General features: G+C 42.2%; 3 protein-coding genes across 6 annotated transcripts; 1 reads left to right on the top strand and 2 right to left on the bottom strand.

Moving 5' to 3' along the window:
* Nucleotides 1-10704: 10704 nt before the first annotated feature.
* On the bottom strand, nucleotides 10705-38774 carry LOC129825939 (MAP kinase-activated protein kinase 5-like). 3 transcript variants are annotated; one of them, XM_055886078.1, is made up of 14 exons: nucleotides 38411-38774; nucleotides 31014-31087; nucleotides 22784-22859; nucleotides 22231-22328; nucleotides 21856-21964; nucleotides 21485-21574; nucleotides 21222-21317; nucleotides 21034-21114; nucleotides 20600-20787; nucleotides 20259-20379; nucleotides 19921-20051; nucleotides 19604-19719; nucleotides 19337-19441; nucleotides 10705-15853 (listed from the first exon to the last, which is right to left on the bottom strand). In XM_055886078.1, the coding sequence occupies exons 1-14, from the start codon at nucleotides 38423-38425 to the stop codon at nucleotides 15759-15761; spliced, it is 1395 nt and encodes a 464-aa protein (XP_055742053.1). In that variant the 5' UTR covers nucleotides 38426-38774; the 3' UTR covers nucleotides 10705-15758. The 3 variants fall into 3 exon arrangements, with proteins under 3 accessions (XP_055742053.1, XP_055742051.1, XP_055742052.1); XM_055886076.1 differs by lacking the exon at nucleotides 38411-38774 and adding an exon at nucleotides 36759-36885; XM_055886077.1 differs by lacking the exon at nucleotides 38411-38774 and adding an exon at nucleotides 36759-36885 and having other exon boundaries at nucleotides 19604-19716.
* An 8598-nt stretch (nucleotides 38775-47372) lies between these two features.
* On the top strand, nucleotides 47373-55814 carry LOC129825937 (mothers against decapentaplegic homolog 4-like). The gene is made up of 11 exons (XM_055886075.1): nucleotides 47373-47588; nucleotides 50506-51000; nucleotides 51334-51508; nucleotides 51590-51619; nucleotides 51734-51949; nucleotides 52350-52457; nucleotides 52605-52655; nucleotides 52762-52945; nucleotides 53087-53256; nucleotides 54526-54663; nucleotides 55010-55814. The coding sequence occupies exons 2-11, from the start codon at nucleotides 50761-50763 to the stop codon at nucleotides 55219-55221; spliced, it is 1524 nt and encodes a 507-aa protein (XP_055742050.1). The 5' UTR covers nucleotides 47373-47588; nucleotides 50506-50760; the 3' UTR covers nucleotides 55222-55814.
* A 7725-nt stretch (nucleotides 55815-63539) lies between these two features.
* On the bottom strand, nucleotides 63540-122381 carry LOC129825936 (HERV-H LTR-associating protein 1). 2 transcript variants are annotated; one of them, XM_055886074.1, is made up of 14 exons: nucleotides 119513-122381; nucleotides 118230-118337; nucleotides 117593-117655; nucleotides 116936-117016; nucleotides 115127-115210; nucleotides 111351-111434; nucleotides 101022-101105; nucleotides 98688-98744; nucleotides 98344-98424; nucleotides 94592-94651; nucleotides 91608-92654; nucleotides 71425-71602; nucleotides 70271-70353; nucleotides 63540-63742 (listed from the first exon to the last, which is right to left on the bottom strand). In XM_055886074.1, the coding sequence occupies exons 2-14, from the start codon at nucleotides 118321-118323 to the stop codon at nucleotides 63660-63662; spliced, it is 2079 nt and encodes a 692-aa protein (XP_055742049.1). In that variant the 5' UTR covers nucleotides 118324-118337; nucleotides 119513-122381; the 3' UTR covers nucleotides 63540-63659. The 2 variants fall into 2 exon arrangements, with proteins under 2 accessions (XP_055742049.1, XP_055742048.1); XM_055886073.1 differs by having other exon boundaries at nucleotides 91608-92666; nucleotides 119513-122379.
* Nucleotides 122382-144179: the final 21798 nt, after the last annotated feature.

The raw sequence follows: 144179 nt of genomic DNA, 5'->3' as shown, positions 1-144179 counted from the left end.
TCCGGAAGAATTCCAGAAATGTACCGGAATGTTTCCGACCCTTTGCAACCTTATTCCCGTACCCCTTCAAACATTCAACCTCCAGCTGCGTACCCCCTCTAGCACCAGGGTCAGCACACTCTCAAATGTTTTTTTGCCATCATTGTAAGCCTGCCATACACACACTATACGATACATTTATTAAACATAAGAATGAGTGCGAGTTGTTGTCTCAACCGGCTAGTGGGAAGTGACAAAGAGCTCTTATAGGACCAGGGCACAAATAATAATTATAATTTTGCTCTTTATTTAACCATCTAACATATAAAACCTTATTTGTTCATCGAAAATGGTGAATAACTCACCACAGGATAATGAAGGGTGTGCTTGAAAGGATGCTCATAACTCTGCAATGTTGAGTTGTATTGGAGAGTCTCAGTCTTAAATCATTTTCCACAGTCTGTGCCTGTATTTAGTTTTCATGCTAGAGAAAGCACACTGAGCACAGCCCAATCCAGAAATCTGGCAGTGGCTTCTGATTAAATTCAATTTTCACAGAACCACTTGTTGCAATTTCGATGATTCTCTCTTGTTCAGATATCGGTAAGTGGACTGGAGGCAGGGCATGAAAGGGATAACAAATCCAGTTGTTTGTCATCCGTTTCAGGAAAGTACCTGCATAATTGCGCACCCAACTCACTCAGGTGCTTCGCGATATGACATTTGACATTGTCCGTAAGCTTGAGTTCATTTGCACACCAAACAAATCATACAATGATGGAAAGACCTGTGTGTTGCCCTTGTTAATGCAGACAGAGAGGAGCTCCAACTTCTTAATCATAGCCTAAATTTTGTCCTGAACATTGAATATAATTGCAGAGAGCCCCTGTACTCCTAGATTCAGATCATTCAGGTGAGAAAACAAGTGAGATGCATTAATATAATAAGCACTGTTGAATACATTTGTTGAACTGTATCAGTTTATTCTTATTTTTAACAGGTAATCATAATTAATATGGCAAATTAATGCTAACAAATGAAATTCTCAATTGTGTCTCATATCTCATTTATCAAGCTCATGTATAGCTTCTGTATTAATTATAAGAGAAATACTTGAGACAAGGAGGAGATTTTGCACATACAATGTAGAGCACTCCTTCATACTTAGTCTGAGGTGATCATTTCAGAAATATCTAAGATCATTAGTCTAATAAAAGTCTCAAACTTGTGTCAGGAATATATAATTATTTCTCCTTTAAAATAAGAGGCAAGAATGAGCTCAATGTTACACAATGATGAGACCTCCTCTGCTGATCGTACTTCTCGAATAGTGCTAAAACGATCATCTCAAATCAACTTCATGTGTCCTATATACACTACCGTTCAAAAGTTTGGGGTCACTTAGAAATGTCATTTGTTTTTGAAAGCACATTTTTTTGTCCATTAAAATAACATCAAATTGATCAGAAATGCAGTGTAGACATTGTTAATGTTGTAAATGATTATTATAGCTGGAAACGGCTGATTTTTAATGGAATATCTACCAATGGCATGTTGTGTTAGCTAATCCAAGTTTATCATTTTAAAAGGCTAATTGATCATTAGAAAACCCTTTTGCAATTATGTTGGCACAGCTGAAAATGGTTGTTCTGATTAAAGAAGCAATAAAACTGGCCTTCTTTAGACTAGTTGAGTATCTGGAGCATCAGCATTTGTGGGTTCGATTACAGGCTCAAAATGGCCAGAAACAAAGACCTTTCTTCTGAAACTCGTCAGTCTATTCTTGTTCTTAAAAATTAGGGCTATTCCATGTGAGAACTTGCCAAGAAACTGAAGATCTCATACAACGCCGTGTACTACTCCCTTCACAGAACAGCACAAACTGGCTCTAACCAGAATAGAAAGAGGAGTGGGAGGCCCCAGTGCACAACTGAGCAAGAGGACAAAGTACATTAGTTTCTAGTTTGAGAAACAGACGCCTCACAAGTCCTCAACTGGCAGCTTCATTAAATAGCTCCCGCAAAACACCAGTCTCAACGTCAACAGTGAAGAGGCGACTCCGCGATGCTGGCTTTTTAGGCAGAGTTGCAAAGAAAAAGCCATATTGCAGACTGGCCAATAAAAATAAGAGATTAAGATGGGCAAAAGAACACTGACACTGGACAGAGGAACTCTGCCTAGAAGGCCAGCATCACGGAGTCGCCTCTTCACTGTTGACGTTGAGACTGGTGTTTTGTGGGTACTATTTAATGAAGCTGCCAGTTGAGGACTTGAAAGTGGCTAATATTGCATTGATTCGATCACAATTCCCACAGTAAAGTGTTTACTAACGGGGAAATTAAGTTTAATCTCGTGCTTCTCTGCACGTGCTGATATTTCTTCGCACCCACGCACTCCCGCAGCTTAGGAGGTGGCCGGTAGCCTAGTGGTTAGAGTGTTGGACCAGTAACCGAAAGGTTGCTAGATTGAATCACCGAGCTGACAAGGTAAAAATCTGTCGTTCTGCCCCTGAACAAGGCAGTTGACCCACTGTTCCTAGGCCGTCGTTGTAAATAAGAATTTGTTCTTAACTGACTTGCCTAATTAAATAAAGGTTAAATAAAAAATTTGAGGGAACATTGGTTACAAGGTGATTGGTGGATGTCATTGTTAACTGCAGGAAGTCCCCAGAGTGCTGTGCATAGAGGAGAGCCAAGGTAACCTACTTGATACAGAATGGATTCCTGAATCTTCTGTTTCTGTCTGCTGAGTAGAAAACAACTTCCCCACCACATATTAGTGACAGTGGACCTGCATGGAAAGAAGGATGGAGAGAGAGAGAGAAATAGTTGAGGACATTCACATTTATTGTAACTTCAAAAACTGACAGAGTAAAAGTTATCACATCTTTATTACAATCAGATTGTATCTCAAAGAATAGTTAGCGGTTTACAATATTGGCTATTATTTGGTTCAGAGCCTGACCTCTCTTGGCTCCCCCTCTTCAATCACTAACCTCTTCCCCAGTGAGAGTCTTCCCTGTCTGTTCTCACCCTGCATTTCCCCCCTCTTCTGTCACACAGTTATGCTGGTCTTTCAAGTCATCCTCCTCTACTAAACCTCTCCTCGACTTAAGTACAAAGCTCTTAATTAAACCAAAGACTGTATAGAAAACAAAACCACCTTGGCTTTGGTTAAACCACATGGTTAAGCATTTGCTAGTTAGCAAATGTTGTTAGTTAGCTAGCTGACGTTAACCTAGCATGTCTCAATAGCCTGCTATAATAACAGAAGAAACAAATAACTACTTACTTCAATATTGACATATTTGATTATCTTGCTAGTTGGTTCGATAGTTTTTCAGTAGAGAAACTATCGAACTTATTCACTTTTGTCAGACATCGTTCACCTTTCACCATCCCCTTTCATCTCGCTGTTAAAAAGAAAATCAGGATAGAGAGCAGTCAAGCCGTGATTGGTCCAAAAACCTAACCAATTGCATTTCAGTAGACTGCTACAGGCTATGTTCATTGGCTAGAATGTCCCCTTTATACAATTACAGTAAGTGGTTGCGAGAACAAAATGGATTTTGGAGAGCAAACTGGAAAATTGGTGTGAGAGGGAGAAAAGACATCTGTGTGTGGAGTCGGGATGCGTGCAGTCCTTTCTGAGTCTTGACAGACGGTCCTCTGCTCGCTCGACCCTATTTCTTCTCTCTCGACTCAAGTGTTTGCTCACTTTAGCCCGTTCAACTTTTGAATCGGAATTGACACCATAGTATTCCCCATCGCTTATCAGTGCAATTTTGATAGCCAACTAGCTGAAAAGGTTTGAGAGGATTTATTTAATGTTCCCTCGTTAGATTTTAGCTCATCTTGCTCTGGCTAGCATTAGTTGTTGATCTTGTTGTTGATGTGCATAACTGAGGGAGAGGCAGCTTACCTTTTCATGTTTGTTTGATCAATAGGTCTGTAAAGTTCCCAAATGTAATAGAACTCAGATGGTATTGACATATTTCCAGAAATCTATTCAGGTACATTTTGTGGCTTTTGGAGAATGCGTTCTAATGATCTAAAATCGTAATATTGCTACTGCCTGTAAACACAGTCCAATTCAAAGTGAATGATGGCAGGCCCCTGTGGCAAATGGCTTATTTGCATAAAGGCCTAATGTAGCTCTGATTGGCGATGGCACACCCATATGCCCTTACTTGATGAGAGATGGGTTTTTTTAGGTTTTATTTACTGTAGTGTCTTAATTGTCAAAACGCACGGCCGCTTTCCCACTCTACATTGCTATAGAATTTTCATAAATGCCTTGGGTTACTCTACATCATTCCCAAACATTCTACGAATTTATGAAAATGTGAAAATTACCATATACTGTATAAGTGCTGGCAGTGAGTCTTTCTTGGTAAGGCGCTAAGAGCTTTCCACACCTGGATTGTGCAACTTTTCCCAATTATTCTTTTTTTTTTATCTAATGAGCTGTTGATCATTGCTAGACAATCATTTTCAGGCCTTGCCATAGATTGTCAAGTAGATTTAAGTCAAAACTGTAACTTAGCCACTCAGGAACATTCACTGTCTTCTTGGTAAGCAACTCCTGGGTATATATGGGTTTGTGTTTTGGGTTATTGTCCTGCTGAAAGGTGAATTAATCTCCCAGTTTTTGGTGGAAAGCAGACTGAACCACATTTTTCCTCTAGGATTTTGGCTGTGCTTAGCTCCATTCCATTTTTTAAAATCCTGTCCTTAACGAGTAAAAAACATACCCATAACATGATGCAGCCACCACTATGCTTGAAAATATGGAGTGTTACTCAGTAATGTGCTGTATTGGATTTGCCCTAAACATAACTTTTTCTCCTGAATACAAAGTGTTAATTTGACACATTCTTTGCAATATTACTTTAGTGCCTTGTTGCAAACATGATGCATGTTTTGTAATATTTGTAAACGCTATTATTGCATACGGAGTGAGTCCATGCTTAATGAAAAACATAATTCCACGTTGACATTATGGAGTATTGTGTAGAGGCCAGTGAGAACAAATCTGAATGTAATCCATTTTAAATTCAGGCTGTAACACAACTAAATGTGGAAAAAGTCAAGGGGTGTGAATACTTTCTGAAGGCACTGTATATATGCACTATTGCAACACTGAGACCTGAATATCACACACGTGTCTTATCGTTACAGGCAAGGTATTGTTTTGGTAGAGCCATAGCCCTTCTCTGCTGAATTCATTAGGGGAGAGATACTGTATTTACAGTGTTTCTCACATGGTACCCTATTCCCTATAAAATGCACTATTTTTTAACAGGGCCATCGGCCTCTGGGGTCTCATTTATAACCGTTGCGTGAAATTTTACACTAGATATCTGCGTGCGCTATTTCTGAAAATACTGCGCATGTACAAAAACATTGAGATTCATAAACTTGGCGCACGTCACACACACACACACACGTTTCCCTTTATAAATCAGACTTGTCTTAAAACCGCGCGTTTACAAGAATTATAACTCCGCCGAATAACGCCCATTATTCACATTTTACGGTGACAATAATGCTATTATTTTTTGTTTACTTTGGAAGTATTGGAATTAGGCCAAGACAGTATATCTAAAAGGAAATATCAAAGGCAAACTTGATCAAATGTCTTTGGTGTTGGCATTTTTATATATTTTTGTGACATTTGCTGTATTTGACCGTTTCTGAAACACAAAAACAATTGCAAATTGTTGTGGACCTGTTAACAGATCGTTTGAATTCAATGTTTTGCATGTACTTTTTCACCAAACCTAAAGATGCTGCACTGCCCGAGAATTCGAAACACAGTCTACTCTGATTTTTTTCCCAACTACAGTAGGTCTACTTACAGTGGTAGCCTACACACTTGAATACAAAATATCAACTGTCTGTTCACCCGTTCAATTCTACTGTATGTTATAAACCGCACTCCCTTTCGGATGCATAGAGCAAAAAACATTGACATTATAATAGCCTATCTAATAGTCCCAATTAAATGAGAGATGTGCATGTTAATTTGTTGTATCGCTACTTCAGGAATATGAACTCATGGCCAGAAAAGGTGCAATGGTTATGATATATGTATTACGTTTTTAAATTAAAATATTGTCTAGGCTACTAAAGAAGTTTTACATTACAGTATTCAGACGTAGCCTTCAAACGTCAATGTAAAAGCTGAACCGTCTGTTCTACGGTTAAACCGTTTTTGGATCGGATCGCACAGGGCAAAATACTGGTAGTTTATCGATTTACTGCTGTGAAGTGGGTCAAATTAAATGAGATGGGACGAATGGTATCTTATGCTAACTTGTTGTTGGCCAATAGGCTATTTTGTAAGTATGAAACCAGAAAAGGTGAAAAATCACATTCAGAAAAATCACATTCAGAAAAGGTGAATAATTTATTCTACAATGATCAAGGAAATGAAATGAATAAGAAATATATAATTATTTTAAAATACATCTTCTCACTAACTTGTTATTATATTATAGCTACAAGTTTTTCGTTATGAGTAGGTCATATTTCCCATTTGCACAGGGCTATTAGGGTATTTTTGCCTTATTGCAATACAATACTTCAACCACTAGAAACTGTACGAATGCATGGTCTAAAGTTTGCAGGAGAATAAAACACATTCTCAAATCAAGTGCAGTTTTTAGAAATGCCAACTTTTCTGTGGAAACTGGTACATGCTAATTTTGGGGCATATTTTGTGAGTATGCAACTTTATAAAATGAGGCCCCTGGTCAAAAGTAGTGCACTACATACACCTTAGCCAAATACATTTAAACTCAGTTTTCAATAAATTCTGATATTTAGTCCTCGTAAAAATTCCGTATTAGGTCAGTTAGGATCACCACTTTATTTTAAGAATGTGAAATGTCAGAATAATAGTAGAGAGAATGATTTTTTCCCAGCTTTTATTTATTTCATCACATTCCCAGTGGGTCAGAAGTTTACATACACTCAATTAGCATTTGGTTGCATTGCCTTTAAATTGTTTAACTTGGGTCAAACGTTTCGGGTAGCCTTCCACAAGCTTCCCACAATAAATTGGGTGAATTTTGGCCCATTCCTCCTGACAGAGCTGGTGTAACTGAGTCAGGTTTGTAGGTCTCTTTGCTCGCACACGCTTTTTCAGTTCTGCCCACAAATGTTCTATAGGATTGAGGTCAGGACTTTGTGATGGCCACTCCAATACCTTGACTTTGTTGTCCTTAAGCCATTTTGCCACAACTTTGGAAGTATGCTTGGGGTCAATGTCCATTTGGAAGAGCCATTTGCGACCAAGCTTTAACTTCCTGATTGATGTCTTGAGATGTTGCTTCAATATATCCACATAATTTTCCTACCTCATGATGCCATCTATTTTGTGAAGTGCACCAGGCCCTCCTGCAGCAAAGCACCCCCACAACAAGATGCTGCCACCCCCGTGCTTCATGGTTGCGATGGTGTTCTCTGGCTTGCAAGCGTTACCCTTTTTCCTCCAAACATAACAATGGTCATTATGGCCAAACAGTTCTATTTTTGTTTCATCAGACCAGAGGACATTTCTCCAAAAAGTACAATCTTTGTCCCCATGTGCAGTTGCAAACCGTAGTGTAGCTTTTTATGGCGGTTTTGGATCAGTGGCTTCTTCCTTGCTGAGCGGCCTTTCAGGTTGTTGATATAGGACTCGAGTTACTGTGGATACAGATATTTTTGTACCTGTTTCCTCCAGCATCTTCACAAAGTCCTTTGCTGTTGTTCTGGAATTGATTTGCACATTTCGCACCAAAGTACGTTCATCTCCAGGAGTCAGAACGCGTCTACTTCCTGAGCGGTGTGACGGCTGCGTGGTCCCATGGTGTTTGTGGTGTTTATACTTTACTATTAATCTACAGCAGATATGTACAGTTGCAGACCAATATATTGGCACCCTTGCACTTTTAAATAATTCCCCATTTCTTCTCAAATAAGTTGAAATTGAAAAAAACTGTCTCCACACTATTGGATTTTCAACATTGCAGAACCAAATATATTTTTGTGAACTTTATTTCCTCAGTTAAAATTGTAAACTTAAGACAAATGGCATGGACAAAATTGGCACCCCGGAGCTCGTACTTGGTTGCACAGCCTTCGGCCAAGATAACTGCCAACAAATACTTCTTGTAGCCATCAATGATCTTGCTGCATTTTTCTAATGGCAATTTGGCCTACTCTGCAGCAGCAAACTGCTATAATTCTTCAATGTTTGAAGGGTGCCCTCCGCCAACTGCTGTTTTCAGCTTTCACCATAGGTTATGGGTGGGATTTAGATCTGGACTCGTCACTGGCCACTCAAGAAAAGTCCAGCGTTTCTTCTTGAACCATTCCAGGGTGCTTTTTTGTGTGTGTTTGGGGTTGTCGTCCTGTTGGAAGACCCACAATCTTCAACAGTTTTTTGGCACTGGGTTGGACATTGCACTCCAAAACACATTGATAATCTGAAGATTTGCACACATTCAAGGCCCCCAGTACCAGGGGCAGCAAAGAAACCCCACAGTATTATCGAACCTCACCCGTAATGAATTGTGGGGAGTGTATTTTTTTCTTTGAATGCTTCATTTGGTCATTGGTAGACATAGGAAGACCCCACTGCTGAAGGAGACAAGAAAGCGTGATTTAACTTTTTAAAAACCCACCTAAACAAGCCAAAAATCCAGGGGAAAATGTTCTGAAGACAATACAGATCAGTGTTAACTGACACCCTCCCTACAATCAAACATGGGGAGGTCTGGTAATTCTGTTGGGTTGCTTTGTTGCATCTGGTACTGCGGGCCTTGAAAGTGCACAAGGCATCATGAAATCAGCAGATTGTTAGGTGTTTTTTAGTCCAATGTTCAACCCAGTGTCCAAGAACTGGGTCTCCATTGAAGGTTGTGCGTCTTCCAGCAGCACAACTCCAGAGATTTTTTAAAAAAGCACCCAGGAATTGTGAACTGGACTGTTCTTGAATGGCGAGTGAAGTGGCCAGATCTGAATCATATCCAAAACCTATGGCAAGATCTGACAGCAGCATTTCACACTGTGAGAATTTTTACAACATGTCACAATCAGAACACAAATCAGAATGATTGAGAAGTATTCACCTAATTTTCAAATGCTTTTAAAACAAAGAAGCAAAAACGTGGAAACTATGGATATAACTTCTTCCGCGCTCACGCAATATCATAATTCATATGCGCGCCACTAGAAATCCTTGCTTTAGCATGTTTCTGTTCGCAGATACATCCGGAAAAAATACACCCTAATGGCCTGCTAATGTTCCTGGAGTATGTAGGCTAAACTGCAGAGAAAACGCCCATAACTGATCCAAATGGTTGCCCAGTTATGGGGCTGGATGCAGTTATTTGGAAATGAATATGCATTCAAAACACCAGGCTTTTGAGCGGTTATTCAAATGACAAATTGTTTTAACCATTATTTAACTAGGCAAATCAGTTAAGAACAAATTCTTATTTACAATGACGGCCTAAACCGGCCAAACCCGGACGACGCTGGGCCAATTGTGTGCCGCCCTATGGGACTCCCAACCACGGCCGGTTGTTATACAGCCTGGATTCGAACCAGGGTGTCTGGAGTGACGCCTCTAGCACTGAGATAGTGCCTTAGACCGGTGCGCCACTCAGGAGCCCTACACTAGAGATTTGTACCCACTTAACAATAATAACATTCTTCATTACGTTGTGTTGTTGCAGCCTAGGTAGGATACATTTCTTGTCCCTAAAAAAACTGAAATAGGGTAGCTTTTCGAGCTGGTACCTGGGGACTGGGAGGGAGCGTACATAGTGTAAGGCTACCTATGACTTCGTTATCTAATAAAATTTTCTGCTGTGTAAATTGACTGGATATATCCACTGCAGTATTAAGCCTCACAATGAGCTTATGAATTATGGGCTAATATGCTTCTAACTTGAATAGGCTCATATTTAGCTCGTATTTTCCTCCAGTCGGCTAATCTTAACACTGGGCTACATATATCCTGACAAAAGACATACATGAGTGGCCTGCTAATGTACCTTTCTGGACCTTCTAAACTTTTGAGAATAGACCCAAACGGTTGCATAGTCGGTCCTAGGCTGTAAGCCTAAGCAGTTATTTCAGCCTGAAACAAAACTGGACATTTGAGCGGTTTATCAAATTAGCCTACATCACTACAGTTTACAGCCTATGGACAATAATTGTGTACTCACTCGATTTTCACTGTTGTAGCCCAGGTATAATAATTGTCTTGTCTAAAAACGTAGGCCTAATCAATAGCGGAGCTTTGCATGCCCTGCGACCAGAGCACAGCCTGGATCTGCCATTTCATAATCTGTTAACTTTTTTTCTTGCACTTTGAATGGTAAATATTTAGCCTATAGCCCTAATATTTAGCTAATGAATGGCCTAATATCTAGCTTCTTACTTCGGCTACACATCACTAGCCTCTCTTCCAGCTGTTCCCATGCACAACAGGTTATTGCAGGGGTAGGTAGCAGTTTGGGGGACAACATCAGCATTGATTCATATGCCTCCAAACACACACACAATTGCAGTCATTGCTTTGATCAAATATGAATTGAGGAAAACAGTCTAACAATAAGACAATATGCATTGACATTGCAACCAACCCTTGCTCAATACACTTGAATGTAAGATTCATTCAGTATTTTCATGGCCAAACAGGGAGTCAACACATTCAGCACATCGATTAAGAAGAAAATCTAAATGATTTATTTCCTAATGTTATTCACCTCAGTGGAAGTGCCTGCAAGGGGCACAATGCGCAAATAATGCTAAGACTTAAGTCCATAGGAAGGTTCAAATGTACAGTTGAAGTCTGAAGTTTACATACACTCAGGTTGGAGTCATTAAAACTTGTTTTTCAACCACTCCACAAATGTCTTGTTAATAACAAACTATAGTTTTGGCAAGTCGGTTAGGACATCTACTTTGTGCATGACAAGTAATGTTTCCAACAATGGTTTACAGATAGATCATTTCACTGTATCACAATTCCAGGGGGTCAGAAGTTTACATACACTAAGTTGACTGTGCCTTTAAACAGCTGGGAAAACTCCAGAAAATGATGTCATGGATTTAGAAGCTTCTGATAGGCTAATTGACATCATTTGAGTCAATTGGCGGTGTACCTGTGGATGTATTTTAAGGCCTACCTTCAAACTCAGTGCCTCGTTGCTTGACATGGGAGAATCAAAAGAAATCAGCCAAGACAGAAAAAAATTGTAGACCTCCAGAAGTCTGGTTCATCCTTGGGGGCAATTTCCAAACGCCTGAAGGTACCACGTTCATCTGTACAAACAATAGTACGCAAGCATAAACACCATGGGACCACGCAGTCGTCATACCGCTCAGGAAGGAGACGCGTTCTGTCTCCTAGAGATGAATGTACTATGGTGCAAAAAGTGCAAATCAATCCCAGAACAACAGCAAAGGACCTTGTGAAGATGCTGTAGGAAACGGGTACAAAAGTATCTATATCCACAGTAAAACGAGTCCTATATCGACATAACCTGAAAGGCTGCTCAGCAAGGAAGAAGCCACTGCTCCAAAACCGCCATAAAAAAGCCAGACTACGGTTTGCAACTGCACATGGGGACAAAGATTGTACTTTTTGGAGAAATGTCCTCTGGTCTGATGAAACAAAAATAGAACTGTTTGGCCATAATGACCATCGTTATGTTTGGAGGAAAAAGGGGGAGGCTTGCAAGCCGAAGTACACCATCCCAACGGTGAAGCACGGGAATTGGCAGCATTATGTTGTGGGGGTGCTTTGCTGCAGGATGGACAGGTGCATTTCACAAAATAGATGGCATCATGAAGAAGTAAAATGATGTGGATATATTGAAGCAGCATCTCAAAACATCAGTCATGAAGTTAAAGCTTCATCGCAAATGGGTCTTCCAAATGGACAATGACCCCAAGCATACTTCCAAAGTTGTGGCAAAATGGCTTAAGCACAACAAAGTCAAGGTATTGGAGTGGCCATCACAAAGCCCTGACCTCAATCCTATAGAACATTTGTGGGCAGAACTGAAAAAGCGTGTGCGAGCAAGGAGGCCTACAAACCTGACTCAGTTACACCAGCTCTGTCAGGAGAAATGGGGCAAAATTCACCCAATTTATTCTGGGAAGCTTGTGGAAGGCTACCCGAAACGTTTGGCCCATGTTAAACACTTTAAAGGCAATGCTACCAAATACTAATCGAGTGTATGTAAACTTCTGACCCACTGGGAATGTGATGAAAGAAATAAAAGCTGAAATAAATCTCTACTATTATTCTGACATTTCACATTCTTAAAATAAAGTGGTGATCCTAACTGACCGAAGAGGGAATTTTTGCTAGGATTAAATGTCAGGAATTGTGAAAAACTGAGTTTAAATGTATTTGGCTAAGGTGTATGTAAACTTTTGACTTCAACTGTATGCAGTACCAGTCAAATGTTTGGACACATACTCATTCAAGGGTTTTTCTTCATTTTTACCATTTTCTACAATGTAGAATCACAATGAAGAAATAAAAACTATGAAATAACACATATAGTCATGTAGTAACCCCAACAAAAAAAAGTGTTAAACAAATCAAAATATATTTTATATTTGAGATTCTTCAAAGTAGCCACCATTTTCCTTGAGGACAGCTTTGCACAATCTTGGCATTCTCTCAACCAGCTTCATAGTAATCTGGAATGCATTTTAATTAACACGTGTGCCTTGTTCAAAGTTAATTTGTGTTATTTCTTTCCATCTTAATGCGTTTGAGCCTATGAGTTGTGTTGTGACAAGGTTGGGGTGGTATACAGAAGCTAGCCCTATTTGGTAAAAGACCAAGTCCATATTATGGGAAGAACAGCTTAAATAAGTAAAGAGAAATGACAGTCCATCAGTACTTTAAGACATGAAGAACAGTCATTCAGGAACATTTCAAGCACTTTGAAAGTTTATTCAAGTGCAGTCGCAAAAACCATCAAGCGCTATGATGAAACTGGCTCTCATGAGGACCACCACAGGAAAGGAAGACCCAGAGTTATCCTCTGCAGCAGAGGATAAGTTCATTGGAGTTACCAGCCTTAGAAATTGCAGCCCAAATAAATGCTTCAGAGTTCAAGTAACAGACACATCTCAACATCAACTGTTCAGACTGCGTGAAGCAGGCCTTCATGGTCAAATTGCTGCAAAGAAACCACTACTAAAGGGCACCAATAAGAAGACTTGCTTGGGCAAGAAACACTAGCAATGGACATTAGACTGGTGGAAATCTGTCCTTTGTTCTGATAAGTCAAAATGTGATATGTTTGGTTCCAACCACCGTATCTTTGTGAGACGTAGAGTAGATGAACGGATGATCTCCGCATAGGTAGTTCCCACCGTGTAGCATGGAGGTGTTGTGATGGTGCTTTGCTGGTGACACTGTCAGTGATTTATTTAGAATTCATGGCACACTTAACCAGCATGACTACCACAGCATTCTGCAGCGATACGCCATCCCATCTGTTGTGCGCTTAGTGGGATTATCATTTGATTTTCAACAGGACAATGACCCAACACACCTCCAGGCTGTGTAAGGGCAATTTGACAAAGAAGGAGTGATGGATGGAGCGCTGCATCAGATGATGAAGCACTCCAGTGAAGGAAAAGCAGCCAACAAGTGCTCAGAATGTGGCTACTCCTTCAAGACTGTTGGAAAAACATCCCATGTGAAGCTGGTTGAGAGAATGCCAAGAGTGTGCAAAGTCATCAAGGCAAAGGGTGGCTACTTTGAATAATCTAAAATAACAAATATTTTGATTTGTTTTAACACTTTTTTGGTTACTGCATGATTCCATATGTGTTATTTCATAGTTTTGATGTCTTCACTATTATTCTACAATCTTGAAAATAGTACAAATAAAGAAAAACCCTTGAATGAGCAGGTGTGTCCAAACTTTTGACTGGTACTGAACATTTGAAAATGTTTAAACATTTTAAGATATTATACCATACATACAAGTAACAAATAATCAAGTACTGTAGTAGAAAACCTACATTGCATTTTTTATCAGTCTTGTTTAGTGTTCTCTAAGCTCTTGACCCTGTGGTCTGAGAGTCCATGTTAGCCATAAATAAGACTTTACATACATAAATATACACTACTAGACCAAAAGTATGTGAACACCTGCTTGTCAAACATCTCATTCCAAAATCATCAGCATTAAAATTGAGTTGCTCCCCCCTTTGCTGCTATAACAGCCTCCACTCTTCTGGGAAGGCTTTCCACTAGATGTTGGAACATTGCTGTAGAGATTTGCTTCCATTAAACTACAAGAGCATTAGTGAGGTCCGGCACTGATGTTTGGCGATTAGGCCTGGCTCGCAGACGGTGTTGCAATTCATCCCAGAGGTGTTCGATGGGGTTGAGGTCAGGGCTCTGTGCAAGCCATTCAAGTTCTTCCACACCGATCTCGACAAACCATTTCGAAGCACAGAATCCTCTAGAATGTCATTGTATGCTGTAGCGTTAAGACTTCCCTTCAATGGAACTAAGGGGCCTAGCCCGAACCGTGAAAAACAGCCACAGACCATTATTCCGCCTCCACCAAACTTTACAGTTGGCACTATGCATTTTGGAAGGTAGCGCTCTCCTGGCATCCGCCAAACCCAGATTCACCCATCGGACTGCCAGATGGTGAAACATGATTCATGCCAGATGGTGAAGCATGATTCATCACTCCAGAGAACACATTTCCACTGCTCCAGTGTCGGCGAGCTTTAGACCACTCCAGCCAATCGCTTGGCATCGCACATGGTGATCTTAGGCTTGTGTATGGCTGCTCGGCCATGGAAACCCATTTCATGAAGCTCCCGACGGACGAACAGTTCTTGCGCTGACTTTGCTTCCAGAGGTAGTTTGGAACTTAGTAGTGAGTGTTGCAACTGAAGACAGGCTATTTGGACCAGCTCCATATTAATGCCCATGATTTTGTAATGGGATGTTCAACGAGCAGGTGTGCACATACTTTTGGGCATTGTGTATTTTAGAACATTTATGTATATAGAACCTATGTACAAATTATGCACATGCTTTAAATTACTATTGCACATTACGTAATAAAGTTGACTGTTGCTGATATCTAGTTTGAAGCAGAGCAGCTTCAAGGTACAACAGCAGTAATCTCAGCGAACTACTGGAGCTAAACAGGAGACCCTCACACTTCCACTGAGGTCCCTCTCCCTCCCCCCTGGACCACTTACCACCCAGTGGGGGAACAACCCAAGTCTAAGCCTAGTTCTTCTGTCTGCTTTAGAGAACCATATTGTTCAATTGACAGAATGATCAAACATCAGGCTTCATGATCAAAAATAAGGGTTTCTTTGTGAAATAAATACAATTTGTAGCATTGTTAAAAAGGTAAAGGAATAAGAATCAAATGAAATAAAAACGAGTGAGATTAAAACATCATCATGGACATCCAGGACAAGCAGCTTGTAAAAATTGGAAATTATAACAGAAAATAATATTTTTGTGATTTTCCTCTTCTTTTTTACAAAAATATAAGGATTTTTTTATTCTTTGCAGTTGTTCATAAAAAAATATAGTGCCAACAAGGCCTCTTTTCAATATATCTACAGTACAATAGTCTTGCAAGTGAGTTCTTTAAAAAAAATCCTAGTTTTAGCGTGTTAATTTACATAAAAATGCCTCTACAGTCATTGGCTTAAAAAAAATGTTAGAATAAACAATACAAAAGGAGACATAAATAAAAGCTACTGAGAGTCTTGTAAATGTGTCTTTTCCTCTATGGCCAGTTTCACTACTTCAGCCAACTTCAAGCGATCCACTTTGTCAGAGAAGGCCCGTCCTACAATGGAAACCAAAGAAAGAAATGTTGACTAGAACCAGATTTTAGGGAAATTCCACTCTTTTTCAACATCATTTTCATCTCCAGCACCATCCAACAACAACACATTTCAAAACATTGTTTTTCTATGTTTTGGAATCAAACAGATTGAAGATAAGTGTTTACCGATGACATCATCCGGACACACTGATGCCATCATCCGCTGTGCATCGTGTGATTTTAACCAAGAGCAGGTAAAGGTTACTAACTGAGGAATAAGAATTTTATGCTGAAAAAAGGTAGAACTTCCCTTTAATTATGGGATTTCCTCCACAGAAATTAGTGTTGATGTACAGTGCCTTCAGAAAGTATTCAGACCCCTAGATTTGCTCCACTTTGTTACATTACAGCCCAATTCAATAACTGATAAAAAAAAAAAGCAATCTACACACAATAACCCATAATGACAAAGTGAAAAGGTTTTAAATGTTTGCCCAGAAATACTTAAGTATCATACCCTTTGCTATGAGACTTGAAATTGAGCTCAGCTGCATCCTGTTTCCATTGCTCATCCTTGAGATGTTTCAACAACTTCATTGGAGTTCACCTGTGGTAAATTCAATTGATTGGACATGATTTGGAAAGGCACATATCGGTCTATATAAAGGTCCCAGGGTTGACAGTCCGCAGAGCTCCGAGACAGGATTGTGTCGAGGCACAGATCTGGGGAAGGGTACCAAAAAATAGCTGCACCATTGAAGGTCCCCAAGAAAACAGTGGCCTCCATCATTCTTGAAAACAGAAGAAGTTTGGAACCACCAAGACTCTTCCTAGAACTGGCCCCCCGGCCAAACTGAGCAATCGAGGGTGAAGGGCCTTGGTCAGGGAGATGATCAAGAACCCGATGGTCACTCTGATACAGCTCCAGAATTCCTCTGGAGATTGGAGAACCTTCCAGAAGGACAACCATCTCTGCAGCACTCCACTAATCAGGCCTTTATGGTAGAGCGGCCAGGCGGAAGCTACTCCTCAGTAAAAAGGCACACGAGAGCCTGCTTGGAGTTTTCCTAAAGGAACTAAAGACCCTCAGACCATGAGAAACAAATATTCTCTGATCTGATGAAACCAAGATTGAAATCTTTGGCATGAACGCCAAGCGTCATGTCTGGAAGAAACCTGGCTCCATCCCTATGGTGAAGCATGGTGGTGGCAGAATCATCCTGTGGGGATGTTTTTCAGCGACAGTGACTGGGAGACTAGTCCGGATCGAGAGAAAGAAGAAACGGAGGAAAGTAAAGATAGCTCCTTGATGAAAACCTGCTACAGATCGCACAGGACCTCAGACTGGGGCGAAGGTTCACCTTCCAACAGGACAATGACCCTGAGCACACAGCCAAGACAACGCAGGAGTGGCTTCGGGACAAGTTTCTGAATATCCTTGAGTGGCCCAGCCAGAGCTCGGACTTGAACCCGATTGAACATCTCTGGAGAGACCTGAAAATAGCTGTGCAGCAACGCTCCCCATCCAACCTGACAGCGCTTGAGAGGATCGGCAGAGAAAAATGGGAGAAACTCCCCAAATACCGGTGTGCCAAGATTGTATCATCATACCCAAGAAGACTCAAGGCTGTAAACGGTGCCAAAGGTTCTTCAACAAAGTAAAGGGTCTGAATACTTAGGTAAACGTGATTTAAGTTTATGTTTTATACATTTGCAAACATGTCAAAAAAACTGTTTTTATGGTGTATTGTGTGTAGATTGATGAGGGGGGGAAAAAACTATTTAATCAATTTTAGAATAAGGCTGTAACATAAATTGTGGAAAGTCAAGGGGTCTGAATACTGTATACAGTTGAAGTCAGAAGTTTACATACACCTTAGCCAAATACATTTAAACTCAGTTTTTCACAATTCCTGACATTTAATTCTAGTAAACATTCCCCGTCTTAGGTCAATCACCACTTTATTTTAATAATGTGAAATGTCAGATTAATAGTAGAGAAAATTATTTAAATCAGCTTTTATTTATTTCATCACATTCCCAGTGGGTCAGAAGTTCACATACCAAATACTAATTGAGTGTTGCATTGTCTTTAAATTGTTTAACTTGGGTCAAACGTTTCGGGTAGCCTTCCACAAGCTTCCCACAATAAATTGGGAGAATTTTGGCCCATTCCTCCTGACAGAGATGGTATAACTGAGTCAGGTTTGTAGACCTCCTTGCTAGCACATGCTTTTTCAATTCTGCCCACAAATGTTCTATGGGATTGAGGTCAGGGCTTTGTGATGGCCACTCCAATACATTTACTTTGTTGTCCTTAAGCCATTTTGCCACAACTTTGGAAGTATGCTTGGGGTCATTGTCCATTTGGAAGACCCATTTGCGACCAAGCTTTAACTTCCTGACTGATTTCTTCAATATATTCACATAATTTTCCTACCTCACAATGCCATCTATTTTGTGAAGAGCACCAGTCCCTCCTGCAGCAAAGCACCCCCACATGATGCTGCCACCCCCGTTCATCACGGTTGGGATGGTGTTCTTCGGCTTGCAAGCATCCCCCTTTTTTCCTCCAAACATAATGATGGTCATTATGGCCAAACAGTTCTATTTTTGTTTCATCAGACCAGTGGACATTCATCCAAAAAGTGTGATCTTCGTCCCCATGTGCAGTTTGCAAACCGTAATCTGGCTTTTTTATGGCGGTTTTGGAGCAGTGGCTTCTTTGCTGAGCGGCCTTTCGGGTTATGTCGATATATGACTCGTTTTACTGTGGATATAGATACTTTTGTACCCGTTTCCTCCAGCATCTTCACAAGGTCCTTTGCTGTTGTTCTGGGATTGATTTGCACTTTTCGCACCAAAGTACGTTCATCTCTAGGAGACAGAACACGTCTCCTTCCTGAGCTGTATGACGACTGCGTGGTCCCATGGTGTTAATACTTGCATACTATTGCTGGTACAGATGAATGTGGTACCTTCAGGCGTTTGGAAATTGCTCCCAAGGATGAACCAGACTTCTGGAGGTGTACAATTTTTTTTCTGAGGTCTTGCCTGATTTATTTTGATTTTGCAAAGAGGCACTGAGTTTGAAGGTAGGCCTTGAAATACATCCACAGGTACACCTCCATTTGACTCAAATAATGTCAATTAGCCTATCAGAAGCTTCTAAAGCCATGACATAATTTTCTGGAATTTTCCAAGCTGTGTAAGGCACAGTCAACTTAAGTGTATGTAAACTTCTGACCCACTGGAATTGTGATACAGTGAATTATAAGTGAAATAATCTGTCTGTAAACAAATGTTTGAAAAATGACTTGTGTCATGCACAAAGTAGATGTCCTCACCGACTTGCCAAAACTATAGTCTGTTAACAAGAAATTTGTGGAGTGGTTGAAAAAAAACGTTAATGACACCAACCTAAGTGTATGTAAACTTCCGACTTCAACTGTATAAGCTGACATTGCACACTGTATGCCGTATATAGTGCCGTGTTGTGCCTACCATCCCAGCTGAGGCCCTGCAGCCCGTCTCGCAGTAGTTTGCAGTCTCGGTTGAAACGCCACGCATCATGCATCACCTCATTCAGTTTCTCGTCCTCATTCTCCCCTGCCACAAACACAGTTAAGTGTCAAGTGTCTGTGCTGTATACCAAGTAAATGCTTAAGTGCATACATGTCTGTTTTTCTCTCATTGTCAATAGGAGATGTACACCTGTATTGGTTGACGTGAAGTGTGTGGTGCGTGCGTGTGTGTGTGTGCGAGACTGACCAGCCTGTGGGAGGATACACTGAGCGATGACGTCTCTGAGTTTCTCCAGGGCCACATTGGCGTCCTCGCCGCCGTTCTCTGGATCGTGGATGAAGAAGCCATCTCTCTGCTTGCTGCTGTACCACAAAACACACACAGTTAGGATGTACATATACCAGACACCAACCGCACACACACATATTTGGTTTAGCAGTGCTGTTGAAAGTCACTCCTCACTATGGGCTCTACAGTCAGACAATGTGAAGCAGATCCTAACCAACTACAAAAGAGGCATGTAAGCCAGGCAGGAAGACAGACAGACAGAGAGACCAACGGACCCTAGGAGTTTCCTCTTCCTCAGGATGGGGTTATTGACTGAGTTGAGTGGCTTGAGGCTGATGTTGAGGTCCTGTATTCTCATGTTAGCCAGCTGTTCAGCATGGGCCTGCTGGATCCCTGCTACCATTGCCTGGCAGAGGGAGAGAGTTGGCGGGAAACAGGAAGGGTCACAAGGCAAAGTGTTACACCATGAACATTGACGTTTTTAAGGCAAGCAGCAAAAGTTCGGTCCCCGGAATCTCACAGCCCTGTATTAAGTATGACTGGGTCTATGTAATGCTTTGAGACAGAGAGCTATATAAATGCTCTCCATCTCTGTCCATCCATCCAGGCCCACCTTGTCCATCATCATCTGTGCGGAGGGCAGCACGTTGTCCAGGGCCTCTGTGCAGTTGAGCCAGGGGTGTTCCAGTACACCCTCAATGGTCAGCCTCTCCTCAGGCTTCACCTTCAGCAACCTACAGAGGGAGAGTAATATTAGTGAACTAGAGTCTTCCTTCTCGATCCAAACAATACAGCACTGTTTGCGGTCCGAATTGGTTTTGCCTAAAACATCACTCATGAACCATGCCATCTGTTTAAAATGTGGAGACACCCACAATCCATGTTGGGGAGGTATTTGAGGACAATATCCTTGGCGCACACACACACACAGTAAGACCTGCTGTAGGGACGTACTTGCGGACAATGTCCTTGGCCATTTCAGAGATCTGGCTCCACTCGTCCTCGGGGAAGTCAAAGCTGGCCGTCATGATCTTTTTGCGCATATCCTTGGGGATGGTGCGGCTCTGGTGCTTGGAGTAGAAGGGAGGGTAGCCACAGAGCATCACATAGATGATCACCCCAATGGACCACAGGTCACAGCTCTGTACGCACAGCAAGGGAAAGTGAATGAGCCAGGCCATAGGGATAGAGAGAGAAAGAGAGAGAGAGAGAATGGAGAAGAGTTAGCTCGACACAACCCTGTAAACAACACTGATGTCATATAGTGGAAATATGTTGCAGCATGTGAAGATGCTTGTGAGATGTTATTGTAAATCCTTAAAAAAAACGGAGATGCTGCCATTTGTGGGATAATGGTTTGTCGTGGCTGAGGTAGGGTAATTGCTCACCTTGTTATAGGTGTAAGGGGTGGGTGAGGTAGGTATTATTCCAGACTTTTCCTTCTGGTGTCGCCTTTGAGCCTCAAGTACCTAGGGTGAGAGGAGAAGACGACACTCATTGAAGCAGGACTTTTTTTTTTTTTTTTTTAAATGCTCCCCAAACTGGTGTCAGATCTGAGCAGAGCACCCATCCTTACTTGAGGTGCAACGTAGTAAGGAGTGAACTGTGGGGTCATCAAGTCCCCCTGGTCAATCTTTGCAAATCCAAAATCGCACAACTTCACCGGTGCATCCTTGAACATGAAAGGGAGAATGTCAGAACATATTTCCTAAAAAGGTGAAAGGACTCTTGCAACGTGCTTGGTTGTAGCCTATTACAACAACATGTTACTAGACAGCTGTAGTAAGAGCTGTGTGTGTGCGCGTGCACGTTTCCCCGTAAGTCCATCTATCCCCTCACCAGGGAGTTATCCTTGAAGAGCAGGTTCTCTGGTTTCAGGTCTCGATGAGCAATATTCAATGAGTGACAGTGTTCCAGGGCCTGGCCGATCTGATGGGGGACAGAGGAAACTCAGACAGGCTCAACTACACAACGTTCACAGGAAGTTATGTTATTAATGCACGGGTGCATTAGCAGCCTGGAAGGAGGAATTTGTCACGTTTGAATGTGCATAAATTTAATACACGCCATTTAGCAGACGCTTTTATCCAAAGTGACTTACAGTCATGCGTGCATACATTTTCCATATTGGTGGCCCCAATAGGAATCGACCCTTGGTGTTGCAAGCACTTTGGTCTACCAACTGAGCCACAGAGGCATTTTAGGGTTACCTGTTTGGTGACCTGGCTAGCCATCTTCTCTGTAAAGTGTCTGTGCTGACTGATCCTGTGGAACAGCTCGCCTCCCTCCATCATCTCCATGACGATCAGTAACCTCGCTCTGCAGCCACATAGGAGTGGAAAATTGAGGCAATCAAGGCATTTTCCTCTACTCAAATCTGGGGTAAAGTTTTTGTTTCGTTGTTACATCTGTGAATGACATGGTTACCTATTGTTACATTTAAACAGATGCACGAACACTAGGTGCAGGAGCATAACACGTGTAAATACACTATGTAGCAATTCGATAACACTCACATGTGTTTCAAATGAGCCCGTCAATAACATGTTATATGTGCTGGTACATTGGACTTGCTCCTTCCTCACCTTGGACTGGATTCGTGAGGAAACTGCACACTGTTGGCGTACACCTCCATAATCTGCACGATGTTGGGGTGTGTAGCACACATCATGTGGAGCCGCACCTGAATCATGGACAGAACAGGGAGTTAAAAGGTAGACTCAGTAAGATGCCTGACGGACAAAGTAAACAGTAGTAGTGGGTCAATTTGGGAGGGGGGGGCGGCATGTGACTGCATTGCTCGTTTCGACTTCACCTCACACAGCTGATCAACTGCAGTTATTGGAGGTGCTTTTGTATTATTAGTTGAAGAGTGAAGACAAGAAGACACACAATGATGAAAGACGAGACAAAGTGCATTCCCCCGAATGGAACACTATTCCCTATATAGTGCACTATTTTTAGCCCTAGAGCCCTGGTTAAAAGTAATGCACTACATAGGGAATAGGATGTCTTTGTCTACGTTCCAAAGGACAACACAGGAGATTCAACGCTGACCAAACAGACACCTAGAGCGCAGACGACAAACAGACAAGGACGTACAAAAGACAATCAGAAAGGCAAAACAATGGTTCAAACCTCATTTCGGGCCTTGGGACGATCAATAAGGATTTTCAGGGCCAATCGTTCCTGAGTCGACTTCTTCACACAAACTCTTTGGAGGGGAAAATAAACATTTCAAGGAAAACATTTGACAATATAAAAATACTGAGGCAGTTTTTCATGGTGCACGGTAGTCCACTCTATTATTAAGTTAAATGTGCAATATGCAGAAATCGCTCCGCCATTTCCTGTTGGTAAAATTGGAAGAGTTGCCTACTTTCAGTTTGTTACAAAACAAGCAGTCATTGTGTAGAGAATCATTTTACCATCTAAACTGCAGTAAGATATATTTTTCGCAATAAAAAAATATTGTATTTTCAGCTGGTGTACAAAACTGAAAGTTAAAGACGCAAAAACTTAATGGAAAGCATAGATATGGCGCACACTGAACAGATCTACTGCTTCTTAGACTTGCTTTCAATGAGAATTACAGATCTATAACTCACATTTGGTCGGGTCGCCCAAAAAGTTACATTTTGCAGATTTAAATAAAAGTAGGCCTAATACCAGTACTAGGCTAGTAGGCTACAATTTGTTCCTAGAAACAAATAAAGACAGTCCCCAACAAGGACCAAAACATTCAATCAAAACCTCTGCTCCTAAACTGAGATTACACTACGAATAAAACCTAGCCTATCCTGGAGGTACATTTTGCTTCAACCAAAGATCAGTAGGAGTGAAATACCAGAGACAGACATGTTACAGGGAGTAGTCCACCTGATAGAGGGACTAGGTCCCCACCTATTGGCCTTCAGGTGTACTGCACCTTATGTACTATGGTTGCATTCTGGGCCGTCCCGGCATTCCATGGTTTCCATGTTAACATGACTGAAGTATTCTCAAAGCTCTGAGTCCAAGCCATTATTATCACACAAACATGGTGTCAGAAGTAACTGAACCCAAAATAAGTGTACATCACGTTGCTGGTGTCTGTAGTGCACTGCTGCTGTAAGTACTTTAGGATATCAAGGTTTTGGCATCAGCATTAGGAGCAAGCTAGTTAACTAGCCATGTGTTCCTCGTTAACTAGCTTGCATACAGTGTCAGCATGGCTACCAACATCCCGCCGCCAAATGAAATGAAAACGACTGCCGATTTAGGCAATAACTGGGTTCATTATAAGGCCGAGTTTGAAGACGATCTGCTAGCCTCTGGATTATACGACAAATCAGCTGAAGTGCAGACAGCAACACTGAGAAGAGTGATGGGCAGCGAGTCTCATCCCATCTACAAACACTTGTATATAACAGCAGATCAGGAAAAGGACATTGCAGCTATTCTAAATTGCCCTCGAGAGATCCTTTAAACTGTATATTTTATTTATCTTTGAACGCTTCATTTTCAGCACCTGCAGACAAGAGGGTGAGTCAATTGATGCTTTTGTGACCTGATTAAGAGAAAGCAGCCTCTGTGACTATGGACAATTAAAAGATGAGCTGATAAGGGACAGAGTGGTGTTTGGGATTGCTGATGAGGGTGCACGTCGTTGTTGCCGCCGCCTCCTCCTCTGAGAACGTGGTCTCACTCCAGCCTCTGCCATTGAGATCTGCCTGGCTGCAGTGTTGACAGATAGGAGAATGAAAGCAATGACGCAGGACAGATCAGGGGACAACAGCATCAACGGATGGCGGTCTACACTTAAGCAAGAAAAATAAAAAACATCAATTGAGTGCAGGAGGGGAAAGCCCTGGGACATGCAGATACTGCAGCAACAATCACAGGCGAGGACGGGAGCTATGCCCAGCCTATGGTAAGGCTTGACGTCTGTGTGAAATTGTAAATCAATTTGCTAAAATGTGCATGAAGAAACAAGCCTTGTGCCAACTAAACACAGTGGATACCGCAGCCCTGGAAGAGGAACTGGACATATCTATTCAACCAGGAGCAATGCATGCACAGGGGGAAAAAAACGTATAGTCAACCTACAACTGCACAATGGAGTAAAGCAGTGTCAATTAGACTCGGGAGCAACCTGTGACATGATGAGCATAAAGGACAAGATTAACCTTATCTCCAGCAAAACCAAACTGAAGCTATATTCAGGTGAGACAATGAACTAAGTATGACTGTGGAGAACAGAGTGTGTGGTCAGGGGAGCACACAGAATTGACTGAGATTGTAGAGGCCTGAAGGCAGTGGACAAACATGAGAGGGATGGCCACCTAGCCACTGTCACAGAGCCCACCGACTGGGTTAGCAACATGGTGATGGTAAAAAAAAACAGACTTAATCTAAAATGGATTAAATTTTTTTAAAGCCTTAATCTACACAAAATACCCCATAAAGACAAAGCAAAAACAGGTTTTTAGACTTTGTTTCTACAAATGTATTACGAATAAAAACAGAAATACCTTATTTACATAGGTATTCAGACCCTTTGCTATGAGACTTGAAATTGAGCTCAGGTACATCCTGTTTCCATTGATCATTCTTGATATGTTTATACAAATTGATTGGAGTCCACCTGTGGTAAATTCAATTGATTGGACATGATTTGGAAAGGCACACACCTGTCTATATAAAATGGTCCCACAGTTAACAGTGCATGTCAGAACAAAAACCAAGCTATGAGGACTGTCCGTAGAGCTCTGAGACAGGATTGTGTCGAGGCACAGATCTGCGGAAGGGTACCAAAAAATGTATGCATCATTGAAGGTCGCCAAAAAAACTGTGGCCTCCTCCATTCTTAAATGGAAAAAGTTTGGAACCACCAAGACTCTTCCTAGAGCTGGTCGCCCAGTTCCTCTGGAGGGGAGAACCTTCCAGAAGGACAACCATCTCTGCAGCACTCCACCAATCAGGACTTTATGATACACTCCTCCGTTCATCTTTCCCTCGATCCTGACTAGTCTACCAGTCCCTGCCACTGGAAAAACATCCCCACAGCTGCCACCACGCTTCACTGTAGGGATGGTGTCAGGTTTCATCAGGTCCTAGGACTCTCAGACCATGAGAAACAATACTCTGGTCTGATGAACCCAAGATTTAACTCCTTGGCCTGAATGCTAAGCATCACGTCTGGAGGAAAGATGATGGCAGGGACTGGTATGTTTTTCAGCGGCAGGGACTGGGTGACTAGTCAGGATCGAGGGAAAGATGAACAGAGCAAAGTACAGAGAGCTCCTTAATGAAAACCTGCTCCAGAGCGCTCAGGATTTCAGACTCGGGCGAAGGCTCACCTTCCAACAGAACAACGACCCTAAGCATACAGCCAAGACAAAGCAGGGGTGGCTTCGGGACAAGATTCTGAATGTCCTTGAGTGGCACAGCCAGAGCCCGGACTTGAAACCGATTGAACATCTCTGGAGAGACCTGAAAATAGCTGTGCAGCGACACTCCCCATCCAACCTGACAGAGCTTGAGAGGATCTGCAGAGAAGAATGGGAGAAACTCCCCAAATACCGGTGCCAAGCTTGTAGCATCATACCAAAGAAGACTCAAGGCCGTAATCGCTGCCAAGGTGCTTCAGCAAAGTACTGAGGAAAGAGTCGAAATACTTATGTAAATGTCATAGTTTATTTATTTGTAGACATTTGCAAAAATTTCTAAAAACCTGTTTTTGCTTTGTTATTATGTGGTATTTGTGTGTAGATTGATTGAAAACAACAGTTTTCATCTGTGCCAACATAATTGCAAAACGGTTTTCTAATGATTAATTTGCCTTTTCAAATGATAAACTTGGATTTGCTAACACAACGTGCCATTGGAACACAGGAGTGATGGTTCCTGATAATGGGCCTGCCTATGTACGCCTCTGTAGATATTTCATAAATTTTTTTATTTAAATTTTTATAAAATCAGCCGTTTCCAGCTACAATAGTCATTTACAACATTAACAATGTCTACACTGTATTTCTGATCAATTTGATGTTATTTTAATGCTCTATTTATTTTTATATATATATTATTATTTTTAAAATCAGCTTTTCTTCAAAGAACAAGGACATTTCCAAGTGACCCCAAACTTTTGAACGGTAGTGTATATACATACCCTTATTTCAGCTCATGAAACATGGGACCAACCCTTTACCTGTTGCATTTATAATTTTGTTCAGTATACATATAAAGTGGATAAAACTATGTAAACATTGTAAAAATGACCAGTGTTCAATGTCTCTTCATACATACATACGTTCTAGACGACCAATTCTCATAGCTTTTAGCCGTACCCTTATCCTACTCCACCTCTGTTCCTCTGGTGATGTAGAGGTGAATCCAGGCCCTGCAGTACCTAGCTCCACTCCTATTCCCCAGGCGCTCTTTTTTGATGACTTCTGTAACCGTAATAGCCTTGGTTTCATGCATGTTAACATTAGAAGCCTCCTCCCTAAGTTTGTTTTGTTCACTGCTTTAGCACACTCTGCCAACCCAGATGTTTTAGCCGTGTCTGAATCCTGGCTTAGGAAGACCACCAAAAATTCTGACATTTTCATCCCTAACTACAAGATTTTCAGACAAGATAGAACGGCCAAAGGGGGCGGTGTTGCAATCTACTGCAAAGATGCAGGTTTTACTATCCAGGTCTGTTCCCAAACAATTTGAACTTCTACTTTTAAAAATCCACCTCTCTAAAAACAAGTCTCTCACCGTTGCCGCCTGCTATAGACCACCCTCTGCCCCCAGCTGTGCTCTGGACACCATATGTGAACTGATTGCCCCCCATCTATCTTCAGAGCTCGTGCTGCTAGGCGACCTAAATTGGAACATGCTTAACACCCCAGCCATCCTACAATCTAAGCTTGATGCCCTCAATCTCACACAAATTATCAATGAACCTACCAGGTACCACCCCAATTCCGTAAACATGGGTACCCTCATAGATATCATCCTAACCAACTTGCCCTCCAAATACACCTCTGCTGTTTTCAACCAAGATCTCAGCGATCACTGCCTCATTGCCTGCATCCGTAATGGGTCAGCGGTCAAACGACCTCCACTCATCACTGTCAAACGCTCCCTGAAACACTTCAGCGAGCAGGCCTTTCTAATCGACCTGGCTGAGGTATCCTGGAAGGATATTGATCTCATCCCGTCAGTAGAGGATGCCTGGATATTTTTTTAAAATGCCTTCCTCACCATCTTGAATAAGCATGCCCCATTCAAGAAATTTAGAACCAGGAACAGATATAGCCCTTGGTTCTCTCCTGACCTGACTGCCCTTAACCAACAGAAAAACATCCTATGGCGTTCTGCATTAGCATCGAACAGCCCCCATGATATGCAACTTTTCAGGGAAGCTAGAAACCAATATACACAGGCAGTTAGAAAAGCCAAGGCTAGCTTTTTCAAGCAGAAATTTGCTTCCTGCAACACAAACTCAAAAAAGTTCTGGGACACTGTAAAGTCCATGGAGAATAAGAACACCTCCACCCAGCTTCCAACTGCACTGAAGATAGGAAACACTGTCACCACCGACAAATCCACTATAATTGAGAATTTCAATAAGCATTTTTCTACGGCTGGCCATGCTTTCCACCTGGCTACCCCTACCCCGGTCAACAGCACTGCCCTCCCCTCTGCTACTCGCCCACGCCTTCCCCATTTCTCTTTCTCCCAAATACAGTCAGCTGATGTTCTGAAAGAGCTGCAAAATCTGGACCCTTACAAATCAGCCGAGCTAGATAATCTGGACCCTTTCTTTCTAAAACTATCTGCTGAAATTGTTGCCACCCCTATTACCAGCCTTTTCAACCTCTCTTTCGTGTCGTCTGAGATTCCCAAAGATTGGAAAGCAGCTGCGGTTATCCCCCTCTTCAAAGGGGGGGACACTCTTGACCCAAACAGCTACAGACCTATATCTATCCTACCCTGCCTTTCTAAGGTCTTCGAAAGCCAAGTCAACAAACAGATTACCGACCATTTCGAATCCCACCATACCTTCTCCGCTATGCAATCTGGTTTCAGAGCTGGTCATGGGTGCACCTCAGCCACGCTCAAGGTCACAAACGATATCTTAACCACCATCGATAGGAAACAATACTGTGCAGCCATATTCATTGACCTGGCCAAGGCTTTTGACTCTGTCAATCACCACATCCTCATCGGCAGACTCGACAGCCTTGGTTTCTCTAATGATTGCCTCGCCTGGTTCACCAACTACTTCTCTGATCGAGTTCAGTGTGTCAAATCGGAGGGTCTGTTGTCCGGACCTCTGGCAGTCTCTATGGGGGTGCCACAGGGTTCAATTCTTGGACCGACTCTCTTCTCTGTATACATCAATGATGTCGCTCTTGCTGCTGGTGAGTCTCTGATCCACCTCTACTCAGACGACACTATTCTGTATACTTCTGGCCCTTCTTTTGACACTGTGTTAACAACCCTCCAGGCGAGCTTCAATGCCATACAACTCTCCTTCCGTGGCCTCCAATTGCTCTTAAATACAAGTAAAACTAAATGCATGCTCTTCAACCGATAGCTGCCTGCACCTGCCCGCCTGTCCAACATCACTACTCTGGACGGCTCTGACTTAGAATATGTGGACAACTACAAATACCTAGGTGTCTGGTTAGACTGTAAACTCTCCTTCCAGACTCACATCAAACATCTCCAATCCAAAGTTAAATCTAGAATTGGCTTCCTATTCCGCAACAAAGCATCCTTCACTCATGCTGCCAAACATACCCTTGTAAAACTGACCATCCTACCAATCCTCGACTTCGGTGATGTCATTTACAAAATAGCCTCCAAAACCCTACTCAATAAATTGGATGCAGTCTATCACAGTGCCATCCGTTTTGTCACCAAAGCCCCATATACTACCCACCACTGCGACCTGTACACTCTCGTTGGCTGGCCCTCGCTTCATACTCGTCGCCAAACCCACTGGCTCCAGGTCATCTACAAAACCCTGCTAGGTAAAGTCCCCCCTTATCTCAGCTCGCTGGTCACCATAGCAGCACCTACCTGTAGCACGCGCTCCAGCAGGTATATCTCTCTGGTCACCCCCAAAACCAATTCTGCCTTTGGCCGCCTCTCCTTCCAGTTCTCTGCTGCCAATGACTGGAACGAACTACAAAAATCTCTGAAACTGGAAACACTTATCTCCCTCACTAGCTTTAAGCACCAGCTGTCAGAGCAGTTCATAGATTACTGCACCTGTACATAGCCCATCTATAATTTAGCCCAAACAACTACCTCTTTACCTACTGTATTTATTTATTTTGCTCCCCTTTATTTCTATCTCTACTTTGCACCTTCTTCCACTGCAAACCAACCATTCCAGTGTTTTTTACTTGCTATATTGTATTTACTTCGCCACCATGGCCTTTTTTTATATTTTTATTTATATATATATTTTATTTGCCTTCACCTCCCTTATCTCACCTCACTTGCTCACATTGTATATAGACTTATTTTTCACTGTATTATTGACTGTATGTTTGTTTTACTCCATGTGTAACTATGTGTTGTTGTATGTGTCGAACTGCTTTGCTTTATCTTGGCCAGGTCGCAACTGTAAATGAGAACGTGTTCTCAATTTGCCTACCTGGTTAAATAAAGGTGAAATAAAAATAAAATAAATAAATACATGGCGCAGCAGTCTAAGTTGCCAGGCAGACTACCCAAGCGGTGGTTGGCTAGTTCAACAGACTGATGGCCTGGAGATCAAAGCTGTTTTCTAGTTTCTCGGTCCCGGCGTTGATAGACCTGCACTGTCTCTGTCTGCTGAATGGTAGAATGGTGAACAGGCCGTGGCTCAGGTCCTTGATGATCTTCTTGGCCTTCCTATGACACCAGGTGCTGTAGATGTCCTGGAGGGCAGGCAGATTACCCCCGGTGATCCGTTGGGCAGACCGGAACACCCTCTGTAGAGTCATGTGGTTGTGGGCGGTATAGTTTGCGTACCGGGTGGCGATGCAGCCCTACAGAATGCTATTGATGGTGCATCTGTAGAAGTTTGCAGTATCGAATCGGAGTATATAGAATTGTGAGAATCACAATACATATCGTATTGGCACAATATTGTATCGTGAGGTCCCTGGCAATTCCCAGCCCTAACACTGTAAACACACTGAGTGACACCACCTTTAACACTAGTCCCATCCAGTCTAAGAGCACTGGACTCCTCTGGAGGACCACTCTTCAACCTCATCTGCATTTAGGCCTAATATGCAATAATTTATGCATATCCTACATTGCACAAATTAGTTAGTATCCCTGGGCAAACTACGCAAAATAGGGCAAACTCTGATAGAACAATGCTCACCTAACAGGTCCACTGATCCCTGCCCCGAGCTTCTGTGTCCAGTTAATGTTGTACTCTTCCAAGATGGAGGTCTCCTAAGAGAGGGAGAGGAGGACAAACACAAGAGATAGATATTGGAAAATGTCACACACTAAACAAGTGTAGGCAGCAGCATCCCTATTCACAGTTAATATTGGCTAATCCCTCTTTTGCTAGGTCAAGCTCCTGTTGTGTTGACATTTGGGCGGAATTGTAACGCATAACAATTACTCAAGGTTTTTCTTGGACCAGAGATGACCTATCCCTTACCTCTGGGCTCTGCTTCCACTATCCTATGGCTAGCTAGGGCATATTTGACAAACAGCAAGAGAAGTTGTTTTTAAAAGCCTAAATGCTTAGGGAAAACTCAATTGTCACTTGAAGCATTTCCTTTTCAGTCTAGTGGACCGTTCTGGCCCTTGAAGCTTTTGGTGTGCAGTCAGGCTCAAGCTGTGTTCCAATTCTCAGTGCTAGGCTATTCCAAAAACCCACCCTCCCTCCCTTCTCCCATCCTTAGCAGATTCTAACCCAGCTGTGTGAGCAGGCGCCACTTGGATCGGATATTATGGCTGATATGGATGCCCAATGACACACTAAGAGTAGTGGAGAAGAGCGGGGGAGACTAGGCCAGGCAGCTGAGGGGTTGTCTGGGGATTATTAGAGGTCCACACTGGGAGGCTGGCTGGGTAACATTTAACAGACCTGGAGAGAGGAAAGCGGTACATAGCCTTAATACATTAAAGTGTCTCCAGCTAAAAGCATCTGGCAGGCTAATTAGTCTATAATACCCTAGCCCAAACTTAGGCACCTTTTTTAATTATTTCGAAAATGGATTCCAAGTAGAGGAAACATGTCCGCGCAAAGCCAGACCAAAACATTTATTTCATATTTTCTTGTTCACTGCTCGGCAATGCAAACGGCGCCTCTCGAATCAGAACCTTCTATAAATTATGGATATAGTTTTGGACATTGTACCTGCTAGCAGCATGTCCCGTCATTGGACCATGACTTATCGGACAAGCTGTCGCAATGGAGTGCCCTTAGAATAAATGAAATAATTCATAAAGCTGTCTAAATTTGGGATAACAATTGTAACAAAAAGTAAAAGAAATCAGACCCCTCCCCTAGAAATCAGGCCAGATCCAGAGCTACCCCCGTGGGCCCTAGGACCAGTTATAGACTGGGGAATGACTGCCACAACGGAAATCAACCAGCAGAGGGAGCCAAATGAACAAGACCTAAAATAACTGGACATAAAACAAGAACCCCTCGACATGAAGACTGAGGAAGAGTGGTATGAGGAGACAAATGAACAGGTTCAAAAAGAGCTAGACATAAAACAAGAACCAATCAGCATGAAGGCTGAGGGAGAGTGGTATGAACCGCTCGACCAAACTGACGCCCCAGCGGAAGAAGATATATGGGCATCAGTGCTGAAAGACTTAACTTTGGACTGAGTCCCACCGAAAAAATTTGAGCATGCTACAAGAGAAGTAGTAGTGGCAAAACGTGACAAATTGATTGCACTCCTAAGTGTCTTCCCCCAAACTGAGCGTCTAAAGAGAGGTATAAAAGAAGGAGAGGTCAGTGCCTAGGGTATGATCCTCAACACACATGATTTGGACATCATAGAGAATCATCAGACAAGGTAAATTACTTTTCACTATACACTGCTTGTATTGACTACTTTCACATTAAGGCAGGAGCAATATATTGACTGGTATATCTTGAGAATTGTGTTGTATCCTGGGAAATCACTCCATTTAAAAGTAAAAGGACGCAGTTGTGTAGGAGAGAAATCTCCTGGAGAGCAACAAGTTCTATCTTTTGGAGTACCAGAGACAATTTCAATTTGAAGGATTGAAAAAGCCCAGATATAAGTAAGCCTCGTAGAGAGCCAAGGGTCATTAGAAAGGGGTCAATATCTAGGCAGTAGGCAGTGAAAAGTGTAACCATAAGAAATTTGGAGACAATAAGAGATTGATAGACACCAGTTTCGGGAAGGACCAAGGGAATAGAGCTTTAAGGTAAATATATTGTTATTTGCTTTGTTTAAGAGTAAGAAGAAGTGTTTAAGCTGATTTATATTTGCAATAGTATCTGGCATAGCATAACGCATTAAGGATTGATTGAGCATTATTGATGTATTAGGACTGTATAACCATTTAACTGTAATAACATGTATAAGACAAAAAACAGAGTGACTTAATAAAAGCTTTGACAACTAGCTTTTTAAAAGCTTTGACAACTAATAAAAACTTTGACAACTAGGCCAGAGAAACTATCTGGAGAGAAAACGCCTTTGACACTCTCACTGAACGAAAAGTGACCCTGGTTATAGGTTAAAGTGATAGCACTAAAGAATATTTCATTGTGGGGACAATAATATATCTTTGGAAAAGTCAAACATATAACAATACTAGTTTCCAAGTGACTACTAGCTGACGAGCATAATAACTAACAGAAGATTAGTTATTAGGTATTGGTATACAAGAGAGGAAGAGACGGGTTAAGGGAGTATAGGAAGAATCTATAAACATAAAGTACTAAAGTACTCATCTATCCAAGGCCCCATACTAGACCGGGGAAATAAGGGAGTGACAACATGAACGAAGGAACAAACCCAACTCACGCCAAGGGCAGGTACGAATGAACAGAAGGGTTGGTAGGGCCGCACGGCTAGGCCCTTGTTACACCGAGGTAACTAAAATCCTAAAGTACTCTGCCTAGCCAGAGGACGGGATAGAGGCTTTTGCTGCAGGCAACGGGCAAAAGTCAGCACTGTGACACAATACCCGTACTACCTTGAGCTTGAGGGTGCTTGATGCAGTAGTTAGCTACTCATTATTCTGACCATGACATCACATTCCAGAGGTTTAATGTCACACTTAAATGTAATCTATTCCAGAAAAAGGACTGTAGTGTAAAAAGCACAAAAAACATTGTCCTGATATGTAGCAAATGAAAAACTGAACTAAACACATTGATAGATAGGTCATGGGTTGGGTAGGGCTCGGCGATATACTGTATTTTACTATACACACCGGTATTGATGCACATACTGGTTTGGGTTTTTACTTTACCTTCTATAACGGTATTTCAATGTTTGGTTTGTTAAATGTGATACGCAATGTCTGTTTTTGTAGTTTACTCCATTTGCTTCTTCAGTCATCGCTCTCCCTCTCCTGCATGCCCCTAACTACATCAAACCCTGCCCCAAACTATTTTTTTAAATGTAACTAGGCAAGTCAGTTAAGAACAAATTCTTATTTACAATGACGGCCTACCGGGGAACAGTGCCTTGTTCAGGGGCAGAACGACAGATTTTTACCTTGTCAGCTCGGGGATTCGATCCAGCAACTTTTCGGTTACTGGCCCAACGATCTAAACACTAGGCTACCTGCTGTCCCGAGCTACACCAAGCCCTGCCCCCAACTACACCAAACCCTGCCCCCAACACTCAAGGAGAGAGCCATCTAATTAGGGTCACCAAACTTTGGGTCCTATTCTGTCATTATCATCCAAGATGGCGTAGCAGTCAGACGTCTTTGTCCTCGTCTTGGCCCATCTTTTTACTTCGCATATATTTTTTATATTTTTCTTAACCTCAACATACTCTCCTGCAATCCGCCTCATCCAATGTGGTATGGATCTGCTATTTTCTTTACTTTTGAACCGGAACCCCCAACATAAGTTAGCCAGCTACTAGCTAGTAGTCAGCTAGCCACTGCTAGCAGTCATCAGCTAACCTTTAGCCTGGGCAACTCTTGCCAGTCTGCACAGCACGACTCAAACCAGAGCAAATCTGACTTTCTTTTCTCCATATCTCCGGATTCCTACCGCAAGCTCTGAACCTTTTCACCTAGATCATCGCAGCTAGCTAGATGCTATCCGAGTGGCCACTCCTGGCTAACGTCGCTGTCCAGAAGCAAGAACCAATTAGCCTGGCGCTAGCCTTTGCTAGGCCCATCTCCCGGCTAGCCGAAGAGGTCCATCAGCCACTCCTTGGGCTACAATACCTATTTTGACAATTGGCCTGGACCCCTTTCACTGCCGACACGGAACCCCGCCGATGCATCACATCTGGACTACCGACGTAATCTGCCCGAGGGGTTTTTTCAACTGGCACCTCCGTCGCGATGTCCCCTGAATGCCCATCTGCTAGCCGCGGCCCGCTAACTGTCTAGAGCATATCGGAATGTTAGCTGAAGAGGCCCATCGGACAAATTCATTGGCCACTATACCTATTTTGCCAATTAACCTGGACCCTTTTACCACACGGAGCCCTGCTAATCCATCACGACTACTCTGCCGACGTAACAGCTACAACAGACCTCTTCCGTCGCTACGTCCCTCTAAGGTCCTTCTGCTAGCTTGCTAGCCCCGGCCCGCTAGCTGTCTGATTCGCCGTGTCTCCAGCCCGCCGAGCTACTCACTGGACCCCTATGATCACTCGGCTACGCATGCCTCTCCCTAATGTCAATATGCCTTGTCCATTACTGTTTTGGTTAGTGATTATCGCCTTATTTCACTTTAGAGCCTCTAGCCCTGCTCAATACGCCTTAGCTAACCCTTTAGTTCCACACATTTTCCCCCTGCCATCCAAGACTGATATACCAAGTGGTGTCAGAGTTAGGCCCAAAAAAATGGTCAGACTGTTTTGTCTGCTACCGCACGGCAAGCGGCACCGGAGCGCCAAGTCTAGGTCCAAAAGGCTCCTTATCAGCTTCTACCCCCAAGCCATAAGACTGCTGAACAATTAATAAAATGGCCACCCGGACTATTTACATTGACTGACCCCCCTTGTTTTTAAACTGCTGCTACTCGCTGTTTATTATCTATGCATAGTCACTTTACCCCTACCTACATGTGCAAATGACCTTGACTAACCTGTACCCCCGTACATTGACTAGGTACAGGTACCCCATGTATATAGCCTTGTTATTGTTCTCTGTATTTTTAAATTACATATCTTGAAAACTTGATTGCTGATTTGACCCAAATATTTTGGGACCATGTCAACTATGGACTAACTAAATAAATACCAAAATATACTTTTGAGTGGAGTGTTCCTTTAAGTGGAAAACCAAACCAGGCAAGTTTCATGTGAGATGAAAGAAAAAGTAAACATGTCAGATTTGTGTCATTTGAAATGAGCATGAATGTATGTTATGCATTAAACATTTCTTCTAAGCAACAATAACATAAGAGGAACGAAATGTGTCTGCAATAGAAATAAACAACTGACATTAGTCTTTGAAGTACAATCTGACTCTTCTCAGTCAAGTGACACTTATTCCAATGCATTATGTAGTGACGGGAGGATTTGATAGTTACATATCCGGATATTATTTCTGACGATAAATCGTATCATATCATTTTGACAATATCCTACTATTTTTGCGCTAGCTACCTGCACCAAAAGGTCTGTCTTTTTCCTTAATAGCTGGTTCCAAATGTTCTTTTTAAATATGGAGCCACTTTGTTTTCAACACTTATTTCCATCGTTCTCTCATGGCTCCCGTGTCCTTCTGCAGAAATATGTTTGGAACATCGAATCGCAATACATATAGCTAGAATCGCAATAGATATCTTATAACCACCTAAGTATCGTGATAACATCGTGAGGTCCCTGGCAATTCCCCGCCCTAGCCTTATGACAACATTAGCAGCACATCCAACATGAAAACAATTGTTCTGTATTCAAATTAATCAACATTACAGTACCTTGATGAATTTGTCTGCGTTGTTATCCTCCGACATGATGTTCCACTGTGGTAGAATAACTTTTAAGGATTTCTTTCACAGTTTACAATCAAAACAAAGGGGGTGACCTTAAACAGTATTGTTAATGTTAAATAGCTAACGTTTTCCCTGCCGGGAACAAGCTACTGGTGACAGGCCAACGCCATGGATGACGCTTGATGTTCGGTCAAAAAACCAGGTGAATGCGTTTACTTTGGTAACCCGACTTGAAGACACCCAGCCGGAGAGATGCCTCATGCCAGTTCGTCTCACAAACTACAGTGCCTCCAACCTCTTCCGATCGTCCTGACTTGGCTGTATCGACCATGTAGAGCGACAAAGTCCCAACTGGTTGTATGTAAAGTCGTAAGGTGGACGGGCTCTAATAGGCGAGCTCACCACTTTTGGTGGGGTGCTGAACGGGGGACAAAGAGTTGGTTATTTTTAGCCAGCATAGAGTGCTATGCTTGAGCTACTCTACTTGCCTAGCTACAGCAGTAGCAAGATAGCCACAGGACACGGACCGGTCTAATGAGCTGCTAACGTTAATTAGCGTGACCCTTCGTCTCGGGGTTCGTTACTGTTAAATGCAAGCAAACTGGCTAAGTGAAATGCGTTGTTGAGAGACCTCATGTGAACATGAAGCGGGGGGAGGTTCGCCGAGTACCAAAACTCGTCGACGCTAACTTAATTAGCTCGCTAAAAGAGCCTGGCTTGCTAGCAAACCGTCCCAACCATTATTTGCCAGCGAGTGTAAAAGTGAATAGCCATCCAGATTAGATATCACTTAGCTAAACGATAATAAAGATGAATCGTATAGTGACTTAAACCCTAGCTAGCTAGCTACGGTTCTTGTCAAAGGAAAAATTGTGTCTAACTAAACAATAACTGTCTATAACGAAAGCCTGATGAGAATTATACATATTTGAAGACATTACAATTCAAAATATTTGAGGATTGTCATCACGAAACATTTCAATATCAAAGTAAAATATATTAGTAGCATTGAGCCCGGTTCACTTATCACATTTTCGCCGTTTTTATGAAAACAGGCAGGAAAAAGACAGACATTTATTGGGCCTTGGGGTCCATCGCGTTCAATTCGAGAACAAAGAGGCCGTGCTCTATCTCTGGCGGTGTTTGAAAGGATCAAACCCGTAATGTATCAAGGGTAAATTGTGACTGTACCTGACCTACAAATAATAACGAGTAGTTATTTATGATGCAGTGTTCTTTGTAGATCAGTCCGTTGGCAGTCGCCTGCACTGTCGGCAGTAATGACGTCAAACAAGACCAGATGTTGAGTATTGGGCACATTCGTTCCCCAGGCGTTTCTGACGCATACCAGATCGTACAACGCATGAATAGGTATTTTACGCATGAAGAAGTTGAAGGAAAACATCAACTCAAATTGTTCCTTTTGTGATGACCACCCAGAAACAGTGTTGCATCTTTTTTGGCATTGTATTTATGTAAGAAAACTATGGCAAGACATCAGTAGATTTATAATTGAACACATTTATGAAGATCTTACACTATTGTGGAGAGATGTACTTCTTGGATTCTTTACCTACGATAGAAATAAACTGAAATCACAAATGTAAATTTACAAACAAAACAACACATTTTCTTACCTTACAAAAAGACATTTAACTGTATTTCAAGACCCCCTACCCCAATTGTCCTTTGTATATTATTAATATATACACTTCTGTTCCCACATGTACTTCCAGTATTGATTTGTTGTTAATAAAAAAAAAAAGATAAGATATTTTACGCATCAGCTAACTACATCATATTGTAATGAAACAGGCAGAGCAGGTCTCGAACCCTCGCCCTTCTATCCCGAAGTCCAGTGCGCTATTGACTGTGCCCCAAAAGCATGCTCAAGCGGCAGAGTCGATATCCGCGTTAATAAACCCAGGTTCGTTACAATATGTTATAGCATTCTGTCAGTAAATTACCCAGTCGATAATGTGCTATGCAACCTATGGGCGCATTCCTCTAGCCAGGCGTTGCTAATGCATGCAAGATCGTACAACGCCTGGATAGGTATTTTACTTATCAGCTAACCACATATGTTACAGCAATCTGTCAGTCGATGACGTAGCACTCAACCATTGGTTGATGAATGCAACGTCTTTATTTTATTTAACCTTTATTTAACTAGGCAAGTCAGTTAAGAACAAATATATTATTTACGATGACGGCCTACCTAAAAGGCAAAAGGCCTCCTGCGGGAACAGGGCCTGGGATAAAAAAACAAAAAAACAATATAAATATAGGACAAAACACACATCACAACAAGAGAGACACAACACTACATAAAGAGAGACCTAAGACAACAACATAACAAGGCAGCAACACATGACAACACAGCATGGTAGCAGCACCAAAACATGGCACAAACAAAAAAGTAAACAGCACAAAAGTCAAGAATGTAGAGACAACAATACATCACACAAAGCAGCCACAACTGTCAGTAAGAGTGTCCATGATTGAGTCTTTGACCTAGGGCTGGGCGATATGGCCAAAATATATCACGTTTTTGACGGTTTGACAGTATTTTATGTTTTTGAATAATACAAGTTCTAAATTACCCTAGGGTGGCAACAAATACATTATAAGTGATTTCAATTGGGCTTTATACATTCTGATTGAACAGAATAAAACAATATCAATCATCAATCAAATCAAGTTTATTTTATATAGCCCTTCGTACATCAGCTAATATCTCGAAGTGCTGTACAGAAACCCAGCCTAAAACCCCACACAGCAAGCAATGCAGGTGTAGAAGCTCGGTGGCTAGGAAAAACTCCCTAGAAAGGCCAAAACCTAGGAAGAAACCTAGAGAGGAACCAGGCTATGAGGGGTGGCCAGTCCTCTTCTGGCTGTGCCGGGTGGAGATTATAACAGAACATGGCCAAGATGTTCAAATGTTCATAAATGACCAGCATGGTCAAATAATAATAATCACAGTAGTTATCGAGGGTGTAGCAAGTCAGCACCTCAGGAGTAAATGTCAGTTGGCTTTTCATAGCCGATCATTAAGAGTATCTCTACCGCTCCTGCGGTCTCTAGAGAGTTGAAAACAGCAGGTCTGGGACAGGTAGCTTTACTACACTTTTGTTATCATCTCCAAATTGTGCCACGTAGAGCTGAATGGTAAATATGGGCAAACAATCTAGGCCTACTTTATTGGTGAACTGTTTGAATCATGGAAATAGAAAGATTATTATAATTCAATAGCTGGAATATAGTGGGCAGCACTTTGAATATATTGTTGTTTGAAATGACAACAAATTAATAAGCCAGGGAGGAATTATGGGGTCAGTGGTTCAGCCTAATAGTTTGGTTCTAGGCAGTCTTGTATCTATTCCAATTCAAGCCAACCCCGCGGTATTTTCTAATAGCTACCTGCTGAGCATGGCATGTTCTTATAAGAGACTGTCTGATCTGAAATCCCACAGCTGCAGCTTTGGGGGAAATTCTTTTTTATTTTATCTGGCTTCTGTACCAACATGGACATTCTGGTTATAACTGAATCTTGGTTAAAGGAGTCTATGCCGGACTCTGGTGTGTCTGACTGATTATAATGTTTTTAGTCTGACAAAGTTGGCAGAGGAGGGGCTGTCACCATATACATAAAGAACCATTTAAATATTTCTGTATCCATTACCACCTCTGAGCTAAATCGAACTCAGCTGATAACTAAACCAACTCGCTCCAACTTTAAACACCCTAACAAATCTACTCTTTTAGATAGTATTCTAACAAATGCCCCTCATAATTGTACAGCCAATGGGATATTTGCTAGTGAGTTCAGTGACCATTGTCCCGTTTCCTGCATAAGAGGTGTTTGGATACCTACCAGCTAACTAAAGTGGTCAAATCTTTTAAACAAAACTGCACCCCCTTGTTGCTGCTTTTAATAACCATTTGGCTTCAGCTGACCAAAAATGTGTGGTGCTTTTAATAACCAAATCCAATTTTCAAACAATTGTTCTATATTCAAATGAATCACCCTTACCTTGATTAATTTGTCTGTGTTGTTATCCTCCAACATGATGTTCTACTATGGTCGAAATTTGTGGTGCTTTTAATTACCATTTTGCTTCAGCTGGCCACAAATTTGTGATGCTTTACGATCAAAATCGCAGTATATCATGGGTAAATTGTGACTGACTGATCTACAAATAATAATGAGTCGTTATTTATGATGCAAGGTGATTTGTAGATCAGTCAGTCGGCAGTAACCTGCAGTCGTTTTGATGCTATCGAACACGGCCACTCTTCTAACCTGCAATGTTAATTCTCCTAACCTGCTGCGTAAGTTCTCCTAACCTCCCACAGAAAAGTAATTTCCGTATCGAAGTAATTTACGCATGGAAAGGGTTTCCCGTCTACAATAGTGCCCTTCAAATAGCCGCGGGAAGTAGAGGTGATGAGGATGCTGTAGGAAATGCAATAAATAAATAAATATGAAAATAAAAAAAGTAGTGCAGAGAAAACCTTGTTGAATACCTGCTCCAGAGTGCTCAGGACCTAAGACTGGGGCGAAGGTTCACCTTCCAACAGGACAATGACCCTAGCACACAGCCAAGACAACGCAAGAGTGGCTTCCGGACAAGTCTCTGAAATTCCTTGAGGGGCCCAGCCAGAGCCCAGACTTGAACCCGATCTAACATCTCCGAAGAGACCTGAAGAGCTGTGCAGCGACACTTCCCATCCAACCTGATAGCTTGAGAGGATCTGCAGAGAAGAATGGGAGAAACTCCCCAAATGTGACCTGTTTCAGGAAACTAGGCTTATGTTGCAAGTCACGACTTCACAGGAGAGCCATTTGAACGTAAACCATTTTTTAAAATCAAAACGCGTTTTTTGGCAAAAATGCCTTCTTGAACATGTGCATTTTCATATACCTTAATAACAAACTTTTATGCCATCTGTAAATGCGAATAAAGTTGTTAAATTACGAGCCTAGTTGGTATAGCAAAAGTAAAGGCAGGAACCTTCCCACTAGCCATGATTGGCTGAGATAATGAGTGGGGTGGACCTGCCGAGAGATGAGTTTCAGATTGGTCTGCGGTGTAGCATCTTGTGTCTATAAAATGAGCTGCTCGTTATGCATAGATAATCCTTTATACTATTTTTTTTCATAAGATATAACATTAGCCATGGAGAACTGAAAATATGTTGCTATTGCTCTCAATAACATTGCTGTCCTGATTTTATCAGGCGCTATCGACAAAGGTCAGTGGGAAAAAGTTGTGATGGACTATGTAAGAAATACCATTGTAAATAACACAAGCATATTGCTATTACATTGTTATAACTAACTTCTTTCTAAGCAGGGTTTCTCACACACCCAGAGACAGATGGCTGACACAGAACATTCATAAACACTGACAAGAAAAGGGTGCTTGGTACTGCATTTCACGAGGTACTGAGACACACACATACCCAAGGACAGAGGGCTGACGTAAATCTTTCATAAACACAGATAAGACAGGAACATCTACGCACACACAAAAACTCCTCTTCAGTCTGAACATTTTTGAAGACAAAGAACTCTACTCAGAGCCAATGGGACAGTGATACTAGCCTGAAGGAGACCTCGCCCAACTCATCAGAACCAACCAGAGGACCAGAACTTCCAGACTCAACCTACTTTCTGTGCTGTATAAAATGACTATGTATTTCTGTTATCTGGGCTCTGTCTGCAGGTTCATTACGAGCTGAATGAACGAGTCCAAGCATGCTTGTATCAGATATCTTTACCTCTGAATAAAACTGCTTTTTATTATACGAATATCCACCCTGTCCAGAGTCTCTACTTCGTCTCAGTTCTCCAGTAAACTTGTGTCATCAACAACTACTTTCTGGAGGACGATAGTGCCAAGCTGACTCTCTCTGACTCTGAAAATGAATCAGACGATAATGAAATCCCTGATTTAGGTAAAAAGATATTTGGTTAACTTTAGCTAATGTTAATGTGACGTGTTAGCAGTTGATGTTATTATTCAATAACACAGACCCCAAAGCAAATCAGGGGGAGGAAAATAGGTTTATTCAACATGAACAAATCATGCGGGGCGGTAGATGGTAGATGTTCATAGTCCCCTGTCCTTGGTGATTCTCTCCTCAGTGATGCTCTCCACAGAACAAAGGGACAGGATGTAGTTTTATAACCCAGCCCTAGCCTGGGGTTGACAATTAAAATTCCTTGTCTCTAACCCATTGATATTACAGAAAAACAACTATTTCTATTGATCGTTAGTACTCTATTGACTTTTTGTCCTCTTGACCTCTCGTACTCTGCTTTGTGTATTTATCTTCGAAATATTCTTACACTCCCCCTAGACCATTTAAAAAATGTATATACTTAAAATGTATTTTTAGAAAACAATAAAAAACATGTAAAAATAGACAGTATATAAAACATTAGCAGTAAGCATAGAATCATTCACATGTTCCAGTGTTTTGCCGGCCCGGGTTGCGCAATCGATTTGCTGATAGAATTTAGGGAGCCTTGTTTTCAGATTAGCCTTGTTAAAATCCCCAGCTACAATAAATGCAGCCTCAGGATATGTGGTTTCCAGTTTAAATAGAGTTGAATGAAGTTCTTTCAGGGCCGTCGATGTGTCGGCTTGGGGCGGAATATACGAGACTGGGATTATGATCGAAGAGAATTCTCTTGGTAGATAATGCAGTCGGCATTTGATTGTGAGGAATTCTAAGCCAGGTGAACAAACGGACTTGAGTTCCTGTATGTTGTTATGATCACACCACGTCTTGTTAATCACAAGGCATACACCGCCGCCCTTCTTCTTACCAGAGAGATGCTTGTTTCTTTCAGCACGATGCGTGAAGAAACCAGGTGGCTGTACCGACTCCGAAAGCATGTCTCGAGTGAGCCATGTTTCCGTGAAACAAAGAACGTTACAGTCTCTGATGTCTCTCTGGTATGCAACCCTTGCTCGGATCTCGTCCACCTTGTTGTCAACAGACAGGACATTGGCGAGTAGTATGCTCGGGAGCGGTGCGCGATGTGCCTGTCTACGGAGCCTGACCAGAAGACCGCTCCGTCTGCCCCTTCTATGGCGCCGTTGTTTTGGGTCGCCGGCTGGGATTCGATCCATTGTCCTGGGTGGTGGACCAAACAGAGAATCCTCTTCGGAAAAGTCGTATTCCTGGTCATAATGTTGGTGAGTTGACGTTGCTCTTATATCCAATAGTTCCTCCCGACTGTATGTAATAAAACCTAAGATTTCCTGGGGTATCAATGTAAGAAATAAGACATAAAAAAAACGAATTACTGCATAGTTTCCTAGGAACGCGAAGCATGGCGGTCATCTCTGTCGGCGCCGGAAGTCCAGTTGTTATATATATATATATCTCTATGTTTCTATATTTATTTAACCCCAATATATATACACTGCTCAAAAAAACAAAGGGAACACTTAAACAACACAATGTAACTCCAAGTCAATCACACTTCTGTGAAATCAAACTGTCCACTTAGGAAGCAACACTGATTGACAATAAATTTCACATGCTGTTGTGCAAATGGAATAGACAACAGGTGGAAATTATAGGCAATTAGCAAGACACCCCCAATAAAGGAGTGGTTCTGCAGGTGGTGACCACAGACCACTTCTCAGTTCCTATGCTTCCTGGCTGATGTTTTGGTCCCCTTTGAATGCTGGAGGTGCTTTCACTCTAGTGGTAGCATGAGACGGAGTCTACAACCCGCACAAGTGGCTCAGGTAGTGCAGCTCATCCAGGATGGCACATCAATGCGAGCTGTGGCAAGAAGGTTTGCTGTGTCTGTCAGCGTAGGAGGGCAACAACCCAGCAGCAGGACCGCTACCTCCGCCTTTGTGCAAGGAGGAGCACTGCCAGAGCCCTGCAAAATGACCTCCAGCAGGCCACAAATGTGCATGTGTCTGCTCAAACGGTCAGAAACAGACTCCATGAGGGTGGTATGAGGGCCCGACGTCCACAGGTGGGGGTTGTGCTTACAGCCCAACACCGTGCAGGACGTTTGGCATTTGCCAGAGAACACCAAGATTGGCAAATTCGCCACTGGCGCCCTGTGCTCTTCACAGATGAAAGCAGGTTCACACTGAGCACATGTGACAGACGTGACAGAGTCTGGAGACGACGTGGAGAACGTTCTGCTGCCTGCAACATCCTCCAGCATGACCGGTTGGCGGTGGGTCAGTCATGGTGTGGGGTGGCATTTCTTTGGGGGGCCGCACAGCCCTCCATGTGCTCGCCAGAGGTAGCCTGACTGCCATTAGGTACCGAGATGAGATCCTCAGACCCCTTGTGAGACCATATGCTGGTGCGGTTGGCCCTGGGTTCCTCCTAATGCAAGACAATGTTAGACCTCATGTGGCTGGAGTGTGTCAGCAGTTCCTGCAAGAGGAAGGCATTGATGCTATGGACTGGCCCGCCCGTTCCCCAGACCTGAATCCAATTGAGCACATCTGGGACATCATGTCTCGCTCCATCCACCAACGCCACGTTGCACCACAGACTGTCCAGGAGTTGGCGGATGCTTTAGTCCAGGTCTGGGAGGAGATCCCTCAGGAGACCATCCGCCACCTCATCAGGAGCATGCCCAGGCATTGTAGGGAGGTCATACAGGCACGTGGAGGCCACACACACTACTGAGCCTCATTTTGACTTGTTTTAAGGACATTACATCAAAGTTGGATCAGCCTGTAGTGTGGTTTTCCACTTTAATTTTGAGTGTGACTCCAAATCCAGACCTCCATGGGTTGATAAATTTGATTTCCATTGATAATTTTTGTGTGATTTTGTTATCAGTACATTCAACTATCTAAAGAAAAAAGTATTTAATAAGAATATTTCATTCATTCAGATCTAGGATGTGTTATTTTAGTGTTCCCTTTATTTTTTTGAGCAGTGTATATATATATACACTGCTCAAAAAAATAAAGGGAACACTTAAACAACACAATGTAACTCCAAGTCAATCACACTTCTGTGAAATCAAACTGTCCATTTAGGAAGCAACACTGATTGACAATACATTTCACATGCTGTTGTGCAAATGGAATAGACAAAAGGTGGAAATTATAGGCAATTAGCAAGACACCCCCAATAAAGGAGTGATTCTGCAGGTGGTGACCACAGACCACTTCTCAGTTCCTATGCTTCCTGGCTGATGTTTTGGTCACTTTTGAATGCTGGCGGCGCTCTCACTCTAGTGGTAGCATGAGACGGAGTCTACAACCCACACAAGTGGCTCAGGTAGTGCAGCTCATCCAGGATGGCACATCAATGCGAGCTGTGGCAAGAAGGTTTGCTGTGTCTGTCAGCGTAGTGTCCAGAGCATGGAGGCGCTACCAGGAGACAGGCCGGTACATCAGGAGACGTGGAGGAGGCCGTAGGAGGGCAACAACCCAGCAGCAGGACCGCTACCTCCGCCTTTGTGCAAGGAGGAGCACTGCCAGAGCCCTGCAAAATGACCTCCAGCAGGCCACAAATGTGCATGTTTGTGCGGTTTTGGAATGTGCGGTTTTGGAGCAGTGGCTTCTTCCTTGCTGAGCAGCTTTTCAGGTTGTCGATATAGGACAGGTTTTACTGTGGATATGGATACTTTTGTACCTGTTTCCTCCAGCATCTTCACAAGGTCCTTTGCTGTTGTTCTGGGATTGATTTGCACTTTTCGCACCAAAGTACATTCATCTCTAGGAGACAGAACGCGTCTCCTTCATGAGCGGTATGACGGCTGCGTGGTCCCATGGTGTTTATACTTGCATACTATTGTTTGTACAGATGAATGTGGTATCTTCAGGTGTTTGGAAATTGCTCCCATGGATGAACCGATCTTGTTGAGGTCTCCAATTTTTTTTATTTTATTTTCCCATGATGGCAAGCAAAGAGGAACTGAGTTTGAAGGTAGACCTTGAAATACATCCACAGGTACATCTCCAATTCACTCAAATTATGTCAATTAGCCTATCAGAAGCTTCTAACGACATGACATCATTTTCTGGAATTTTTCAAGCTGTTTAAAGGCACAGTCAACTTAGTATATGTAAAATTTCTGACCCACTGGAATTGTGATACAGTGAAATAATCTGTCTGTAAACAATTGTTGGAAAGATTGCTTGTATCACGCACAAAGTAGATGTCCTAACCGACTTGCCAAAACTATATTTTGTCAATAAGAGATTTGTGGAGTGGTTGAAAAATGAGTTTTGATGACTCCAACCAAAGTGTATGAAAACTTCTGACTTCAACTGTAGATGTAGGTAGAGTTATTAAAGTGACTATGCATAGATGATAACAACAGAGTAGCAGCTGTGTAAAAGAGATGAGGGGGGCATAGACGTTTGTGTCTAACATATCCAAAATGTCCCAGATAATATACAAATCATGTGAAATAGTGACATTTTCCATCAGTGCAGCAAGCTAGCGGACTCTCAAGTACGGTTGAAAGTCTATTTGATCTGTGGGTATACGACGACACAGTGTCCGTAAGGTTGAATTCTCCCTAACCATCATTTTTATCTTCCCCTGGCCGTTCACTGTTTGTGAGTGCTATACTACATAATGATGCCCATGCGCAAAGCGCCATGTTGGAGGAAATTGCTGTGAACGAGAAGCGCTGATACAAATCTGTGTTTTGTTATCCAACTTATCTGATGTTTATCTACGTTTATTTTGAAATTCAAATGATTTTAATGTTATTTTAAATGATCGAACAAAGAAGCACGGATGATCAACACAATTCGAGCGCAAATGCAAGAGCAGAAATACCGCGTTTGCAGGGTATGTGGATGAGGCCGAGACGGGAGGTTAGCGTAGTTTGGGAAGCTTGTGCAGCCTGCCAGCGAAATAGCCTTAACGATGGGCTCAAACTGCTTTTGATTAATATCAGGCAAAATAACAGTGGATAGTTAGCTAACGTTAGCTATGTTATCAAGACCATTTTGACGGAGAAGAACAGCGAACTTCTGTTGACATCTTCGTTTTGAGAAGCCAAAGCCAGCACGTTAGCTAACTGGTTGTAGCAACAATAGCATCTTGTGACCGACTACCAGGTGTTTTATTATTGTGCATTGGGTTACTTTAGTTACCGTAACTAGCTACTGTTAAAATAACTGACTAAACTCCACTCCTTTGCATTTCATCAGAAGCGTCCTTCACCGTGGAGTTTAGTCATTTAGCTGTAATGTTAGACGTGTTTTGACCCAAGTCGGCCACAATAGTAGTTTTGACCTAAATCGGCCACAATAGTAGTTTTGACCTACGTGATGCTAGACACAATAAGGATTAGTCACTGGAATTTGTGGTTCGCCTTCAAAATACGTCCCCTCTATTTGAAAGTGATGCAAGTGGATACAAATAGTGGAATCGTTCCATATTTGATCTAGATAATGCTAAACAAGTTTGGAATGTTGCCGTATAAATTGAACCAAATATATATATTTTTAAACGAATGTTGAAGTCACACTGGCTGTATTAGAGATCAGAATTCCCTTACAAAAAATATTGCACTTAGAGTATGAGTATACTTAGAGTATGTTGCAAATACTGCATCCTAAATATCAAAAAAATAATACTGTAGTCATTTTCATGTGTAACTTTAGTTACAGTTCAGTATAAATGCAATTACTGCGTCCAAAATACCGCTGTTACTGCACTTTTACTGCAGTTTCAAAATTGCGTCTTTTTTGTAAGGGTTGAATTGGGGGCATACGTATATTTCACTGTACAGTACATTTTAATGACCAAAGACATGATATTTCTACCTTTGATTCTGTGGCATAGAGAAAGTTGACATATCAGAAGGGAGGTGATATAAATAATAATCTGAGCAAAAGAGAATGTTTTGGGATTTTCACCCTCCAGACATAATTTCCTAAAGGTCTAAATGATGAATGTTATGTGAACATGAATTAATGCCCCCATTTCTGATTACTCTGATGTATTTCTTGTGCTGTAACCATTGGTTTATGAGAACTTGCTTGCTGGGCCGATGTCCTCATTGTGGTTTTACAGACGTGTTTAATAAGTTTTATGTACACACCTTTTATTAGAATATTTATGAAATGCACATTGTTATTTTTGGTAACACTTTTTTCCCCCTCGACTCCAACCTCATTGGAATAGATGTGTGTGTGTGTGTGTGTGTGGAGCTATGTCTACATAAGGGTGCACATTTTAAACTCACAAAAGCTCTGACGAAGGCCTTGAGTCCGATAGTATCACTGCTCTTTAATAAGCTTTACCTATCGAGAGCAGTGTGTGGGTTTCTTCTTTTTTCTTATGAGATGCACTGAACAAAAATATAAATGCAACATGCAAGAATTTAAAAGATGTTACTGAGTTACAGTTCATATAAGGAAATCAGTCAATTTAAATAAATTCAATAGGCCCTGGGAATACAGATACGCATCTGTCGGTCACAAATACCTTCTTTTTTTTTAAAGTAGGGGTGTGGATAAAATAAAAAAAAGTCAGTATCTGGTGTGACCACTCTTCAATGGCAGCTCAAAGTTGCTGGATATTGGCGGGAACTGGAACACGCTGTCGTACACGTTAATCCAGACCATCCCAAACATGCTCAGTGAGTGATATGTCTGAGTATGCAGGCAATGGAAGAACTGGGACATTTTCAGCTTCTAGGAATAGTGTACAGATCCTTGCGACATGGACATCCTTGCGACATTATCATGCTGAAACATGAGATGATGGCGGCAGATGAATGGCATGACAATGGGCCTCAAACGAGTCACTGTTCATTCAAATTGCCATTGATTTAATATGCAATTGTGTTCGTTGTTCTTAGCTAATGCTTGCCAATATCATAACCCCACCACCACCATGGGGCACTCTTGTTCACAACGTTGGCATCAGCAAACTTCTCAGCCACATGACTCGATACACGCTGTCTCCCTTCTGCTCGGTACAGTTGATACCGGGATTAATCCGTCAAGAGCACACTTCTCCGGGGTGCCAGTGGCCATCTGAGGTTAGCATTTGCCCACTGAAGTAAGTTACGACGTCAAGCTGCAGTTAGGTCAAGCCCCTGGTGAGGATGCTGAGCACGCAGATGAGCTTCCCTGAGACGGTTTCTGACAGTTTGTGCAGAAATTCTTCAGTTGTGCAAACCCACAGTTTCATCAGCTGTCCGGGTGGCTGGTCTCAGACAATCCCGCAGGTGAAGAAGCCGGATTTGGAGGTCATGGGCTGGCGTGGTTACACGTGGTCTGCGGTTGTAAGGCCTATTGGATGTACTGCCAAATTCTCTAAAACGATGTAGGTGGCATATGGTAGAGAAATTAACATTCAATTCTCTGGCAACAGCTCTGGTGGACATTCCTGAATTCAGCATGCCAATTGCACGCTCCCTCAATTGGAGACATCTGTGGCATTGTGTTGTCACAAAACTGCACATTTTATACTGGCTTTTTATTGTCCCCAGCACAAGGTGCACCTGTGTAATGATCATTCTGTTTAATCTGCTTCTTGATATGCCACACTTGTCAGGTGGATGGATTATCTTGGCAAAGGAGAAAAGCTCACTAACAGGGATGTAGCCAAATTTGTGAATTTCTGTGATCTTTTATTTCAGCTCATGTAAAGTGTTGGTCCCGTGTTTCATGTTGCGTTTATATTTTTGTTCAGTGTATGTACAGTGCCATAATAACCCACTCTTGTCCTCTTTTTCCCTTAATCCTAGCCCTTGAAGCGGTGGGTTTTGGGGGCACAGCACGTGTGACAATCCATTTAATTTTGTTCTGGGATGCCTTGGACTTCAACTTCGACAACTGGACAACCAGAGTGACAGTGCCTGGAGGGGAAACAAACACCCTCTCATATCGAAATCTTTCTTATGCGTTGCTCCACACTATAAACACGACAAAAAAGCAACATTTATAGTTGGGACAAATTATTTATTTCCTATACTGAGTAGTATACTCTATTGGTCCTCAGGATGTCTATCACCAACATGCCTACGAGTAACGACGCTTGCCTGAGCATTGTACACAGCTTGATGTGTCATAGGCAAGGCGCAGAGAGTGAGACCTTTGCCAAGCGAGCAATAGAAAGTCTAGTGAAAAAGCTGAAGGAGAAGAAGGATGAACTGGACTCCCTTATCACAGCCATCACCACCAATGGAGCTCACCCCAGCAAGTGTGTCACCATCCAGCGGACTCTGGATGGCCGCCTGCAGGTAAGGAGTACACCGCTGTTTGGGGATCAAGGGTGTATTCACTAGTGCACACCGTAGCAAAACATGTAACAGAATGTTTTGCAACCAAAACAATCCTTTGTCATTGTTCAAGTTAGTCCCTCCCGATTTCGGCCGGTTTGCTTCTTTGGTTCCTGGTGAACCTAGTGAATACACCCCTGGGATAAGCGGCAAAGGTAAAAATGGTGAGATGAGATGGCATTATGACTGGGGATCTTGTAAAGGTGAAAAGTATAGGGTATGGGACCTATTAGCACTTTTGGGTGAAGAAGAAAGTATTTAGTTAAATCAATGGGTTTAATCTTGTGTTCTCAGGTAGCAGGGCGTAAAGGGTTCCCCCACGTGATCTACACTCGGTTGTGGAGATGGCCCGATCTGCATAAAAATGAACTGAAGCATGTCAAATACTGCCAGTTTGCATTCGACCTGAAGTGTGACAATGTCTGCGTGAACCCCTACCACTATGACCGGGTGGTGTCTCCGGGTATTGGTGAGTGCACTGATGCCTCTGGTGTTAGTTTATTTTTTTACTGTTTAACTCTTTTGAGTGATCTTTTTCATTTTATTTCAGACCTATCAAGCTTGACTCTTACCAGCACAGGTAAGTTACCTCCGTTTTGATAGTTGTATACTTTTTTAACGGAATTATCTTCTGTTAATGTATGTTTTGTTTGTTGTTGACTTGTATCATGACTGCTGCTCTATGTGCTCTCAGCTACCAGCCTGGGACTGATGGTTAAAGATGAGTACGACTTTGACGGCCAGCCCCAGCTGCCCACCATGGACGGGGGTCACTCCCTCCAAACCATCCAGCATCCTCCCTCCAGCCGAGTTGGGCCCCCCTCGGAGCCCTTCAGCACCGCTGGCCTGCTGCCCCTCGCTGATGCCCGCACCACCTCCGCCTTCCCCAGCATCTCTGTTGGATCAGGAAGTGAGGGCCTACTCCACCACCCTATCCACTTTATCTCCCCTAATTTTATGGCTCTTTGTATCCTCCTCACCCAAATCATTAGAGGTCATAGGCAAGGTGTGGGTGGTTTATTTGGCTACAGCTTATCTGCTTGTTGACAGAAGAGGACAACACCCCTAAATTAGTCATCTCACAGTAATGTCAAACTCATTCTGCAATGTATTGGCTTAGGAAAAGGAACCTATTATGTTGCCCACCTGTGGTCACTTTCTCTTTTCCCGCTCATTGGCTATTTACACCCTGACTTTCCACCGACCCTCTTTGAAATGTAGCGCAGCTCATTTACTAGCTGTATGGACAGTGTCGAAGTGTGGCTCTCCCTACAATTCTCATCTGTAAGAATCCACCTGTGCCCTTACAGATGCCACCTCCACCTGGACGAGAAACAGCAGCTTCATGCCCAACATGCCTCACCATCAGAATGGGCACCTGCAACACCACCCACCCATGCCTCATCCAGGGCACTACTGTGAGCCCATGCCACCATCAGGATTAGTCTCTGTAGTAGTAGAACATGCATTTCACTTTTAGAACATATAATGCCCGCAACTCCGAACTGGGTTGATGGAGTTACGTTCCAAGATTTAACATTGCTGCTTTCATGTCACCTTCGTAGGGCCTGTGCACAACGAGCATGGCTTCCAGCCCCCCATATCCAACCATCCAGGTAAGTGAAGCACAACACCTATATTCACCCGACAATGTGTTCAGAGTGCCATGAGTGAGTCTGGAGAGGACTGAGTTTGGGGTGTTGTTGCTGCGGTCTGTTGCAGCGCCCGATTACTGGTGCTCCACCGCTTACTTTGAGATGGACGTGCAGGTGGGCGAGACCTTCAAGGTGCCCTCCACTTGCCCTGTCGTGACCGTGGACGGCTACGTGGACCCGTCGGGTGGAGACCGCTTCTGTCTGGGCCAGCTGAGCAACGTGCACCGGACAGAGGCCATTGAAAGAGCCAGGTACGGCGTCCCAGCCTCCTACCCCCCCTTACCGTTTAACTATGATGAGCTTCTAGCTCTGAATGGAGGTGAATTCTTGACATTGCCAGAAGAGTATTTGGTCACCCCACTGATAATAACTGCTGTTCTTTTCACTTCAAGGCTTCACATCGGAAAGGGGATCCAGCTGGAGTGCAAAGGTGAAGGAGACGTGTGGGTCCGTTGCCATAGCGACCACGCAGTGTTTGTGCAGAGCTACTACCTGGACAGGGAAGCCGGCCGCGCCCCCGGCGACGCCGTGCACAAGATCTACCCCAGCGCCTACATCAAGGGAGGTCCCAACTCCTCCGTTTGCTTAGCTTTACCAATGTGTTCATTGTGTTGTTATCCACCCCCTAGTGTCCAAGCTGTTAATTGCATGTAGCTGGTAGTACATGTACACTACATGACCAAAAGTATGTGGGCACCTGCTCGATTATATCATTCCAAAATCATTGGTATTAATATGTAGTTGGTCCCCCTTTGCTGCTATAACAGCCTCCACCTTTCTGGGAAGGCTTTCCACTAATGCTGCGTGGACTTGCTTCCTTCCATTCAGCCACGAGCATTAGTGAGGTCAGGCACTGATGTTGGGTGATTGTGCCTGGCTTGCAGTCGGCGTTCCAATTCATCCCAAAGGTGTTAGATGGGGTTGAGGTCAGGGCTCTGCAGGCCAGTCAAGTTCTTCACACCGATCTCAACAAACCATTTCTGTATGGACCTCGCTTTGTGCACGGGGCATTGTCATGCTGAAACAGGAAAGGCCTTCCCCAAACTGTTGCCACAAAGTTGAAGCACAGAATCATCTAGAATGTTATTGTATGCTGTAGCATTAAGATTTCCCTTCACTGGAACTAAGGGGCCTAGCTCGAACCATGAGAACCAGCCCCATACCATTATTCATCCTCCACCAAACTTTACTGTTGGCACTATGCATTAGGGCAGGTAGTGTTCTCCTGTCATCCACCAAACCCATATTCATCCGTCGGACTGCCAGATGGTGATGCATAATTAATCACTCCAGAGAAAGCGTTTTCACTGCTTCTGAGTCCAATGGCGGCGAGCTTTACATTACTCCAGCCGACACTTGGCATTGCTCATGGTGATTTTAGGCTTGTGTGCGACTGCTCAGCCATGGAAACCCATTTCATGAAGCTCCCGACTAACAGTTATTGTGCTGATATTGCTTCCAGAGGCAGTTTGAAACTCGGTCTGGAGTGTTGCAACCGAGGACAGACGATTTTTACACGCTACGCGCTTCAGCACTCAGCGGTCACGTTCATTGAGCTTGTGTGGCCTACCACTTCGACGGCTGAGCGGTTGTGGTGTCAGATGTTTCCACTTCACAATAACAGTACTCCCAGTTAACTGGGCAGCTCTACCATGGCAGAAATTTGACCAACTGACTTGTTGGAAAGGTGGCAATGTTTGTCTATGGCTATGTTCTCGATTTTATACACCTGTCGGCAACGGGTGTGGCTGAAATGGTCTAATCCACTAATTTGAAGGGGTGTCCACATACACTATATATATGTTGGTTTTTGTTTGTTCCCCTTCCCAGGTGTTTGACCTGCATCAGTGCCACAGGCAAATGCAGCAGCAGGCGGCGACGGCGCAGGCGGCAGCCGCAGCTCAGGCTGCCTCTATTGCTGGGAACATCTCTGGGCCGGGCTCCGTGGGAGGCATCGCTCCCGCCATCAGTAAGCAGCACACCACTTCCCTCCTTTTGAGCAACACTCACATACTCCCACAGACAGGACACTTGGCTGCTACTGACTCTCACACAACTTCAAACCTGATACATCACTCACACCACTTTTCTAATAGATATATACAATGCTCACATAGCCCATTCTAAAGTAATTGACCAATTATCACATCAAATTGCAGCATCGGTCAGTCATTGACGATCCGTAGGAATCCATACCAGTTCTGTAGTTCAGATACCTCATCAGTGTGGATGTATACTGTTCTTGAGACGGAGGGAGGAGGGGAGGTATATCAATGTAATGGAACCCAACTCGGGCTCACTCTCTCCTCACCCAGGCCTTTCGGCAGCAGCCGGCATCGGCGTGGACGACCTGAGGAGACTGTGCATCCTGCGCATGAGCTTTGTCAAGGGCTGGGGTCCCGACTACCCCCGGACGAGCATCAAGGAGACCCCCTGCTGGATTGAGATCCACCTACACCGCGCCCTCCAGCTACTGGACGAGGTGCTGCACACCATGCCCATCGCTGACCACCAACCCTTGGACTGAACCACCAGACTGACCCCTCCCCTGTGACACTTTCAGTATGAGAGAACTTGGAATGAGGCGGGGTAGGGGACAGGAAATACGCCCTGTTTAGCTATACAAGTAAACAAAGACTTGTTTCTCTCTATGGGTCGTTCCTCTTTTCTTTGCCTTCATATTGTCAAGTACGTCCAGGACAGAGGCTCTGATGAAGGAAGGGGGCTACTCTTTTCAATCGCCCTGGTGCCCTTCACCAGTGATCCCATCTGGGTAACCTATGCAGTGTTTTCCACAAGCACATGGAGTATTCAGCCAAATAGAAAAAGTAGCCAGCCAGGCTTCCCTGTTGTTTTTTTTGCAGAACATGCTCTATTTTGGTGGTCTCTGATACATTCTAATGCCTTGATTCCATACAAAATACATAGCAAAATGATTGCATACTTTGAGGTTACCGCCCAGATTGGAAAAGTGTTTACAATTTAAATGACTGAATTTAAGTATTGTTAGTTGTTTAGGGTATCGATCATATGACCAGGACTATTTTCTAAGTAAGGACATAAAACCTCTCAACATTTAACCTGCCTTCTCTTGAGATTAAAGTATTTTACTGCAAGATATGAATTGCCACAATTGTTTGTTCTTCAGATTATATTTTATTAAAACAGAAAAATTAAGTAAATAGCCTAATTTATTTATAAATTAAAGGTTAAATGTCAAATTAAACAAATGTGTTGAGCACTTTTGTCAAATGACAAAATAGGTCTCTAAAATGAACAAAACGCTCAACTAAGTTCTGGATCCATAGGTGTTAAGAGACGAGAGAGACTGACAAGATAAGTTACTGACAGAATTTCAACAAGTGTTCAACTATCTTTGTGAACTGCAGTATGTAATTTATAGTAAAACTCATAGTTTACCTAATAGTTTACCTACCTTAGTTTACCTCATAGTTTACCTACCACAAACATTAGTTTACCTAATGTTTGTGACAAGATAAGCTGGTATAGTTTAGATAATCATTGTACCATCTAAACCGCTGTGAAATATAATTTCCATAGCCATAAATATTATTTCAGCTGTTCGAATACAAAACTTAATGGGAAGCATCTTCCACTTCTTAGACCTTTTTTAAATGTAAAAAAAAAAAAAAAAAAAAGTGTCCTCCCCCTCTTCAAGCCTTGGGAGCAATTTCCAAACGCCTGAAGGTACCACGTTCATCTGTACAAACAATAGTACGCAAGTATAAACACCATGGGACCACACAGCCGTCATACCGCTCAGGAAGGAGACGCGTTCTGTCTCCTAGAAATGAACGTACTTTGGTGCGAAAAGTGTAAATCAATCCCAGAACAACAGCAAAGGACCTTGTGAAGATTCTGGAGGAAACAGGTACAAAAGTATCTATATCCACAGTAAAACAAGTCCTATATCGATATAACCTGATGCCACTCAGCAAGGAAGAAACCATTGCTCCAAAACCACCATAAAAAGCCAAACTACGGTTTGCAACTGCACATGGGGACAAAGATCGTACTTTTTGGAAAAATTTCTGCTGGTCTGATGAAACAAAAATAGAACTGTTTGGCCAAAATGACCATCATTATACTTGGAGGATAAAGGGGGAGTCTTGCAAGCCGAAGAACACCATCCCAACCGTGAAGCACGGGAGTGGCAGCATCATGTTATGAGGGTGCTTTGCTGCAGGAGGGACGTGTGCACTTCACAAAATAGATGGCATCATGAGGCAGGACAATTATGTGGATATATTGAAACAGCATCTCAAAACATCAGTTGGGAAGTTAAAGCTTGGTCACAAATGGGTCTTCCAAATGGACGATGACCCCAAGCATACTTCCAAAGTTGTGGCAAAATGGCCACAAGGACAACAAAGTCAAGGTATTGGAGTGGCCATCACAAAGCCCTGACCTCAATCCTATTGAAAATTTGTGGGCAGAACTGAAAAAGTGTGCACGAGCAAGGAGGCCTACAAACCTGACTCAGTTACACCAGCTCTGTCAGGAGGAATGGGCCAAAATTCACCAAACCTATTGTGGGAAGCGAGTGGAAGGCAACCCGAAAAGTATGTAAACTTCTGACCCACTGGGAATGTGATGAAAGAAATAAAAGCTGAAATAAATCTCTACGATTATTCTGACATTTCACATTCTTAAAATAAAGTGGTGATCCTAACTGATCTAAGACAGTTCATTTTTACTATGATTAAATGTCAGGAATTGTGAAAAACTGAGTTTAAATGTATTTGGCTAAGGTGTATGTAATCTTCCGACTTGAACTGTACTTCTCTGTTGATATCACATACATTATTAAGCATTTCACACATATTATCCAGATACTGACTGTTAGCACTTCGTTGTCTATAGCAGCTTCCCACAAGAATGGGGTTTAGGTGAGGCAGATGAACCTTTAGTCATATTACTTCAACACATTTAACATTAGATCGTCTCTAAGCTTTACAGGAATGTGGTTCTGAATGTAGACCGCAACACCGCCTCCGTTGGCATCGCTGCCTTTTCGGTAGATGTTATAACCATGTATTGCTACCACTGTATCATCAAAGGTATTATCTAAGTGAGTTTCAGAAATATTCAGAATATGAATGTCATCTGTTACAAGCAAGTTATTGACTTCCTGGACCTTGTTTCTTAGGCTACATATGCTAATATGGTCTATTTTTAGCACTTTTCTGATTTGCTTGATTGTTTTTAATGCTTTACTGGGAAGCTTATCAGACGTAGACTTACTCATGTTATTTACATTGGAGCTGATAGTGCAGAGTGAGCTGCATAAAGTGGTCTTCCTACTTTTGCACACCGCCTCAGTGCTAACAGTGTAACTCTGGTTTATATGCTCATGATTACTGCTTACAATAGCTGTAGGATAAACAGATGTATTCGGTGCAATTAGAGGTACATAAATTAAATTACTTACATTGTGTTTGCCAATGCCCTTAAGATCATGTACATTTGTTGCAGCATTTTGACGACTCATTGTCACAATGGTAGGAATGAACTGAGCTGGTCTTGGATCATTTACCAGTCATTGTTTCAACACAGCCTTGAAATGTGTGGACAGGAGCCAAGATAATTTGGATGGACTTTGTCATTCCTGTAGAGTATCTTCTGTTTCCAGAAGGTGTCAAAGTTATCAATAAAAGTGACTCCAGCAGAGCTACAGTAGTCTTTCAGTCAGACGAGTTGCGGTTTTGTCTCACCAGGAGTGATTGTCGGATTTGCGTTTATCGTCGAAGGAATGAGAGTTACACCGAGGCCTGGACTCTGGAGCGGGATCGATTTGGAGGTGGAGGGTCTGTCATCGTCTGGGGCGGTGTGTCACAGCATCATCGGACTGAGCTTGTTGTCATTGCAGGCAATCTCAATGCTGTGCGTTACAGGGAAGACATCCTCCCTCATGTGGTACCCTTCCTGCAGGCTCATCCTGACATGACCCTTCAGCATGACAATGCCACCAGCCATACTGCTCGTTCTGTGTGATTTCCTGCAAGACAGGAATGTCAAGTGTTCTGCCATGGCCAGCGAAGAGCCCAGATCTCAATCCCATTGAGCACGCCTGGGACCTGTTGGATCGGAGGGTGAGGGCTAGGGCCATTCCCCACAGAAATGTCCAGGAACTTGCAGATGCCTTGGTGGAAGAGTGGGGTAACATCTCACAGCAAGAACTGGCAAATCTGGTGCAGTCCATGAGGAGGAGATGCACTGCAGTACTTAATGCAGCTGGTGGCCACACCAGATACTGACTGATTTTGACCCCCCCCCCCCCACTTTGTTCAGAGACACATTATTCCATTTCTGTTAGTCACATGTCTGTGGAACTTGTTCAGTTTATGTCTCAGTTTGTTGAATCTTGTTCTGTTCATACAAATACTGTATTTACACATGTTAAGTTTGCTGAAAGTAAACACAGTTGACAGTGAGAGGATGTTTATTTTCAAGTTTATTTTCAAAAATGTGTCCTGTCTCAAACATACAGTCAATAACACAATAGAAAAGTCTATATACAGTGTGTGCAAACGAGATAAGGGAGGCAATAAATAGGCCATAGTGGCGAAATAATTATAATTTAGCAATTAAACACTGGAGTGATAGATGTGCAGAAGATGAATGCGCAAGTAGAGATACTGGGGTGCAAAGGAGAAACAACAAAAAAAGAACAGTATGGAGATGAGGTAGTTGGATGGGCTATTTACAGATGGGCTATGTACAGGTGCAGTGATCTGTGAACTGCTCGGACAGCTGGTGCTTAAAGTTAGAGAGGGAGATATGAGTCTCCAGCTTCAGTGATTTTTGCAATTCGTTCCAGTCATTGGCAGCAGAGAACTGGAAGGAAAGGTGGCCAAAAGAGGAATATGCTTTGGGGGTGACCAGTGAAATATACCTGCTGGAGCGGGTGCTACGGGTGGGTGCTGCTATGGTGACCAGTGAGCTGAGATAAGGCGGGGCTTTATAGAGGGCCTGGAGCCAGTGGGTTTGGCGATGAATATGAAGCGAGGGCCAGCCAACGAGAGCAAACAGGTCGCAGTGGTGGGTAGCATATGGGGCTTTGGTGACAAAACGGATGGCACTGTGATAGACTGCATCCAATTTGCTGAGTAGAGTGTTGGAGGCTATTTTGTAAATGACATCGCCGAAGTCAAGCATCCTTCACTCATGCTGCCAAACATACCCTCGTAAAACTGACTATCCTCAAATAAAATAAAATTTGATTTGAGGATAGTCAGTTTTACGAGGTTATGTTTGGCAGCATGAGTGAAGGATGCTTTGTTGCGAAATAGGAAGCCGACATGCTGTGCGGATGCAGAGAGAACAGTCTATGATTAGGGTGGCTGGAGTCTGACAATTTTTAGGGCCTTCCTCTGGTATAGAGGTCCTGGATGGCATGAAGCTTGACCCAGTGATGTACTACCTTCTGTAGTGCCTTGTGGTCGGAGGACAAGCAGTTGCCATAACAGGCAGTGATGCAACCAGTCAGGATGGTCTCGATGGTGCAGCTGTAGAACCTTTTGAGGATCTGAGGACCCATGCCTAAGCTTTCTTATTGTCCAACAAGCTTTCTCTACCCTTAACCTTTTTCTGAACACCGCCAAAACAAAGGTCATGTGGTTTTGAAAGAAGAATGCCCCTCTTCCCACAGGTGTGATTACTACCTCTGAGGGTTTAGAGCTTGAGGTAGTCACCTCATACAAGTACTTGGGACTATGGCTAGACGGTAAACCGTCCTCTATTGCAATCGCTCATCTTTCATCCCAGCTGCCAAACTAACCCTGATTCAGATGACCATCCTACCCATGCTAGATTATGGAGAAGTAATTTATAGATCGCCAGGTAAGGGTGCTCTCGAGTGGCTAGATGTTCTTTACCATTCGGCCATCCGATTTGTCACCAATGCTCCTTATAGGAAACATCACTGCACTCTACACTCCTTTGTAAACTGGCCGTCTCTATATACCCGTCGCAAGACCCACTGGTTGATGCTTATTTATAAAACTCACTTATGCCTCACTCCCCCCTATCTGAGATATCTACTGCAGCCCTCATCCTCCACATACAACACCCGGTCTGCCAGTCACATTCTGTTAAAGGTCTCCAAAGCACACACACCTCTGGGTCGCTCCTCTTTTCAGTTCGCTGCAGCTAGCGACTGGAATGAGCTGCAACAAACACTCAAACTGGACAGTTTTATCTCAATCTCTTCATTCAAAGACTCAATCATGGACACTCTTACTGACAGTTGTGGCTGCTTTGTGTGATGTATTGTTGTCTCTACCTTCTTGCCCTTTGTGCTGTTGTCGGTGCCCAGTAATGTTTGTACCATGTTTTGTGCTGCTACCATATTGTGCTTCTACCATAATGTTGTCATATTGTTTTGATACCATGCTGTGTTGTCATGTGTTGCTGCCTTGCTATGTTGTTGTCTAAGGTCTCTCTTAATTATGTGTTGTCTCTCTTGTTGTGATGTGTGTTATGTCCTATATTTACATTGTATTTATTTTTTATCCCAGGCCCCCATCCCCACAGGAGTCCTTTTGCCTTTTGGTAGGCCATCATTGTAAATAAGAATTTGTTCTTAACTGACTGACTAAATGTTAAATAAAATGTTTTAAAAATGCCAAATGTTAATCCAGCAATTTGCACTTGTGTTGATGTTTCTATGACAATCAATTAAAAAGTTATTGTAAAAAAAGTATTTAAATGCATTTTTATATGATATGATTATTTCTATCAAATCAACACTTGACTTTATCTCTCCGGTCCCTAACAAAAACATTTGCTTGTGAAAGATCCTTCGAGGTAATCAGAGAGGAATGAAAATTGTTGTCAACCTTTTAATAGGCTAACAGCGAATGTCTGTTGAACGTCTGCTGAATGTTTGATATAAAACCTACTTTATCTTGGTTCTGTACCACCCCATAGTTGCACACGCATCGGTTTTGTTGCTGAACAACCAACACATAAATAGCAACAATGCTATTGTTGCTATTTAATTCTTTAAAGAATTTTGGCTGGAGATTTTCCATTGATCTTGCTTTTTAGTCCAGGACTAGACTCAATCTGTGTCTCCCCATAATGTTTAAATGAGTGGAATGGGTTGATGTCTTACATGAAAAAACACATTTACATTACCAAATACATTAATGGGGTAAACCTACTCTAAGAGTATGTATTAGGCTGTTTGAGAGAAGGTTTGACAACCCATCATCTGTTGTTGAAGTACAGTAGATCAATAAAGCTACAGTACTCTAGCAGAGGTCAAGCTGCTTATGCTGAAAAGCCTCATTAGTACATAGGTCAAACTAGCTTTTGAAGTTGTATTTTTTTCGGCTTCAGACAAAAGCTAAAATGTCACTTTAAAATTATTTATTTGTATTAATAAGTTGATACATTAGATAGGATCCATCTGCTAACTTTCCCTAATCAGGCACGACTCCAACACCATCATTAAGTTTGCAGACGACACAACAGTGCGTGATCACCGACAACGACGAGACAGACTATACGGAGGAGGTCAGAGACCTGGCTTGGTGGTGCCAGAATAACAACCTATCCCTCAACGTAATCAAGACAAAGGAGATGATTGTGGACTACAGGAAAAGGAGTACCGACGGGGCTGTAGTGGAGCAAGTTGAGAGCTTGGTGTCCACATCACCAACAAACTAGAATAGTCCAAACACACCAAGACAGTCGTGAAGAGGGCACGACAAAACCTATTCCCCCTCAGGAGACTGAAAAGATTTGGCATGGGTCCTCAGATCCTCAAAAGGTTCTACAGCTGCAACATTGAGAGCATCCTGACTGGTTGCATCACTGCCTGAATTAGAGGCTTGGAAATAAATTCAATTTCAGTATTGGGTCAGTATTTCAGTCCCATTGATTTTAGGGCCTTTCTTTTATTGAAATGGAATAAAATGTTATATTAAGAAAATATATTGATCATGAAGGAAGGGGTTTTAACATCTTACGGATCCACCCATTTTTTTAATATTCGCCTAAAATGACATTCCAAAATCTAACTGCCTGTAGCTCAGGCCCTGAAGCAAGGATATGCATATTCTTAGTACCATTAGAAAGGAAACACGTTGATGTTTGTGGAAATGTGAAAGGAATGTAGGAGAATATAACACAATAGATCTGGGAAAAAACCAACCGGTCTTTTGTATTATTTTTGTACCATCATCTTTGAAATGCTGCTTTGGCAGCAGCTAATGGGGATCCATAATAAATACAAATACAAATAGACTATTCTCTCTGCTATCGCATGGCAAGCGGTACCGGAGCGCCAAGTCTAGGACCAAAAGGCTTCTCAACAGCTTTTACCCCCAAGCCATAAGACTCCTGAACAGGTAATCAAATGGCTACCCGGACTATTTGCATTGTGTCCACTGCCTAGAGCCATATATGCACTCTCATGTAGATGGGAAAGAGTAGAACGTCTTGAAATGCCTGCAGTATCTATGGTGTTGTTATTAATTATACCCAGTGGGCAAAACTGGTTGCAACAACATCATTATGACGTCTTTTAATGAAATCACGGTCAAGTTGAATACTAGTTGCATTAGAACGTTTTTGTATCGCTGTTTAACAACCAGAAACATGTATATTTATCTTGTTGTAACCTGGTTATCTGACCAAATGAAAACATGATGTAATCCCCACGATGTCTTGATCTCATCATGAGAAAGACATCTTTACCTGCTTGTAACAGTGACCAGTTGGTTATAAAGTCTGCCCATAGGTTATTTTGCTTCAGGTGGGATGTACAAGTGAAAACAGGAAGAACTGACAAATTCACTGACTCCCAAACAGATGTGGTTCGAAAGGAAACATTTTCAATTTATTGGATTCTGAAAAAAACACTGTGCTCTTAAAGAAGTTACATCAGAATGTGCATACTTCAGTGGTTCTTCCTGTGTAATCTCCTCTCCAACTTCAGTATATCCCGCTCTTTCTGTCTCTTTTCCACTCTGGCCAGAGTTTGTTGCACATTCTTGCAAGGCACCTCTGTTTTAGATCTATGGAAAAGGGAGAGAGAAACAAAAGACGGCAACATGTTCATATCATGTATAGCTAACTAACATCTAATTTTGAAAATCAACTCTTATAGAATATTTTGCTCTAAAATATGAACACTTGTACTATAAGTCAGTTCTGGCACCTTTTTTATTTATCTTAAGCACTACTGAATGTGTCAGAATTAGAGGCTTGGAAATTCCACTTCAGTATTGGGTCAGTATTTCAGTCCCATTGATGTTCGGGCCTTTCTTTTATTGAAATGGTATAAAATGTTATATTCAGAAAATATATTGATCATGAAGGAAGGAGTTTTAATCCTCTTAAGGATCCGCCCCTTTTCCCCCCAATTTTTGCCTAAAATGACATTCCCAAATCTAACTGCCTGTAGCTCAGTCCCTGAAGCAAGGATATGTATATTCTTAGTACCATTTGAAATGAAACACTGAAGTTTGTGGAAATTTGAAAGGAATGTAGGAGAATAACACAACACATCTGGAAAAAGATAATACAAAAAAAAAAAAAACGTTCTTTTGTATTATTTTGTACCATCTTCTTTGAAATGCTAGAGAAAGGCCATAATGTATTATTCCAACCCAGGTGTTCCTAGGACAAGCCATGTGGTAACACGCATCTTAATTAACATTGTTGGCAAGGGCAGGTAACACCACATCTGCCACACTGATCCTCATCACCGGGGCCCCCCAGGGGTGCGTGCTTAGTCCTCTTCTGTACTCCCTGTTCACCCACAACTGCGTTGCCAAGCACGACTCCAACATTAAGTTTGCTGATGACACAACAGTGGTAGGCCTGATCACTGACAACGATGAGACAGCCTATAGCAGGCCTGGGCAAATATTTTCCATGGAGGGCCACATTAGAATATATTTTTGCCTTCGCGGGCCAGAATCATATTACAGGATTATACCACATGTGTATGATTGTGTTGACAGATATCTACTGTAAATCACATCCAGATTTGCTACTTATTTTACATGCACAGAAATAAACCACATCCATGTTCTCTGTTTGGTAGGTATTTTCATTATGAAACATGCAATGTATTACACATAGGGAAAAGTACACTGTGCATGCAGCACCACGGACAGAACTCTTGTTCATGGGTATGCACAAAACACAAGAAAGAGAGAGCTCAACATTACAATTAAACTACACAATCAGTGTGAGGAGTGAAGTACGTCCGTCATTGTATTGTCCTCTCAAGACAATCATTTCTTATCTCATTGTGGCATCCTGTTTAATTAAAGGCAAAATATAAACATGTTTTACAAAACGCAGCCTGATTCCTTTCGAACCTGGCCTTGTCCAACCACAGCCTTGGTTGTAGAGGTGTCCACTTAGCGACCTCCCGGGTGGTGCAGTGGTCTAGGGCACTGCATCGCAGTGCTAGCTGCGCCACCAGAGTCTCTGGGTTCGCGCCCAGGCTCTGTCGCAGCCGGCCGCAACCGGGAGGTCCGTGGGGCGACGCACAATTGGCATAGCGTCGTCCGGGTTAGGGAGGGTTTGGCCGGTAGGGATATCCTTGTCTCGGTATGTAAAATGTAATAAAATGTATGCACTCTACTGTAAGTCGCTCTGGATAAGAGCGTCTGCTAAATGACTAAAATGTAAAAATGTAAATGTAAGTCTCTGATGGGCATTGACTAGAGCAGTGAAGTCAGGTATATTCTCTGGCGTCACTAAGCGCAGAATTGCTGAGACGTGAGAGTCAGATGATCTGTGCCTTGACTTGTTATATTTCTTTACTGGAAATGTCTGTTCACAAACATAGGTTGACCCCAAACAGTACAAACATCTTGTGAGCATGACTCCTAATCTTTGGAAAGTTTTGTTCATCGAGAGATGCATAGAACCTTGTCAGTGACGTTGTTTTGAATAGTTCTCCTATCACTGCTTCAGACTGAAGATCAGTAAGCTCAAGTTGCAGGTCAGTGGAAGCGTTATCCACATTGAAGGTGAAAGGAGAGGAAACCAACAGAATGTCATTTTCCAACACTTTGAAATCCTCAAAACGACGAGAAAACTCACCGTTCAAAGCACGCAGCAGCGATGTATACTTCTCCCGCTGGTCATCTGATATGGAACAGACTAGTAGCGTCGGAAGGTGGGTGAGATAGTTGGCTTCTACTTGACGGGTCAGGAGGAGTAATTTTCACTTGAAGGCTTTGACAAGGCTGTACATTTGATGTGCAAAAAGGCCCTTCCCTTGTAGTTGGGAATTCAGGGCCATGATGTCCACGGTGAACCCAAAATCAGCCAACCATTCTTTATCTTGCAGTTGAGGGAAATCCACATATTTTCCTTTCATTTGAAAAAACTCAGCAACTTCCGACTTCAAGTCTCAAACCGTTTTAACTTCTTATGGGCAGGTGGGACGCTACCGTCCCACCTGGCCAACATCCGGTGAAATTGCAGAGCGCCAAATTCAAAATACAGAAATACTCATAATAAACATTAATAAAATATACAAGTGTTATACATCGGCTTAAAGATTAACTTCTTGTTAATCCAGCCGCTGTGTCAGATTTCAAAAAGGCTTTACGGCGAAAGTATACCATGCCATTATCTGAGGACAGCGCCCGCTTACAAAAGCATACAAACATTTTCCAGCCATGTAGAGGAGTCACAAAAGTCAGAAATAGCGATAAAATTAATCACTTACCTTTGATGATCTTCATATGGTGGCACTAACAAGACTCCCTGTTACACAATAAATGTTTGTTTTGTTCGATAAAGTCCCTCTTTATGTCCCAAAAACTCAATTTTGTTGGCGCGTTTTGTTCAGTAATCCACTGGCTCCAGGGCGGTCAAAACATGCAGACGAATACATCCTAATAGTACCGGTAAAGTTCGTCGAAACATGTCAAACGATGTTTAAAATTAATCCTCAGGTTGTCTATTGTCTAAATAATCAATAATATTTCAACCGGACAATAGCGTTTTCAATAGAAAGGAAAAACAAGAACGGCGCGCTATCGGTCACGCGCGCAAAGCAGCTCTGCATTCTTCCACTGTCCTCTGACCAAAAGGTATTTTTACTCGTCGTTTTTCAAAATACAAGCCTGAAAGCATGTCTAAAGACGGTTGACATCTAGTGGAAGCCATAGGAACTGCAATCTGGGCCCTAACCCATAACATAGTCATTACGCATTCAATGGAAAACAACTCACATCAAAAAAATCCCACTTCTTGGATGGATTTTCCTCGGGTTTTCGCCTGTTATACTCACAGACATTATTTTAACAGTTTTAGAAACTTCAGAGTGTTTCCTATCTAATACTACCATGCGTATGCATATCCTAGCTTCTGGGACTGAGTAACAGGCAGTTTACTTTGTGCACGTTTGTCATCCAAACTTCAAAATACTGCCCCCTACCCAAGAGAGGTTTTAAGCACCTTCTCCAATCTCAGCCATCTCACATTTGTGTGGTAGAGGAGATCTGCATGACCCGACTCTGTCTCTTCCAACAGTGATACAAACTGCCTGTGGTTTAAAGATTTTGCTCTTATGAAGTGTACCACTTTATTGACTGTATCCACAACATGGCTTTTTTTCAGAACACATTTACAGAGCACCTCCTGATGAATAATGAAAGGAAAATAATTTTCTGATCTGAGTTCAGCTCAGCTACTTGGTCTTGTAGCCTTTTCGAAAGGCCAATGTTTTTTCCTGACAAGTTTGGGCACCTATCAGTGGCCACATTAACATCGACGGGGCTGTAGTGGAGCGGGTCAAGAGTTTCAAGTTCCTTGGTGTCCACATCACCGACAAACTATCATGGTCCAAACACACCAAGACAAGTCTTGAAAAGTGCACGACAACACCTTTTCCCCCTCAGGAGACTGAAAAGATTTGGCATGGGTCTCCAGATCCTCAAAAAGTTATACGGCTGCACCATCGAGGTCATCCTGACCTGTTGCATCACCTCCTGGTATGGCAACTGCTCGGCATCTGACAGTAAGGCGCTACAGAGGGTAGTGCGCACAGCCCAGTACATCACTGGGTCCAAGCTTACTGCTGTGATGGAAATTTCATGCATGTTGCTTTTTCTTATAACTCATTTCTGTCTTCCATTCATGTGATGTTCTATAAAGCAATTTCTGTGTTCACGCAAGTGACTGATTGAACAAATCCTCACTTATCAGTAGCTGCAATTTGGCAGTACGCCCAAACCTTGTTTGTAACGAAATATCTTAGTTTCAAGGTCTCAGTATAGAGAGAAGAAGCCTCGTGAGGTATTGGTCGGTCACATGTTATGAACCAGTATTGGTCGGTGACATGAATGAAAAAAAACAGTAAGGATTAATTAATTATGCTAAATCATGCAAATATAACTTGTCTGTGTATAGCTGTATAACTTCTTACGGCTGAAATCCCGTTAACGGGATCGATTTGACAACAGCCAGTGAAAGTGCAGGGCGCCAAATTCAAACAACAGAAATCTCATAATTAAAATTCCTCAAACATACAAATATTATACACCATTTTGGGAAAAATGGGAAAATGGGGAAAAAAGGAGCGAGACCAGGAAAGGCTCCCTAATGGTTTTAAATACCCATGATAACCATAATATAAAACCATATAACAAAAATTCATCAACCATACTCCTTAGTTCATAATGCAATATTTATACTTATGTTCAATAATAGTATTCTTAAAAAAATATATATACGCACGCACGCACGCACGCACGCACACACACACACACACACTACATGACCAAAAGTATGTTGACACTCGTCGAACATCTCATAATGGGCATTAATATGGAGTTGGTCCCCCCTTTGCAGTTATAACAGCCTCCACTCTTCTGGGAAGGCTTTCCACATGATGGAACATTACTGCATGGACTTGCTTCCATTCAGCCACAAGGGCATTAGTGTGGTCAGGCACTGATGTTGGGCGATTAGGCCTGGCTCGCAGTCGACGTTCCAATTCATCCCAAAGGTTCTTCCACACTGATCTCAACAAACCATTTCTGCATGGACTGCACTTTGTGCACAGGGGCATTGTCATGCTGAAATAGGAAAGGACCTTCCCCAAACTGTTGCAACAAAGTTGGAAGCACGTCTAGAATGTCATTGTATGCTGTAGCATTAAGATTTCCCTTCATTGGAACTAAGGGACATATCCCCCCGAACCATAAAAAACAGCCCCTGACCATTATTCCTCATCCACCAAACTTTACAGTTGGCACTATGCATTGGGGCATACCTGCGTTCTCCTGGCATCCACCAAATCCAGATTCGTCCAGATGGTGAAGCGTGATTCATCACTCCAGAGAATGCGTTTCCACTGCTCCAGAGTCCAATGGCTGCGAGCTTTACATCACTCCAGCCGACGCTTATCATTGCACATGGTGATCTAAGGCTTATGTGCGGTTGCTCAGACATGGAACCACATTTCATGAAGCTCCCAACGAACAGTTATTGTGCTGAAGTTGCTTCCAGAGGCAGTTTGGAACTTGCTTGTGAGTGTTGCCACGGTGAATAGACAATTTTTACGCACTACGCGCTTCAGCACTCGGCAGCCCCGTTTTGTGAGCTTGCGTGGCCTAACACTTCACAGCTGAGCCTTTGTTGCTCCTAGACATTTCCACTTCACAATAACAGCATTTACAGTTGACCGGGGAAGCTCTAGCAGGGCAGAAATTGTTGGAAACGTAGCATCCTATGACAGTGCCACATTGAAAGTCACTGAGCTCTTCTGTAAGGCCATTCTACTGCCAATGTTTGTCTATGGATATTGCATGGCTGCGTGCTAGATTTTATACACCTGTCAGCAACAGGTTTGGCTGAAATAGCTGAATCCATGAAGGGGTGTCCACATACTTTTGTATATATAGTGTACCTTTTGTGAGTAAATTCCTGTGTACCGAATAAAAAATACAAGTGAAATGGGTTTACATCGCTTTTTAAACTTTACTGATGGTTTTCTCACAAATAAAATTGCATTAAATAGTGAGTGTACCCACTCTGGTCTTGGCACATGCGTTCTAGCATGTTGGCTACAGCGCACGTATAGCCTACATGATGAGATTATTGTGGACAAAAGAGCAAGATTATTTGGTCAAATGGCAGGCAAGCATCAATGATCATGTCATGAGATTAAGACCCTCAATATTTATTGGAAAGGAGCATCAAGCTCATCACCTTGCACTTTCACCAACCTGTGATGATCATCATCATTAATTTAATCTGTAGCCTAATAAACTGCATGCTTTCTCGAACAGTCGTAGTGGGAGGACCACACAACATGTCATCGCGTGACTCCAACTTTACTTCGATATGATGCTTATTATATCAATATTTGCACATAAATGCGTTTCCATCGACATTTCATGCACAATTCATTTTACCGACACAAAAAGATCCCACTTTGTCTAGCGTATTTTGTTTTGTCGATATTTGGAATCCACATACTTTCTTTGGAATCACATATACATATATAGTGATTCTGTTCTTGTTTGCTGTGACTGATTATGTCCCCTAGGCTAATGAACACTTACTTCTGGAGAAAGAGACTCTTCTGACCCGTCTACACACCTCAAAGGTATGTTTCTCATACCACAGGTGACTATCAGCACAATACCTGTAGGATACCAAAGAGTAAGTCAATTATACTTGACACAGTCAATGGAACAACCATTTTCAAATAGTTTGGGGTAGGGTTGCAAAACTCCTGGTCATTTACCAAAGTTACCAGAATTTTCAGAACTGTTGGTAAATGAACAGGTCATTTTGGTAGTCTATGGAAACTTTAGATATTTCAATTAGAGAAATTAGAAAATATAAAAGGTATTCTTCATCTCTATACTGTACAGTATCTGTGTGCATGTTGTCCATGAGTCTTCCTAATAGATTGACCATATGTTTCATGCAGTGGAAGCTGCTGAGGGGAGGACGGCTCATAATAATGGCTGAAACGGAGTTAATGGAATGGCATAAAACACATGGAAACCATATGTTTGATACCATTCCACCAGTTTTGCTCCAGCCATTACCACATCCTCCCAAATTAAGGTGTCACCAACCTCCTGTGGTTTCATGAGAAAATTGCATAATTAATGATTGAAAACATCGAATCAACAATGATGTAATTTGCAATTAACTGCAACTCTTCCAACTATTCACTTATTTCACAACTGCCACCAGTTCAGCCCCAAAACTCTTACAGCAAAGACATACTGACCAACTAAAACAATTTTTTTTTTTCAAAAAGTGCAGAAACCCTCAATCATCTTAGTGAATACTGTTGCTGCTCAATATTATATTGGACAGCAACAGTATTCTCAAAGTTCAGGGGTTAAGTAAAGGTTAACTTAGAAAAATCTATATTTGTGATTCTATTTTTCACATAAAAAAACATTCTTTTATATATTTTACATGTTATGAAAATTACCTAAAATCCTCTAAAGTGAAAAAATTCTAGTAGTTTACTGGTAAATATATAAAGTTACCGGTAATATTCCCCCACTTTGCAACCCTAATTTGGGGGCACTCAAGTTGAAAGGCATAACATAATGATTATCTCACCATTGGTGACGCGAGACAACAAATAATCTATATCTAACTGTGATTGTTAGAATATTTTGGATGCACCTTGTTCAATCAGCTTGTGAAAGTATACTGTAGTGTGGCTAAAGGGATCACTATACGATACCTCTTCATGTGAGTCTTGTAGCTGTAGGAGCGGCAGAGGCACTGGGAGAAGAACTTGCAGAGCTCGAGTACACAGGGCTGTAGCTTGTGAGCACTCACAGTGGTGGTGGTGCTGCTAGTAATGGAGTTGTCACTCCGCTCTTCTATTTTGGTCAAGCCAGGCCTTCTCCATGGGCAGCCTGCCAAAAAGAGACATGGTTTCTAAAAGTAGTGAAGCAACACCTAGGAATGTAATAAAATAAAATAAAATAAAAATGTGATCTACCAACTTCTTATTTTTTTTACCACAACATCAAGGAGATCAATTACTATGTTGATTTGTCAGTCAAGACATGAATGGAAATGGCAGTGGCGCAACACAAAACTCGCTGCAATTCATAATAATAAATGAAATAATAATGTTAATCACAGCTAAGTGATTACAAGATGATTTTGATAAGGTGCTCTAGACTTTTTTTACCCCTAGGCCTACAGTAGAATCATGAATTGCAAATCTGACTTCATTTTCCTACCGTCTCTTCATAAAAGTAAATAGTTGAGATTTCCGTCCCGCTTTAAATTACATTCAGCTTATAAAGGGTTCATAAATGTGGCATAACTGTGTGATAAAATCCCCTATGGCGAATGTGATATAAACATGTGCTTTACAAAGGGTGACATGTTGTGCTGAAGGATGGCATACGCTTTAAAGTGATGTGTCATGCTATCCCATGTTTTACTGTTTAAAGAATTGACTCTTGTTATATGCTAGTGTTTTTTCTAACCTGATACAAACTTGTCTTTGTGGGACTTCTAAGTCTAAGGCTCAATACATCAACGTGTTGATGTCACCGTTCTATCGGCAAAGGAGAAAAGCCGATAGAACCAGGATTAGTAAATGTACTCAGCATAACCGCACTAACCGTACTATTTGTGAAGTAAATTGAGTATGTAGTACGCTTATTGGTCATAAATACCAATTCATTGCTTTAACTAATTATGACAAATGTTAAGAAAATGTTGAACAGTGTTATAAAGTTATGACTTTTCAAATCAAGTTATACGTTATGTTGGCTGACAAATTTGTTGCTTACGCTATCCTTATGAACCTCATAGCATATAATTGCAGCAAACTTTCTAGTATATTAACTATATGGTATCCAACTACCCAAGTTTATTGACTTGATTATTCACGTCATTCTTAGCTTAGCTAAATGGTATAGTTGTTGTGCGTTCTCAATGGACATTTTTAGATAGGGTGCTTTGTAAATTCGCTCTGGCTATTTGTTTCTGATTTCAGAGCACTCTTGTCTGAATGTACCAGAGCGCAGAATAACTGATGAATTTACAAATGGTCAACCCCTATTGAATATGGCCGGTGTCAGTAAACGTAAGGTAAAGAACGTAAATAAAATAGTTACCAGCAGCACAGTTAGTCACCAACGCTTTGGATAACATGAAAAAAGTATTTCAAGCTCTGCTAGGGTGAGTAAATGGTCAAAGTGAGGATGTGTTCTCTTATTTGTGTCTGGAAGTAGCAGGCAAGCTAGCCAACTTTACCCAATTTAAACAATAATCATGTCCAACATTTACTGTGTGGTGATATCATTTAAGACGTTATAATGGAAACAACTTTAAGAACTTTCACAATGTATTTATCAGATTTAAATCTAAATGTTGTGGAATTATATGATTAAATATGAAAATATTTGTGAAAAGATGAAATGTGACTTTAGTCTTCTCAATGAGAAAATATTTTTTTAATGTAAAGTTTATCCAGTCAGTCAAGTCTTTATTTTCTGAGATTTAATTAAACACGTGAATTCTTTTGATAAGAAATGTACTGGAAACATGGAATACCAAATATATTAAATGTTTGACTGTTTTTCATTAATTAGTCTAATATAGTAAGAAACACTTCTTTGAAGGGTTTGAATTATCTCTGTCCTGACTTTCCAGTGCCGTTTGATTTATATTTCATAGCCATATTTGTGATTCGGACCAACTGTTTTAACCTCTCTAGGGTACGTGAGACGGTAGCATCCCACCTCTTCAACAGCAAGTGAAACTGCAGGGCGCCAAATTCAAAACAACAGAAATCCCATAATTAACTTTCCTCAAACATACATGTATTTTGCACCATTTTAAAGATACACTTGTTGTAAATCCAGCCACAGTGTCCGATTTCAAAAAGGCTTTACGACGAAAGCAAAACACATGATTATGTTAGGTGAGTGCCTATTCACAGAATAACACAGCCATTATTCCAGCCAAAGAGAGGATTCACAAAAAGCAGAAATATAGATAAAATGAATCACAAACCTTTGATGATCTTCATCAGATGACACTCATAGGACTTCATGTTACACAATACATGTGTAACGGTCCTGACCTGTTTTATGTTGTTTTTGTATGTGTTTATGGTCAGGGCGTGTGTTTTGGGTGGGCAGTCTATGTTTTGTATTTCTAGGTTGGGTTTTGTGTTCGGCCTGGTATGATTCTCAATTAGAGACAGGTGTGTATCGTTTGTCTCTAATTGAGAGTCATACTAAGGCAGCCAGGGTTTCACTGGGGTTTTGTGGGTGTTTGTTCCTGTGTCCTCACAGGACGGTTGAAGGTTAGTCACATTTGTTGTTTTGTAGTTTTGTAGTGTCTTGTTTGCTGTTGTCATTAAAAGATGGCTTATTTCCCTCAATCCGCATCTTGGTCCTATCCATGCTCCTCCTCGTCTAAGGGGGAGAACAACAATGACTGCCTTTACAGAAACACCCACCACAACAGGACCAAGCGGATTGAGGAGAGAGAAAAGGAACTAAGGCACTGGACACAGGAGGAATGGTCTTGGGAGATCATGGACGGAAAAGGACCCTGGGGAAGGGTTGGAGAGAATCGCCGCTCTCGGGAGGAGAGGAAGGCAGCCACAGCCCAGGAGCGCTGGTATGAGGAGGCAGTACATAGGAGAGGCTGGAAGCCCGAGAGGCTCACCCAAAAATTTCTTGGGGGGGGGCTAAAGGGGAGTGTGGCGAAGCCGGGTTGGATACCTGAGCCAACTCCCCGGGCTTGCCGTGGAGTAAGAGGGCGTCGTACTGGTCAGACACCGTGTTATGCGGTAAAGCGCACGGTGTCCCCAGTACGCGTGCTTAGCCCAGTGCGGGCTATTCCACCTTGCCGCACTGGGAGGGCTAGGTTGGGCATCGAGCCGAGTGCCATGAAGCCGGCCCAACGTATCTGGTCTCCAGTACGTCTCCTCGGGCCGGCGTACATGGCACCAGCCTTACAGGTGGTGTCCCCGGTTCGCCTGCATAGCCCAGTGCGGGCTATTCCACCTCGCCGCACTGGCAGGGCTACGGGGACCATTCAACCTGGTAAGGTTGGGGAGGCTCGGTGCTCAAGAGCACGTGTCCTCCTTCACGGTCCGGTATATCCGGCGCCACCTTCCCACCCCAGCTCAGTACCACCAGTGCCTACACCACGCACCAGGCTTCCAGTGCATCTCCAGAGCCCTGTTCCTCTTCCACGCACTCTCCCTATGGTGCGTGTCTCCAGCCCGGTATCTCCAGTTCCGGTACCACGCACCAGGCCTAGAGTGCGCCACGAGAGTCCAGTGTGCCCAGTTCCTGTTCCCCGCACTCGCCCTGAGGTGCGTGCCCTCAGCCCGGTACCTCCAGTTCCGGTACCACGCACCAGGCCTATAGTGCGTCTCAGTCAGCCAGAGCCGTCCTGCCATGACCAGCCAGAGCCGTCCTGCCATGACCTGCCAGAGCCGTCCTGCCATGACCTGCCAGAGCCGTCCAGCCAGGACCTGCCAGAGCCGTCCAGCCAGGACCTGCCAGAGCCGTCCAGCCAGGACCTGCCAGAGCCGTCCAGCCAGGACCTGCCAGAGCCGTCCAGCCAGGACCTGCCAGAGCCGTCCAGCCAGGACCTGACAGAGCCGTCCAGCCAGGACCTGCCAGAGCCGTCCAGCCAGGACCTGCCAGAGCCGTCCAGCCAGGACCTGCCAGAGCCGTCCAGCCAGGACCTGCCGGAGTCCCTAAACCAGGACCTGCCTGAGTCCCTCAGCCAGGACCTGCCGGAGTCCCTCAGCCAGGACCTGCCGGAGTCCCTCAGCCAGGACCTGCCGGAGTCCCTCAGCCAGGACCTGCCGGAGTCCCTCAGCCAGGACCTGCCGGAGTCCCTCAGCCAGGACCTGCCGGAGTCCCTCAGCCAGGACCTGCCGGAGTCCCTCAGCCAGGACCTGCCGGAGTCCCTCAGCCAGGACCTGCCGCCCCTTGTCCCGGTGCTGCCCCTTGTCCCGGTGCTGCCCCTTGTCCCGGTGCTGCCCCTTGTCCCGGTGCTGCCCCTTGTCCCGGTGCTGCCCCTTGTCCCGGTGCTGCCCCTTGTCCCGGTGCTGCCCCTTGTCCCGGTGCTGCCCCTTGTCCCGGTGCTGGTCCTTATCCCGGTGCTGCCCCTTATCCCGGTGCTGCCCCTTGTCCCGGTGCTGCCCCTTGTCCCGGTGCTGCCCCTTGTCCCGGTGCTGCCCCTTGTCCCGGTGCTGCCCCTTGTCCCGGTGCTGCCCCTTGTCCCGGTGCTGCCCCTTGTCCCGGTGCTGCCCCTTGTCCCGGTGCTGCCCCTTCTCCCGGTACTGGCCGCTCATTTAGGGGATGTTAGTTTTAGGGTGGTCATTGGGAGGGGAAGACAGAAGCGGGGAGTGACTATGGTGGTGTGGGGACAGCGTCCAGAGCCGGAGCCACCACCGTGGTCAACTGCCCACCCAGACCCTCCCCTGGACTTTGTGCTGGTGCGCCCGGCGTTCGCACCTTGAGGGGGGGGTTCTGTAACGGTCCTGACCTGTTTTATGTTGTTTTTGTATGTGTTTATGGTCAGGGCGTGTGTTTTGGGTGGGCAGTCTATGTTTTGTATTTCTAGGTTGGGTTTTGTGTTCGGCCTGGTATGATTCTCAATTAGAGACAGGTGTGTATCGTTTGTCTCTAATTGAGAGTCATACTAAGGCAGCCAGGGTTTCACTGGGGTTTTGTGGGTGTTTGTTCCTGTGTCCTCACAGGACGGTTGAAGGTTAGTCACATTTGTTGTTTTGTAGTTTTGTAGTGTCTTGTTTGCTGTTGTCATTAAAAGATGGCTTATTTCCCTCAATCCGCATCTTGGTCCTATCCATGCTCCTCCTCGTCTAAGGGGGAGAACAACAATGACTGCCTTTACAACATGTATGTTTTGTTCGGGTAAAGTTCATATTTATATCCAAAGATCTGAGTTTACATTGGCGCCTTACGTTCAGAAGTTCCAAAACATCCTTTGATTTTGCAGAGAGCCACATCAATTTACAGGAATACTCATAATAAACATTGCTAAAAGATACAACTGTTATGCATGGAATTTTAGATGCACTTCTCCTTAATGCAACCGCTGTGTCAGATTTCAAAAAACCTTTACGGAAAAAGCAAACCATGCAATAATCTGAGGTTGGCGCTCAGAGCCCAATCAAGACACAAATATATCCGCCATATTGTGCAGTCAACATAAGTCAGAAATAACATTATAACATTCTCTTACCTTTGATGATCTTCATCATTTCGCACTCCCAGGAATCCCAGTTCCACAATAAATGTTTGTTTTGTTCGATAATGTCCATCATTTATGTCCTAATTCCTCCTTGTTGTTCCAGCGTTCAGTACACTTTCCAAACTCACAAGGGCGGGCAAGTCCAGCGTAAAGTAAAGACGAAAAGTTTAAAAAATGATATTACAGTCTGTAAAAACATGACAAACGAAGTATTGAATCAATCTTTAGGATGTTTTTAACATAATTCTTCAATAATGTTCTAACCGGAGAATTCCTTTTTCTTCAGTAGTGCGATGGAACAGAGCTCGCTCTCACATGAACGCGCATGGTCAGCGCATGCTCAGCTCATGATAGACCTAACTCAATCCACTCTCATTCGCCCCCACTTCACAGTAGACGCATCAGACAAGGTTCTAAAGACTGTTGACATCTAGTGGAAGGCTTAAGAAGTGCAACATTACCAATATCCCACTGTATCTTCAATAGGAGCTGAGTTGAAAATCGACCAACCTCAGATTTCCCACTTCCTGGTTGGATTTCTTCTCAGGTTTTTGCCTGCCATATGAGTTATGTTATACTCACATACATCATTCAAACAGTTTTAGAAACTTCAGAGTGTTTTCTATCCAAATCTACTAATAATATGCATATTCTAGCTTTTATGGCTTTGTAGCAGGCCGTTTACTCTGGGCATGCTTTTCATCCGGACTTGAAAATACTGCCCCCTACCCCAAAGAAGTTAAGTCTATTTTCATATGACCGTATGGATACCATTTTTTTAATTTATGGAGTTATTATGGGTGGTGTTTATTATTAAAATAGTTTTTCTAATCAGTAGGAGTGTTTTTTTCCACATTACTCACATGGTGAGTCATGTGTCAAAATGGGCGAGTTACCAGTCCTCTAAGGTTTTGGATTGATGTTTGATTTTGTTTTGTTTCGATACAAATCTCACCGGGGGGGGGGGGTCTGCACACAGCAAAATGCATCGTTATTTAGACTAAGAATGCATTGAGATCCCAATCTGTCATTAACATGCCACTCACGACAGTTTAAGGCAGGGATAAACGGGGGTGGTATTGATAAAAAGTTAATACTGGTAATAAGTAGTCCAAACTGTCTATATGATCCCGTTTGTAAATTTACATTCTAACTATTGGTGTGTGCTAAGTTGAGGGTCTTGAATTTGAGTGATATACTGAACATGGAGCATTACATTTGGGTTGTATAACATTGATAGTAGGGTAACTTTACTATTGTATTGGAACATCTGAAAGTGCTCAGTGGTGATTGGAATCTTGTATCATGTGACACTGTGTGTACTATAAAGCCAGGCTGAACGTCATTTAAAGGGGAATGAGATGTCTGAATCATATTTCACCCCACTGCAAATGCAATAACATACAGTATCTAGGCTTTCATTAAAACAAATCCCAAATTCTTTCACATCCTGATCTGTTTCAACTGTCTTGTGATTGTCTCCAACCCCCACTAGATGTTTCCCATTACCTCATGTGTATTTATACCTTCGTTTTCTGTTTGTTGCCAGTTCGTCTTGTCCCGTCAAGTACTACCAGAGTGTTCCCGGGTTTCCTGTGCTCTAGTTTGAGCTTTTCCTAGTCTTCCCAGTTCTGACCTATCTGCCTGTCCTGACCCTGATCCTGCCTGCCGTCCTGTACCTGCCTGACTCTGATTAAGATTACGACTATTTTCCTCTCTTGACCTACCAATCGCCTGCCCCTTGTACTGTAACAAACTCAGAAACTAGTACTATCCGCCTCCTGTGTCTGCATTTGGGTTTATCATAGCCTGAGCCATGATAATACGAACTGGCCATGACTGACCCAGCAGACTCGGACCAGCTCTGCAATGTTGTCTCCTCCCAAGAAGACACCATTTGGAAGACACTAGGTGTTACTGTTACACCCTGATCTGTTTCACCTGTCTTTGTGCTTGTCTCCACCCCCCCTCCAAGTGTTGCCTGTTAGGCAGCCTACCACGATGGTAACCTCCCAGCCGCTCAGTAACCCGGCTGTTAGCAGCGCCGCCTCCCTGGCCACCCCGGTTTCCTGGGAACCCCGCTTACCTCCCCCAGAACGCTTCTATGGAGAATGCTTCCTGTCGGGTGTTTCTCGCTCAGTGTTCCCTCATAAATAAGCTGCAGCCCTCCTCCTTTCCCTCGGACTGCTCTAAGATAGCGTATTTCATCACACTGGTGTCCGGGAGGGCTCTCGCCTGGGCTACGGCAGTATGGGAACAGCAGTCAGCCATATTCCTCAGTCTGGAGGAGTTTGTGGCAGAGGTAAATAAAGTTTTTAATGCTCCATTGTACGGGAGAGAGGCTGCCCGAAAGTTACTCCAGCTTCGAAAAGACTCCCGCAGTGTGGCAGACTATGCGGTGGATTTCCACACGTTGGCGGCTGAGAGTGCCTGGAACCCGGAAGCACTATTCAGCACTATGGTTCCTGATGTCTCCGTATTTGTTGCCGCCTGCACTGTGTGTGCGCAGAACAAGACTCCGCGGCAAGCTCTGGCTGGCCTCCATCAACCACTCATCGTTCCTCACCACCCCTGGTCCCATATATCCTTGGACTTCGTCACGGGTCTCTCTCCATCAGATGGCAACACCACCATCCTTATGGTGGTGGATAAGTTTTCCAAAGCCGCCCATTTTATCCCCCTTCCTAAGTTGCCCTCAACTAAGGAGACGGCTCAGCTCATGGTGCAGCACGTCTTCTGGATCCATAGACTTCCGGTCGACATGGTCTCCGATCGCGGTCCTCAGTTCTCATCCTGGTTCTGGAAGGTGTTCTGCACCCTCATTGGGTCGTCGGCTAGCCTCGCGCCAACTGGCCATTTGCCTGCCCCTTGTACTCCTGTGTCTGCATCTGGGTCTTAGCCTGAGCCGTGATACATTCACTGAATCTGGATGGGTCGACACATAAAAAAAGTATGTATTCATGGAAAATATACAAAATATAGGGAATTAAAAAATGTTTAAAACTAATTAACGTTAGCATCCAAACCTGTCGGAACTAGTTATGATGAAAATAACATGAGCATCCAAATCTGTGTTTACCAGATGTATAACTAGAACCTTGGGGTGGCGGATGACATCCAAATCTGTGTGTACCGGATGTATAACTAGACCTTGTGAGGACTAGTTAAGGCCTAAAAGAGAAAGTCAAAAGCGCTATAGAAATATAGAAAATATTTCTGCATGTTAGAAAATACATTTTTAATTTAATAAAATTTAAACGTAAAAGTTGGCCTTAATAGGGCCACAGCTGAGGTAACTAGCAGGATTGAGTTGAGTTGATAAGAGTGTTCTTAGTGAGATAAACAGGTATGCCCTGGGTTACTATTGTTATGTGTTATTGTTAGGTGGTATTGAGTGCGGGATGTTATTTTAGAACAATAGCGGCAAGTCTATAATTTCTGGAAGTCTAAGGAACTGTTGAGGATACGTGTGGAGCATTATTCCCATAGGTCAGCGTCCAGGAAACTAACGTTTTTGTGTTCTGCTGGGAGTGTATAGATGGAGAGTCGTTGGAAACAAACATAGAGTGGTTAATTAATGTGAGTACCTAAGTTTTCCTAAGTTACATAATGATTCTTTGGAGATATATGGGGAAAATTTGAAATTGTATGTGTGTGTAATCGACTAGTAGAGATTTGCTAAAATAATAATTTGACTGATATTCATATACTAACTTGTGAACCCATACGTAGGTTCAGAGTGGTCTTTGTGGATCATTTGATAATGTTAAGGTTAAGCATTATATGACTGGGTAATAGTCTCAGAAAAAGATTGGCATATATTAAAACCGCAAGGAGGCGCAGAAATAAATTCATATAAGTGGTAAACTATATCAAAGCCATAGAGGCACTAAAATGCTCTCTAATTCTCTCCTTCTCTCTTTCTTTCTCTCTCTCGGAGGACCTGAGCCCTAGGACCATGCGTCAGGACTACCGGGCATGATGACTCCTTGCTGTCCCCGGTCCACCTGGCCTTGCTGCTGTTCCAGTTTCAACTGTTCTGCCTGCGGCTATGGAACCCTGACCTGTCCACCGGACGTGCTACCTGTCCCAGACCTGCTGTTTTCAACTCTCTAGAGACCGCAGGAGCGGTAGAGATACTCTTAATGATCGGCTATGAAAAGCCAACTGACATTTACTCCTGATTATTATTTGACCATGCTGGTCATTTATGAACATTTGAACATCTTGGCCATGTTCTGTTATAATCTCCACCCGGCACAGCCAGAAGAGGACTGGCCACCCCTCATAGCCTGGTTCCTCTCTAGGTTTCTTCCTAGGTTTTGGCCTTTCTAGGGAGTTTTTCCTAGCTGTCGTGCTTCTACACCTGCATTGCTTGCTGTGTGGGGTTTTAGGCTGGGTTTCTGTACAGCACTTCGAGATATTAGCTGATGTACGAAGGGCTATATAAAATAAACTTGATTTAAAAAGAAGCGCATGAGCATTCTACCAATTTGGTTCGAAAATGGGGAAAAAATCGAATCATGGATAACATTCTGCAGCATTTCCCTGCTGACAGGAAAATTACAATCTAATAGATAATTCAGGGATGCAATTGTGACTTGGCACAATGACATAAAATAAGAATCATTAGCTCAATACACCAGTGTATTGATGTTAGTGTTGTATCAGGGTAATCGCACTAACTATTAAGTAATTTGAGTATGTTGAATGCTTATTGGTCTTAAGATACTAATTCTTTGTTTTAACTAATTTTGACAAATTTGTTGGTTGAGCTATCCTTATGAACCGCATAGCATATCATTGTGTCGAACTTGCTAGTATATTACCTATTCACGTCATTCTTAGCTTAGCTAAATTGTATAGTCGTTGTGCAATGGACATTGTTAAATGAGGTACTTGGTAAATTCGCTCAGGCTACTGTTCGGATTTCAGAGCAGCTGTCTGAATGTACTAGAGCGCAGAATAACTGATGAATTTACGAATGCCCAACGCTGGTTGAATATGGTCGGTGTATAATTGCCAGTATATATGGGCGAGAGCATGAATGATGTTGACAAATTGTTTGATTTTTTAAATTAGTCTAATATAGTAAGAAACATTTATTTGAAGGGTTTGAGTGGTGAGTCATGTGCCAAAATGGGGGAATTACCAGTCTTTTGAGGTTTTTGGATTGAAGTTTACACACCTTGAGTGATATATGAAGGAGTGTATTGTTGCATTGTTTGTTCTGTTTTGTTTCGATAAATCTCACCCGATTGGGTCTGCTGGATGATCAGGATAACGGTCAACTGTGCCTGTAATTGATTTAGACTTGTCTGAACTTGTTTGTTTTGGAGAATCAGGTTGATTGAGGAGGTCTACACACTGCTAAATGTATAGTCATTTAGGCTAAGATACTGATCTGTAATTATAATCGTGATGAGAAAGTTAATACTAAAGTTATAGGATCATTATATTGTATGTTAATATGAGTGTACATTCTGACAGTATTGATGTGTGTTAAGTTGAGGGTTTAAACTTTTGAGTGATAGTGTGAATCACTGAGCAATGTCATTCCGGATTTTGGGTTGGATAATTAATCTGTTTTTTAATTATGATTTGGAAACTGAATGATTTCCCTGACCTATTCCCTATTCCTGACTACATCTCTGATGATGAGGACCCCAATTCTGAGCATAAGGACCCAGATGTGGAGCTCATGTTCTACACTGTGTGTACAAGGTGCCCAGGTCTCTGTCACTGGTGTAGGAAGGGTTCTAAATGGAGTGGACATTTTTATCATGCTGACCCTACCTATGTCTGTGGTGCCAACGTGATGACTGTCCTATCTGTTGTAATGAAGCTTGTGTGTGATGTTAATTTAATGGGTTTTATTGTGTTCCAAATTGACTGTGTTTTGATAAAGGTATTAAGCTCAGCAACCCAGAGGAAGGTTGTTTACCATGATGAAATGTCAGGCACAAGAGGGGATGTATTTTGTTAGTTTAAATGTATACTTAACAATCTTGAATTTTTCTAGAAGAAACTGAGTTTCTTGAGAGATGAATGTGAGATAAAAATTACGTATTTACCTGATTTATTTGATATGAATGGTTAATAATTAATATGTAACGAATAGTAAGACATTTCTGCCCTACTAGTGTCTGTGTTTTTATGGCCTCCATTTTAGTTCCCTGCAGATAATCTGAGCATGTGGTCACCAGAGATGACTTGAGCTGACAAATGAGTTAAAGACTGCATTACATAGACAAGCATGTGTTTTACTTGGGATAGTTTAAGTAGAACAATCCCTCACTGTCTCAAAATCATCCTTGCATCTGGGAAACTAAGCCAGGGTGGTGTTAATATAACAACCCTGTGAAGGTAACGACCGGATGAACCCAGAGTGGCTTATGATGCCCCAATCTGCATGGCATGGGTGGAACCAACCATGACTAAGCATTTTTAGTGTCAGCTATATATAGTACTCTGCATTTGTGTAAAGGTTAGGTTACTTGGTCCAACACTCAAGGGTGGGGGTTCGACCAGCCTCATTATTGCAATAATTAATCGATATTGAATAAAGAGGACTGTTTGAAGAAATGACAAAGTCTCTCTCACGTGATTAGAATATTCCACGACAACCAGTATTCATACTCTGAGACACTTGATACATACAGACCCAGGTCTGGCCAGAAGGGAGCAGTGGTACGCTTTTATGTGAACACAGTCAATTAAAGTAGGGATTGTTTGTAATAGTCTGTCCAATGTGCCCTTGAGCAAGGCACTTAACCCTAATTTGCTCCAGGGGCACCGTACTACTATGGCTGACACTGTTAAACAACACATTTCACTGCACCTATCTGGTGTATGTGACAGTATTCATTTTTTATTATTGGTTGAGTATTAATAGGAATCTGTTTTTAAAAGGAGAGTGTGTTTAATTTTATTAATATTAAATAATCAGGATGAAAATAAAATATTTATGGGGTGGCAGGTAGTCTAGCAGTTAAGTGTTGGGGGAGTAACTGTTAGGTCACTGGTATGAATCCCAGAGCTGACTAGGTGAAACATCTGTCAATGTGCCCTTGAGCAAGGCACTTAACCCTAATTGCTCCTGTAAGTCACTCTGGATAAGAGCGTCTGCTAAATGATAAATGTAAAATGTAACTTACGAGTTATTTAGATCAAATGTCAAACAACAGCACTGTAGAAAACCGTAGTCAGGGCTTGTTTATTCTTTTGAAGTGCAAGGCCTGCTGGTGGACTACCCTCTGCACTAATGACATGTTAGGGCATGTCCCCCAAAGTGACCTTTCATTGGACCTCTTGACCTGTCCGTCACCTCCTTTGACCCAGCCAACCTGGGCCCAGGCCAAAGGGCCTGTGGGGCGGGACAACTATAAAAACATAGCTCCACCCTTATCGGTCTTTAGTAGTGATGGGCATTCCGGCTCTTTTCAGTGAGCCGGCTCGTTCGGCTCAGCTCACCAAAAAGACCCGTCTTTTTGGCTCCCAAACGGCTCTTTAAAAAAAAAGATGTTTGGTGTATTTTTTCAAGTCAAACATGGTTTGACTATGATTGGTGTTAAAACAATTCTAATTAAATTATTAAATGAAATCATACTCTAACTCGACCACAATGTATTTAAAAATGCATTGGTTTGTTATGAAAAAGAATGCTATTAAACATTTGCATTTAAAGTATAACTTTTTAATGTATATAAACAAAGTGCATATAAATCTAACCGTTCAAAACGAATACAATCTGAACAGCATAATAGAATACTGCACCATATCAAAGAGAAATAAATAACAATTTGCAAAACTGCAGCATACCACAAATTGAAATAAATGTAAAAAAGAAGGATGCTATTACACATGTGCATTAAAGTATAACTTTTTTAATGTATAGAAACAAAGTGCATATAAATGTAACAATTCAAAACGAATACAACATAATAATAGAATATTGCACCATGTCAAAGAAAAATAAATAACAGTGTGCAAAACTGCAGCATCCCACTTAAAACATTAAACTGGTCCCTCTTTTCTCTCTCTTCTTTATTGCCATGTTATAACCAGCAGCACACAGCAATGCTGACCATATTTTTCTTTTATGAGAGATTTGCATTCAGAAATGCAAGCTGCCTCACTTTCGAGGGGCTGATGCAGTTTCTTCTCTCACTAATTATTTGTTCCATTTTCGAGAAGACCCTCTCAGAGGGAATGGATGTGGCCACTATGCAGAGTCCCCCTGTCATGACTTTAAAAGCTGTGGGTAGACAGAGGCCTTGTTCTTCCACCAGCTCAGAGGATCTGCAGATCTTTGGAGGAAGGGCTCCTCCAAATAGGATCAGACCTCCATTATGGGATTCCTGAGGGATTCCTTCGTGCTGCATCCCCAGTTGCTCTCTTGTCAAACAGCATCCAAACAGCAGACGTTTGTGGCACTACTGCTGGTGCTTCTGCTCCATCTGATCCCTCTTCTTCCTGTTGCTGTGGTGCCTGAGCCAGCTGACTGCTGCGGCGGTCCCTCCCTGCTGCTGAGGTTATTCTTGAAGAACCTCATCAATTGCTCTGGCATCCCTGAAGGCTAACTTCTTAAACCTGGGGTCAAGTGCAGCAGTTTCTGATAGCACGTGATTATATTCCATTCTGTGGAACTTTCTGTCCATTGATGAACATAGGTTGTCCATCAACTCTGTAACATGTCCTGTGGTTACATTTGCTTCTCTCTGGTGGCTGTCTGTGATTCGCTGCAGACACTTACACAGGAGTATAATTTTTGAGTCTCACATAGCTGAAAAGAGAGAACAGTAACTTATTAGTTCAGGTTCATGTTTTGTCTACTGATACTACATTCTCATCTACTGCTCATATACATATATAATACTGGATTAAATAATTATGTAGCAATAACTGCTTACTGTACCTCTCTCCACTGATCTCCACAGTGACCTGCTCAAAGGGTTCCAGGACTCTGCACACCTCCTCCACCACCTCCCATTCCTCTTGGGTCAGAGCATCAACAGGTACATTGACAATAGCCAGGGTAGAGATGATGGCATCCTTTGACTCAAGAATCCGCTTCAACATATAACATGTTGAATTCCACCTTGTAGTGCAGTCTTGTTTAGGCCTTAGTTCAGGCATCCCCATCGGGCATTGTGTAGACTTTAGTTTTTCAGCACCTACTGTGCTCCTGTGGAAGTTTCACCTTCAGAGCATCTCTTACAATCAGGTTGATTGTGTGGGCAAGACATGGATGATGGGTCCATTAAAAAATGTTCATGGCTTTGGTTATGTTAGCTGCATTGTCGCTAACACAACAGACCACTTTTCCATCTACTTGCCATTCTCTGGCCACTCTCAACAGTTCCTCTGCCAAGTTCTCTGAGGTGTGTTTGTTGCTGAACTCAAAGCAGTCCAGAAGACAGCTAGACATCGAAAAATCTTCAGTGAAGTGACATGTAACCGACATGTAAGAAGTGGTTACCCTTGATGTCCAGCAGTCAGTGGTAAGGCAAACTTTTTGGGCTCTTTCCCGCACTGAAGCCTGTGTGCTCTCGTCCTGTGGTGAAATAAGTGATTTTGAAAGGGTTTTCCGGCTTGGAATTGTGTACATTGGGTTTAGACTATTGCTATAATTTCTAAAACCTCTGTCCTCCACGATCGAAAATGGCTGGAAATCGGTGGCAATCATTTTAGCCAATGCAATATCAATTTGGCCTTGTACAGACATAGATTTTGACATAAACTGGTCCATGGAAGACTGCGTTTCTGTGGGTCGTGGAGTAGGCCTACTTGACTGAGTGGATACATCTCCACGTGTGGAGGTGCTGGCTCCACCACTATCACTAGCAGGCCCGCTAGTTTCTCGAAGCTCCGCTACAGCTAGCTTCACAGTTGGGTGCACAGTTCGCATATGCCGGTGTAGGTTGTGCGTAGAACCGGCTTCATATGAGATTTTGTTTTGGCAAATTCTACACTGTGCTCTAACATTGTCTACATTATTAAAATGCATCCAAATGCTACTGTGCTTCCGACTCATTTTCAAGCTGTTGTTTTCACAAATGTCCTTCCTCTCTCTCCTCAGCTGCTAAGTGTGTGACTGAGTGAGTTGGCTCGGCCCTCCCTCACGCATCTGTGGCTCATTGGTTGACACTGCTTGTCTGATTGACAGGAACAACAGGTGAGGCTGTTAGTCTGAGCAGACAGTCAGAACGAATGTGTATTAAGCATTTAGGCCGATATTATTTTATTTATTTTTTCGTTCTTTGAATTTGTTAATTCTATTAATTTGAATCTTTTGATTATTCATATCTAATTTCTAAAATATTTTTATAAATACAGATGAAGTTGGAAGTTTACATACACTTAGGTTGGAGCCATGAAAACTCGTTTTTCAACCAGTCCACAAATTTCTTGTTAATAACAAACTATAGTTTTGGCAAGTCGGTTAGGACATATACTTTGTGCATGACACAAGTCATTTTCCCAAAAATTGTTTACAGACAGATTATTTCACTTATAACTCACGATCACAATTCCAGTGGTTCTAAAGATTACATACACTAAGTTAACTGTGCTTTTAAACAGCTTGGAAAATTCCAGAAAATTATGTCATGGCTTTAGAAGCTTCTGATAGGCTAATTGACAACATTTGAGTCAATTGGAGGTGTACTGTGGATGTATTTTAAGGCCTACCTTCAACCTCAGTGCCTTTTTGCTTGACATCATGGGGAAATCAAAAGAAATCAGCCATGACCTCAGAAAAAAATTGTGGACCTTCACAAGTCTGGTTCATCCTTGGGAGCAATTTCCAAACGCCTGAAGTTACCACGTTCATCTGTACAAACAATAGTACGCAAGTATAAACACCATGGGACCATGCAGCCGTCATACCACTCAGGAAGGAGACGCGTTCTGTCTCCTAGAGATGAACGTACTTTGGTGCGAAAAGTGCAAATCAATCCCAGAACAACAGCAAAGGACCTTGTGAAGATACTGGAGGCAACAGATACAAAAGTATCTATATCCACAGTAAAACGAGTCCTATATCGACATAACCTGAAAGGCCGCTCAGCAAGGAAGAAGCCACTGCTCCAAAACAGCCATAAAAAAGCCAGACTACGGTTTGCAAACTGAACATGAGGACAAAGATTGTACTTTTTGGAGAAATGTCCTCTGGTCTGATGAAACAAAAATAGAACTGTTTGGCCATAATGACCATCGTTAAGTTTGGATGAAAAAGGGGGAGGCTTGCAAGCCGAAGAACATCATCCCAACCGTGAAGCACGGGGGTGGCAGCATCGTGTTGTGGGCGTGCTTTGCTGCAGGAGGGACTGGTGCACTTCACAAAATAGATGGCATCATGAGGCAGGATATTTTTAAGCAACATCTCAAGTCATCAGTCAGGAAGTTAAAACTTGGTCCCAAATGGACAATGACCCTAAGCATACTTCCAAAGTTGTGGAAAATGGCTTAAGGACAACAAAGTCAAGGTATTGGAGTGGCCATCACAATGCCCTGACGTCATCCTATATGAAATTTGTGGGCAGAACTGAAAAAGAGTCTGCGAGCAAGGAGGCCTTACAAACCTGACTCAATTACACCAGCTCTGTCAGGAGGAATGGGCCAAAATTCACCCAACTTATTGTGGGAAGCTTGTGGAAGGCTACCCGAAACGTTTGACCCAAGTTAAACAATTGAAAGTTAATGCTACCAAATACTATTGAGTGTATGTAAACTTCTGACCCGCTGGGAATGTGATGAAAGAAATAAAAGCTGAAATAAATCCTTCTCTACTTTTATTCTGACATTTCACATTCTTAAAATAAAGTGGTGATCCTAACTGACCTAAGACTGGGAATTGTTGCTAGGATTACATGTCAGGATTTGTGAAAAACTGAGTTTAAATGTATTTGGCTAAGGTGTATGTAAACTTCCGACTTCAATTGTAGATTCGGCTCTTTTTATATGCGAGCCGGCTCCCAACGTTCTCCTACAAGAGCTGGCTCTTAGAGCGGATTTGTTCGCGAACAACCCATCACTAGTCTTTTGTGCAGAGTTCGTCCAGGAGAGATGTGGATACCTTTAGTGAAGAAGATTACACTGTAGCTGAAGAGTGCATACTAGACTGCAAACTCTGGACACTTTTCCTAACATGGTGTGGTGCAAGTGCGTCAATGCAAAGTAAGTGGCCTGTTCTAGCATACCATTGTCATGCTTGAAGTGTGTATATGTGTGTAATTAGCCAATATATTCTCTATTATACTGTCTTACAGTGTTGTAACAATGTTGTCATTGTGTTACAAATGCTTGCACTATAAAAACGGAAACCGCTACCACAGGCCCTCTTGTGTGCTGTGCATATTGTTAGTGTGGTTCTGTTAGTTTCCCATTACTTTTCATGCTTTTAGAGTGTGAGTCATTCCATGTGGTATCCCCATAACATAGGATACTATGTGACCTAAGATGGCGGTTGTGTTTGTAGTCCCAAACAGCTCAAAAACAACAAAGATTCAGCATTACTTATGGTTTCCGGTTTATTTCCTTTTTAACATGCTAGTGTCGTTAGCATGCTCGAGTCGTTAGCATGGTTAGTATGCTAACTCCCCATGGTACATAGAGTGTTTCGTTTGCCTAACTACACTGTTAGCATTGCAGCGCCGTTAACATAATTGCTCCACATTGTGTGTATTGGTTGTTTATTTACTGTTGCCTTTGTGTGCATCTTCTATTAGCCTAATGCTATGCCGTTTACAGTACTTTATGTGCTATTTACTGTTATTTATCTACTGGTTACTGCTAATATTGCACTGTTAATTCCAATGCTAATGTAGCCATCTGTATCCACTGATTGTGCTATGCTAAGTAGCTTATTCGCCGTTTACCGTTGCTTCGATGTTCGATTGCACTGCTCCTGCTGGCACCTTATGTACATCTGTTAATACATTAGCATAGTAGCGTACATTTCTATTGTATAGCAATAACTGTAATTACAGCCCGTGTTTCTTTCTGTTTCTTACCCATAGAAAACGACTTTCACTATCACTTGCACTTCCACCATTATCAACCCTACTACAATTCAATGCCGTGTGTGTATTTGTGGCAACCAATTAGTGACTTTAGTATGTCTTCTGCTGCATCATTGTCCCTCTGAAAGGGGACCCGGGGAGCACGTCTCTATTTTAAAGCGCCACTTCACAGAGTTCACCGACCATCAGGCTGTTTACCATCAATGCAATGTTCTATGCCCTGCTCCTGCTAGCAGCTTATGTACCTATATTCAACTCTACTGATGGTCTTCTCACAAATAAAATAGCGTTATATAGCGAGAGTGGCCACTCCAGTATTGGCACATGCGTTCTAGCATGTTGGCTATAGCGCACGTATAGCCTACATGATGAGATTATTACGGACAAAAGAGCAAGATTATTTGATCAAACGGCAGGCAAGCATCAATGATCATGTCATGAGATTAAGACCCTCAATATTTATTGGAAAGGAGCATCAAGCTCATCACCTTGCACTTTCACCAACCTGTGATGATCATCATCATTTATGGTCTAATATCTACAACCCTACTCAAATACCTAGGTGTCTGGTTAGACTGTAAACTCTCCTTCCAGACGCACATTAAGCATCTCCAATCCAAAATTAAATCAAGAATCGTCTTCCTATTTCACAACAAAGCCTCCTTCACTCATGCTGCCAAACATACCCTCGTAAAACTGACTATCCTTCCGATCCTTGACTTTGGCGATGTGATTTACAAAATAGCCTCCAACACTACTCAGCAAACTGGATGTAGTCTATCACAGTGCCATCCGTTTTGTCACCAAAGCCCCATATACTACCCACCACTGCGACCTGTATGCTCTCGTTGGCTGGCCCTCGCTACATAGTCGTCGCCTATCCCACTGGCTCCAGGTCATCTATAAGTCTTTGCTAGGTAAAGCCCCGCCTTATCTCAGCTCACTGGTCACCATAGCAACACCCACCCGTAGCACACACTCCAGCAGGTATATTTCACTGGTCATCCCCAAAGCCAACACCTCTTTTGGCCGCCTTTCCTTCCAGTTCTCTGCTGCCAATGACTGGAACGAATTGCAAAAATCCCTGAAGCTGGAGTCTTACATCTCCCTCTAACTTTAAGCATCAGCTGTCAGAGCAGCTTACTGATCATTGCACCTGTACACAGCCAATCTGTAAATAGCACACCCAACTACCTCATCCCATATTGTTATTTATCTTTTTGCATCCCAGTATCTCTACTTGCACATCAATCACTCCAGTGTTAATGCTAAATTGTAATTATTTTGCCTCTATGGCCTATTTATTGCCTTACCTCCGTAATCTTCTACATTTGCACACACTGTACATTGATTTTTCTATTGTATTATTGACTGTACATTTGTTTATGTGTAACTCTGTGGTGTTGTTTTTGTCGCACTGCTTTGCTTTATCTTGGCCAGGTCGCAGTTGTAAATGAGAACTTGTTCTCAACAGGCCTACCAGGTTAAATAAAGGTGGAAAAAAAGAAAAATAATAAACTGCATGCTTTCCCGACTAGTCATAGTGGAAGGACCACACAACATGTAGCAGAATGGCACCCAGACTAAGTATTCTTGCCTTGCATTAGTAAACTTGATGACTTACCTGGTTTCTCTGTGATGGGTGCTTTGGTGATCACTCTGGTTGCGGTCGTGGTTTTATTGGTAATGGTCCATGGGGCTGTGGTTGTAGTTAGTTGGGCTGTGGCCAATTGTGGTGTGGTTGTAATTGCTTGGCCTGTGGCTGGTGGGTCTGTGGTTGAGGTTATCAGGATTGGGGTTATGGTCGATGGGGCTGTGGTCATAGTAAGTCGAACTGGGGTTGTCGTCATTCGGAATCTGATTGTGGGTGGCAAGGATGTGGTTGGTTGGTCTGTGGTTGTGGTCAATTGGGTTGTGGTTGTCGTCACTTGGATTGTGGTCAGTTGTGGTGTGGTTGTAGTCAGTTGAGCTGTTGTGGTCAGTTGGTCTGTGGTTGTGGATGATGGGACTTTGGTCGGTTGCACTGAGGTTGGAATTGGTTGAGCTGCAGTTGGCGTGGCTGTGGTCGTGATCTGTAGGGCTGTAGTTGTGGTCGTGATCTGTAGGGCTGTAGTTGTGGTTGGTTGGGCTGTGGTTGTGGTGGGTAGGGCTGTGGTTGTAGGCAGTAGGGCTGGGATTGGTAAAGCTGTAGTTGGTTGGGCTGTGATTGGTAGGGCTGTAGTTGTGGTTGGTTGGGCTGTGGTTGTGGTGGGTAGGGCTGTGGTTGTAGGCAGTAGGGCTAGGATTGGTAAAGCTGTAGTTGGTTGGGCTGTGGTTGGTAGGGCTGTAGATGTGATTGGTCGGGCTGTGGTTGATTGGGTTGTGGTTGGTAGGGCTGTAGATCTACTTTGTTGGGCTGTGGTTGTGGACAGTGGTGGTTTGGGTATGGTTGGTTGGACTGTGATTGTGATCGGAAGGGCTGTAGTTGGGGTCGGTAAGACTGTAGTTCTGCTTGTAGTTGTAGTGGTATGAGGAACTGATATTGAGGTCGGTCGGCCTGTAGTTCTGGTTCTAGACTTTGTAGTCGGTGAGGGTGTGGTTGTGGTGGGTTGAGCTCTTGTTGAGGTCAAGAAGGATGTGGTTCTGGTTCTACTGGTTGTGGTCGGTGGAGCTGTAGAGGTCATTTCTGAGGCTGTGGAAGATACTAGTCAAACATGGACAGATGTAAGGTCATTAATTGCTGTACATTGCTTTTACAGAGCTTGTGAGAATGTGCAAGCACTAGCCTAACTGAAAATGTTACTCATCAGGAGGAGGCCAATAATACATACAGTTGAAGTCAGAAGTTTACATACACTTAGGTTGGAGTCATTAAAACTCCCCAAATTTCTTGTAAACAAACTATAGTTTTGGTAAGTCGGTTAGGACATCTACTTTGTGCATGACACAAGTAATTGTTCCAACAATTGTTTATTGACAGATTATTTCACTGTATCACAATTCCAGTGGGTCAGAAGTTTGCATACACTAAGTTGACTGTGCCTTTAAACAGTTCGAAAAATTCCAGAAAATTATGTCATGGCTTTAGAAGCTAATTGACATAATTTGAGTCAATTGGAGGTGTACTGTGGATGTATTTTAAGGCCTACCTTCAACCTCAGTGCCTCTTTGCTTGACATCATGGGAAAATCTAAAGAAATCAGCCAAGACCTCAGAAAAAAAAATAGATCTTAACAAGTCTGGTTCATCCTTGGGAGCAATTTCCAAACGCCTGAAGGTACCACGTTCATCTGCACAAACAATAGTACGCAAGTAAAAACACCATGGGACCACGCAGCCGTTAAAACCCGTCTCCTTCCTGAGAGGTATTTCTCCTAGAGATGAACGTACTTTGGTGTGAAAAGTGCAAATCAATCCCAGGACAACAGCAAAAGACCTTGTGAAGATGCTTGAGGAAACAAGTACAAAAGTGTCTATATCCACAGTAAAACGAGTCCTATATCGACATATCTTGAATGCAAGCTCAGCAAGGAAGAAGCCACTGCTCCAAAACTGCCAAAAACATAGCCAGACTACGGTTTGCAACTGCACATGGGGACAAAGATCATACTTTTTGGAGAATTGTCCTCTGGTCTGATGAAACAAAAATAGAACTGTTTGGCCATAATGACCATTGTTATGTTTGGAGGAAAAAGGGGGAGGCTTGCAAGCCGATGAACACCATCGCAACCGTGAAGCACAGGGGAGGCAGCATCACGTTGTGGGGGTGCTTTGCTGCAGGAGGGACTGGTGCATTTCACAAAATACATGGCATCATGAGGCAGGAAAATTATGTGGATAAATTGAAGCAATATCTCAAGACTTCAGTCAGGAAGTTAAAGCTTGGTCGCAAGTGGATCTTGCAAATGGACAATGACCCCAAGCATACTTCCAAAGTTGTGGCAAAATGGCTGAAGGACAACAAAGTCAAGGTATTGGAGATGCCATCACAGTGCCTTGACCTCAATCCCATAGAAAATTAGTGGGCAGAACAGAAAAAGCGTGTGCGAGCAAGGAGGCCAACAAACCTGACTCAGTTACACCAGCTCTGTCAGGAGGAATGGGCCAAAATTCACCCAACTTATTGTGGGAAGCTTGTGGAAGGCTACCTGAAACGTTTGACCCAAGTTAAACCATTTAAAGGCAACGCTACCAAATAATAATTGAGTGTATGTAAACTTCTGACCCACTGGGAATGTGATGAAAGAAATAAAATCTGAAATAAATCATTATCTGTAATATTATTCTGACATTTCACATTCTAAAAATAAAGTGGTGATCCTACCTGACCACATTCCCTTGGAATTTTTACTAGGATTAAATGTCAGGAATTGTGAAAAACTGAGTTTAAATGTATGTTTGTATGTCAATAGCTGCAAGATCACGATAAAGTGCTGTTTACGATTGTCAAGAAGTTGCATGATTTACTATACTTGATTATAAAAAATGCATTCCGTTTAGCACTATTAGCACTAAGAGAATGTTGATTGTCAATGAACTGCATTCAAATGGAACAAACAGTGACCATTACCAGTACTATCATGATACAAGGCATTGGTAAATAAAAAGTTAATGCCATGTACAACTTACCATGTGCAGTGGAGTGGACTCTACTGGTTAGGGACGGATCAAAATTGACAGAATGGTTACCTGGAGGAAAATGGGGGAGGGTCATGTTTTTTCAATTTCAGTCAAGGGGAGGGTTTAGTATTTTAAAAAAAAATCTAATACAGCGGAGGGTCATGCAATTTGTAATTGATGAAATGTCAATATTTCTCAGTGTTAGAATGAGTTGCTTATTAGCCTATACACCGAGCGTACAAAACTTTAGAAGCACATGCTTTTTCCATAACATAGACTGTTCAGGTGAATCAAGGTGAAAGGCATGATGCCTTTTTGATGTCACTTGTTACATCTAAAATCAGTGTAGATGAAGGGGAGGAGATAGGTTAAAGGGTTTTTAAGCCGCGAGGCAAATGAGACATGGATTGTGTACTGTATGTGTGCCATTCAGAGGGTGAATGGGCAAGACAAAATATTTAAGTGCCTTTGAACGGGGGTATGGTAGTAGGTGCCAGCTGCACCAGTTTGAGTGTGTCAAGAACTTCAACGCTGTTGGGTTTTTCATGCTCAACAGTTTCCAGTGTGTATCAAGAATGGTCCACCACCCAAAGGATATCCAGCCAACTTGACAACTGTGGGAAGTATTGGAGTCAACATGCACGGGCCAGCATCCCTTTGGACTGCTTTATGAAACCTTGTCCATGCCCTGACAAATTGAGGCTGTTCTGAGCACAAAAAGGGGGGCAACTCAATATTAGGAAAGTTCCTCATGTTTTGTACACTCAGTGTATATTGATGTGTACCCGATGCCGCCCTTCCTCTCTGATTCTTCGCTGTATGCGCAATATGAATTGTGGATGTAGGCTATTTAATGTGGTCTCAATCAAATAATCCATAGCCTATAGGCTACAAAGTGCATGCTCAGATAAGCACTGATCAAAGTTATATTTCTAAGATAGCTGCTGGGATGGTGTAAATAAAACTAGGCTGCTTTACATACTGCAATGGATATTCCAAACCTGAGCCCCGGCTGTGCTGTGTAGGTCTAGGGTGGCCGTTCAGGAGGACAGTCAAAGTATTCTTCTGAAAATTATTTTTGATTAGGCTTTGTCTGAAAAAATGCATATTAGCGTTGCGCGTGGACTAGCCTATAGCCTATATATTCAGTTTGAGAAGGAGAGCGCGAAGATGAGAATGAGGACGGAAGTTCAACTTTGATAGCTTGCTACTGCTATAATTGATTTGACTATAATTGATTTGATGTTTCTTGCCCACAATGTATTTATCAGTTATTGACCTCAAAATAAACCAGATTCATGTAACTGACATTGTGGTGCTGAAACTTTAAGCAGCAGCCATGGCACAATCAATCGAAAATAGACAGTTCATGCTCATGGTGATAAAAGTAGGCAAATTCGCCTCCCGAGTGGCGCAGTGGTCTAAGGCACTGCATTATAGTTGCTAGCTGTGCCACTAGAGATCCTGGTTCGAGTCCAGGCTCTGTAGCAGCCGGCCGCGCCCGGGAGACCCATGGGGTGGTGCACAATTGGCCCAGCATGGTCCGGGTTAGGGGAGGGTTTGGCCGGCAGGGATGTCCTTGTCCCATTGCGCTCTAGCGACTCCTGTGGCGGGCCGTGCACATGCATGCTGACACGGTTGCCAGGTGTACAGTGTTTCCTCCGACACATTGATGTGGCTGGCTTCCGGGTTAAGTGGGCATTGTGTAAAGAAGCAGTGCGGCTTGGTTGGGACGTGTTTTGGAGGACGCATGGCTCTCGACCTTCACCTCTCCCGAGTCCGTAAGGGAGTTGCAGCGATGAGACAAGACCGTAACTACCAATTGGATACAACTAAATTAGGGAGAAAAAGGGGTAAAAAAAAGTAGGCATAATTCATTCAAGCCGTTTTCATTTTATTTAGACTTTACTAACAACAAGTAGGCTTTGTGTTGGAGCCTAATTCTTCCTATTTAAGAAATAACAGGTAGGCGTCACACCCTGATTTGTTTCACCTGTCTTGCGCTTGTCTCTACCTCCTTCCAGGTGTCACCCATTTTCCCCATTATCCTCTGTGCATTTATACCTGTGTTTTCTGGTTGTCCGTTGCCAGTTCATCCTGTCTCGTCAAGCCTACCAGCATGATTTTCCATACTCCTGTTTGCAGCAGTCCGTTTTCTAGTTCTTCCGGTTTTGACCATTCTGCCTGCCCTAAGCCTGCTTGCTGTTCAGTACCTTTTGACACTGCCCTGGATTACTGACCTCTTCCTGCCCTTGACCTGTCAGTTGCCTGACCCCTGTTTTGTTAATACACTTCTGTGATTCGAACTATCTGCATCTGGGTCTTATCCTGAGGTCTGATAGTAGGCCTACCTGTTTGACAGATGATTTATTTTTATTTATTTATTTATTTATTTTTTACCGTTATTTTACCAGGTAAGTTGACTGAGAACACGTTCTCATTTGCAGCAACGACCTGGGGAATAGTTACAGGGGAGAGGAGGGGGATGAATGAGCCAATTGTAAACTTTAAGCTATAGGCTGCAATATCCATAGATTTGTCAGTCAATTCCTCCACCCACTATGCATTAATTAATTAAATAGCCAACCTCCATGTCAGTGAAGGGCTGTTAAGTTAAAACCAAGACTCAAGTTGAGGGGATATGAGAGGGTATGCCTTAGGCCTACTTTTAAAATTTTTGCGAGACCTGACCAAATTCATATAGAAATGTGAGTTACAGATATGTTATTCTTGTTGAAAGCAAGTGAAGAGGTAGATATGTTCTGTGAGCTATTTCTATGCTTACCTTAAGTGTTTGTGTCTTTTACTATCGGTTTTGTACACCAGCTTCAAACAGCTGACAATACAATATTTTTTGTTATGGAAAATATATTTCACAGCGGTTTAGATAGTATAATGATTTGCTACGTTATACTTGCTTGTTTTGTCACATAAATTAGGCAAACTTTTAAATTTTACGAACCTGGAAATAACAGCAATTTCTGCATAGTGCATCTTTACAGAAAATTGCAAAAAGCACAGGCAGTTAGCTTAAGATTTTGAAGAAAATAAAACGGATCCAATTATATAAAGTGATATATAACAGCAATTTGGTCCGCAATGCTTTGTGCTAGAAACAAGCTGTAAAATACCCGGGAAAGATGTGACTCCGATGCATATGGGGATAACAGTGTTATGTTTCTTTGACATCACTTTTGAAAGTACCATGCTCAGATTCCTAATGATGTCTCAGATTGTATTATTTGCAAACAGGGACAATTTTGTTGCAAACAAGACACACTGATTTGGCATTGGATAAATATGATAAGATGAACACTGTAATTTTGGTAATTCTGTGGTATAGAAAATAATATGTAACATTATGTAGAATTGAATGACATTTTTATAAAAGGCAATTTTTTCTCGGGCCTGCAAATACGATGATTGATTCATGCAATGCTTCAAGCATAAAATACATCTTTCAACGCTACTCTTGTCCACGGTGGTCTGTGAACCCACAACCTTCTGGCCCCTCAGCCCTGTGTTCTATCAAAATTCCTGTGATGTCAGTGTAGTTTTGCTGCTCCACTGTATGGAGATTGTAGTCTTGTGTTGTGAGATATGGCACCCCACATGGAGATAACATGCAGTTCATTAAGATAAAGTGTGTGTGTGCACGCTTGTATGTGTGCGCGAGTGCGTGTCTGTTTCGGTGTGCTTGCTTGTGAGTGTTTGTGCGCATGTGGGTGCATGCCTGTGTGTGTATTAAGAGGGAAAAATACCTTTATGTGCGCTTTCTGTAATGGTCTGATTGAACAGAGGCATGATGGAGTCAACTTCCCAGAGTTGAGACAGGTATTTATCTGAAATAGTTAGACAAAAATGTATACTCATGTATAAACGTCATCAATGACAAAACATATTCAAAATTATACAAATGTATAGCCAATATGAATCATCCAAACTTTTGATTTTACATATGTAACATTTACAATACATTTCCATGTCAGTTTGGAAATCTGAATATTACAATAACTGGTTTAGAAAAGCCCCCACAATGACAGAAGACAATCACCATTTACCACAGAACATCTAACCAATATGCTAAAAACTCTATAAACTTTACCTGATTTACCTGCCATTACACAGATGTATATGCAGTCAGAAATATTATTTTGGCTCACTGAAAGAAAGAAACAGTATGACATTCAAACTTTAGTCATGATCCCAATGATGACTTACAGTCATATACTGTAAAGTATATTAAGGTGGCGAATGCAAGAGTCAAACCCATAGCCTGAACCACACATTCAGGGTAGTCAACTCAAACTATGTGTATTGGTTCTCTTTCAAATATTCCTTTAGATGTATCACAATGGGATTCACTGGAGGCGGATCACTAATAGGAAGTACCAATCAGACAACGTCTTTCGGAGACAGACAGGTCAAGTGGCAAATGAAGTAAGCCCCCCCCCTCTTTACAAGAGCCAAACATCCCATCCTCTGGTCATCCTTGCTCTCTTCTTTGCGAAGATCACTACGCTCCTGAAGCGCTCTGATCCCTGTCTTAACTGTTCACATGCAAACCGTTTACGGTAACGATGCCAAACGTAGGACCTCAGCTCCTGTCGATAGTGTTAAGTACTGACCGAAAGGAACGTAGAATTAGTTTTCAACTTTTCAGTCACCGGTGGTAGCTAGCATCACATGGCTAGCAATCGAGACCTGGTTAGCCCACGCTGCTAAGCATAAGCTAACTTGGCTAGCTCGCTGGACGGCAAGGTAACCACACTAGCATTCTACCGGCACAGATGGTACTATTGCTAGCTCCCTTCTCTTGTTTATTTTAACCTATGTTCACTCATTTGTGTTACCTAGACTGACCATTTTAACCTCGCTGCTCTACGGCCGTGAGAGAATACCAGCCCAAAGTTGAACACCTCTCGCACGCAGTTCCCTTCGGCTACCACTGTGCTAGCTACAGTGCACCATAGCAACCCAAGCTAACACCTACTAGCCTCGTGGCTATAGCGTTCATACTGTGCTCACCCTAGCTAGCCATTAGTCACAAGGTTTCCAACATGCTAGCTTACGCCTATTCAAAGCCTCCAGGCTGCCACATTTGTTTTACAACAGGCGTCTCAGTGTTAGTGTAACAGTATAACTTTACGGCGTCCCCTCGCCCCGACCCGGGTGCGAACCAGAGACCCTCTGCACACATCAACAACAGTCACCCACGAAGTGTCGTTACCCATCATTCCACAAACGCCGCGGCCCTTGCAGAGCAAGCCTACTTCAAGTCTCAGAGCAAGTGACGTAACCGATTGAAACGCTATTAGCGCGTACCCGCTAACTAGCTAGCCATTTCACATCCGTTACATTAGCAAGCCCCATTCTATATAATGGCTACCTAGTCCCAGGGCGAGCCAAGCGCTTGTCCTGCCACGTTCTTGCGGTTCCATGATTGCTGGGAAGGATTTTCACCTTCTATGAATCAACTGCCTGGGAAAGGAACATGCCCAGGCAGCACTCGAGAACCCTGAATCCTGTGAGCACTGCAAAGCACTGACTAGGGCGGGCTCAAAATATTCCCTCCCCCCTCACCTCTAAGCCCCCGGCAGAGGCTAAGATTCAGCTCCTCGCAACCGAGCCCAGCTGGAGTGAGGTTATGAATAGTCTCAATTCCCTCCCCTCCCTGTATGACGACTTGGTGTCAGGGGAAGGCAAGCTAGGAGATGACAAGGATAACAATGGGATTCATCTTGTGGGTCTCATCAACTTCGTGACTGAAATGGAGTGTGAAGAGCCCATTCTTTCTCCTAAGCCGCTATGTCTCCCTGCTCCCAGTACAGGAGGGCTGCTCTCACCCTCTTGGAGTTTTGGCTCTCCGCGGTCAAACTCGGCATTGAGTGGCCGGCTCCCTTAGGGGGGTTAAGGATCCCATTAGGGACTTGTACAATGGGTAAAGACTCCTGTCCCGTATGGCTCCAGTTAAGCAACTGCTTTCCACACTTTCAGCTTGCCTCAGGGAGACGAAGGGCTCATGGCAAAAGCCACTTACCAGCAAGAACCTTATAAGGGGCTCCCCTAGCCTGGACATGCACAATATGGAGGCATCCAGGTTTTGCAACGTGCCCCCATGGTGGCGCAATCACTGGCTGACCACCTCAACTCCCTTGATCTCAGTGCAAGAGGCATCACTACAGACCCTGGTTCAATTCCAGGCTGTATCACAACTGGCCGTGATTGGGAGTCCCATAGGGTGGCGAACAATTGGCCCAGTGTCATCCGGGTTTGGCCTGGGTAGGCCGTCATTGTAAATAAGAATTTGTTCTTAACTGGCTTGCCTAGTTAAATTAAGGTTAAATAAAAAAATACCATCGTTATACATCTCACTCATTATTAGAGAACCGGGGTTACGAAAGTAACCTTGAGTTTTATATAGCACTATCATCCTTACCTGATAATATGGAGCTAGATTTGAATAGCTCTTGTAGATAGCTTGTGGAATTTCCCATAACATCCAACAATATGGCAGTGAAGTCTGATGGGAGACAAAAAGAAAACACAAAGATAATCTTGACATGTTTAATTTGTTTGTTTACCTACTGGTATTGTTGCCTCAACAATGATGGTATTAAAGCAAAGCACAACTTTAGAAATTGTTCATACTTATTATTGTCATTCCACCGGAACCTCTAGTGCCAAAACCGTAAAAGCCACCAACACTAAAACAACTTTAAAACATGTAAGCTGACTGTTTTCAGGTTGCAAAAAAAATAATATATACTACTAAACAACCACATTTGCATACTGTAAATTCCAATGCATTCCAATGGCCATAGACTTGAATGGTAACAGTTTGGACTGTAACAAGGCCGTCATTGTATATAAGAATTTGTTATTAACTGACTTGCCTAGTTAAATAAAGGTTAAATAACAAAGTTATTCAACTGTTTAAAGGGGAATAATGGCACATTTTGAAAATGTGTCTATGTTCCTAAACCCCTCTGACTTGTTGTTGGACTGTCTGTCAAAGTGTGCACCTCTCTCACTCAGGGAGAATGAGGTAGAGTTAGAGCTACATCACAGGGTTATTATACAGCCCCCCACTCACTGCAGCGCTAGATAGAACTTTGTGAAATAACACAAATCTACAAAAAATATAGACGTTATATAGAAGTCCAATTGATTGAGAGATATTTTCTGTGATTTGGGTCACGGGTTCACAGTTTGTACTTTTTCTGAGATATCTGCCAAGCAAGGAGGAAACAGTCCTAGTCCTCAGTAGTAGTTTATTTAATTTCTCACTTTCAATGCTCTGAAAACCTAACAGAAAATGCTGTGCTCTAAAGATGGCATCGTAGCCACACAAATAAATAAAAGGCAATTGTCGATCTGATCAGAAACACTGTGCTCAGAACCTTTATCACCTAAATGATGTCGCTGGTGTATTTTGTTTGAATGTTGGAATATATTGCGCAATAGGCTATTCGTTTTTTACGAGGCACGAGTCCATCCAGATTCGAGTCCCGTGTGCGAAACACACATAACGAGCTCGAGAAATGTATACTAAAGCAAAGTTTCACCCACATTTTAGATAAGAAAATATCCTCTTCCCTTTCAGATGGATATCCATTTTTTTGTGGATGGATATCCACATAAAATAATACAATTCCAATCTCTCTTTTGTCTTAAATTTACACATAGCCTATTCCATGATATAGGGTAATCCGATATAGGGTAATCCAATGAGCAACACTGTATCTGTTGATTGCAGTGACCACCATTCATCACGTATGCTATATATAATCAATACACGACTTTCAAGGAGTCGGGTATTTCATGCAAACAGTGTCTTCGAACAGTATTCAGACCCCTTGACTTTTTTCCCAATTGTTTTAGGTTACAGCCTTATTCTAAAATTGGTTAAATAGTTTTTTTCCCTCATCAATCTATACACAATACCCCGTAATGACCGAGCAAAAACAGGTTTTTAGAATTGTTCAAGAATGTATTGTAATGACCCGGCTGGGTCATTAAAGAGAAAAGAGACGGACTCTAGGTGTACAGGTTAGAACACAGGTTTATTCCTAAACTGGGCTATTGTTCAGGCCACAGCCCACGCTGCTAAATGCCGAATGTACACAATTATACATGTCGAGTTAAGGTCACTCTAATAGGAACAGATCAAGGCCCGAACAGAAGAGAGAGATATGAGACACTCATCCCTCTTTATGCATTTCCAAATCCCGCGGGATTACCCATCATACCCCCCCAACCTTTCCATCTGTCCTGACATATTTAACCCCTGCTAGTAGCCATGAGAACCATAACACACCCACAAACACAGAACACAATACCGGGTCGTTACAGTATATATTTCTTTTAACTGATATCACATTTACATAAGTATTCAGACCCTTTACTCAGTATTTTGTTGAAGCACCTTTGGCAGTAATTACAGCCTTGAGTCTGGGTATGATGGTACAAGCTTGGCACACCTTTATTTGGGGAGTTTCTCCCATTCTTCTCTGCAGATCCTCTCAAGCTCTGTCAGGTTGGATGGGGAGCGTTGCTGCACAGCTATTTTCAGGTCTCTCCAGAGATGTTCGATCAGGTTTATGTCCGGGCTCTGGCTGGGCCACTCAAGGATATTCAGAGACTTGTCCCGAAGCCACTCCTGCGTTGTCTTGGCTGTGTGCTTAGGGTCGTTGTACTGTAGGAAGGTGAACATTTGACCCAGTCTAAGGTGCTGAGCACTCTGCAGCATGTTTTCATCAAGGATCTCTCTATACTTTGCTTCATTCATCTTTGCCTCGATCCTGACTAGTCTCCCAGTCCCTACAGGTGAAAAACACCCCCACAGCATGATGCTGCCACCACCATGCTTCACCGTAGGGATGGTGCCAGAGTTCCTCCAGGCGTGACGGTTGGCATTCAGGCCAAAGAGTTGAATCTTGGTTTTGTTATGACTCTCTCTCGTGACGGTTGGCATTCAGGCCAAAGAGTTGAATCTTGGTTTTGTTATGACTCTCTCTCTCTCCTTGGTGAGGATCAAAGGCGCCAGATCAGCTCAGCACAGGGCTGACAGATAGCCAGACCCCCCCCCCTCCACCTCTCCCACCAGAGAGGAATGGGGGAGTCGGGCCGGTTTTATGACTTAACGCCGGTCATAAACTTTCTCTCTCTTGCCCTGCATTATTGAACAAAGGAATGTGCTGTGTGTAGAGAGAGACTCTTGCCTAAGAACTCTAAGATTGGACAAAGGAACATTAGTTTTGAAATCCAAACGTTTGGAATGGTTGGTGGGGATCCAAACAGTAATCATGTCATATCATTTATTATTTTGTGATGTCATTAAGGATGGTATAACAAGATAACTAACTCTTGCATCTAAATGTTGTATAAAATAAATTATTAAGTATAAGAATACTTTTGTGAATATAGAAATGTGATTTTAACCTTCTAAACGAGATAATGGCTGTTAATATAAACCTAGGCCCAGTCAGTAACCACGCCCACGTGCGCACAGACATTGTGTCAACACGACGGAACGCTTAAAAGGACTCGCTGAGAATTTAAATGCAAACCAGAGAACGTGAGGACGTTGAAGACCAGAAAATGGTAAGACCCTCTGAATCTCTCGACAAGTGAAGAAGGTGCAGACTAGACCAAAACATGCACCGTCTGCAGCTCTGTATGTAAAGTAGTCTAGGACAATTGACCAAAGATGGGAGGGAAGAACAGATCCCTATCACCACCGTGTGGTACACCCCTGATGTATTCATTCTAATGAACACTCCAAAACAAAGAAGCATACAACTAAGAAGGACATTGTGACCTCTGGTGGACAACCAGAGACTCACATCGAACTACTCGCCATAGACTGATCGAGTGGTTTCAACAGAGCAACGACAGAGTGAGACATCGACGCGTAAATATGTTGCATTTCTAATCTGAATGAGCGATTGATAGGGTGCTAAATATTCTGACTATGGTGAGCGTAGTTTCCAAATGTATGTACAAGAAGTTTGCTCTTTGTCTCTCCCTCTCCTTACATATCCTTCCCCTTTCCATTGTGTAAGAAGCTGTCATATCGGGTTAGTCCACTAGGGACTTTTCATTACATTATGTTAGTAATCAATAACCTTTACCGTGTTTGTTTGTTTATGTATTTCTGTGTGATTATTTATTTAGTTAGTTAGTAAATAAATAATTAAGCCAATTTGTGTATCGCTGATTCATCACTTAAGTTAGGGTTCCTGCAGATTTACGAAGTCAACGACGTTCAGAATGAGACTGAGGTAATAATTAATATTTGACAGTTACTGATGTAAGGAGATATTTATAATATCTTTAGAGTTTTAGTCGGGAGATAGTAGCTCGTTAAATGACTATTCCCGTGGTGCCCCAAATTGCTAATGAGTTAATTGTTACATGATTAATTTAATCAAGTAATAATTAAACGTAGTAGGTCATTATTCGATAAATAGCAGTCATCACATTAATGATAGTCATGTCACGACATATTGGTGCCCCGTGCGAAGAATCTAAAATGGAATGAGGCCTTCATTTTGAATTCAGCCGATATGAAATTGAGATTATACAGATTACGTTATACACCATTAGAGCTGTAGGCAGGAATCGTTGTTGTTGGGTAGAGGTTGCCTCCGGTGTGGTTTTTCTGACATAGTCAGTGTGTAGTGAATGTTGCGAGTCAGGTCATACTGTATGGGCCAGCCAATCTAGGTATTCGGAGGAATAGACTAGTTGGGCCAAACGTAGTACTATTTCTGTCTCTCGCGTTTCAGAAGCAGGGAGACTCGGTCGTTATTAATTCCTTGAGCGGGGACATTATATTATCTCTTGCGTTTCAGTAGCATTGGTAGAAACATTTTATATTTCTATGTTACCGCGCGTTCCGGTAAACATCGCGAAAAATAACGCCGAAAGGGTTTGAAAGTGAGACGTCACGAGTAAACCCGTTCCCTTATCGAAGAGATTGGAAGAGATTCTGGTACAAGTTCCTTTGTTTGCGGTGAAATCCCACGCCGTTTGACCTCAGCTTTCTGGGATCAGTGACCTTTGGGCGACAGAAGTTCCACCTCCTCGGGCCTCACATTTTCGATTAGTGATTCCTGGTGGTAAAGAATAAACTTTTTTTTACAAGTAAAAAAATAAATAATAATTCCATTGAGCCCCAACGTTGTCTCACAATCCTCAGGGATTAGTGACCCTGGTGGTGAATGTATACTCACATTTGAACTACTGGTTACACTTATGATATCCAGCCAATCTCAACTGATTGGATATTGTTGTCACATTCAATTCAACAAGGTAGTTCAATTGCCTTCCAACCCTTTTCAGGTGGATCATTTGGATAAGATTCAAATTAATTTGTTTCCACCAATGTGACATTTTAAACTTTTCCACATTATCCTAGTTACAGCAATGCTTTCAGGTTATGTAAAGTTTAATTCCCAGATAGCCTATACAGGTATGATTGATCATTAACATTGATTAATCAATTATATTAGCTATTGCAAATTCATTCACATCCAAGTCCCACATTACTTATCTAGTATTGATGTTTCATTAACGTATTTAAATACATTCAAATCGTTTTGCAGCCCCACACCAACTCAAAACCCAAATTTTGAAAAAATAATATATATACAGCATATTTAATCATGTGCAAGCTACTGTATCAGAGGGGGTTGAAAACATTCTGCTAGCCGAGGAACTGCGTTTGAAAACCGAACAATTAAAGTAATTACAAATACTTATGATGTTGAACGAGCACAAACTCTTCAACTAAATCGTTTTTCTACAGGAACAACTCGATTTAGCCAAAACTAAATACGATAAAGTCCACGCAAACCTAGATAACGCGACAGATTTATCTACAAACAGGAGCGCGCAACTTGATAACATGCATGCAGTTTTGATGAATATTACTCAAAGTAATAATGTTCTAGTCGTAATGCTGCAGAACAAAGCGATCACTTAATGAACACAATGACTAAGTTGGATGACAAATCAGCAGAACTCAGTGAAGTCGCTGACCAAATGAATGATGAGAGAACTCAGGTGATGAAGATGGAAATATTGATTTCTAAGCAAGAGGAAATCATCACTGAATCTCGCGCTCCGATACGGAGCAAGCGCGGTACTCATGTGTCTAAAATCGGTACTCTAAGCACCCAAGTGGACTCTGCTATGCAGCAGAATACCACCCTTAGGTACCATCTGGAGGAATTCCAGAACAGTCACGCTCTACAGCGTGACTACCCAACCAAGCAACCGGAGCTCGGTACACAAAGGAGTGAAGACGAAAGAAGGTTTCAGACTTTGCCTCTCTCGGGTGTCCCTCAGTCTTCTCCTCTTGGCCATATGGCACAGAGTAATATGGTGCCTCCTCGCCATCAAAGCTAAACCTTGGCTTCTCCTCTTGGCCTTTCAGACCTAATTTCCCTACAGGATGAAGCCAACCCTTTCCACCTGCTGGGCACGGAACGCCTTGACAAACTCGTCAAAACCTTCTGCCGCTTTGATCCCGTTCCAGGTAAGCCAACAACACTGAGACGTTCCTAGCAGACATAGAGGACGCCTTGGATGGCTACCCAAACGCTACGGGTTCTGACAGGCTTTATCTGTTGAAGCGAACCAATATACGCGTTACTAGGTTAATTCGTCTACAACAGCAACACGTGCAAAACGACTACGCTAAACTTGCCACAGCTTTGAAAATAGAATGTGAGTCGCAGAACCCCTGAAAACACGACAGCTCACTGTTTAACACTGTCAAACAAGCTCAGCCCACGTTGGCTTGCCAATCTTACATCTCAGAGAGCTTGCAAGCACAGCTTTTGAAGCATCAAAAGTACGCGACGCTAAGAGCCCTGACATCTCGGTTTTGAAGTTTTACCAGGAGCACTCACTCCAATTAGAGGTTGCATTATCAAGTATTAGAGCATTGGCAACAATGGTTTCTACCACGAAACCAATACCCACTGCGGTCAAAATAACTGTAAAGTACGTCGCTATCGAAACGACAACCGCTACAATCTACCTAATCGCTACGTTCCTGCACCCAACCCACACAAGTGTCAGAGCACAAGGGTAACAAAGGGTTTAAGGACGATCATAACATAGACTGATGTTCTCGAGACGTTCTACTTCATGAAGTACTAAAGCTAGTAAAATGTGAGAAAAGGGAAAAAGATAAGTCAGTAGGACTAGACGTGGAATTGCGAGACAACAGGTCCGCCGGAATTAACACCCTTAGCAAGGACGTTAACAATCAAATAACTCCCACTCTCACTCGTGACCATATCCAGGGCCCACTCGATCAAGAAACAAGTCCACGGGATTTGTCTATTGTCTATAGATCAAAAGGTTGTGAAGGAACTTCGCAGAGCCAATTCCACTCAAAACACGAGAAGTCGATCTGTTTTCACCATGAACAGAAATGACACATCACGTTGTTGCGAACATCCACTCAACTTTGTGGGGAATATGACCACTAAACACAACTCAGAGGCCATACCTGGAAACAGTCCTGGAGGACTGCTTAACCTGCCATGCGCTAATTGATTCGAGCTAAACAATATTGCCCATCTCTCAAACGTTGTTTAATGATCTCAAAAGGGCTTTGAAGCCAGCTAAACGTTGGTTAAAAACAGAACGATGCGACACCACACATTGAGGTTTAATTAACTCAGACTACCTCACCTCTCACATTGAGACTCATGCTGAAACTACACTTCCAGGACGTATCGCTTGTTCACCCTATGTATGTTACCAGCCTCGAATCTGAACACCTGCTTCTCGGAGCAGACTTAATGGATAGTTTACTCCCACTGATGGATTGGAAAACCAAACAAGTATGGTCACAGCGCCGTCTCCAATGACCACACTGTCTTCTCCTAACGCTAGCTAAAACACAGTCATCCACGAGGGGTATCTGTCGAAAGCACCCCTTGGGAAAAAGACGTTTCAAAACCTCTAGGTTCAGAATCTGACCCAAGGATATATTACAATATCTCATCACATTCAATTAGCAAACCTGATTGACCATTCTTTTCATGATTTTGAGGCAGCAGTCTCTGTGAATGAGCAACTTCCCTCCTTGGAGTCGTGCAATACTGCAGCTGAGATGAACTTCTCTTGTCCTTCGAACACTTCTGCAAGGACTGCGGCCGTCTCAGCAATAATAGCACCGACGGGCAGAGTGTACTCTGCTTCCGATGATACATTTTCAGCTTTGTGGGGGATTGGTACCCTTTACAATGACACTAACGGGCGTCAGTTCCGCAACTGACCTGATGACTCCCACTGGTGAAACGCTGTGCGATATCAAAGACAGATATCCTTCTCTCAGTTCGCAGGTACTGGAGAGGTTGCCACACACAGACACTGTGGTGACTGACAGGCCTCGACAACCACTGAGCATTTTGAAGCACAAACACCAGGAGATTTAGATGAAAGGTTACAGCCAATCTAATAACGCAGCTGCTGACAACTCGTACAAAGGTTCTGACCTTTTCATTTGTGCCAACCGCTGGTGGGGGGGTCCCGAGACAAGGGGGGGGGGGGGAATACTAGCCCAGACCCATGATGAGCCTCGTCGAGGCCATTGGGGGGGGTTCGAGACTATGTGCAACACTGTACGAGGCCGCCAGAGCAGGAAACAAATCTAGTTGAAAACTTCCCCATGAGAACAGAGAGCAGCGGACAGGCCCCTCGACGGGCATAACCTTAGAACACGTCTGAGATATCCCTGAGGTGTACCATACTGGTCGTAAAAATAGTCCAGTGGACTTTCCACCTCCCAAAAAAATGCCAACAATAATCATTCCTTGCCATGTGTAGTTTCAATTACAATGCAGTTAATAAAATGCTCTAATCATGTATATGTTATTCTGAAATGTAGGATACATTTCAGAATCAATCGGTAGGATAACTTGTCCCCTTGAGTACCAGTACCAATGTCAGCACAGTCAGTCCAGCCACAATCAGTAAGAAGGTTAGACTTCACAAGTCAAATTGCTATTGATAACAGCAACAGAGGAGTTAGTAGTCACTCAGATTGCAACACATGGAAGGGAATCTCCAAAACTGATGATTAACACACATGCCACTAATAAATAGAACCCTCCAGGAGGAAAGTTATTAGAAGTCATGAACCATGATCACACCGCGTACGACTGGTTCAGTGCTTATAGAGTACTTCCGTCGTGAGGTTAGCTCCTCCGTGGAAAATAGACTCCTTCATATCTATCGGCACTACAATGGTGTAAGACACATTGACGTGTAGTAAAACTACTACAGGTACCCTTAACATATGTCTTGAGGTCGACATCAATTCTTACTGACCTCCAGGCATGATTTAAATAATAAATCAAAAAGATAAGTAAAGGTCTCCCCATGAGACCCTCTCCGGGATACAGTATTCTGGGCTCCGGGTCTTGCTGTATCCTGTCGGGCACAAAAACTGAACTCCCTCCTATTACCTCTGCAACCGTCCCCTACTCTCCACTGTCTGCTGCCCTTCTGGCAGCTTTATGTGACTTGACAGCTGGTGAGCAATCAGCCCTCGATTACTCACCAACTCCCAATCAGCCCCAATTAGTCCTGGCCGGAGAGCCCATCGAGACCTGGCACATCCAGCAGATGAAGCCATCGCCTTGTGATGTATACTCCGTCTGTCACCAGGCCTCGACGAGTCTCCCCCTGGTGGCTGACCTGCTGTACGCCACACAGGATACTTGTTTTTCTTTCCCTTGGCATGTGCGCCTGTGTAAGCATAAACGTGCATGTACAACGGAACATTTAACAAGTATTTATCCTAAGATCACTTAAGGGTCCGAGCAAAATACCAGCCTTGGTATGAGGCCTTTGACTCTACAGCTACCGTACTCACCAGTTTCTCCCCAGAGGTCCATAGGTCATCCCTGTAGACTGTCCGAAGCTGATACCTTACAGCTGTAGACTTATCATATAGTTATCAACTTAGGATAGTGCCCTAAGCAACACACCACTATGTAGGAACGCCCTAGATATGACATGAGACACAATGCCATGATAGAGTCACTTAGCCAAGACCTTGGACGTATATACTGTAGAATCCAGTCCAATTAGATGATTAAGGTGTGGTAACTGTATATTTTGTCTATCTTTTGTTTACGCACGACAGTGTCTAGGGTTTACCGAGAATGGTGCGAAAAACATCCAGTCAGCAGCAGTCCTGTGGACGAAAACAGCTCATTGATGAGAGATCGAAGGAGAATTGCAGGAATCATATAAGCTAACAGTCGGGTCACAAACAGGTAGCAGTGGTGTGCAGAACAGCATCTTGGGAGGCCCAACTCGTTGGTCCTTGTCATGGATGGGCTATTGCAGCAGACGACCACACCTGTTTCCAGTCCTACCAGATAAAATCAAGAAGAAGTGGCTCCAGTGGGCAGGCGATCATCAACACTGGACATTTGAGGAGTGGAAAAACATTGCCTGGTCCGACGAATCCCGATTCCTGTTGTGTGGCATAATCAGGATTTGGCGTAAGCAGCATGAGTCTATGGCCCCATCCTGCCTTGTGTCAACAGTACAGGCTGGTGGTGGTGGTGTATTTGTGTGGGGAATGTTTTTCTGGCACACGTTAGGTCCCTTGATACTAATTGAGCAACGTTTTCATGCCCCTAAAAATTTATTTGGGGTTAAGGCAGGTTTTAAACATGGCAATATAAGACATTTCATAATGAAAGAAACAGATCCTGTGTCTCACCTGTTAAGTCGTTTGTCTCATTTGTTACACAATAGCAATACCTTCTTGGAAACATGTTGTCCGTGATACTTCTGAAATTAGAAACTACAAAACAAACTCATAAGAAATGAAAAAGGAACCCTTTGAGAAACAGTTCAGTGTGTCCATTACATTTTATTTTACTGATTAAATACTGTACCAACATGCTAGCTTTAACAGTCAGTACTTACAGATGTAGGATCTTAATTATATCACCCTGTTGCAGGAGAACATTTGAGGTTTTAAAAAGGCTTCTGAAGTTGCTAATTTCCACTTTGAAATTACAGACTTGATTTCCCCTTGTAAAAATATGTATCAACCACAACAAAAAATGTCCATTAAAGGAAAATGCCGCACACTGCTGCTCATGCTCCCAGGTGATATTTATTTACAACGTTTCGACCCTTAGGTCTTCCTCAGGGATCCATATCCCAGGTGGGGGTGGAAGGTCCTATATATAGGGGCAGCACTCAGTGACATCACCTCCTGAAACAGGAGGTAAAAAATGTATAACATAGTTTCACAATATTAACATTCAATGTATCAAAATATATGATCATACACAGGGAATGTGATCCAGAAAGATTCCCTTAGAAGGGGTTTAAATGCAAGTAATTTACCCACCCCTGCACAGGACAAAGGTGTAAGATCAAGGGCCTGATTACTTGTATGTCCACCAATGCTATTTACATGTTGAAATATCCTTGTTGTCTGTCTTACATTGGGAAAACCCATAGAAGCTTTATCAGTGAGGATCAGTGAGCACCGCAGCAATATACGGACAAAAGTCCAGTTGCTGCTCGTTTTGTACAAGCTGGACATCCTATTAGTTCTCTGAGATACATTGGAATAGAAAAGGTAAAGATTTTTTTTACTTAACAAGGCAAGTCAGTTAAAACCTCTCTGGGACGCTTGTCATGCCAGATTTCAAAAAGGCTTTTCGGCGAAAGCATAAGATGCTATTATCTGATGATAGCACAACAGTAAACAGAGTGTAGCATATTTCAACCCTGCAGGCGCAACACAAAACGCAGAAATAAAATATAATTCATGCCTTACCTTTGACGAATTTCTTTTGTTGGCATATCAAATATGTCCCATAAACATCACAAATGGTCCTTTCGTTCGATTAATTCCGTCCATATATGTCCACAATGTCCATTTATTTGGCGCGTTTGATCCAGAAAAAAACTGCTTCCAATTGTGCAACGTCACTACAAAATATCTCAAAAATTACCTCTAAACTTTGCCAAAACATTTCAAACTACTTTTGTAATCCAACTTAAGGTATTTGTAAACGTTAATAATCGATCAAATTGAAGACGGGTCTATCTGTTTTCAATACAGGAGGACAACAAACTAACGATACTTTTCTAGTCTTGCGCAACTCTCAAACAAACAGTACACATAACGTTACACTGATTCCAGATGGCCGTTCTTCTTCATTGCACAAAGGAATAACCTCAACCTATTTCCAAAGACTGGTGACATCCAGTGGAAGCGGTAGGAACTGCAAACAGGTTGATTAGAAATCTAGTATCCCAATGAAACCTCATTGAACAGACGGTGACCTCAAAAAAAACAAAAACATCTGAATAGTTAGTCCTCGGGGTTTTGCCTGCTACATAAGTTCTGTGATACTCACAGACATGATTCAAACAGTTTTTGAAACTTCAGAGTGTTATCTATCCAAATCTACTAATAATATGCATATCTCATATTCTGGGGATGAGTAGAAGGAAGTTGAAATTGGGCATGCTATTTATCCAAAAATTAAAATGCTGCCCCCTATCCTAGAGAAGTTTAAGAACAAATTTGTATTTACAATGACGGCCTACCCTGGACTACACTGGGCCAATTGTGCACCACAATGGTGGATGTGATACAGCCTGGATTTGAACCAGGGACTGTAGTGACACCTCTTGCAGTGAGATGCAGTGCCTTAGACCGCTGCGCCACTTGGGAGCCTAAAGATGCCCTGCTTGGGAGGGAACATTGAGAGGACACTTTTTCAAAGGGAATCTTTGTGGAACCACAGGCTCAACACACTGTCTCCTCTTGGCCTTAACGAGGAGTTTGAATTCAAACCGTTTTTATAGTTTCAATATGTCTAAATTGTCTTTAAAAAAAATCCTAATTGAATATTGTACGTGTATGTATATTACTGTAAATATTGATCACATTTCCTGTGTATGATCATATATTTCGATACATTGAATGTTAATATTGTGAAACTACGTTATACATTTTTTACATGCTGTTTCAGGAAGCGATGTCACTGAGTACTGCCCCTATATATAGGACCTTCCTCCCCCACCTGGGATATGGATGCCTGATGAAGGCCTAAGGGTTGAAACGTTGTAAATCAATATCACCTGGGAGCATGAGTAGCAGTGTGCGCGTTTTCCTTTCTGTTTTCCATGGGTTTTCCTACAACTCTAGCACCTGCGGAAAGCACCTGGAATTGCGTATGTTCTTCAGCTTTTGTACATTCATTATAATCCACATAATAATTCACATTTTCCTGCTGTAGCAAACTGGCTAAAATTAAGATCCTACACCTATATATGTGTTAGTAATAAGTTTGTGCTACAGGATGATTTCTCCCCTCTTTTAAATACGTTTTATATCATCAGCTTAATCCGAGGCGCTGCGCTTCTACCAGACCTGGGTTTCAAATACTTAAAAAATCTATTCAAATACTTTATCTGTGTCTGGTTGAGCTTGCCTGGCTTAAAAAAACATATAGAAAAGTGAAAAAACTACAAACGCTTTGACTTGATTTTTAGTATTTGAAACCCAGGTCTGCTTTCTACTGCAGCTATTAATGAAATTGACAGTGATGATATAGAGCAGTGGTTTCCAAACTATGGGTCAGAACCCACTAGCAGGTTGTGGCAAGGGGTCTAGATGGGTCACGGGATGACATATCTTGTCCATTTGACAAATAATTTGATTATTATACAGTCAATTCCATACAAATTGGCTAGAAGCTCGTACGCAAATAAGGTTAATTAGGGGGAAATTACAGTTGTTGTTTTTTTACAATCGCTTACACACTGAAAGTGGTACTTGAGGCACACTCAGTGAACTCATTAATTAATGTACCTAATCTTCAGACCAAGTCTGCAAAACTGTAAGTACATTATCTGCTTTACACAATTGTAAAACACACTTTTTGCAAAACACTAAACACAGTTCTCTACATAGGACACAACATTTAAAACTAACAGGTCTTGTGTTTCGTTTGGAAAACACTGCCATTCAAAATGCCACACTCATTTACCTACACCCAGTGCTCATGTGTGAAAACACTTATAGCTCATTTCTTCACTTAGAAATCAGAGCTTGAACACCCTAAATAGAAACTGTTCGGAGGAGACTGCGTGAATCCAGCGTTTGATAACGCCTGCTGTAAAGTACAACAGTAAGTTCATTTTTCAGGCAATTACTATTAAAAACTACAAGAGTGAACTTTGACCATAAGAGCTGGCCAGTAAGAAGGGCTATGTACAGTCAGTGTAACAAATCAGATTAGAATCCATCACCTTAGCACGTGCGCGCACGCACACACAGCTGTGCGTGCGCGCTACCTATCTAAGGGCAAGCCATTCACAACATGCCTGGAAAGGAGACTGCAGCAACCAACATGCACTTGCAATATAACACCCTAACAGACACATCAGAGCTACAGATGGGGGAGTTGGATAGTGGTTACTACAATGGTTGTTGAAGTCATAAATGATGTGGTTGTTTACTGTTATAGACCAGTAGAGTGAGCTTGTGAAGAGCCAGGGAGCTGTGGGAGGTCACACTCAGCAAAGAGAAGAGCTGACTTGAGCCTAGAGTGGGGGAGACAAATCGATAAAGATTAAAGGGGAAGTTCTGTATTTTACAACTTTATGTTAGATGCTTCATCACCCTGAAAGTAGCCTTTAAGGGCAGCTGAACTCAGAAAACAACTTCTCTGGTTGAAAATGGCCTATGTTGCATCAATATTAGTTCGAAACATTGATTCTATTGTAAAAATGTACTACAAAGTGTAAATAGCATAATTTTGGTCATAAAGTCAGTATCTTCCAAAATTGAGATTTAGAGAAAAATGTGACATTCCCAGATCCTTGGATATTTGAGGGTTGGGTTTTATCATACGCAGTCATGCCCACTTGCCCACTAACGTTGCATTTTTTTTTTCATTTTTGTTTTAACCTTAATCTTTAACTCTACATTTTTGTAAAACGACCTGTAAGCATTTCACTTTTAGTCTATACCTGCAGTTTACAAAGCATGTGACAAATACAATTTTATTTGATTCAAGATTTTCCATAATCATGGTAGCATCCACATTAACTTAGAAGTTTTAACATAAAGTAACTCCAAAATGACACAATACATTATTTACCATTAATTTATATTGGGGACAAAATAATCTGAAACACAACCAAAACAAACTGCAAATGCATTCAACAAAGCTTGATGTAGCAATTGCGTGCTAGGAATATGGGACCAAAAACTTTTGAATACTTTATTTATAATAATCTTTAGGTGAATCAAACATTTGGACCCCTACTTTTTTGAGAGAGAAAAGTGTTTGAATGATTTTATTTTGATAAAGTCATTATTGCTCATCTTTATCAAGGGTGTCAATAATTTCGGACCCCACTATAACAAACAGAACACACACACATCGAACCACACCCCCAAGACACACATTTAATCTTCCTAATGAGCAGCAAAAAAGCCCAGGCAAAATCAGTTCAGCTGCTCTTAAAAAAAACATTGCATGGTTTCCCTTATCACTTCCATTGATTGTTAGCTAGCGGTGGCTAAAGTTAGCTGAAGTTTATCATATATGCATAGTCACTATAACTATACACTCATGTACATACTACCTCAATTGGGCCGACCAACCACTGCTCCCGCACATTGGCTAACCGGGCTATCTGCATTGTGTCCCACCCACCACCCGCCAACCCCTCTGTTACACTACTGCTACTCTCTGTTCATCATATATGCATAGTCACTTTAACCATATCTACATGTACATACTACCTCAATCAGCCCGACTAACCGGTGTCTGTATGTAGCCTCGCTACTTTTATAGCTTCGCTACTGTATATAGCCTGTCTTTTTACTGTTGTTTTTATTTCTTTACCTACCTATTGTTCACCTAATACCTTTTTTGCACTATTGGTTAGAGCCTGTAAGTAAGCATTTCACTGTAAGGTATACATACACCTGTTGTATTCGGCGCACGTGACAAATAAACTTTGATTTGAAGTTTGTAGTGGCTGTTTAAAGAAAACCAAAACATTGATTACAGTTTCTCTTGGCCCATAGACTAATTTCAGGGTGAGGATTGTTGTAACTTATTGTAAAAGAAACACTAATGAAACGCTGCTCTTTATAAACTGATCTTGTGTTTTTTAAGTTAACCCTAGCCTTAAAAATCTTTGAGGTGGAATCTTCCAGACTCCAACTGAGGTGTGCAGGCTGCGCGTTCACAGTTGAAATGACATCATGATGAGACAACTGCTTTAAAAATGAATTGCATTTTGGTGACTTACCTAATTGTGTTGAATTAATTAATGTATTGACCAAGGGAGTGAGATCTATGGAAGTTGGATCAATATACTCTGCCGGGATTTCTGGGAAGGAAAGAAGAACAACATTGTTAATGTGAGTAGATACAGTTAACTTATGAAACTCCAATATGCCCAAAATGTATCACAGATTCAACTTTATCGCAGGTTCATTGCTTTTGCTTTTCTGAAGCAAAACAAGACCAGATGTCTTTAAAGTAAACAATTTTATAAATATGTAATAGTAGTGCAAAACCATTCATTTTAACTTTACAGTTTTAAAATTGTTCCAGAGATCAACTATTTCAGTGATGCTTTTTAAAAATTGTACATCATTATGGTGTCATATTATTGTCATAATGTCACTGACTTTCCTAGTTAAATAAAGGTTAAATTATTTTTTTTAAATAAATAAATGTGGGTGTGTAACAAATGTCATGTCATAACTACCATAGCTGTTTCCGATGCATAGCAAATAAGCCATGTCACCTGACATTCAGTGATACAAGATGTCATGACATCTTATGACATTTGTTTTGTCATGTTTATGACAATATTATGATGAACAGTTCAAATATATTTATTTTATTTAGTATACACATCAGAACATAATGGAGGTTTGTTTTTGGAAGTGCACGGTACCTGTCGACGCTAGAAGATCCCTCTTATATATTTCCTCCTGGTTGCCATGTCTTTGAGCTGCATCTAAATGATATGCAAAGTAAAATCTGATCATTATATCCACGAGCTGTCTGTTTAAACTAATAGCACACACTTCGGACACCCATGCATACCCCACAAGACATGCCACTAGAGGTCTCTTCACAGTCCCCAAGTCCAGAACAGACTATGGGAGGTACACAGTACTACGTAGAGCCATGGCTACATATCAACATTATAGTTTTAACCATGTTTCGAGGCTATACACTGTTTGTTTACATTTACTTTGTTTACAAACATTGGAGTAAAACAAGCTTATATTTTTGGTTCTGATGGGGTACGACAGTTGAGATAAGTTATATTCTTTAAGAATCAATTTGCACATATCATTCATTTATAAGTCAAAAAAATTTATGTAGTTACTGCAGATTGCCCCTTTAATTTGATGATTGACGATGACAACAAGCAATGTTACAACATCTAAACATGAAAAAATGACCTTACTGCTAAGAATACTGTAAACATGTCCAGTGGCAAAAATAACAAAACAACAAGGCCATCTAGATGGAATTCAAGGTATAGGATTAGAGTTCAGTTATACTTATCTTCTATCACCTACCTATATGAAAGAAGATTAGGGGGAGCAGAATAGCTACACATGTCCTGAGACACAGCTTTGAGTGATTCCTTGATGCCCAAAAGCCTGCCATCATATGTGAACACCCCACTACAAAAACACAAAACAAGACATGCTAGAGCTGCTTACAGGGCATCTCAACCTAAAGTTAAATGGCTTACCTCATCAAGGGTATATAGTTATGCAAAATCAAAAAGGTTCCATGTATCACAACATTATGATGTCATGGGCAGATTTTTCCCCACTCCTCCCCATTGCAGTCAGTGACATTCAACTCTCATAAGAAATAAAGCTCCATTTTGGGAAACAAAACAGATTATATAGTGATACAAAAAAGTAGTCAATGGTTATTTTTTACAACTGCTACAGATACTAAATAAACTAATCTCGTCCCCAGGCTCAATTCAACAGAGAGAGAGACAGCTGGTAGACATTATACGTCAACCCCAAAAATATTTTTTCTCACTACTATAGTGTCAGTGACATTGGCTTCAGTGATGTAATGTGTTAGAGGTTCATTTCCCAAAGACTTTGTGGTTATGTGGTATGTTATTTCTCTGTTCATAATCCTGAGGCACAGTTATAAAATTGGTATTTTGTCGGACAGTTTTCTGTCCGACAAACAAAACAAACAAATGTGTCAAATGAAGCACTTTGCTGCTTTATAAGTGACATAAGTCATGGTTCTTATTATAAACCTCTGCCCCGATAACAGTTTGCCACTGGAGAGAATGCTCAATGTCCTTGTACATCTTTGTAATCACCGATTTTAAAGGCGGTAACAGCAATGACATAAAACTGAGGGATACATGTTATACTAGTAAAACATTTGTATTTTAATAGCCTTCTTAGTTTTTATTGATTCATACAATATATTAAATACTTCTAATATTCAAAATTATAAATAGATGTCTCTAAATCCCCAAAACATGTCACTACAACTCTACATATCACTACCGGGACAAGACAATTTGCTTAAACTAAGCACTTTAAATAATGCATAAACATAATGTTTTGTAGTTTAACAGACTTGCATTATGTTGTATCATTGATAAACAGTTCAATATAAACAAAAACATGTATGATGTGTAACTATCATGTGTCCCAGCCAGGGGCATAAAGAAAAATATAACATGAAAACAGCCTTGATTTTCATGATCCATGGATGAACCCGTTTATTTTTCAGCTGGAGTTTTTTCCTAGTATCATCCTTTTTAAACATGTCCCATCTTTTCTAGTCACTCTTAACAACATAAAGATCTTACCTCTGAATCCTGTGCCTGAATTCAGCCACACAAGTCACCCAACCACATCCAACTCCAATGGCCATGTAAGTAGCTGTAATAAACTGCCGGCATGTCATATGAGACCCGGTGGTGGCGGAGGGAAGAGGAGTTTGAATAGGAGTCTTTAATGATGGTGGAACGGTGGGCACTCCGGTTACGGTAGCACTCACCGGTAATTGGCAGATGGTCGAAATAAACCTTGGGGGCTCTGGGACACGGGAGAGGGCCTGGGAAAGACTTCTCATGGGAGAAGCCCAGGTAGCTTACTGCCTTGTAAAAGTTTCTGTCAAGCAGTACTCCAACTATTTACTGGAAAGAAGCAGTGCAACTTGATAACACCTCAGTTAAACCTGATGTTGAACCTTTGCTTAATAAGTCACATACACAGAACAAAAATATAAACACAACATAACAACATGAGCTGAAATAAAAATCCCAGACATTTTCCATACGCACAAAAACCTTTGTGCACAAATTTGTTTAGATCCCTGTTTGTGAGCATTTCTCCTTTGCCAATATAATGAATCCACCTGACAGGTGTGGTATATCAAGAAGCTGACTAAACGAAATTATCATTACAGAGGTGCACCTTCCCAGATAGCAAAAAATGTCCCCCCACTTGCTATTTTCCGCTAGTGCTATGCCCAAGGCTATACAATTGTACTTCCAATGGGCGAGTGGTTTGCAGTTCAAGACATGATTTGCATCTCTGGCAGGTAGCCTCCATTCAGAGAACTGCTATTAGCCCTCGACAGACCAATTTTTGTATCTCTGGCGGACAGCTATAAGCCCTAGGCAAGCCATTTAGCCATTATTTAGAATTTCTCTAATCTCAAATCAGCCTGCCACCTTCCAGCTAGCCACAGCCAGCCAGAGGCTGTAAACTTTTAGTTTTTTTTATAAATACTTTACATTTGTTGTGATTTTAATTTGATGTAATTTTTTGGGGCCAATTTAAAAACACAATACAACCACACGTGGACAAAATCCATTTACAATCATTGCTGATGACACAAAAAATGGTTTAATTTCCAGTTTTAGTGGATCAGTGAAATATTGCTTTTGCCCAAAAATAGCCTACATTTTTACCATTGATTTAATAGAAGCTACTATATATTTGAGGTTCCTTCTAGCAATAAACTCCCTAAACCGCCTTACACACTTGAAGAAAAGTTTTGATCACAATGGCCATTAGGTGATAACACCTCTTAAACCCCCTAGAAGAAGCGGAAAAGTTTCAACGTGTTCTTCGTAGCTACCATCCTCCATTGTCGTCTCTAGTTACCACAGCCACAAAGTCATAAACCCCGCCATTTCAAAAAAAATTCTTCTTAAAATATGAGTCTAAACCAGGGATGGCGCTAGGGCTTTAGCCCCCCTTAAAAAATCAATATCAGTCAATCTTTTTATGTTAGCTGGCTATCTTTTTGGGTGTTGTGACATGAGTATGAAATTGTAATTCTGGTTGTTTAATGTTTTAGGGACTCCTGAAACAACCAGCAAACCAGGCTGTCATCTTGCCAAGGTCACTGCACTTCCTATGCATCATGTAAATAGTCTAAACCGGTTTATCTCAATATCTAATGCCCATCATCTGCATTGATCTGTTAAACACAGGATAGGTGTAGTATTTCAACCAGTAGAGAATGTGAAACGCTTTATTGAAATAAGTTCATTATCCAAGTGTTATAAATACCTGCATTAAAATATAATTGTAATATTATAAATGCAAATTCAATCTGTACTTCAATGCACATCTGTTGTGCATTATAAAAACAGGAAGAAAGAGGAGGTGGTGAGAGAGGTGGGAAAGAGGTAAGAACATAGGAGCAGGGAAGACAGCATATGATTAATGAATCATATTCATACCCAAATATTCTCTCAGTTCATCACAATTACATAATAATGTCTCTAGTCGGCCCGAAGGTTATTTTAAGAGCGTGTGAGGTGGTGATGATGGGACTGGGGGTTGGCATCCTCTCTCACATCAAAACATATCTGCAGACGAGAGACAGATGGAGAGAGCATGTTTAAGCCTTGTTTATATTTTTTATTCTAACATTGTTAGTCATCATAATAATCAAGTGAAATGCAAAACTGACCTTGGATCATTAACTCTGGGACTACTGCATCTCTGTCTGTATTTCAATGTAAAGCATCTCTTTAATAATACTTCCCTGTTGAAGTGCCCTCTATGTAGCCAGTTCAGATGTGGGAGGGGTTCACCAAACACAGCTGATATAACCTAGAGGATTTAGGGAGAAGAGGAGAGAGGGATGAAGTGAAGGAGAGAGATTGTTATTGAGAAAATAAGGTAGTTAAAGAGACAGTGTTCAACAGGAATCTGTGTGTGGCCCCACCTGGTGTCCACACCACACTAAGTGTCTGCAAGGTACTTAATGCTGAAAAACATGAACGGGCACATGAGGACAAACAATATAGCGTAGTTATAGAAATAATGAAGTGTCTTAACCTTTCTCCATGGTTGGCCCTCTTACCTATTCGTTGAAGGTGGAAAGAGCCACAGTTAAACACTTGAGCCTGGTTACTGCGCAACACAATCCATCAATCAGATTGATACACGAGTGTATAGGTGTGGGTTATAGGGTGTCTAATTGTTTTTTTTTTATAGGGTGTCTAAAAAATTATTTTTCAATATGGGTGACTCTTAAGAGCCTGTTTTTTTTGTACAGACATCACACTGTGCATATTTGTAAACAACAGCTGGTGCACAAAATCTAAGGAAGTCTCTAGATTTTGCTCGCCTGAAGTAGACTATATTGTGATAAATTGCAGGCCACACTACTTGCCTAGAGAGTTTTCAGCTATACTTTTCGTTGCTGTTTATTTACCACCACAAACAGATGCTGGCACTAAGACCACACTCAGTCAGCTGTATAAGGAAATAAGCAAACAGGAAACCACTCACCCAGAGGCGGCTCTCCTAGTGGCCCGGAGACTTTAATGAAGGGAAACTTAAATCAGTTCTACCAAATCTCTATCAACATGTTAAATGTGCAACCAGTGGGGGAAAAAATCTACATTACCTGTACTCCACACACAGAGACGCGTACAAAGCTCTCCCGCGCCCTCCATTTGGTAAATCCGACCACAACTCTATCCTCCTGATTCCTGCTTACAAGCTAAAATTAAAGCAGGATGCAACAGTGACTCGGTCTATAAAAAAGTGGTCAGATGAAGCAGATGCTAAACTTCAGAACTGTTTTGCTATCACAGACTGGAACATGTTCTTCTGATAACATTGAGGAATACACCACATCAGTCACTGGCTTTATCAATAAGTGCATCGAGGACGTCGTCCCCACAGTGACTGTACATACATACCCCAACCAGAAGCCATGGATTACAGGCAACATTCACACTGAGCTAAAGGGTAGAGCTGCCGCTTTCAAGGTGCGGGACTCTGACCCGGAAGCTTACAAGAAATACCGCTATGCCCTGCGACGAACCATCAAACAGGCAAAGCGTCAATACAGGGCTAAGATTGAATCATACTACACCGGCTCCGACACTCGTCGGATGTGGCAGGGCTACAAAGGGAAGCACAGCCGCGAGCTGGCCAGAGACACGATCCTACCAGACGAGCTAAATCACTTCTATGCTCGCTTCGAGGCAAGCAACACTGAGGCATGCATGAGCGCATCAGCTTTTCCGGACGACTGTGTGATCACGCTCTCCGTAGCCGACGTGAGTAAGACCTTTAAACAGGTCAACATACACAAGGCTGCGTGGCCAGACGGATTACCAGGACGTGTGCTCCGGGCATGTGCTGACCAATTGTGTCTTCACTGACATTTTCAACATGTCTCAGATTGAGTCTGTAATACCAACATGTTTCAAGCAGACCACCATAGTCCCTGTGTCCAAGAACACAAAGGCAACCTGCCTAAATGACTACAGACCCGTAGCACTCACGTCCGTAGCCATGAAGTGCTTTGAAAGGCTGGTAATGGCTCACATCAACACCATTATCCAAGAAACCCTAGACCCACTCCAATTTGCATACCGCCCAAACAGATCCACAGATGATGCAATCTCTATTGCACTCCACACTGCCCTTTCCCACCTGGACAAAAGGAACACCTATGTGAGAATGCTATTCATTGACTACAGCTCAGCGTTCAACACCATAGTATCCTCAAAGCTCATCACTAAGCTAAGGAACCCGGGACTAAACACCTCCCTCTGCAACTGGATCCTGGACTTCCTGACGGGCCGCCCCCAGGTGGTGTGGGTAGGTAGCAACACATCTGCCATGCTGATCCTCAACACTGGAGCTCCCCAGGGGTGCGTGCTCAGTCCCCTCCTGTACTCCCTGTTCACCCACGAATGTATGGCCAGGCACGACTCCAACACCATCATTAAGTTTGCAGACGACACAACAGTGGTAGGCCTGATCACCGACAACGACGAGACAGCCTATAGGGAGGAGGTCAGAGACCTGGCCGGGTGGTGCCAGAATAACAACCTATCCCTTAACGTAACCAAGACTAAGGAGAGGATTGTGGACTACAGGAAAAGGAGCGCCGAGCTCGCCCCCATTCTCATCGACGGGGCTGTAGTGGAGCAGGTTGAGAGTTTCAAGTTCCTTGGTGTCCACATCAACAACAACTAGAATGGTCCAAACACACCAAGACAGTCGTGAAGAGGGCACAACAAAGCCTATTCCCCATCAGGAAACTAAAAAGATTTGTCTTGGGTCCTGAGATCCTCAAAATGTTCTACAGCTGCAACATCGAGAGCATCCTGACCGGTTGCATCACTGCCTGGTACGGCAATTGCTTCAGAGGGTAGTGCGTACGGCCCAGTACATCACTGGGGCAAAGCTGCCTGCCATCCAGGACCTCTACACCAGGCGGTGTCAGAGGAAGGTCCTAAAAATTGTTAAAGACCCCAGCCACCCCAGTCATAGACGGTTTTCTCTACTATCGCACGACAAGCAGTACCGGAGTGCCAAGTCTGGACAAAAAGGCTTCTCAACAGTTTTTACCCCCAAGCCATAAGACTCCTGAACAGATAACCAAATGGTTACCTGCATTTGCATTGTGTGCCCCCCCAACCCCTCTTTTACGCTGCTGCTACTCTCTGTTTATCTATATGCATAGTCACTTTAACTATACATTCATGTACATACTACCTCAATTGGCCCGACCAACCGGTGTCTGTATATAGCCTTGCTACTGTTATTTTCAAATGTATTTTTACTGTTTACTGTTGTTTTATTTCTTTACCCCCCCCCCCCCCCCCCCACACCCCCACACACACACACACACACACACACACACACACACACACACACACACACACACACACACACACACACACACACACACACACACACACACACACACACACACACACACCTTTTTTTCGGACTATTGGTTAGAACCTGTAAGTAAGCATTTCACTGTAAGGTCTACACCTGTTGTATTCGGCGCACGTGACAAATAAACTTTGATTTGATTGATAGATGCAAGAGCACACATATGTTCATGTGTAGCATATGACAATAACAGGATCATATCAAGGATAGCATCACAAATGAATACATAAATACCACTCAAAGCTTATTGTGTTGATGATTTGAATCAGCTGTGCAGCGCTAAGGCAAAACAAAAATGTACACCCCTTTGAGTCCCCAGGACCAGGACTGAGAACCACTGATCTTCATTGGGACCTCCTCATATGTAGATAGGCTTTCATAGTTCTCTTTATCTGAGGACAGAAAACCTCACAAGAAGCAGACTTCTTTATAGTCAAATTACACTGCACTGAATGTTATGTTACTATTATCTCCGTTCTCACTTCTAGGGACAGGAACTACACAAGTACCTTCCCTATCCAGAATAGTCAACTCTCTCACTTTGACAGTTGGGGCGGCTATCCTTTCACCCTCCTCCATGGCTGTTAGCTAGCTACCTACAAATGCATTTGGAGTTAGTTTTTTACAGTGATAAATACATCAATATAGCTAGTCTCTAAACCTAACCGTAATGACACTGTTAACCCTGACCTGACATTAAGATAGCCAATTTAGACTTTGTGGCTGTGGTAACTAATGTTAGTGGAAACCATCGTTCATCAAGTTTTCAAACCTCTTTGATACTGACTAGCTAGTAAATACTATTTAGCTAGCTTTTGGGAAATAAAATTCCACAAGCTTTTTGAACTAAAGAACAGTTTGTTTTATTTACACCACCGAACGCTTGGAAATACTAAACAACAATACACTAGTGGCACGCATTCAGTCGCCGAGATAGCACAACAATTCGCTAGATTTTGAATCTTGCTTGCAGGCAAACAGTGGATCCTTTGAGGGAGACAACATACCTCGTTAGCTAGATAGCTTAGCTAACTAGATAGCTTAGCTAACTACTTTTGTTTGTTTTTTTGTTTTTAAACCAACACGTTTGAATTGTTTTTCAGTTTTTAGTTCTCATCTGTTCATGCACCAGATTGGAATGCAGCGTTGTGATATCCATGGAGGTATGTAATGTTACATTCACTTAGCCCAGATGAGACTTTGTCTATCTGATCTTTCTTGCACAGTATTTACTTAATTTACTTAAATGTATCGTTATTGTTTCAAACAGGGCCACGACTGAGATGCTACAAAGGGCCAACGGTGCCAAATTTCATGAAGGTCATGAAGGTAAGAACATAAGTCACTAACTTAAATGTAAATACTTATTAGAAATATCTGCCATCGGTCTTTAGACTGTCACAATAAATTTATATAAAATATAGGGGGTGGGGGGTGGAAATATATTAACATAGTGTGTAATTTCTACTGTAATACTTATCTTGCATTTTGTAGCTTAGGTTTCTGACTGTAATGGGGCCAAGAAAGTCGACAGTGTAGCGGAAACAGTCTTGCCATCACCACCCCTGGACAGGGGATGAGGTCTGTTTCAGGAACTTGTTTCTAATGACCATTCTTCACAGTAAGTTTTGATATTTAATGTGTTACATTTGTTGTGTGTACTTTTAATCTGGGATATGTGGGACCTGGCCAAAATCCAGTGAAAATGCAAAGCGCCAAATTCAAATGAATTCACCAAATTAAAGCTACACTTGTTGTGAATCCAGCCAACGTGTCAGATTTCAAAAAGGCTTTTCAGCGAAAGCAAACTATTATCTGAGGATAGCACCCCAGTAAACAAACACAGACAATCCTATTTCAACCCTCCAGGCGCGACACAAAACGCAGAAATAAAGATATAATTCATGCCTTACCTTTGACGAGCTTCTTCTGTTGGCACTCCAATATGTCCCATAAACATCACAAATGGTCCTTTTGTTCGATTAATTCCGTCGATATATATCCAAAATGTCAATTTATTTGGCGCGTTTGATCCAGCAAAAAACACCGGTTACAACTCTCGCAACATGACTACAAAAGTTACCTGTAAGCTTTGTCCAAAGATTTCAAACTACTTTTGTAATACAACTTTAGGTATTTTTTTACGTAAATAATCGATACAATTGAAGATGGGATGATCTGTGTTCAATACCGGAGGAAAACAAAGTGTAGCTAGCTTTCAGGTCACGCGCCTCTAACAAAGAGTACACTTCCCTCGAGCCTCATTCTGAACAGTGCTACTTCTTCATTTCTCAAAGGAAAAACCTCAACCAATTTTTAAAGACTGTTGACATCCAGTGGAAGCGATAGGAACTGCAAGAAGGTCCCTTAGAAATCTGGATTCCCAATGAAATCTCATTGAAAAGAGAGTGACCTCAAAAAAACAAAAAATCTGAATGGTTTGTCCTCTGGGTTTCACCTGCCAAATAAGTTCTGTTATACTCACAGACATGATTCAAACAGTTTTAGAAACTTCAGAGTGGTTCTATCCAAATCTACTCATAATATGCATATCTTAGCTTCTGGGCCTGAGTAGCAGGCTGTTTACTTTGGACACGCTTTTCATCCGGACATGAAAATACTGCCACTTATCCCAGAGAAGTTGTTTAAGTAAATTGTTAAACTCGTTTAAGACCATCTGCGATTCAAATGTTTTTTCTTTGTGTATGGAAGAACCCAGCAACCCTGGATGCCACGGATAAAGGGGTCCAGATTGTGAATGCGGAAGTTCGCAGCGCACAGCGGTGAGGGATCCACTCCAGTAAGGGTCAACATTTGTATTTCTATTTATTATGGATCCCCATTAGCTGCTGCCTTGCTTCCCGTCTTAAAAACGTTACAATACATTCACAACAGATTTTAAAACACATGAAGTGTGTGCCCTAAGGCCCCTACTCTACAACACAATATCCATGTGTACATTTATTTTATACCTTTATTTAACTAGGTAAGTCAGTTAAGAACAAATTCTTATTTTCAATGACGGCCTAGGAACAGTGGGTTTAACTGCCTTGTTCAGGGGCAGAACGACAGATTTGTTTTACCTTGTCGGCTTGGGGATTTGAACTAGCGTTCGGTTACTGGTCCAACGCTCTAACCACTAGGCTACCTGCCGCACTACGTGTATAGTGCGTATGTTATCATGTGTTTGTATGCATGTGTCTGTGCCTGTGTTTATGTTGCTTCACAGTCCCGCTCTTCCATACGGTGTATTTTTATCTGTTTATTTTAATCAAATTTTACTGCTTACATGAGTTACTTGATGTGAAATAGAGTTCCATGTAGTCAACATCAAGTTTCAGACAACCTGTCTCAAAGCCAGTCTCTACCCCCAAGCCACAAGACTATTCCAAAATCTGAACCCCGGGCTGACTACTGCACCCCACACATTTATGCGTATTCTGTACACACTAAAATCTGTTTTGTTTCCTGTTTTATTTCAAGAATGGTCCACCACCCAAAAGACATCCAGCCATCTTGACAGAACTGTCGGAAGCATTGGCCTCAACATGGGCCGTTATCCCTGTGGAACACTTTCGACACCTTGTAGAGTCCACTATTCCATTGAAGCTGCAACTCAATGTTAGGAAGGTGTTCTTAACGTTTTGTACTCTCCATGAACACTTTCATATAATAATTATATGCTGTACCTGCACTTTACTTATTTTACTCACTGTACACATGGACAAACAATGTCCATAGCCTACTACATCCCTATAGGATTTAAAAAAAAATCTTATTTTCATTTAAATCTTATATTTTATTTGCATGCTTCTTGTACTTGATTTAGTCTTTTTATTAGTATGTTATATATTTACACTGTTACTTATTTTATTACTATGACACCGTTGCACTGTGTGAGAAGCCTGCAAGTACATGATTTTATTTGTAGTCACTAGTATCCAGTTGACCAGGACTGCCCTCGTGATCTGATATACACTGTATGACCAAAAGTATGTGGACACCTGCTCGTCGAACATCTCATTCCAAAATCATGGAGTTGGTCCCCCATTTGCTGTTATAACAGCATCCCCTCTTCTGGGAAGAATTTCCACTAGATGTTGGAACATTGCTGCAGGAACTTGCTTCCATTCAGCCACAAGAGCATTAGTGATGTCAGGCACTGATGTTGGGGCGCGATTAGGTCTGGCTCTCAGTCGGCGTTCCAATTCATCCCAAAGGTGTTCGATGGGGTTAAGGTTAGGGTTCCTTGCAGGCTAGTCAATTTGTTACAAACCATTTCTGTATCGACCTCACTTTGTGCACAGGGGCATTGTCATGCTGAAACAGGAAAGGGCCTTCCCCAAACTGTTACCACAAAGTTGGAAGCACAGAATCGTCCAGAATGCCATTGTATGCTGTAGCGTTAAGATTTCCCTTTATTGGAACTAAGGGACCTAGCCCGAACCATGAAACACAAGCCCAGACCATTATTCCTCCTCCATCAAACTTTACAGTTGGCACTTGCATTTGGGCAGGTAGCGTTCTCCTGGCACCGTCAAACCCAGAGTCGTCTGTCAAGATGGTGAAGCGTGATTCATCACTCCAGAGAATGCGTTTCCACTGCTCCAGAGTCCAATGGCAGCGAGCTTTACACCACTCCAGACAACGCTTGGCATTGTGCATGGTGATCTTAGGTTTATGTGCGGCTTCTCTGCCATGGTAACCCATTTCATGAAGCTCCCAAAGAAGAGTTATCGTGCTGAAATTAATTCCAGAGGCAGTTTGGAACTTGAGGACAGATTATTTTTTACACGCTGCGTGCTTCAGCACTTGTCGGTTCCGTTCTGTGAGCTTGTGTTGCCTACTACTTCGCGGCTGAGCCGTTGTCGTTCCTAGATGTTTCTACTTCACAATAACAGCCCTTACAGTTGACCGGGGAAGCTCGAGCAGGACCAAAATTTGACGAGTTTACTTGTTGGAAAGATGGCATCTTATGACAGTGCCACGTTGAAAGTCACTGAACTGTTCAGTAGGGCCATTCTACTGCCAATGTTTGTCTATGGAGATTGCATGGCGGTGTGCTCGATTATATACACCTGTCAGCAATGGGTGTGGCTGAAATAGCCATGTCCACATACTTTTGCATATATAGTGTATTTTTTTTGCATACAATATTTTACAGTACTTTTCCAAATTAACAATTGTACGGTACCTTGAAAATAAGTGGCGATAATGCGTAGGCATGCTACTGGCATGATGCTAGAAAAGTGTCATGCCTCTGACTAGCAGCTGTAGTGTCACTGGTCAGGAGAAGGGCGGGTCATAGGTGGTTGGATGGCGTGAAGAAAACACCATGTGAACGGCAGGAGCATGACTCCCGCTTGACAAAGCGGCATATCGCGGACACCCCATGAATGAGGCGATAGGCAAAAAAACTGTAACACAGTGCGCGACCACTCTGGAGGGACGCCGGCCTCCCAATTGCTCATTGCTAACTGGGTTGTGCTGAGGACAATAAAAGGACACTAAAATATGCAGTTTTGTCACACAACACAATGCCACAGACGTCTCAAGTTTTGACGGAGAACGCTATTGGCATGCTGACTGCAGGAATGTCCACCAGAGCTGTTGCCAGAGAAATGAACCTTCATTTCTCTACCAAGGTTGCTGGATCAAATCCCCGGGCTGACAAGGTAAAAATCTGTCCTTCTGCCGCTGAGTAAGGCAGTTAACCCTCTGTTCCCCGAAGATGTGGATGTCGATTAAGACATATTAGTATAATAAGTTGCATGGAATCTGTGTGCAATAATAGTGTTTAACATGATTTTTGAATGACTACCTCATCTCTGTACCCCACACAATTATTAGTACGGTCCCTCAGTCGAGCAGTGAATTTCAAACACAGATTCAACCACAAAGACCAGGGAGGTTTTCCAATGACTCATAAAGAAGTTCACCCATTGGTAGGTTAAAAAAAACATTGAACACCCCCCCCCCCCTCCCCCAAAAATTGCAGACATTGAATATCCCTTTGAGCATGGTGAAGTCATTCATTACACTTTGCATGGTGTATCAAAACACCCAGTCGCTAGAAAGATACAGGCTGCCTTCCAACTCAGTTGCCAGATAGGAAGGAAATGGTGACTTTAAAACAGTTACAGATTTTAATGGCTGTGATAGGATAAAACTGAAGATGGATCAACAACATTGTAGTTACTCCACAATAGTGACCTAAATGATGGAATGAAAAGAATCTTTACAGAATAAAAAATATTCCCAAACATGCATCCTGTGTGCAACAAAGCACTAAAGTAAAACTTCAGTGGCAAAGAATGTGGCAAAGAAATTAACTTTATGTCCTGAATACAAAGTGTCATGTTTGGTGCAAATCCAATACAACACATCCCTGTGTACCACTTTTCATACTTTCAAGCATGGTGGTTGGCTGCATCATATTATCGGTATGCTTGTCATCGGCAAGGACTAAAGAGTTTTTTTAGGATAAAAATAAAACGGAATAGAGCTAAGCACAGGCAAAATCCGAGAGGAAAACCTGGTTCAATCTGCTTTCCAACAGACAATGGGAGACAAATTCACCATTTAGCAGGACAGTAACCTAAAACACAAGGCCAAATATACACTGAAGTTGCTTACTGAGATGACATTGAAAGTTCCTGAGTGGCCTTAAATCGGCTTGAAAATATACGGCAAGACTTGAAAATGGCTGTCTAGCAATGATCAACAACCAACTTGACAGCTTGAAGAGTTTTAAAAATAATAATGTGCGAATATTGTACAATCCAGGTGTGCAAGGCTCTTAGAGACTTACCCAGAACGACTCACAGCTGTAATCACTTCCACAGGTGATTCTAACATTGATTCAAGGTTGTGAGACATTTCTGTATTTTATTTTAAATAAATTTGTAAAAATATCTAAAAACATGTTTTCACTTTGACATTATGGGGTATTGTGTGTAGATAGGTGAGATTTAAAAAAAAAAGTAATCCATTTTGAATTCAGGGTGTACAGAACAAAATGTGGAATAAGTCAAGGGGTATGTATACTTTCTGAAGGTACTGTCTATGCATGTTTCAATTGGAAATGTGTTTTTTGCACTTCCCAGCTCCCCCTGAGGTCACATCCAGGATCAGCAATTGTTAACAGCAACCCTCGAGCAAGTAGGGTTAAGTCAAGTGCCTTGCTCAAGGGGACATTGACAGATTTTTCACCTCGTCAAGGGGTATGAATACTTTCTGAAAGCACTGTAGTTGCCTATTAGGCTATATGTCGTTTGGGCCAATCATCTCTGATTCTCCGCTGGGTGCGCAATATCAAGTTTCGCCTTTAGGCTATTTTGTGTGGTCTCAATCAAATTGTCCGTAGCATATAGGCTATAGGCTACAAAGTGCATGCTCACAAGAAGCACAGAGTAATGTTATATTTCTAAGATAGCTGCTGGAATGGTGTAAATAAAACTAGGCTGCGTTACACACTGCAATGTATATTTCAACCGTGAGCCCCAGCCTGATCTGCTCTTACTGATCAACAACGTTTTTGTGTGCTGCCTAACCAGTAGCTGTGCTGTTTCTTATTTAAAAAGGCTGCTTCTTATTTTAAAAAATGTATTAGCCCATCTTGCACGAGGACTAACCTATAGCCTATGTTCTGTTTGAGAAGGAGAGCGTGAAGATGAAAAGGAGGACCAGAGGTCAGTTTTGATAGCTTGCTACTATCATTGATTTTATTAAAAACAATATGTTCCTTGCCCATGATGTAGTCCTATTTATCAGAGTTGTTGACCTCACAATGAGCCAGATTCATTGAAACTTGAAGCAGCAGCCGTGGCACGATCAATCAGAAATGGACAGCTGACGGTGCTGGAAGTAGGCAAATTGGAGTAGGCATAATTCATTTCAACATCTTCATTTTAATTACACTTTACTAACAACAAGAGGGCTTTGTGTTGGAGCCTGTTTCTTCCTATTTAAGAAATAAGAGGTAGGCCTACCTGTTTGACAGAAGAAATTAGGTTGTAACTCTTTAAATAGCTTACCTCACTGAAGGGCTGTTAAGTTAAAACCTATCCATAACGCTTCGGTCCGTGATGCTTTATGCTAGAAACAACCTGTAAAATACCCTGGAAAGACATGACTCCGATGCATTTGGGGATATTATTGTTTTGTTTTTTTGACATTCAGAGGCTGAGCTACAACCTTCTATAGCTGAACAAACCAAAAATGTACTTTGCTTGGGAAGTAATCTATTTCTGTCACTACAAATTGATTAAGCTGTTCACTTTCTGTACAATAAAATATGTTTAAACCCAGATAGCTTTTAGGGAAACACTTGTGACTTTCTCTCGTTGGGTTAAGCCACGGAACAGGGAGTTTTGCAAACAAGAGACACTGATTTGGCATTGGAGAAATATGATAAACTGAACACAAGCCTACCGCTCTGTCCATTCTTCATTTGTGATTACTTAGAATTGCATGACATTTTTCCTCGAACCTGCAAATACAATGATGGATTCATGCAATGCTTTTACTATAAAATATCTTTCCACCCCTACTCTTGTCCATGGTGGTCTGCGAACCCACAACCGTTTCACCTGCAGCTCTGTGCACTATCAATATTCCTGCGTTGCCATGTAATACTTACAGGATGAAGAACAGTTTCTAAAACTGCATATCTAAGGCTCTGGTCTGTCTAAGAAGTGAGGGTAAATGGTAGACATGTTCTGTGCTATCCACTTCATATTTTAATTATTATTGTGGGTATAAGGGAGGGTCACTTGTTTATTTTTAAGCGTGGAGGGAGGGTTTTGGTAAAATATATTTTGCTGAAGGGAGGGCCATCCATTTTCATTTTAGAGAGGTCTGATTTTCTACATGTAACCCTTAAAATAATGTTCACTCCCTAAGGCAGCAAAATGTGCAAACCGTGCAAGTGGTGTGTAGACTTTCACTAAGCACTGTAGATACAGTGCTTTTTTGATCACTCTTAAGCAATGTAATTCAAGGCAAACTATCAAAACCATTGTTGAATCACAGTGTAAATATGTAAACATTCTGAAACTATTTATGTGTAATGAGGGTGGATCAATCGGTGACCATGGTTGCGTTATGAGTAACCTTACCTGAGACCTGAGTTTCTCCCTGAGGAAATGCATGTGATTTGGCTGAGCGGGCTAAGGCACTCTTCTGGCACACAGGAGATGCAGGTTTGAAATACATCAGTTACATTGTTGCTGTGACTCCAGTGGGTGTCTGTGAGGAGGAGGATGTCAAAAGGGGTTGACGTGCAATGTACAGTGCATTCGGGAAAGTATTCCGACCTCTTTTTCCACATTTCCTCATCAATCGACACACTACCCCATAAAGACAAGGCGAAAACAGGTTTTTAGACATTTTTGAAAATGTATTCAAAATTAAAAACAGATAACTTATTAACATAAATATTCAGACCCTTTGCTATAAGACTCGAAATTAAGCTCAGCTGCATCCTGTTTCCATTGATCATCCTTGAGATGTTTCTACAACTTGATTGGAGTCCACCTGTGGTAAATTCAATTGATTTTGGACATGATTTGGAAAGGCACAGTTGACAGTGCATGTCAGAACAAAAACCAAGTCATGAGGTCGAAGGAATTGTCCGTAGAGCTCCAAGACAGGGTTGTGTCGAGGCACAGAGCTGGGGAAGGGTACCAAAAAATGTCTGCAGCATTGAAAGTCCCCAAGAACACAGTGGCCTCCTGTCACACCCTGATCTGTTTCACCTGTCTTTGTGCTCGTCTCCACACCTCTCCAGGTGTCGCCCATCTTCCCCATTATCCCCTTTGTATTTATTCCTGTGTTCTGTCTGTCTGTGCCAGTTCGTTTTGTTTGTCAAGACAACCAGCGTTTTTGTGTCAGCTCCTGCTTTTCCCCAGTCTCTCTTTTCTCGTTCTCCTGGTTTTTGACCCTTGCCTGTCCTGACCCTGTACATGCCCACCTGACCACTCTGCCTGACCCTGAGTCTGTCTGCCTGCCATCCTGTACCTTTGTCCCACCTCTGGATTACCGACCTCTGCCTGGCCTGACCCTGCCTGCCGTCCTGTACCCTGTTGCTGTAAAAAACATTGTTACTTCGACACGGTCTGCATCTGGGTCTTACCTTGATACCTGCTATTTAGTTTGTGAATTGCCAAGGTACTTCACACATACTGCAAGTCCATGTGAGTGGGTATCACCGGTACCCTCTGTTTCTTGAGGGACATTGTCCTACAAGTGATAATAAACAACATTGCAAGTTTTATCATTTAATCATTTAATCATTTAATTCTCAGCCATATTTTCTGTCACTGCAAGTATTTCTAGTTTGACCACCAGAGGGCATCTTTGAGAAGCATTTGATAGTATTCCGTGTTGGCATTGCTTGAGAATTTAAAACCTTTTTTGTAATAACATAGTATATGGGATTGATTTTAAGAAATTTGGCTTAGATAATTTGATTCATATTATGGTGTTTCTATTCAAAGAAAAACGAAACCCCCCCGAAACCCTTTCCGTTAGGGTGGAATGGAAAATATGGCGATGTACAACATGACCGAAAGAAGTAGGCTACAGGATTGGAGTATTATAAATTGTTTGCCTTCATTAGATAACTTTGTTCCATTATTTCTGTAACTCAGTGATATTTATTCCCATAGTAATTAGTTATGGATCCATAACTAAATCAACATCTGCATTTTGAAATCATTATTTTATTAACGAAATGTGTTTATTTGTTTATTAGGCTACTGTGCGGTCTACAATACATACTGTAGTAAACAGGGAAAGGGAAAAGGGAAAGTGCCTAATTCCTTACATAAGGGAGAGCAGGCCATGTCTGTACTACAGAATGCAGGGCACGCGGCACACCGGTGTTATTTCATAGTTATGATGTCTTCAATATTAATCTACAAATGTAGAAAATAGTAAAAATAAAGAAAAATCCTGGAATGAGTAGGTGTGTCCAAACCTTTGACTGGTAACGTTACTTGCTTAATTCGTTTGTTTCTATTCCATGAAAAATGAAAAACCCTCTGGGTTTCCGTTAGGATGGAGCAGAAAATATGGCACTGTACAACGTAACGCTCATAAATTCAGAGCATTGTCAGATTGTCAGTTTGTAAATTCAGACCGTTTCGCTCTCGGAACGCACGCTGGACGTTCGGGCAGAGGAGTAAGGTTAATTTGAGCGTTCTGGCCTTACAACGGCAGTCAAGCCCCCAAGCTAACGTTGGCTAGCTACTTCCAGACACAAATGAGACCACTCTGACCATTTTACTCGCCCTAGCAGAGCTGATAAGGCAGTTTTTGTGTTAACCAGAGCATTGGTGACTGTAAATGTGCTGTTGGAAACAATTGAATTACATATTTTTTCCGACATTTACTGACACCAGGCCAGATTCAATGGGTGTTGAATTAACTAATCTGCGCTCTGGTACACTTAGAGGAGAGTGCTCTGAAATCCACGTGGATAGTAGGCTGGACAGTTTATATTTTTAACAATGCTTTTTTCTAATAAAAACTAGTTCATTGCATCCGCGGTGGAGCCCAGATTCATAATATTACCATATGTCCCAGCTGCCTGCCGTAGTTTTGAAGTAATCACAAAAAAAGGCCTTATTTTAGGGCACTTTTCACCCTGCCAGCTCCTATTAGTTCTATTGAGCACTGTGGCACCAACTCGCCTTCCGAATGTTCTAATCCCAGTTTATTGTATTATGTAACAATGGCAGCTTCGCTATTGTTGGCAAAGGAGACCTGCTGACGTTGTTTATAGTTAAAATGTAAAATGACAGCTACTTTGTGCATGACACAAGTAATTCTTCCAACAGTTTACAGACAGATTATTTAACTTATAATTCGCTGTATCGCAATTCCAGTGGGTCAGAAGTTTACATACACTAAGTTCACGGTTGGGATGGTGTTCTTCGGGTTGCAAGCATCCCCCTTTTTCCTTCAAACATAACGATGGTCATTATGGCCAAACAGTTCTATTTTTGTTTCATCAAACCAGAGGACATTTCTCCAAAAAGTACTATCTTTGTCCCCATGTGTAGTTGCAAACCGTTATCTGGCTTCTTCCTTGCTGAGCGGCCTTTCAGGTTATGTCGATATAGGACTCGTTTTACTGTGGATATGGATACTTTTGTACCTGTTTCCTCCAGCATCTTCACAAGGTACTTTGCTGTTGTTCTGGGATCGATTTGCACTTTTCACACCAAATTACGTTAATCTCTAGGCGACAGAACGCGTCTCCTTCCTGAGCGGTATGACGGCTGCGTGGTCCCATGGTGTTTATACTTGCGTACTACTGTTTGTACAGATGAACGTGGTACCTTCAGGCGTTTGGAAATTGCTGCCAAGGATTAATCAGACTTTTGATTTTCCCATGATGTCAAGCAAAGAGGCACTGAGTTTGAAGGGAAGCCTTGAAATACATCCACAGGTACACCTCCAATTGACTCAAATGATGTCAATTAGCCTATCAGAAGCTTCTAAAGCCATGACATCATTTATTGGAATTTTCCAAGCTGTTTAAAGGCACAGTCTACTTGGTGTATGTACTTCTGACCCACTGGAATTGTGATACAGTGAAATATAAGTGAAATAATCTGTATGTAAACAATTGTTGGAACAATTACTTGTGTCATGCACAAAGAAGTTTTAATGACTCCAACCTAAGTGTATGTAAACTTCCGACTTCAACTGTAAGGGCAGGGAGGTGGTCAACCATGCCCGTAATTGTTTAGTTGGGATTTCAGGTTTATCGAGGAAGGTGCGAAATTCATAGTAATTTTGACTAAGAATGCATTGAGATACCGATCTGTCATAACCATGCCACTTGTGACAGTAAAACAGGGAGAAATGGGGGTTGGAATGAGAAGAGTTATTACCGGTAATATATGGTCCTGTTTGTAAATGTACATTGTAACCTTGAGAAGCTTGAATTCGAGTGGTAGACTCAAAGTAAAGCACCAAGGACTGTCATTCTAAATTTGGGTTGGATTGTCACCACTTCCGAAGAAGTCGGGTCCTCTCCTTGTTTCGGCTGCGCTCGGCGGTCGGCGACGCCGGTCTTCTAGCCATCATCAATCCACTTTTAATTTTCCATGTGTTTTGTCTTGTTTTTCCTCATACCTGGTTTCAATTCCCTCAGTTAATTGTTGTGTATTTAACCCTCAATGTCTTTGTGTGGGATTGTTTATTATAAGTGCTTGTGCACTTGTTGACTAGTGAGCGACGGGTTTTGTACCCATGTCTTGTTACTTTTTATGCCGTTGGTTTTGCTATTAAACTGCTTCGGCTATTACTTAGTTCTGCTCTCCTGCGTCTGACTTCCCTGCCACCGGTTACGCACCCCTTACATGGATAATTTATCAAATGTTTTAATTGTGATTCAGATAAAGCGAGAGAGAGCGCTATTCTCCAACTATGAGGGGTGGGTGAACTGCTCAAATGTATTGGGTCTAGGGAGGGTTTCTCTCTCTAGAAACCTTATCTTTCAGTGTCCTCCGAGAGAGAGGTTATCAGAGAACTTACTGGATGATTGCTGGAGTCAACCCTGAAGGGGTTTTTGTTTTACAATGTCATCATAATCCTAATGTTAAAGCATATCAATACATATGGATTGTTGGATGGTACGGTACAATTAATTGCATACAAGGTTCATAGTCTGTGTCTTGCGTTAACACCCAAGGATGAAAATGAAGGAGACGGACATGGAGACTAGCATCACATGGGCATAGAACGAAGCGGATGGACGATTCTTTCCCCAGTCTTAGTCGCATCAAGGGTGATGTGAAATTATTGAAAACATGTACCTTCTCTCTTCCCTGTTCAAGTCAATATGTTTTTAGATGCCGTGGAACATAAGAGTGATCATTGTTGCAGAGGAGGTATTGGTGTATATTGACTAATTGATTTGAGAATGTTTTAGTATGGGTATAACTATAGTAGATACTATTTTGTTATTGGTTAGATGGAATGATATATGTGCAAATGTATTTGTAGCAGGAGGCAAGGTACACACGAGGCCTGTGTTTGAGACAGGATGTTTACATAAGGGTGTAAGCAGAAGGAAATGTGACTGGGGGAGATCTATGGGGGTTCATAAATTAAGGTTGGGTGATAGAGTGGTATCATCCCCAGAGACTATGTATATTGTTACAGTAGATAGCTTTGATGAGAGGAAGGACAGCTAACTGTTCACAATATAGAGACTATTATGAAGTTAAATTGAACGTTACGCATACCCAGATCATGGTGAGAGTAGCAGAGATAGTGTTGGCATTTCAGACACAACTTTCAAGAAACCCGTGACTTTGAGTTTTGTTAGGTTGGATATTCTTCCAACATCATTAATCTCTTCCCCATTTCTAACAGCCAGCGAACACTTGACAGATTCCATGCAGATTCTCACAGCAGTCGCTGTAGGGACAGTAATTGAAGGAGGCTATGGCAACAGCATGGAATTGGACTACAGTGCAAATTAGGGATTTTGAGGATGGGCAGTGTCAGTAGTATCAGGGATTACTTTAGTAGCATTGTTGGGATATCATTTTATGAGGACTTATGCCACATGAAGTGGTAACTGAGAGACCGATGGGAGTATTGGCTGCTGTTATTCACAGGTCACAAATGAGTGTGCATATTCCCAGGTGAAAGCTGCACATGAGGAGCAGGAGATAACCGAGAGCGGGGGCTGAATTTTGGAGATTGAGTGTACATCAAGATACACCAGGCGGGGGTGTTGGAACAGCGTTGGTCTGGTCCACACACACTACTTCTTGCAGAGCCTTCAGTGGTAAAGATTGTCATGTCTCTCCTCGGTGGGTTCACACTTCTTACGTGAAGTGAGATCCAGCTGCATAATTGGTGAGCTTGAAGACGCCATGACAGAGGAAGCGGAGCTAAAGAGAGAGAGAACAACTATATTCCACTGTAGACATGCAGATGGGTTAGGACTGGGAGATACTTGAACCGCCATAGTTGGGTTGGGTTAGCTGCTTTATTGGTTAATGCATCATATAAAAGGATAGATATTGGGGTAATTGTACACTGGACAACATTCTGAAGGTATTGATGTAGCATTGATTAGGGCTATGCACTTGCCTATCAGGTGACGTGCCTACCAGGTGGCAATGGAGGAAGAAGGAGACGGGGAACAAAGTGAAATTGACATGGCTTGGGAACACCTCATAACCTTTGGCCTGATGGGGAAGACTGGGTGAAAGTTTGAGGAGGTTTTTGTGGAATCCAGCAGAAAAGTATTCTGAAGGCATAGCATTAGGCAAAGAGAGAGTGGGAGTTGTCATGTTATCAAACTTTGGGTTTTCATGAATATTTAATTGCGCATAACTTAACACATTATTAATGCTGTTATGTCTTGTGTTTCTCGTTGCTTTTCAAGTCTTGTGCTATCACTCTCTTGGGAACCAAAAGGAGAACGTTGAAATGGAAGAAGTCAACAGCTCCAGCGGACATGTTAATTATCAGTGTTCTATGAGCAATGGAAATAAGAGTGTGCATGGTGTGACTATAGAACAGAGGCCATAAGTCTCTGAGTTTGTAAACCTCACTGTGAATGTTAATTATGTTTATTTTTTGTTCATGTTTTATTGTCATTTTTTGTCCATTTATAAGTACTTTCCAAGTTTATGTAAGTTGAACAGTAGGAGGCTAATGTTCAAGAGAAGGGACTTATGGGTTCGGATTTCTAAACTTTAAATATTGTTAATCATCAATTATGCTAGAGACATGAGGAGTGCCATAGTCTGGTTTTTACACCAGAAGTCAATGGGTATCCATAGGAGGAGTGTATATGGTAGAAGCAATTAAGCTTGGAATGTACTGAGTGAAGGAAGGACAATCACATCTTGGCAGGCATCGATAAGGGTGGAGAGATATGGTTTATTGAGGAAGGGGGCCGAGGTCAGGTCACGTTAAGGGAGAAGGAACAGTTTATTGCCTGCGTCACTTAATTTCCTGCCTAACAACAAAGATGTCATGTTTAGAGAGAAGGAGGAGATTCCAACCAAAATTGGGGTATATATCTACCACTGGTGGAACACTGTCTTTGTCTTATGCAGCTGTATTGACCCAATGGGTGAAAAAACTTGGTTGGAGCTTTCATAGTGTCCATCAATTTCTAATTCTGATATTTAGAACCTAACAGCACTAAGCCGGTGTTGCCCTAGGAAGAAGTTCACTGTGTGCAGCTCAACCTGCATTAACCTAAAGAACATGAGCACATTTGCTGCTGCTAAGCGTCCCAGCAAAGCAATAAAAGCAAGTAAGCATCCCAGAAGAAAAGTGCTCAAAATAGCCAACGTTAACATATGTAGCGCATGAAACAAGGTTCATAAAATCAATAATTTGCTAGTAACAGATGACATTCATATTCTGACAATCTCTGAAACTCAATTAGATAATACCTTTGATGACACAGTGGTAGCAATACAAGGTTATAACATTTACAGAAAATATAGAAATGCCAACGGTGGCGCTTTTGCTGTTTATATTCAGAACCACATTCCTGTAAAGATTAGAAAGGATCTCATGTTAAATACTGTTGAAGTAATATGGCTACAGATTCATCTACCTCACCTAACGCCCATTCTGGTGGGAAGCTGCTATAGACCACCAAGTGCTAACAGTCAGTAACTGGACAACATGTGTGAAATGCTTGATAATGTACGTGAAATCAACAGAGAGATATATTTTCTGGGTGATTTAAATATTGCCTGGCTTTCATCAAGCTGCCCACTCAAGAAAAAGCTTCAAACTGTAACCAGTGCCTCTAACCTGGTTCAGGTTATCAGTCAGCCTACCAGGGTAGTTACAAACAGCACATGAATGAAGTCATCAACATGTGTTGATCACATCTTTACTAATGCTGCAGAGATTTGCTTGAAAGCCGTATCCAGATCCATCGGATGTAGTGATCACAATATACAGTAGCAGCCATATCTAGGAAAACCAAAGTTCCAAAGGCTGGACCTAATATAGTGTATAAGAGGTCATACGAAAAGTTTTATAGTGATTCCTATGTTATTGATGTAAATAATATCTGTTGGTCCGTGTAATGAGTGTAATGAGGAGCAAACAGACACTGCACTTGACACATTTATGAAATAGCTTATTCCAGATGCCAATAAGCATGCACCCAATAGGAAAATTACTGTAAAAACTGTTAAATCCCCGTGGATTGATGAGGAATTAAAAAAATTGTATGGTTGAGAGGGATGAGGCAAAAGGAATGGCAAATAAGTCTGGCTGCACAACCGATTGGCAAACTTTTTGCAAATTGAGACGTGACTAAACTGAATAAAAATAAGAAAAACTATACTATGAAATAAAGATAAAGGAAATAAAGAATAATAGTAAAAAGCTTTAGGGAAACTTCTGGTAAAAAAGGGAAAACTCTGCTCCAACATTCATTGAATCAGATGAATCAGATCATTCATCACAAAACCAACTGATATTGCCAACTACTTGAATTAGCAAACTTAGGCATGACCTGCCAGCAACAAATGCTGACACTACACATCCAAGTATATCTGACCAAATTATGAAAGCATTGAAATTTTGAATTTTGTAAAGTTAGTGTGGAAGAGGTGAAAAAATTATTTTTGTCTATCAACAATGATAAGCCACCGGGGTCTGACAACTTGGATGGAAAATTACTGAGGGTAATAACACTCTAATGTACTTGTCCTCTAGCTCAGTTGTGCACCGGGGCCTCCCACTCCTCTTTCTATTCTGGTTAGAGCCAGTTTGCGCTGTTCTGTGAAGGGAGTAGTACACAGTGTTGTACGAGATCTTCAGTTTTTTGGCAATTTCCACATGGAATAGCCTTCCTTTCTCAGAACAAGAATAGGCTGATGAGTTTCAGAAGAAAAGGAAGTCTTTGTTTCTGGCCATTTTGAGCCTGTAATTGAACCCACAAATGCTGATGCTCCAGATACTTAACTAGTCTAAGGAATGGCAGTTTTATTGCTTCTTTAATCAGGACAATAGTTTTCCGCTGTGCTAACATAATTGCAAAAGAGTTTTTTAATGCTCAATTAGCCTTTTAAAATTATAAACGTGGATTAGCTAACACAGCGTGCCATTGGAACACAGGAGTGATGGTTCCTGATAATGGGCCTCTGTACGCCTATGTAGATATTCTATAAGAAATAAGCAGTTTCCAGCTACAATAGTCATTTACAACATTAACAATGTCTACACCGTATTTCTGATCAATTGAATGTTATTTTAATGGACAAAAAATTATGTAGAATCCCTTGTTAATGCGTGGTTCGGACAGACCAGTCATCAACGCTATATGCTGTGCCTCTATTCAAATTGCTCTCTCCTAATAGGTTGCTGCTACAATTTTTTCTATCCTGTTGCTCAGCCACTTTACCCCTGATTGTATGCATATAACTACCTCATCTATCACTGATATCGTTTTTGATAATGTTCTTGTACAAACTGCATTATTTTATTTATATTGACACTATCTATTTCTGATATTACTACCATGCAAGTAACCATTTGGCTGTACTATTTACACCTTCTGTAGAGACCCATCCACTTAGCAAGATGTGGCTGGGGGTTATAGCATTTCTTTCACGACCCATCAATTTAGGCAAGTTGTCACACCCTGATTTGTTTCACCTGTCCTTGTGCTTGTCTCCTCCCCCTACAGGTGTCACTTACTATCCCCGGTGTATTTATCCCTGTGTTTCCTGTCTCTCTGTGCCAGTTCATCTTGTTTTGCCAAGTCAACCAGCGGTTTTCCTAGCTCCTATTTTCCCCTGTCTGTTTTTTCCTAGCCCTCGTGGTTTTGACCCTTGCCTGTCCTGACGCTGAACCCCCCTGCCTGACCACTCTGCCTGTTCTAACCTCGAGCCTACCTATCCCCTTGTACTGTTTGGAATCGGACCTGTTTTATGTACTCTCGCCTGTCCCGACCTGCCTTTTGCCTACCCCTTTTGTTCTAATAAATATCGGAGCTCAACCATCTGCCTCCTGTGTCTGCATTTGGGTCTTGCCTTGTGCCCTTATACAAGTGGGTAAGCGTCATCTAATATTTATAAAATATTATCTGGACAATTTCTGTTTACCTGGAATTTTTCACTTGGAGGTGAGGGCCAGGGCCATGTAGGATGTCTCGTCATTGTTGGTAATCAGGCTTACTACTGTTGTGTCATCTGCAAACTTGATGATTGAGTTGAAGGCTTGTGTGACCACGCAGTCATGGGTGAACAGGGAGTACAGGAGGGGGCTGAGCACACACCCTTG

This window comes from Salvelinus fontinalis, chromosome 28 (assembly GCF_029448725.1).
Source record: "Salvelinus fontinalis isolate EN_2023a chromosome 28, ASM2944872v1, whole genome shotgun sequence".
In the NCBI taxonomy this organism is placed as follows: Eukaryota; Metazoa; Chordata; class Actinopteri; order Salmoniformes; family Salmonidae; genus Salvelinus; species Salvelinus fontinalis.
Note: the sequence above shows the minus strand (reverse complement) of the source record. Positions and strands in the feature narration are given on the sequence as shown.

Bases quoted from the DNA above. Each gene is read 5' to 3' on its own strand.
- LOC129825936 (XM_055886073.1), bottom strand. From the start codon at position 118,323: ATGATGGCAGGCTTTTGGGCATCAAGGAATCACTCAAAGCTGTGTCTC. The intron at 98,745-101,021 runs GTAAGGATGATA...TCTTTCTTTCAG, and splicing joins ATCTAGCTCCATATTATCAG to TGAGCCAAAATAATATTTCT. The intron at 98,425-98,687 runs GTAAAGTTTATA...TAACTATTTCAG, and splicing joins TGTAATGGCAGGTAAATCAG to ATAAATACCTGTCTCAACTC.
- LOC129825937 (XM_055886075.1), top strand. From the start codon at position 50,761: ATGTCTATCACCAACATGCCTACGAGTAACGACGCTTGCCTGAGCATT. The intron at 51,509-51,589 runs GTGAGTGCACTG...ATTTTATTTCAG, and splicing joins GGTGGTGTCTCCGGGTATTG to ACCTATCAAGCTTGACTCTT. The intron at 52,656-52,761 runs GTAAGTGAAGCA...GGTCTGTTGCAG, and splicing joins CCCCATATCCAACCATCCAG to CGCCCGATTACTGGTGCTCC.
- LOC129825939 (XM_055886076.1), bottom strand. From the start codon at position 36,794: ATGTCGGAGGATAACAACGCAGACAAATTCATCAAG. The intron at 22,860-31,013 runs GTGAGCATTGTT...TCCCCTCCAAAG, and splicing joins GGGATCAGTGGACCTGTTAG to AGTTTGTGTGAAGAAGTCGA. The intron at 21,115-21,221 runs GTAAGGATGGGT...CTCTCACCCTAG, and splicing joins CTTACTACGTTGCACCTCAA to GTACTTGAGGCTCAAAGGCG.